General features: G+C 40.7%; 1 protein-coding gene across 3 annotated transcripts; it reads right to left on the bottom strand.

Annotated features, from left to right (window-relative positions):
* Positions 1 to 18,920: 18,920 nt before the first annotated feature.
* Positions 18,921 to 106,122, bottom strand: MED13 (mediator complex subunit 13). Of its 3 annotated transcripts, XM_075195307.1 has the most exons (31): positions 105,262 to 106,122; positions 103,781 to 103,904; positions 102,070 to 102,304; positions 90,005 to 90,173; positions 84,693 to 84,838; positions 83,550 to 83,747; positions 79,555 to 79,746; positions 78,283 to 78,445; positions 77,062 to 77,172; positions 69,739 to 70,428; positions 68,929 to 69,142; positions 58,295 to 58,361; positions 57,621 to 57,742; positions 57,290 to 57,374; positions 56,522 to 56,724; positions 54,771 to 54,967; positions 53,429 to 54,354; positions 50,287 to 50,454; positions 48,898 to 49,121; positions 38,106 to 38,295; positions 37,333 to 37,765; positions 35,913 to 36,132; positions 29,358 to 29,549; positions 28,669 to 28,892; positions 28,220 to 28,362; positions 27,352 to 27,510; positions 22,761 to 22,937; positions 21,392 to 21,540; positions 20,941 to 21,114; positions 20,167 to 20,267; positions 18,921 to 19,935 (listed from the first exon to the last, which is right to left on the bottom strand). In XM_075195307.1, the coding sequence occupies exons 2-31, from the start codon at positions 103,820 to 103,822 to the stop codon at positions 19,803 to 19,805; spliced, it is 6,447 nt and encodes a 2,148-aa protein (XP_075051408.1). In that variant the 5' UTR covers positions 103,823 to 103,904; positions 105,262 to 106,122; the 3' UTR covers positions 18,921 to 19,802. The 3 variants fall into 3 exon arrangements, with proteins under 3 accessions (XP_075051408.1, XP_075051407.1, XP_075051409.1); XM_075195306.1 differs by lacking the exon at positions 103,781 to 103,904; XM_075195308.1 differs by lacking the exon at positions 103,781 to 103,904 and having other exon boundaries at positions 57,621 to 57,661.
* Between the last annotated feature and the right edge of the window lie 306 nt (positions 106,123 to 106,428).

Here is a 106,428-nt window from a genome sequence, read left to right as displayed (position 1 = left end):
GGTTTATTTGCCCATTCAGTATTTCTCAAGTCCTGTTTGTTTTAAAGTCGCGTTTACCTGCTTCCCTTCATATTATTAATTCTTTCCATATTTCCCTGTTGAAACCTTTAAAGATGAATCGGTTCTCAACAGTATCTTCCCCCACTGTTCCTAAAGTTCATCAGGAGGAGGAGTTTGAACTCAGATTCTGGATTCCAAGTATTATAGAGGCGGCCTGAAGTACCAGGTGGATTGAAAGGGCTTCGGTCCTGAGGAGCGCTTCTGGTCCGTGCCTCCGACATTCACACCCATCCTCCGTCTCGGGCTCCATCTTGGACTAAATCCTCTGCTGCTCTCCTATTGGTCAATCAAATTGGCTCCAAACTTAAAGAACAGGCACCAAACATCCAGACGAGGTGCCTTTTAAAGTTACCTTCCGTTGCTAGACGTGGCTCCTTTCCGGTGTTTCCCTGCTTGTCTGCAGAGCTGACCCTCTACATGCGGTTCTAGTGTGATAACCTACTTGTCCGCAAAGTTGACTCTCTACACTCCATTCCTGTGTGGTTATCGGCTTGTCTGCAGAGCTGACACTACGTTTGTCCGCAGAGCAAACGCTCTTTTTGCTTCATTCCAGCTGACTACAGGACCGACACTTCCTAGAGTATCTGCCGCCATCCCAGTGATAAGCTGTTCATCTGCATAGCTGACTATCCACTCTACGCTTCATTGCTTACCATTCCGGCTGATTTCCTAAAGGGGTTTCGCTCGTTACTCCTAGTAGGGGCCGCGATCCACGAGACAGACGCAGTCTCCTCGTTAGACTTCGCGCCCTACTTGAGTAGCACTAATCTGGGCAAATCTTAGGATTCAAATTCTGAAACCGTAACACCTGTGCTGCTCAGCTGTGGTCTGCATTGATTTTTTTTTAGTAAAGCTCAGTACATAATATAACATACAAGCCATCAATGGAGAAAAAACAAGGTTTCAAGACAATGTTGCATTTAAAGCCAAGGAGCCTGTCCACTCAAAATCAACCCACCCCCCTCTGTCTTAGGCTATTCTTCGTAATAGATGTCAGCATGCACATAACAATGTGAGTGTCCTGTGGACCCGACTCTTTTCTGAAAGTAAAACATTGTAATAAAAAATGGACCTTGGCCTAACAACGTTGCATTGGAGGGGGAGATACATCTAAAACATGAGGACAGATTTATCATTGTGGTAGAGTGTGTACTAGATCAATTTTAAACGTCAGAGTAAAAAATCAAGCTATCAAGTGTTTGTGTGTTACATGAAAACAAACCATTACTTTCCTTACTTGCTAAATACTATCCTAATATTACCCCTTGTGAAATACAAATATCGGCTGGTTTGGTCAAAGTTCCTCTTGTAATCCTTTCCTTAATGAGTCAGAACCACAAGCTGCACACAGATGCTAAGTCCATGTTTGTTATTCGAACTCATGACACCATTGCTGTGAGACAGAAGTACAAACCACTAAGGTAACCGTGCAGATGTAAACTGACATTTTTTCTTAAGAAGGGAGAGTGCCAGTGTTATGTTTATTTTTGGTTTAAAGCACTATGATCTAGCTCTTACATCTGTTGCATGCAGGCTGTATTGTTTTGCTTCAATTGCGTAAATGGCTTAAGATGGGCGTTCCTTTGAACTTCCGTTCCTTGATGAATCGTGACTCTTATCTCCCAGTTTGTTCTTAAAATACGCATTGTAACTTCCACACATAATAAGATTACTAACGAATCAGGCCCATCTTGTTTAATCTTCCCATTTTCACAAGGATTATCAGTTTATTATGATATTCTAGCACAAATAAAATTGATCAATACTGTGACCCTCTATCCCCGCTGCTTTTTAATCTGGCCCTCGAGTCGCTTCTTGGGTATCTTTCTTTCAAAACAATATTCACGGCATCAACGTAGGTACCAGAGAAGTGAGGGTTACGGCTTTTGAGGATAACCTCCTCATCTCTACTTCCAACCGCCATCAGTTCATACTGCTCATAATACGCATGATAGAGTCACATAGTTTGCCGGTTTTTCCATCAACTATGACATATCCGAGGCCCTGGCCATCCATGACTGGGCAAAGCGGGGTTGGGGTGACTCATCCCTATCATTGGGCCCAAAAATACCTCACATACTTGGAAAGTAATCTCCCATCTCCCTCGTTTATATAACTATGTCAAACCCATACTTCTTAAAATTCAACGAGAACTTCATAATTCGCAAAACCTGAACCTTGATTTTCTTGGGAGATGTAATTTGATTAAGATGTTTACCTTTCCAAAAATATGGTATGTTAAGCAGATGACTCCTCTTCTGCTCACTAAATCAGATCTCTGCTGCTATCTTAACAAGAGTATGCAGGACTTTATTTGGCACAAGAAGAGGGCGTCACAGAATAATTTGGGCTGAAGGTTTCTTGCTGGTATTGGTGCTGCTAAGCTAGGAGGCGCCGAGTCTAATATGCCTCTGGCCTTCATTAGGGACACCCGCAAGGGAGTTTGCTGCAAGAGACATGCGGGTCAAACCCTCCAAGTTAGCCACCAGCGAAGTATTAGGTGAAGAGACGTAGTCATGCAAACTGAGGTCAAACCGTGCAAGTGAGGTACCAAAGGAGCAGGCAAAGCGGAGTCAGGAAGTCAAAAGGTGAAAAGCAGAAGGTGTAGGCAGGCCAAAGGGAATTCCAAGAGGAGGGTCAAAAGAAGCCAGGTCAATACACAGGAGGTCAAGCAAGAAGCAGGGAGACAAGCAGGAAGGCTGGCGCTTAGGGAGATACAGAGCCTGCCTTAAACAGAGAGAATAGGCAACAGATTGGTGGACAGTGAAATCAGCGGTCAGGAAACACCTGACCACTGACAGGAGACACAAACAGCATTCCGTTGCCTAGCAACAAGGACACAATAGACTGCGCAAGCACCTCCACCACCAGCTCGACAGGAAGGGAAAGAGGCGCTGATGCTTAGCAATGGGACGTGCGGGCCTAGGAGGAAGGCGACCATCCCTGGCTGCTATGGAGTGTGCGGGGGCCGCCCCTGACAGCACCCAACCTTTTTCAGGATCAAAACACTTCCAGTGGAGCAAATATTAGACATGTCCACGAAGTTTGTGAGCATCCAATATATGATAATCTCATACTCGTTACCAGCCGCAGTTGGAATGGGATGTGGAAGGGATGGTGTACAAAACGAGATAATGTTTTGCGCACCAATAGTTTAAAGCAGGGAAATATGAAAAGTGTTGTGGATTTAAAGAGAGGGAGGAAGGTGGAGTCTGTAGGTTACAGGACTAATGATCTGGACCACTGGAATGTGGGGCCAATTTCATAGAAAGCACCCAAAGCATAAGATTCCGTTTGGAAAACCACACCTTATCCCAGATAGGGAGAACAGGGACCAGACTTCGACGACGGTCGCAAAGAATTTGTACTGCTGTGAAGAATTCAGGATTTTTTTCTTGGTGGAGGCCCAAATCTTAGCAAAATCACATACCATGGAGTGAGCAGCAGGAACTGTAGAAGCCTGAGGGGAAGAGAAGTCAAGTAGAATGTGGTGGGCGTCGTATACTATAAAGAAGAGGGAGGAACCAGAGGAAGCATAATTGTGGTTAGTGTAGGCAAACCCAACCCATGGGAATAGATTGCTCCAATCAATTTGATTATTGGAAGAAAAACAACGAAGGAATAATTCAAGGACTTCATTTACCTGCTCCATCTGGCCATTAGTCTGGGGACGATAGCCAGAGGAGAATTTCAGACAAACCCCCAAATCTCTACAGAAGGCTCTTCAGAACTTGGAAATTGTACCCCGCGATCAGCTATTTCCGTGTTCCTGTTACCTGCCTTCAGCATCTCCTTGCAATCCATGTGCTATATCTACACCATCCAGTTTGCACCTTACTGCATTTTCTGGAAACGTATCTGCAACAGATATTGTGTATTTCACCATATTCTGGGCTCCTTGGCTGTGATTTTTGCATTGAAATGTGAGTTGCATTCAGAAGAAAACTTTATGGAAAAGAATCCACAGGGATGGAGAGTACCGTAAGAGGATTCCTGCGAGAAAAAGGCTCCCACACCGAGAGAAGAAGTGTCCATCTCCAGGTAAAAAGGTCTCTCTTGGTTAGGTTGAACGATGACAGGTGCAGAAGCAAATGCCATGATCGCCTCTGAGATTCAATATCTACAGTTGGCCGATCTCAGGGCAAGCGCTGTAATTGCAGCAAATAAGCTGGAGAATTGCTTGATAAATTGTAATAATTGACAAACCCCATTAAACAATGCACCTCCTTCAGGCCCAAAGGTCGAGGCCAGTTAATTATAGAAGAAAACTTTTCCGGATCCATCTGTAATCCCAAATTGGAGACAATGTATCCCAGGAACAGAATCTGAGGAACCTCAAATATACATTTTTCGAGCTTGCAAAACTCGGAGATGAGAGAGGACTTCCTTCACATGAAAATGGTGGGAGGTGAGGTCAGGAGAGAAGATCAAAATATCATCCAGATATATCACCACTGAACTGTAGAGAAGATTTTGTTAATAAAGAATTGAAACATTGTTGGAGCATTACAAAGCCCAAAGGGCATAATAAGATACTCAGTGTCCATCTCTCATCCATTGAATCCAGGAGACTGGGCATCTCCTGAATCCAGTGGATGAGAGATGTGCCTAAGGGAAGAACAAGGAGGAATGAGGGCCAATATTGGGCAAAGACCTTCAACGCTGGAGCCCTAGCAGGGACTCTGAATGCTTAAAATCTCAAAAAGCGTCATTTATGAAGTAAGGGTGCAAGTTGGGAGGGTACATGTGTTTAGATCAGTGTACTCAATGGTGGCAGATGGAAGGCACTATTTCTTTTCAAAGTAAGGCTAATGAAAGGCTTACACGGGAAGCGGAAAAGGAGAAAACAAAAAGGGAGGAAGGGAGGATGGTAGGCAGGAGAATCAGAAGAAGTAGAGAAAGGAAAAGTGAGGATGGGTGAATGAACATTGCAAACTTAAAATAAGAAATAGTGATATTTATATAAAGCATAACATTTCTTAAGATTATAGTTCCTATTTAACAGTGTATGAGAAGGTTTCTCACAGTCAAGATATAAACTAAAACATAGTGCTTAAACAACAAAAAAAAGGTTCTCTTAAATACTTTCAAGTCTGAGTGGGTATAATAAACAAATGCTCACAGCTGCCAAGGCCTGGGGTTACCAAGTTTGTAGTTGAAAGCAGGACACAATCACCTGTTAGGCAACTCAGGTGGGAACCTATGGCCTAGTGGTTACTGTGGGGACAACCCAACACTGTCTGTTCGCATTGCCTTTTTGCTTTTTGTTATTAAATTAAGGCCCTCACTCGATCTGCATGAAGGGAAAAGGGGCACCTAAGGGACTCAGGGACCTGGTCTGGTCTGCCTGCGATTCTCTGCAATGCTTAGGTGGCTGGTCCTGATCGTGCAATGAGTTTCATGTAACATGTCTATATTAAATTTTTATTTTTTTTATTGAAAGACCTGGACCATGCTATCAAAACCCAAAAGGGCACAAACACAAAAAAAAAGTGCAAGACTGGATTGCGAACTACCAAAGAGGTAAGACCCCTTGATCCCTAACCCTCAAGACCAAAAGGTCCTTTAAGTGGTAAGAGTCTCCAGACCCACACCGCCTTGACTTCACCTGAGGTGTGCCTGGACTAGAACATCGTACACTGCCCTTAACTCGAGAACAGTGATGGACAATCTTACCTCTTCCCGAGTCTGTGGTCACAATTGTCTATTCCTAAACTGAGAAGGGACATTCCAGGTTGAGTTCCCCTGCCAGTAACCATCACATCAAGGACTGATGGTGAGAGGCAAAAAAAAATAAAAAAATAATAAAAATAAAAGGATTTTAACACCTATACTACGATAAATCCGTTTCTCTGATTCCATCTGGAGGACACTGCTACCATGGGTTGTATAAGGGGAGCGTGGAGTTGGCATTTAACTAGTTAACTTGTTTAATGTATCAATCTGACCGACCCCTCCCCTCTGCAACCCCCTGTAGCTCCTCCGTTTAAAATTATAAAGAACCAAGGAAGATAGCCCAAACAACCAAAGAACATACAGCAGAAGAGCAGAAGGGAGGAAAAGCAGTGTCCCCCAGATGGAATCAGAGAAAGTATAAAAAATATTCTTTTCTCTTTCATCCTGTCTGGGGGACACTTACCATAGGGATGTTCCTAACAGCCCTGCACGTAGAGCACTATGGCCAAAATTGGTGTCTGTAGACGCAAAGACATGGAATTGATAGCATTTTATAAAAGTATGGACTGAGGACCAGATGGCTGCTCTGCAAAGCTGGTCCGCATAGGCCCCATTTCTCGCTTCACAAGATGCCCCCACCGAACAGAGAACCTGTGCGTCGAATCTGAGCGGTCCTCACAAATTCGGAGCGCCCTGACCCCATCCAAACACTACACTGAATTTTGTCCAGAAGACGATGCCCCCATCTGAAACACCGAAACCACAATGTGGAACCCAGAAACCTCCTTCGGTACGTACAAAGGAATAGTCAGCAGAACTGCTCTATCCTCGTGAAAACCAAATACGGCTCATGAAAAGAGACGGCTCATAATTCTGACACTCTGCAATCGCCAGAAGGAACACTACTTTCCACGTTAAGAACCTTAGATCAGCTGACTAACGGTTCAAAAGGAGGCCCTTTAAGCATATCGAGTACCAGGTTGAGGTCCCATGGTGCCGTAGGCGGAACATAAGGTGGTTGGATATGCAAGTTTCCCTTGCAGAAAAGTCCTAATATCCGGCATGTCCAACAAACGAAGGTGAAAGAAAACCGAAATATATGTACCTTTAAAGAGGGGAAACGGAGAAATGGATGCAGGCCATCCTGGAGGAAAGCCAGGAAATGAGAAAGACGAAAAGATGACGTATGGCAGGGACGATTTTCACACCATCTGATATAAGTGCACCAGATCCGATGGTAGATACAAGCCGAAACTGGCTTACAAGCTCGCAACAGAGTATTTACAACTCTAGGAGAGAATCCTCTAGACCGCCAAAGGTCTAGAGCCATGGCGCTAAAGTTAGCCAAGGCAAGTCCTGATGTCGGAATGGGCCTTGGTGAAGGTGGTCGTCTCGCAGTGGTACACGCACTCCTTCACCTACCACCGAGATGTTTGCGTAAAATACTCTCTACAGCCAGGTGGGAGCTATCACTGAGAGTACCCCTTGCTTTACTCGTCTGAAAACGCAGTGAATTATGGGTATGGGGGGGCAGATATCCTAACCTGAAGTCACAAGACATTGTCATTGACGGCTACTGTCAGGGGGTCGCTTGCCCATGCGCAGAATCTTGAGACCTTCCTGTTGTGCCTCGATGCCATGAGATCCAGGTCCGGGACACCCCATCTCAGGATCAGCAACTGGAAGACCTCCGGATGTAGTGACCACTCCCCCGGCATTACTGCATGACAGCTTAGATAATCTGCCTCCCAGTTCTGGATGTCTGGGATGAACACTGCTGATATTGAGGGAACATTCTGTTCTGCCCAGGCAAAGATTTGTGCTGCCACTGTCATTGCTTCTGCACTTCTGGTTCCGCCCTATCCGTTTATATAATCCACTGCTGTGGAATTGTCGGATTGCAACCTGACCGGACAACCCTGAAGCAAGGTCTGGGTGCCCCGAAAAGCTATACGCATGGCCTTCAAGTCCAGAAAGAATCCTGTGTCGACCAAAGTCCTTGTAGCCGTAAGTGAAGGGGCACAGCTCCCCAGCCCCTCAAGCTGGTGTCTGTGGTTACTATGATCCAGGACCATGGGGCAACGGACCTGCCTACTGCCAGGTGATCCTGGACCAACCACCACTGAAGAGACACCCTTGCTTGTGAAGACAAGCGGATCATCTGGCGTTCCAAATGCAGATGGGAAGCTGACCACTGGAAGCAGCGGGAAAGGAATCGACCGTAAGGAATTGTTTCGAAGGTCGACAGCATCTTTCATAGGAGACGCATGTGTAAGTGGATGGTCGGACTGCGAGTGGCCAGGACCTGTGTAGTTAGTGCCCGTAATAACCTGGTCTTGTCCTCAGGGAGAAACGCCTTTTGTTCCCTGGTGTCCATGATGAGCCCCAAGGTGGTCATCCTCTGGCAGGGAATCAGTTATGATTTCCTTAAGATTTATAACCCATCCATGGTGCTCCAAGATCCTGACGGTGTCAGGTTCTGTTTCAACAGCTTCGCTGATGCGGCTTTGATGAGTAGGTCATCTAAATATGGTAATATCTTACCACCTCTGGAACAAAGACACCCCATTAACAACATGATTTTTGTGAACAATCCGGGCGCTGTAGAGAGGCCAAAGGGGAGTGCCTGGAATTGGTAGTGAGCTAAACCTGCCGAAAATCTAAGAAATGACTGATGTCCCTCCCAAATGTGGACGTGAATGTAAGTGTCCTGTATATCTATACTGACGCTAAAAACTAGTCTGCCTCCAGTCTATTGATCACTGATCGGAGGGATTCCATACCATTAGGTGTAGATTTAACATTTTTAGATTTAAGATGGGTTGGAATGAGACATCCGGTTTGGGTTGGAATGAGACACCAGGTTTCGGGGCCAGAAACAGGTTTGAACAGAACCTGTCTTTTCTGGTTGTCTGGTACCGTGCAAATGACTCCTGCAGAAAGAAGAAAAGCGTCACAGAGCCGCATCGTCCGTCTCCTTTCTGGATTGCGGGGTAAGGATGTTGCAAAGAGGCGACGAGGGGCTGGACCTGACAGGGCTGTCATGATCTGCGAATCCAAAAGTCTTGGGAGGACTCTATCCACTTTTCTTTGAACAGACTCAATCGCCCGCCACTCCTGCTGCCGCAAGAAAGGGGGGATGGCAGTCAGGATCCTGTTTTTTGCCTGTAGATTTTGCAGGCTGCTGTCTCGTAGTGAAGGAGGACCTACCTCTATTAAAGAGTGTCCCCTGCTACCGGTCGGTCTGCCTCCAGTCATCTGACCCCTAACAAGCAAGCTAGAAATGGTTGCCGAAAGGAGCCAAATCGAGGAGGATTTGTCTTAATGTTCACTGGAAGAAAAGTGCTTTTACCACCCATGACCTGGCAAATCATATAGTCCAATTTAGGGCCAAACAAACTTGCGCCTGAATATGGTAACGTTTGAAGTGATTTTTTTAGATTCTGTATCTGCATCCCAGGACCTCAGCCATAGGATCCTTCTCGCTGCCACCACAGAAGCCTGTATGGAGGAGGAAACAGAGGCTGCATTTTCAGCCGTGTCATAAGTATCCAGAGGCTTCCTTTGGATGCAAGGCAAGGTGAAGCAATTCTGAATCCTGCAGTCCCTCAGCCAATTGTTCTGCCTATGCTTCCATCGCTCTGTCAACCCGCGCCGATGAAAACATGGGTCCGAAAGAGGTGCCTGCCGCTACAAAGATAAATTTTAACTGATCCTCAACCTTGCGGTTAGTTGCATTTTGCAGGGCTGTTGTGAACGGCACCGGAAGCGTAGTGTGGCGAGCTAAACGAGCTACCAGAGTGTCAACCTTTGGGATCTGATCTCAGCGGGCCAGGTCCTCTTCCTGTAGCGGGTACAGAGTAAGGAATCTCCTTGGAGTCATAAACGTCCAGTCTGGCCGTTTCCAAGCTGCCTCTGCTATGTCTCTTAAATTTCTTTGAAAAGATTGTGATCCCAAGATTTGGGTTCATCCAAATCCATAAGTTCCAAGGCTTGCTTCACTGCTAAGACCAGATCGTCAATGCCCTGATATTTAGGTGATTCTTCCGGGTCTATGACCTGCGTAGAATCAGAGTCAAAAATGGCTTTGTCCTTTTCTGAAGATCTCTCAGAATCAGAGAGGGATAGGAGAGGATTTGTAGACCAAAGCCTATTTCTAGAAAGTCTAGATCTTGGAGCCTCTAGAAAATAGTTTAATCTATCCAGGCCTCTGACCAAGGATAAGGACCAAGCTGGTTCTCCAGAGGTAGTGCCTGGGTTCGTGATAGCGAATGATGCACCTGCCACACCCACCTCCGATGTCCCGGCAGTCACTGGCATCCCTAATGCCACAGGAAGAGCAGTTTGCGCTGAATCGACAGGGAGAATAGCAGAAACCTGCCACACCCACCTCCGATGTCCCGGCAGTCACTGGCATCCCTAATGCCACAGGAAGAGCAGTTTGCGCTGAATCAACAGGGAGAATAGCAGAAACCGCTGTTAACGCCCGTAGGTTTAGTAAGTAGTTGGATCAGAGAAGTAACCAACTGCGCCAGGGAAGATACCCATGTTGGTTCTTCCGGTAGCGGTAGTACATTAGACTGGGCTTGCGTAGTGAGTGTGCCTGCGTCACAGTCAGTACAAAGTGCCCCCGGGTCATTTTGTACAATAGGCAACATAACCTTACATTTTAAACAAGAGAAATGTTTTGTAAGTGGTGCTTTTCCATTATCTGACATATTTGTTTTAAGAGGAAACAAACACTTAAGCAATAGAAATACAGTCACACAAGAGATAGCTTGAATAAATACAAGTATAGTATAATCTATAACAGTAAAAGTTGTAACAAGCCTATGAAAAGATGTAAGTTGGCTATGTAGAATACAAACTGATTCTATTACTACTTGCACACATAGAACAAAATGTCCCTCTATCCAATATGAATAGAAAGGTATATAATAATGGTACTTAGCCTTCCAGTTAAGCACAATATGCAGGAGAGGAGTCAGTCAGCAGTGTCCCCTGAAGGTAGTGTCAGGCTGAAGAAGTCTGTCTTCCCGGGCAATTCCACATACATGGTTGAACCCATCTGCACGCCAAAGAAAGGGGTGGGGGAGCTCTATATTCTTTAGCTCCGCCCCCAACATGTCCAGCTGCTGCTTGTTGAATCGGTGCTATTCTCCCTTTACTGTGGCAGTCACTGCATGTTCTATCCTCCATCTTCGCTAAAAAAACGGATCCAGCAGCTTAATCCAGGATCCCCCCCCTCCTTTCTTTGAGAGGGGCACTTGGTATGCCCCGGCAAGATGTCTGCCAAGATCGCTCCGAGTACCGGCGCTCTGTGCCTGTGCAGGCGGCGACGGTTTTCACTAAATCGCTGTCAGCGCTAGTAAAAAACAAAAACGGATAGGTTCATGCTGGATGGGGCATAGAGGGGATCGGAGCAGGCTAGACTAGTTTTTACAGTGCCATTACTCCCAAAGCACCCTCTATACCCCAAAGATGACCAATGTCCCCCCAACTGTATGTACAAGAGAAAATAGCAGACGTAACAGAAGGCTGAAAGTTACAAAAGTGCAGGTTGCGTGCTGCCAGATAACCATAGTTCCGTGCTAACAAAACAACCACCACCAGTATTTTATAAAAACACAAACTATCCCTTTAAACAAAATTTGGGTATAAAAGCAAAGTGGGATTATCGGCGCTTCTCCTAATGCGAGAACTCCTGCTGCTGAAAAAATATATACATTCAATACAAAAAAAGTGATCAGCGCACGGAGAACTAAAGCATACAATATGGCACTGAAAATGTACGTGAAGATGTGACAATATAGTAAAAATAACGAGTCAGTAGTTTCCAATATGGTCTCAGGGTAAGACCATATTGGAAACTACTGACTCGTTATTTTTACTATATGGTCACAAAAGGGCTATAAACATCTTCACGTACATTTCAGTGCCATATTGTATGCTTTAGTTCTCCGTGCGCTGATCACTTTTTTTGTATTAAAATTTGGGTATGTATTGTGCATCAACTTAAATTGTGTATATTTATATTAAAACACAGCTCAAGCTTAAGAAACCAGATGTGCATTAATGGCATCACACACAGCCTTTTTCAGGTCTTAATTGTATTCAGTCCTACTAAGCTAAATTAAATTACAGTAAGACACAACAAAAAGGCTTTATGAATAATTTATTTTCATTTTAAGTATAAACTTTAATTCCTTAATGACATTCTGTACAATTGTATTTATGGCACTTGGCAGCAAAAATATTTAATTTTGTGTTTGACTGGGGTATAAACAAAAACACAAATAATACACTTGGACCTATGCTTTTTATCCACTGAATAAAAATACAATGCCCAGATTCCTGAAGATTCACTTCAAGACAATATCTCCTATAGATTTTTGCATTTATTTTATTTTTGTAATCTATTTAGACCAGACTCAGCAGCTTACCCACTAACCCAAACAAGTAAATGTGTTTGTAGTTTTCCAGACCATTCAATTGTCTAAATGCAACCGATACTATGCCCATTATAGAAAATGCATAATTGATAGTTAAAAGGTGGATTCAAAAGGTAAAACTTATTTTTGCTGTTAGAATGATTAAGAAAAGTCTGTTGCCTTCATAGCCACCTCCTTCAAAAGATTAATTGTCACACTGACAAAGTGTTATACTACTTGTCAAAAACTTTTCTTTAACAAAAAATGGATACAACGCATGTGGTGCTGTGTGTAATTATTCAACAATCAAATGAATGGTGTTCACTGCACCAAATAACATAGTTAAACATGATAATCTTGCAGTATAAGTAAATATGTGATGTTAATAAGAAAATATGGAAAGATCTACGCATTTTACAACTAAATAAGCTACCCCCCCTCAAAATAAAAACAAAAGATATAAATAACAATCTTATGAAAATTTATTTGTCCACGTTGTGATATTGAAAAGAGTTGTGTAAGTAATATTAGCCCTTAAGATAAAAACACTCAAGTGAAGAAAATAACAGAAAATATCTTTAATCTCTGCACTTCAATGTGAAAGCTCTTGTGTGACATTATCTTGCTACAAACCTTGATCAGATGCGTTTTGAGAAAGCAGCAGTAGACAAAATCTAAAATACAAGTTGATCAAATATGAAAGTGCAATTTAAAAAATAGTCACAAATCTGTAAATAACATTTTCTTTACAACAGAAGTTGACATTTCATGTGAATTTAGTGTGTAGCCAGGTACAAACGTGTGCTTTTATCTGCAACGCTATTTTCTTAACAGAATTTTTTTGACTACTTCAATAGGGGTACTAACAGCAACTGATGTGTACAAGGCAAAGCGCTCCCGATAATCAGATTTAATTGAATCTTCTTCTAATAAACTGCTAAAAATTTTAGTTCATCAACATGAGCAGATTACTCACATTGTGTTTAAAAACACAAAGCGACACTGGTATAACAATAAATGATCTATTGACAGAGAAAACTCTGCAGCATTCCCGACAGAGCACACACGATGACTGAACTTACTACAAAGACATTAACTATACACAGCACTATAGTCAAACTCTTTATGGACCATTAATGGATCTAATTTTTGTCCCTCATATGTTTGGGGGGTGGCGGGGTGTATTGTGTGTGCACTAAAGGAAGAATGCACACAGAGTAGGGCACCATATTAAGATAAACTAATATACATGTTTTGGGAATGTTATTAGTACCTATAACAAAGTCGCTTGTATTTTAGATAGTGCCTTTGGTTAAAATAATTTGCATTTTAAAAAGATAACTAAAAACTTAAAATGCAGGCCACTTTAAATCTCTACATATAATGTACACAAGTAGAAAAAAAAAAGAAAAGAAAATCAGCACAACAAAGACAAAAAATAAAGGCCTTCAAATACATTTAAACATGCTATACTCCGATTCCATCATTACCTCAGGAACTGAACTTCTACAAAACAGCTTACATCACAGTCATGATGCTCTAGGGTCTCTTTTTGAAAACAATTACATATTACCATAATAAATAATGGACCAGTTTGCAAATACAAGTATTTAACAATAGAAGAGGTTCTCCAATTTTGGATCCAACAATTACAAGTGTCCTCCTTTAATTGTCTTCAAATTCCAACAAAGACCCCTCAGAGGCACTGGATAAGAAATTGACATGTTCTTGCATTATGCTTTCCCCCATCAGATAAGTGGCAATACATAACACATTCACTAGGTGTTCTATGTACTGGTCTATCAGCATGCTCAAAGATACTAACTTGTTATCCCTTAATACAAGCTTTTCTTATTCCAAAAAACCCACTATTCTGTTATGTTGTGCTTAAAGAAACAGCTGTAGGATCTATTAACTGAATTCAGGATCTGTTTAACTAGTTAGCTCACAGTAGAGAAATGACTGAAAAGGAACAATTGAGGAGTGGACAGATTTAGTTTGCCTTGTAAGCACACATCACCAGCTCCCAGTAATGTTAGAGTCCAAAAGTGCACAACCTTTATTAATACCTGTACACACAAAGGGCAAATTATTACTTCTATTTTATATGCTATTAAATCTTTTTGGATATCAGTAGCCGAAAGCACAAATTTATATAAAATGTATTTCTGTATATTTTTTTTAATAAGATAGTCTATTTAAATGCATTTAAAGCCATTTATTTTAAAGTACTTTAAAAACACATTCCCAGAGACCCAAGCCTTAATACAAAAACTTGTGCTAAGCTGCATAAATTAATACATGCAATATTAAAAGCATAGTTACACTAAAAAGTGACCAGTTTTTGGAAAAACATTTTAAGTGAATCTGGGTCCCCAAAAGGTCCACCTAAATACTGTGAATGCTCTCTGCTGCTCCCTACATCCCTGGACAGCTGGCTGCCCATTGGAATCCAACAGTTTCTGCTAAACACTCCTTGCTTCTGTCAATCCTGCATTTTTTCATACCAGCAAGGTCCTCCAACAGGCTTCCTGTGGAAGCAAAAGGAAGCTGTAGGGAAACTCGCCAAACCCCAGATATGTAACGTTGGAGACCAGGTTTCACTTACGATATTACACCCATAACAGAAATTCCAGTTTGTGGTGAAATTACCCGTGAAGGTCACTAAGTGAAACTTTCATACATAAATTTGTTTTTGTACAGTATTTTTTGGTCAATGTGTAAAATGCATGTTTTAGGCAAGGCATAAAATATACATTCTATGATAAGAGTCTTCAATGATAAAAATAAAAAACAACCACATTTTATTTAAAAAAGGGTAGTTACCTCAGGAACATAATCTTTCTTTTTAGTATACAAACAAGGGGTAGCGTTGGCCATTGCTCTGGAGTCAGCTACAAGAACTTAAGTGAGAGCAGAGACCGTTTTTTAAACAATGCTCCTGAACTGAAGCAAAAAGGGAGCTTGGAGCTCATCTAAGCTCCTGTAGCTGCCTCTCTTGGTTATACAATCTCCTAAACTGCAACATATCTGTAAACTCAACAAGAATGATCATATACAAACTCAGAAAACCTTGTGTTTGTAAGTTGAGAAGTTTGTTCTATATGTTTTTACTATAAATGTTTACATGTAGAGAGATAAGTCTGTTTTTCTAGCCAATGCATTTTTAATGCAGAAATTAAAACAAAAATATGTTTCACATGATTCGTTTCATCTTTTACAATGAAAAAAAACCACAAAAAACAAAAACAAAAACAAGCTTTAAATGGACACTAGACTCAATAAAAAATTGACTTTTTTTTTTTTTTTTTAATAATAGCCCCAGAGTAAATTCAAAGCCAATGAATCAAGTCTAGACCTGGGGATGGCAAACCTGGAACACTACCATTAAGACCAGGAGGCAATGCTGTAGATATCAGTTCTCCATATAATGTATTTCATATGTTGCCTAAATACAACCAAGGCCTCAATTTTCTACTTAACCACAACCTGATATTACAGAAGCAGCCCTGTTAAATAATTTTTTAATTTATCATTTCAATATGTATGTTCATTATCTTGAATTTAGATTGGCCCATTGCAAGAAAGCTGTTATTGGAAGACCCTATAAGGTAGTGAACAATAACATTATGACATAGCAAGCAGCTTTGAGTTTGGAAAGAAATTGCTAAATTATCTTCTAAATTCCACATGAATGGTATATAATCTTCCATCATGATCATCATCCAATAGAAGTTCATCAGTTATACTTCTTGTAAATAAAGTATATGTTAGACTTCAGCACTTGTATAGGATATAATTTAACATAATCATCCAAAAATATAACATTGCCACTTAAGGAATCTGAGGGTAGAACATGAGCATCTGTGTCTAGCCAATGCATGGTCATCTTCGCTTGTCTTTTGCCAAGCATATGAATTTACATAATTCTATTTAAAGGCAAATCACAGGCTTTAGATCTGATCAAATCAATATCTGCTGTTTGTGCTTGAAAACTAGCTTTGCCTCATGACCAGTGGAGAACACAGGAATAACAGTTAGGTTTGTTCTCCAATGTAGGTGATGACTTGTGTCCATCACCGGTCTCATAGAAAATTTTGTAAATATAAAAATATTCTGATCTTGATAAACCCTCAAACGTTCGTGTTAAACAGGGAAGCGGTATGTTTTATGAAAGGAGACATTGTTTAAATAAGCTGTATTTGTCCAGTTTAAACCTCCACACAGAAAATAATGATTTCCATGTAGAAAGGGATAAGTGTACAGAGATTTTGAAGAAAACAAAAAACATGTTCAATCAATAGCACAGCATATATGAATTTTTACCATTACCGATCCATCAAGTTTTTTTCCTTAAAAATCAGTGTATACTGACCCATTGATTTATTTGAAGGAATTTGTGTTCACACATGGGTAAATGTTGCTATTTATTGCTGAAAATAGCCTGCTTGTGTAAACTGAGTGCAATGCCCAATGTGAAATCACTATCATTGCAGCAGATGCTATAATAAAAAACTGCTCATTTTAGGTTTAGCACTTTATACCCTGTATTTGTGGCAGTTGAATATTCACTGCAAAAAGATAAAGAGCATCGTTATGATTCTAGTGTTTGTTGCATAGTATGCCACTGTGGACACAGAACAGACTTCTAGAACCTTCAGAGGAATTGTGACCATATGGCAAAGTATGGATGATAAATTCCTATGAAGTAAAAGAACATTTAATATACAAATATGTGCTTTAACCAATACATTGTGAATATTTTATGTACAAAGACTAGTACACACAAATGACTACTTGTGGTGATCAACATGCGTCTCTGTTCTATATAGTGCAAGTTATATGACAGAACAAATTAAAAATTGTGTTCTACAAATCAATATAACATTAATCTAATTTATTTTGATCATTGCTCATTTTGCTTAATTGGACAGAATAAAAGGAAAGTTTCTCATGTGAAAGAGGTCATAAAAAGGATTTCCACTTTTGGAGTGTTTTAAGCCACCTTATCTTGGATGCTGCTTCTCAAGTACTCCATTTGTATACCTCCACTGAAGATGAAGAGTTGAAGAGCATGTCCAGACAGACTAGGGCTCAACACATCATGTATAACCAGATTGGAGGGCATCAACTATTGTCTGTACAGTAGTCAACAGGAGTAAGAGGGGTTGTTTAAAGCCCAAAAAGGCACAAATTTAATTTATCTAGTAAGGCTAACTGGCTTTGAAACTCAGAGTTTAATTTAATATGACAGAACTAACCATGCTTATCTAAGTACACCATGCAGTTTGAATCCAAGTGTGTTCAAGATCTTCTAGCCATTTGTTACACATACACAGGACAATAATGATCAGCAACAAGTTGCTAAAATGTCAGAGGCACCATACAATTTCAACAAAGCAAAACTTAACCTGGTGCTGTCATTCCTTAACTAGTGTTTGTGGGTCTTCTAAAGGTCTCATTAAATTTAGTTTATTAATTCACATTTGGTACACTGGCTAACGATCCAAAAAAGTACAAAACCCTTCAGTGGCTTACTCCAGTGATTTTCAAACAAAGAACCCTGGGATTAGGGTTATATAGGGTAAAACACAAGGTTGAAGAACCAAAGTGATAAGATCCTATGCACACACCTGTGCCTACACATTGATACTCTGAAGCCTTGGTCACTTACCACTATTTATACTTAACATATTCATGACACATGATGTTATATTTGCTGTTCACACATGTTAGGGTGATTGCCAGTTGGAAGGAAAATAGCAAGCATTACATACAAAAAAAATCAATAAAAATATGACCGATTTAATTACAGACTTGAAAATTTCCAACACATCAGAAAACATCTTTATCCCACAGAAATCTTAACCAAGAGAGAAATGCCAACTTAGTTCCCAAGGAATTCAAATTACCTTTAGGAAACAAAAAAATTAAAATAAAAAATAGAGATTTCTGACGTAAAATACTTTGATTGCACGGTTTTGAAAGAATATCTGAAAGCTTTTATCACCAAGTGTTTAAATTTAAACAAAATTGATAATTTTTTAAATATTTATTTATATATATCTATATATATATATATATATATCTATATATATCTATATATATATCTATATATATATATATATATATCTATATATATATATATATCTATATATATATATATATATATATATATATATATATATATATATATATATATATATTTATATATATATATATATATATACATACACACGAAAAATGCAAACTGGATTCATCCATGTAACTATGAGTGTTAAGGTAAATACTCTGTATTTACAAACTTAAAAGCAAACAAAAATGTTTAAAAGTGAGGTTTTCTGAATATAATTCACTCATTTCCAGGTACTTTGTGAACAGAGGAAGTTTTCAAGATAATACAGGTTTTAAAAGATCAAGAGTGGATAACAAAATTAAGAATCCCATCAACCAACCAGTGTGAGAGTCTATGTACACTGCACCATAACACCACTTGTAGAACCCAAGGTTGACTGCTTGCATTTCTATATGGCATCAGCCAAGCTAGCTTTAATAGATAAACTAATGCTGTAATCAAATTTATCTATTTGCATTCAATGTTAATCGCCAAATCGGAAATAAACCAGAAAACAAAAAAAAAGCAATTTTTTTTTTACAATTTGGGGGGATATAAAGGCAAATGTGTTCTCTTATAATACAAAGTAAATGCTGTTTGTAGCAACAAATATAACAAAAGCAGTCACAGCCCTGAACTAAATTACAAAAATGAAACTGAACAGTTTTATTTGTCACTACAGGTTAAACCACCTACAATATTAAATGATATATTGCCATTAGGTTTGTTGAGGTGTGATTATAAAAATTGTTTAAGACCCGGTACCTTTTTCAAATGTATAAACACAGTGTAGATCATTACTGTACATGTACTCTGCAGCTACAGCTTAGCTGTAAATCCCCCACACACAACGGTATGGACAGTAACCTTTCTATTCCCCCTTTAACTGTACATCAAACAATACAAATTTTTAATGTCTCCCACCCACTTACAAAAAAATAATACTCTAAAAGCAACCTACTGCAACTTTTAATTAAGACGGGTACATATATTTTAAACCAATTGCTTTAAAGCAAGAAGGCAGTATAAACCTTCTAGGAAAATGTTTTTTGCTTTTATAAAAGAGGTTAAGAAATATAAGACAATTTATACATTTAAAAACTTACAATAAATAAGAGATGCAGGCATTTTTCTGTATATTGATAATAGGTTTTATAATCCACACAACATCTTTGTGATGTTTAAAAAGTCAAAAGATGAAATGCCTCATTGTTTAAGACATTCCCAAGCTTTTTCAATTCACTTGACGCCAGTAGGCATAAAGGATCTTAGACCAAATACTGAGACTGGAGATGATTAGCAGTGTTCCATGAGACCTTCAAAATAGAACTGGCTTCCACATTGTAAAGCAAAAATCCAAAGCTGAAGTGTCTTATTTTAAAATGAAGCAAAGTTGGAAACGTAGACTGATGTAAAGGCTGATTTTGTGTACTGAGTGGCTTGAAATAAAACAAATGGATTTCCAAGTCCTGTAATGCAATAAAAAAGCCTCTTGTTCCTTGCAGTTTTCCTGATGAATATCACAGCATATTCATGATAAAGTTATACAACTGGTTCAGCACCACAAAATGAACCGGCAGACATGAACGCCTGTCTTGAGTTGCAGGATCACAGGTTAGCCAGGAGAGGGCATTATACTGTTCCAAAACAAACCTTAAAAACAATAACAAAAAGATTGTGAATATCAAGGCCCAGTATATCAGCATGTGGCCAAAATTGTATTAACTTTACATTATCTATGTGGTTGGCCATTTTCAGTATATATTTTAATGCTATTTAAAGCAATTAGAAGATTGCGAGATACCATTAAGGTAAAAGTGAGAAATTGCCAATTATGTTTTATCAATAAACACATTACACAACGTAGGTTCCATGCATCCTCACCTGAGAACATCTGAAGTCTGATTTGAATCCAGTGGGTGTGAGTGTTTGCTGTGCAGCAACTCATCTGATTGCACTGAAGGCACATGAAGGTGCAGAGAGGCCTAAGGAAATCAGGTGAACAACCACAATTTATTTAAAAACTGTATCAAACATAACATTAACCAGTAATAGGAATATAAGATGGTCAATAATTTGTGTTCCAGTTGACGCTTTCATAAATTCACAATATACACATAGGGGGGTATTGAATTGTTGCTTTTAACGCGCTAAAACAAAAAAAAAAAAACGAGCGCTCGAAAAATATTACTGTTTATACGGTAATATGCGCGTAAATACCGTTAACACGGTAGTTTACTCGCTGAATTTCATCTCGCAGCGAAATTTAGCGAGTAATTACCGTATTAACGCTAATATTTTTAGAGCGCTCGTTTGAGAGCGTTAACGGCAACAATTGAATACCCCCCATAATCTTGAGTACAAAGTTCAGGACTTTAACAGTGACAGCCTCACATGGTGATTTTACTCAAATGGATGGACTGTATTTGCGTGTGTGAATTTTTGATCAATAAGACGATTTCAGTCCACCCAAAATACAGTCTTAGATATACAATACATATTGTATGACTTTAGGCAACAGAATTAACATTCTAGTTATTTGCTCACTGAAGTACTGAACATGTTTTATTTTTGTAGGCGCATCACCCAAGACACCTATGTGACTTTATGGAACTAAAGTTAAAAATATGCCAATGTGTAGATAATGAAATCACTTACCTTAAGAAACAGTGGACACTGATTTTGTGCTTGAGGACATGCTGACCAAAACCAGTCAGGCAATGGACCGGCTTTGGCAGTTGAAACAAAGTAACCTAGTGCCAAGGGTTGCTGCAAGATGTTGGGCACTTCATCATGAGATTCTGTGGACAACAGTCTATCGGTACCTTGACCCTGTAATATCAGAAAGAAACAAATGTGGTAAAGCCACATGCACTGATGTAATGTTATATTACATATCTCAATATTCCAAAGCTTGCAATCTATTCCGACATTCAATATTATACATAGTAAAAAGATTAACAAATTGCCCATTCAGCATATTTAGCATACCAGCTCCGACATTACTATATATTTAAATTACCAAAAGAAACTTGCTCATAAATGCAACAAACCCCACTTTAACAGTCTGTGGGAAAACACACATACCCACAATACATGAGGTAATTACCTTGCCAACATCACCACCATGAGGATAATGAGAGCCAGGTGAATGGCCCGGGGATCCACTGGGCGACGCAGGGAAAATGTTAATAATATCTGGATCCAAGTCATCAGCCGTGTCTAGCACATCAAAGATTCCCATGCCATCTGGTCCATCTTCCAGAAGACAAAAACAAAATAAATATTATGCTCATCTTCCCTTTTCACTCAATGTACATCACTGTTTTGGCAAATTAGTTTGTGAAACTCAGAGGTTTGAAGGACTCAAATTTTTACTATTGGATACATAATTTAACAAGTAAAAACAAACAGTGCCCACATAATGGGAATAGTGTGGAGAACCAGCCCATAAAGGATCATTCAATATTAAATACAAACATTTGAATACAAAAACCTTATAAAATGGACACACACTATATCTATCTAATCTATATATCTATATCTATATCTATATACACACACACATATAATTTTTTTTTTTTTTTACAGGAGCTTATCTGAACTTCTGATACTAGTTACACCATCAATCATATGTAAATGTGTTTCTTTTATGCCAGTAGCCTTCCTATATGTAAAACTACTAAAAGAGACAGTCTGAAACTGCTAACAAAAGCTTACATTCAATATGGTGCTGAATGTAAATATAATGTTCAAGCAAAGTTGTGTCACAGATCATTAAAAACAAATCATCTAGCTTCTTTAAACATAAGGACTAAACAAATGTGTCAGGTACAAAAAAAATCTCACACACATTACCTGCTCCATGGGCACAAACCTGTTAGCATTCCAAATAAAGGACATTTGAGTAATCCTAGGCTAAAAAAACCTTTTAATTATCCTAATCCCAGGTCACATCTGGGTTCACAATTTGTAAATTTCAAAATTAACTAGAAAGGAGAATTTATCCTTTTCAGTCCACATAGTGCTAACCCTGCAACACCATCACGTCACTCTGAAGTCACTTTACACAGCAAAGTTTCTTGTTACTTAAAGGGCCACTACACCTGAAGTCACGATGCCTTAAGCCTATGGCTTGTGTCTGAAACATTTAAAAGAATAGCCAACTCCACAAATGTAAAGTGCCAAACGCATTCTTTGAGTAAACACATTAAATTGGTGGCTTTCAAACAGACAGTCTTTTTTTTTTTTTTTTTTTAAAGCAAACCACAAACAAAAAAACCCCCAAACATTTTTATTAAATTACAATATCACTGCCCTAACAAAAGCTACAGGTTCAGCAATCTCTTTACACTACTAGAATGTGTGCTGAATGGCTAGCAAAAAGTTTCCGACTGTATGACTGTCAAACCTGATAATACTTCACTGACACACTACTACACAGAGCTACTAGAAAATATTTACAATATAACATTTACCATTATTTGAACTGAAGAGGTTCTCATTTGGGTTATGTGCAGATGCTACTTGCACAAATGCAGACGTAGGGAAAACCAGAATATGAGTGCAGGATGTGTCCTGTGGGGTATTTAACTGAGAAGTCTGCATGGTTAGCGTAGTGCTACGACCAAACACTGAACCTGTCGACACAGAATCTGCAACAAAATATAGAAAATATATATAATAGATGAAAAGAACATTTTTAGATGCATTTCAATTGTACATTTATGGATTTTATAGTTTTGAGCCACAAACATTCTTCGAAAGATTTTATTACCCATCAAGTAATATTTTAAAAACATTGTTGAAATACCTTTATAAACAGGAATGACAATTTTGGAATTGTATTTTTTTTCATTAAGGAATCCTTCCACCTGCATTTCAGGCTGAATTATCAAGCTCTGATGTTCTCTTCTTTTAGTGACTGAAAGGATAGCCTCTCACATAGTAATATTACCCCGCTTATCTCTGAACAGTCTTCCAATGCAGAGCGCCCTTGAAGTGGTGTAAGTTTTAGTATACACCCCCAATTTGTCCTTTCACTTCTGGATTTATACCTCCACTTGTGCAAATTACTCATATACTGTGCTGGACAGATGAACACAATATATGATAATCTCTACCCCATTTTCTTCCCAATCCAACTACTCCTCCTTATGCATTTCTGATACCCTCCAAGGACTGTAGCTTATTTTTTTTTATATCTGTCTTAAAAAAAAATTCATGTGACAAACTTTTGAAATGAAAGCAAACTTCTACATAAACAACAATAATTTAGGGTGGATTGGCAGATTACATTTACATTGTCCATCAATGGACAAATGTGCTGGTTCAAAAATGAAAGAAAAACAAACGAGTAAACTCAATGTAAGATCTGTGTAGGGAAGAAGATGGTCTACTGGCGTGTAATACAGCGGTTCCCAAAGTGTGCGCCGCGGCTCCCAGGGCTGTTGCGGCCAGGGGACAAAACACAAAAAAAAACAACAAAAAAAAAAACAACTTACCAATCTGGCGGCGCCCAGGACCCAACATTCTCCTCTCCTCGTGTTACGTCATCAACCCGACATATTCAGCGAGAAGCGGCAGAAGAGAGGAGGATGCTGGGTCCCGGGCGCCAGAAGAAATAGAAGAAAGAAGGCCAAATATGGTCAGTAAAGAAATTAAGGGGAAGGTGAAAGGAAACAGCAATGTGTGTGGCTGAAGAGGGGTAGAGTGTAAAGGTGAAGGGGCAGAGTGTAATGATTTTTGAACATGTTGTATTTTGTTTGATCTTATTTCTCTTACTATTAGCTGTAATTTATTCTTTGACAGAAATATAATTGAAAAAAAATAAAACAGAATTTATACTTACGATAAATCTCTTTCTCTGAGTCCATCTGGGGGACACTGCTTAACCATGGGGTTGAGTAGGGAGGGGAGGAGTCTGGCACCTAAAGAGTTAACTTTCTTCCTGCTGACAGCATATCCCCCCCACCAATTCCCCACATACCTCAGTTTGATTACCAAAGCCCTAGGACGAGAGGCCAATCAACCAAGATACACCACTCAACAGAGGGGGAAGTGGAGAGAAAAGAAAAAACGAAAAAAGGGGGGGATCGCAGTGTCCTCCAGATGGACTCAGAGAAAACAGAATTTATACTTACGATAAATCTCTTTCTCTATCATCCATCTGGGGGACACTGCTTAACCATGGGGACTTACTAAAGCAATCCCTCTGAAGGGTGGGACCGCTCTGATCTCCCTGCACGTAGAACACTACGGCCAAAGGAGGCGTCCCCAGACGCAAATACATTAAATTGGTAGAATTTCGTAGAGGTATGGACCGAGAACCAGGTGGCTGCTCTGCACAGGTCGGCCGTGGCTCCATTCCGTGCCGCCCAAGACGCCCCAACCGAACGGGTAGAATGGGCAACAATACGCTTTGGCACAGGGAGATTAATACGGACATAAGCCTCCCTGATAGTCATGGTAAGCAATCTGGCAATAGTTTGCTTAGATGCTGGCCATCACCCGCTTAGAAAAGTCAAATAATACAAATAGAGAATCTGTCTTACGTATCTTTGCAGATCTCTTAACATATATACGTAATGCCCTCACTACGTCCAAACACTTATTTGTTTTCGTTCCTGGAGTCTGAGGCTCCTCTCTGAACACTGGAACCACTATTTCCTGATTAATATGGAAACCTGAGACCACCTTAGGGAGAAAGGACGGAATAGTCCTTAAAACTGCTCTGTCCTCATGAAAGACCAGATAAGGTTCTTTGCAGGATAAAGCTCCCGGCTCAGAGACCCTTCTGACCGAGGCGATAGCAAGCAGGAAGACTGTCTTCCATGTCAAGAACCGCCACTCTGCCGAGAGTAGAGGTTCAAAGGGAGGCTCCTGCAACATGCAATGGACCAGATTAAGATCCCAAGGTTCCACAGGATGTATGTAGGGCGGCTGGATGTGAACGACTCCCTGAAAAAAAAGTGTTAACATCCAGAAAGCTCCGCCAGCCGTCTGTGGAAGTACACTGACAAAGCAGATACCTGAACCTTTAAGGTTCCTCCTGGGTCAGTAGATAGCTCCGTAGCCCTACTGGAGTTACCAGAAAGACTGGCATTGTTAGGACGTCCACTGCAACTGTCAGTGGATCTCTTGATCTTGTGCAGAACTCTGGGACTTCTCTGTCTTTTGTTCGGTTGTCCTCCAACAACCACCAGCTGAGGACTTACTTCCTTCGCTGGTACTTCCAACAAAAGAAGGCTCCTGCCTGCTTCCTCCGAATGTCCCACCAAAGACATCTGGGGTGGATCCATGCGTAGGGTAGGGTCACGAAAGAGGTCACCATCTTTCCTAGCAGCTCCCAAGACCTGGTTACTGACAGCTTCTTGCCTGACAGGACCCTGCCTATCCACTCCATCAGGGACCTTAACCTGTCCTGTGGAGGAAACATTCTGCTGCGTGCTAAGTCCCTTACTAGTCCCAAGAAACTCATTCTTAGACAAGGGATTCCCTGTGACCCTATAACACCACAATTGGGTTTGATTAAAACCCTTTCCTTTTCTGGTACCTCAAAACCTGTATAGCTTTGTTTAAACGAACCAAATCGACAGCCATGAGCTCTCTCTGCCTTGACTAAGGACAGTGAGGAAATACAGTTAATGAAAACTTGAGACGAACTGGCCCCATGAATTCTATCATGATATCCTAGACCTACCCGTCCGCCGAGGACTCTGTCTACTGCTGGGCGAACCCATGCAGCCGTCCTCCCACCCCACCCTCTGTGACCAGAGGCGGGTGGTAGTCATGCTGCTGGTCTATCCGGCAGCTTAGCAGAAGGGGCATTTTCTGCTGCAGGGGCAAAGGATGACCTTCCTCTACGGGACTGTCTCCTGGTTCCAACGACCCCTGAACTGGTAGTCTGGCCTCTGCCAGACCCGCCCCCGTAAAAAGGTTGTCTGAAAGAGCTAGCCCTAGGTTTTGGAGTATTTACAGGCAAGGACGTCTTCTTACCCCCTGAAGCCTGTAAAATCCAGGAGTCCAACTCTGGACCAAATAGTAATAGGGGGGGGGGGGGGGGGGGGATTGTGGGGGAAGAGGTGTTCCTCAAACACATTCACCTGCCACTGGCTCTCCTTCTGTGTTTCTCTCATTAACAGCGTTTTGCCCTTTCTGTATCTCAGGGGAAAACCTGTTAGAATGTGTTCCCCGTACAGCGCTATCACTAGCGCGCCATCCTTCAAGTATCCACTGCCATCCCATAGAAGGGGGGAACTTGGTGTGCTCCAGCTGGCTTCCGGGGAACATCAGCAGTAATGGCGCTTTCTGCCTAATGGCAGCGCCCATCCTGCTATCAGCAGGGAGAGTCTCTTGCCGACTGCTTCCCGCTGTGAGAAGCGTTTCACCTCCTCTGTCTGCGGGGCCGCCCCCAGCTGACAGGCGCTTCTCCCACGAGTCAACTCAGTTGTACACAGAGCCACTCGCTGCTATCAACAGAAAAAAACTTGGAAAAGTAAAGAAAAAACCTATTACCAGTGAACAGTGTTCAGTTTCTTGGAGCTCTTCTGAGGCGCAGCCCTTCTCCTAGGGCACCCAATTCAAACTGAGGTATGTGTGGAATTGGTGGGGGGGGATATGCTGTCAGCAGGAACAAAGTTAACTCTTTAGGTGCCAGACTCCTCCCCTCCCTACTCAACCCCATGGTTAAGCAGTGTCCCCCAGATGGATGATAGAGAAATATATATTATTTTCCCTTGGATCTATGTATATTATTTTTGCAAACAACTTAGTAAGTATGCCTGTTCTGACCTAAATGCTTATTACATTATTTTGACTCAAACACTGGGACTGCTCAGTAATTATTTTGGAGGGGTGCCTTGAAAACATTATGTAGACTCTAAGGGTGCCGCAAACTGAAAAAGTTTGGGAACCACTGGTGTAATAGTTCGAGAGCCCGTCTGCCTATTATATAATTCAATGATCTTGCAATGCTATGCGGATTAGCCCTGGCACCCATTACATGTTCATAAGAGGCAATGAAGCACAGAGAAAATATATGTAACTACAAAAGCATTTTTTACATACCTGGCATAATCACAAATGAGCCTTGCGGCTCCATTGCCACCAAACAAGCACTTAGAATGCTGGGAGAATCTGCTGCTGATATGCCGCACATCCGACACATATCCTTCAACCTCTTGCTCAGTGACTGTAGATTGCGACGACTCAACAAACCACTCCAATCTGTGGGAAAACATATAATCTTTAAATATGCACAGCAACAAAAATCCAATACTCAACTCAATTTAATGTAAAACAGGCTACTGCCACCTGCCAGATTACCAATTTATTTCATCACTGCAGACTGAAACCCTACTTGGCCAATCCTGTTGAAGAAAGTAATGCGCTCAAAATGGCCAGAGTTTATTAAATTATGTACTGTAAGTTTTCATAATGTCCTCCCAGACATATGTGAAATTGTATTTATAATTCCAACCAATTTGTTTTTCAAATGTCAGCAGTCACAGCTTTATTTAACTTGTATCAAATCCTGTAAGGACACTGTCCTAAATACATACATGAAGCTTCAGCTCGCTGTAATGGAGTGGAAGAGTAGTATTTGAAATGTAAGGTTAACATTGAACAATATATTTTACCTTCATGTGAAATCTCAAATTTGGAGGTTTAATGGCAATGTTTTTTTTCCCCCCCTGAAAACAGCAAGATGGAACTTGCTGTTAAAGGATGTGGGCCAAGTTCTGTAAATTGTCGTGTTGTTTATTTTTGGTGGTTTCTTGTAAGAAAAGTAGCTTTGTTATTTTGCTTTCATTGCAATACTGGAGTGGCAATACTTTTTAACAGATTGTAGTGAAATGTCAGCTCAGCACAGACAACTTTACTTTCATGGTTATTATTTGAAGACTTTGTGATTTACTCGTACATAAAATCATACCTTTTAGCTCTCCATGGCCTATCCTTCCCAAACGACCAATTACAACCCTCCACGGCAAAGAGCTCATTTGTACAAGACCTTGACACCATTCCCATAATTTTTGAAGACCACTGCGGCGAGCTGAGCCTTTTTTCCTCCGAGCTCTGCAATTATATAGACCAAATTAAGATTTTTACTCACCGTAAAATCAATTTCTCTGATGTGACCCATCTCTTAGGCACTTAAAAAAATTTGAGGTATTTGCAGGAAAGGAGGGACAGAGTAGGGATGGAGTGTGTGGATTAAAACAAGTCTATGTGCTTTAACTCCTAGTCCCACCTACTATAACCCAATGTCTTGCAGTGCCCCCAATGGTAGGAAAGAGAAATAAGTTTTACATTAATTTCACGAATTTCAGGCAGAGAACTATAAAACGTTAACATTAACAAAGAAATAGGTTACAAACTTGCCTGTTTGGCACATCAATGTTTATGATGCATGTTTCCAAGAGCTCTCCATAGAGGTCTGTGCAAGAAGCCAGGAGCCACTTTTGATCATGAGACAGGCAGTAACCAAGGAAGAGAACATTGTATTTTTGACCAGCCTCTCCAAATGTTTCACCGAGTTCTGTTTGCTTATCTTTGACTGGAGCCAGAATAAATGGTGGTGTGTAGAGTCTAATACATTCCGGTCTCTAACAACAACAACATATTTAGTAAATATCATAATTAAGAATGTTAGGTCCACACACAATCTGAGTAAACATATCAAAATGTAGCTGTTGCCTAGCCACAGTGGAGACAGTCATTTGTGGTCTGAACAAATAAGACTATGCAAGCCTATCAATTCACTAGGAAGTAATGAAATGAATGAGGCACTAGTTCCTAGTTACTTAATGGGCTATAATCTATAGTCCATAGTGAAGTGATGGGTTGCATCGTCAATCCAAAAAATGCACTTTTTATAGGCAGTGGGTGCAATTTGTGGATCAATGATATAGTAGAGTGCTCAAAATTGTTCGCACTCCCATCCCCATTAAAATCTGACACTATAGTTCATTCTAATGTAAATAAAATAAAGTTTAAGTTTGCAAATAGAAAAATAAATAAAACCATAAATTAAGTTGTAAGGTACATATCCAAAATGTAGTACTACTTACTTCTGGACTTTTCAGAGCATTTTCAATGGCTAGTCCTGGCCCAAATCCAGTTAGAGTTTTCACATTTGTTGAGCATGGAAGTGGCCTTCGACATTGGGTGAACACTGAAAAAGCTAGTGACTTTAAATGCTGGGTGTAAATCTGCCGATCCTCATGTCTCACTGGTTGCAGAAGATACTGGCAAGGGACAATCTGAGAAGGGAAAAAAATAACCAATTCAATACGGTTTTGAATACTTCAATTATGATGTTGCCAATTGTATTAATAAGATATAGAAATTTAATCCAATTTTGTTTTATATGGATAAACTGGAAGTATTGTATAAAAAACAAAAAACAAAATAAAAACAGCATTTTTGATTCTTCTTCAAAACTGTTACAAGAGAGCAATCTTTGAAGACCGAAATTCAGTTCTGGACAACACAAATGTAAAACACCACCACCCTAAACACCATACCATGATACCTTATGCAAAGGGCAGACTTGTGTCACTAGTGAACTCAATCCATCCTTAGCTCTTCAATAAAGCACCACAGACAGATTGTAGTACATGCGCTTAGAAGGGAAGGATTTTTGTACTTGTGTAAAATACTCCCCCCCCAAAATATAAAACACTGGAACCATGGGGCATAGAGAAGCCGGTATGCTCTCAGAAGTCTAATCTCCTACCCCTCTATATCCCACAGCCTGAGAGACACCGGTTATTTTTCTAACTAAGCTAAACTTCCTCAGAACAGAAGACAGTTGTAACCAATAGAGGGAGAAAGATAGAAAGGAATATCCTTTTGCAACAGATAACATACAAAGGAAAGAACCAAATCATAAAAGGGTGAACCATCCAGCGTTCCCCAATGTAATTCGAGAAAAGAAATTAACGCACGTACAAAAATCCTTGTCTCATACATCCAAATGGGGCATCCTGGATTTCCATAGATTTATCATCAAGAGGGTACGCTCTGATTGCTGTGCACTAAACCTTCCTCTCAAAACTAGCATATTTGGATGGAAAAAAAAAATAAGGAACCTGTAAAAATACAAACTTATGAACAGATGACCAACTGACAAACCAGAGGCCCTGTTGCCCAGGAGGTATTCATCTATCTGGTAGAATATGCTTAGATGATGGACAACCTTCTTTTTTCGCATCATAGAGGACCAAAAGATCATCTGTTTTCTGAACCTCTGAATTCCAATAAAGGTATGTCTCAGACGACATGAAAAAATGATATGGCAGTCTATAATACAAAGCTCCTGGTTCAGAAACTCTCTGCTCCATAGAGATCGCCAACCGAAAAGTACTTTGGTCTTCTTGGCCACTCTGATGCCACAAGATTCATGTTAGCTTATCTGCATCAACTGATCTACCGGCTTGTCAGTTAACCCTTCTCCTGCTGAATACATGGCTTATCTGCATCAACTGATCTACCGTGTACCGACCCGGCTTGTCAGTTAACCCTTCACCTGCTGAATCCCTGGCTTAACTGCATCAACTGCATATAAAACATTATTTTATATGCCATTATTTTGTTTTTCCTGATTGTACATTTACAAGTAACTACTTTTTACCTGTTATTATTCTACTATTTATATGCCTTTATCTTGTTTTTCCTGATTTTATATTTACCAGCAACTACTTTCACCTGTTATTATTCTTGCCTATTTCCATTGTCCTTATTACCTCTCCTTCTGTTGTTCCATGCCTTCCACGCCCTAATTGGTTATTGTCCTCCATCTTGCTATGGTCTCCCTGCTTATTCTTACCTGTTATCCGCTGTCCTGATTATCTTACTGTTCTGCTATCATTCTTACCTGTTTTCATTGTCCTTATTATCGCACTGTTCCATGCCCTCCACGCCCTAATTCGTTATTGTCTTCCTGCCATTGTTCTTACCTGTTTTTCACTGCCCCCATTATCTCACTGTTCAGTTACTCTCTCTCCCTACTATGCCTCCCCGCTCTCACTCCATACCCATACTCTCCCCCCGCCCTACCTCTCCCGTTCCTCCCCCGTGCGCTGCTCATTTTGCTAACCTCATCCCCATCTCCCCCCTCTCCTCTCCCCCTTTCTCCTGTGCCCTCTGGAATTCCAGATCCGTCCGCAACAAGCTGACTGCTATCCACGACCTCTTTCTATCCAACTTCTTTAACCTTCTTGCCGTTACTGAAACCTGGCTCTCCGATTCTGACACTACTTTCCCCGCTGCCCTCTCCTATGGTGGCCTCCCCTTCACCCACTCCGCCAAGCCTGGTGCCCACCCAGGCGGTGGAGTAGGCCTCCTCCTCTCCTCCACCTATACTTTTCGTGTCATTCCCTCTGAACCCTCCCTCTCCTTCTCCTCCTCCTTTGAAGCCCACTCCATCCGCCTCTTCTACCCCATCCACCCCCGCATCACTGTCATCTACCGCCCCCCTGGCCCCACCTCCCTCTTTGACAACTTTGCTAGCTGGCTTCCTCACCACCTCTCCTCCGACCTCCCCTCGATCATTCTCGGTGACTTTAACTTCCCCATCGACCCTGCTTCCAGCAAACTGCTCACCCACTCTCTTCCTCCCTTGGTCTCACCCAATGGACCTCCTCCTCTACCCACTGCCTTGGTCACTCCCTTGATCTTGTCTTCTCCTACCTATGTAGTCTCTCCGACTTCTCCATCTCTCCCTTTCCTCTATCCGACCACCATCTCCTCTCCTCTTCTCCTGCTCCCCTCCCCCTGCCCAAACCTACTCTGTCCATACGCAACCTCGACGCTCTTGACCCTGCCTCTCTGTCCTCCTCTCTCCATACCCTCCTTTCTCCCCTTTCCTCCCAGGCCTGCCCCAACCAGGCGGTCTCCCTCTACAATCACACCCTCACCTCCGCTCTGGACGCGGTCGCCCCTGCCCACTCCGTCCACCCCCGCTGCTCCAAACCCCAACCCTGGCCCTCCAAATTTACCCGCTTCCTCCAAAAATGCTCCCGTACCGCCCAACGTCACTGGAGAAAATCCCGCTCCCTGGCTGACTTCCTCCACTTTCATCCTACAGCTCTGCCCTCTCACTCGCTAAACAATCTTTCTTTAAATCCCTCATCTCTTCCCAGTACTCCAACCCCCGCTGCCTCTTCGCCACCTTCAGCACTCTTAACTTCGCCAAAACTGAGCTCATAGTTTTTCCTCCCTCTCATACCTCATCCCCCTCTGACCTCTCCATCACTGTCGACAACACCTCTATCTCCCCTGTCCCCCAACTTCGCTGCCTTGGTGTCATCCTGGACTCCTCTCTCTCCTTTGGCCCCCACATCCTCCTCTCTCTTGCTAAATCCTGCCGCTTCCAGCTGCGTAACATTGCTCGCATCCGGCCTTTCCCTTCCCGAGATGCCACCAAATGCCTTATCCACTCTCTGATCATCTCCCGGCTGGACTACTGCAACCTCCTCACTGGCCTCCCCCACTCATCTCGCTCCCCTTTGATCTGTTCTTAACGCTGCCGCTAGGCTTATTTTCCTTTCTCACTGCTCCTCTTCTGTCTCCCCCTTCTACCTAGCCCTTCACTAGCTCCCATTCCCCTTCAGAATCCTTTTTAAGCTCCTCACACTCACCTACAAGGCCCTCGCCAACTCCACTGCGCCCTACATCTCCACCCTCCTCTCTATTCATGCTCCATCCCGCCCTCTCCGTTCTGCCTCTGATCGTCGCCCTTATAACCTCCTCCTCCCACGCGCGTATCCAAGACTTCGCCCGCGCTGCCCCCCTCCACTGGAACAAGCTCCCTCCCTCCCTCCATCAGAACTTCCCCTAATCTGTCCAGTTTCAAACGGGCCCTAAAAACCCACCTTTTTCTTAAAGCTTTTCAGTCTCCCACCTAACTTCCTACCTTATCTTCTGCCTCCGTCTCCCTACTATCTCCCCTGCGTCTCTCTGTCTGTCCACCCCTCCCCTTAGATTGTACGCTCCTCTGAGCAGGGCCATCTTTCCTCCTGTTTCCACTACTTCTAACTCTGCTCTCCAGCTACTTAGCCCTCCCCCTCGAGGGTCCTCCATCCCCGCCCCCTCCTCCCCCGTCGTTTGCGGATCCTCCCTCCCCCATCCCCGCCCTCTCTAGCTGTGCATTGAGCTTACTGAGTTACTGTGCTTACTGTTTACTGTACTGTGCTGTCTCCCATTGTGTTGTAATTCGTTTGTCCCTGTACGGCGCTACGGACACCTTGTGGCGCCTTATAAATAAAAATTAATAATAACAACAACAACAACAACACTATCTTTTCAACCAACTTTAAAACCCTTTGATGCATTGCTACTGGAGGGAACAGATAAATTAGCTGGAATTTCCTCGGGACAGTCATGGCATCTACCAGAAATGCTCCACAGTTCAATAGAAAGGTCAGCATGTAACCAACTGCTTGACCTCACTTTTTGATTATCTGTATAAACACTTCCGGGTGAAGTGACTACTGTCTGTAGGGCATTTCTGTTGAGAAAATCTGCAACCCAGTTCAACCCCCATTGTTGTGAAGACCACTGGTGTTGCTGGAATATTCACTGCTGCCCAGTACATTTTTTGGGGTGTTTCTTTCATTGCCAGGATGATTCTGGTACCACTGGGTTGTCTGACTGGCTCTTTATAGCCTTTTCTCGTAAGATAGGTTGTGCTCTTACTAGAGCGTTTAAAACCACTCAGCTCCAGAACATTAATTAAGAGCTCCAACGTCTTCCCCTCATCCCTCCCTCTCCTGATCCAAACAGTGAATGCATGATCTCTGTTGAGATTAGTCTCCTTGTGGTAGCTGACTAAGACTGAATGGTCTCTCCTGCAGAGCTGGCCATTGTGTGTTTCCTCAAGTAAGACTTGGTGAAAAAAGTACCTAGGCGGAGCTTTCAGAATATCCACGATATAGCTTCAGTCAATGACTTTTCACCAAGGCATCTGATGCAGAACTGGACCACTGACATTTGAAGAGAATAAGGTGGGCTCTGGCTCTGACCATAGGTGTACCTTTGCTGGCAGAGTGCCCATCATATGCTGATTGTTTTGTCAGAATATTTGGACACTGGTCATTTCGCAGACTTCACCCTCTGTGCTGTCCCTCACGTAGTGTAGAGTAGTGTCCTCTGGGTCTTCCTGAAAGATGAAAGGAACGAAATCCAGGACTTCTAGACTTCAGAGCATTTAATAGGGAGAAAAAAAACTCTTTCCACCTGTGACATAACTAATAATTTCACCCAGTTCAGGACCAAACAGTACAAACATTGCCCGCAAATGGAGAGCAACTCGAACACAGCTCAGACTCTGCGTTAGTGTCCCAAACTTTTTTGGAGTGCCCTAACTACGGAAGCCGAAATTCAGGCCCCAACAAGTCCTGCATCAAGCGCAGCCCCAGCAGCAGTATATATTGATTTTCAAATGGTTTCACATTTCCTATTAAAACCATATTTTAGTACTACATTGAGAATAGGAATTGTTGTGGTTTTTGATAAAATGTACTATAGAAGCATCCACCTTAGGTGCAAACTACCATTTGTCCATATCCTGCCCGGGAAAGGGATAGAAAGATTGCAGTCTGCAGGAGACCTTGAATCTTGTATCTAGTTTGGTTAAAGAGTCTCACAAAGCAAATCATCCAGCTGAGGAGAAGGAAAAGATTGTTTCTTTTGAACAGTGATAAATCTGGAGAAACTGGCTGCTCACTGTTTTGGATGTTAAGGGTCCATTACACAGCCCGCACCAAGTGTTCTACTCCTTGTTTTCAACAGGAGTCAACATCCATATGTAAGGAGTCTTATGTGTGCACCAGTCAGTGACCGAAGGCCAATACTGTTCTCTTCCTTATTTGCTGGGAGTTTTAGTGTTAACCACTGCGAGGTCCATGGTCACTACCTGTGGCTGGCGGTAGTGACTGGGTCCCCCTTCTGGAGGTTTGATACTGTGCACTAAGCTGCCTGCCAGCTGCTGTTACCACGGCAGCAGCAGAAGAGAGAGATTAACTAGAGTAAAACAAATGAAATAAATTAAATCTGTTATCTTAATGCTGCCAAAAGCAGCACCATAGGAAAAAAAGTTCCCTGCATCTAAGGGACTATGAAAAATATGGTGTTCTACAGGCTGGGGGATATAGAGGGGGAGGAGCTCAGACTTCTGCAAGATTTTCTTATAGTACAAAAAGCTGCTGCCTGCACCTCTATACCCCATGGTTAGAGTGTCCCCCAATTGGATGTATGAGAAATAAGATCAGTTGAGAGCCTTTAATAAAAGTTTGCAACAGAACATAAAGACCAAGCACTATAGTTAAATACTGAATATATCACAATGTACCCAGGCAGAAAATAGCAGTAGAAAAATTAATAAAAAAATAGCACAATTATACATTAGGTTTTAGGAGCACTGACGTTTTCCAGGTTCATGGCTTACAAACATTTTTGTTTAGATTTTTTTTTTTTATTCGTGATAAAACTTTGATATTGCGCTACTTATTAAAATAAATAGTAACTGTAATAGTACATTTAGTTTCAGTTTGACAATGTCTACTGTTGCAGACAAAGGGCACTGGATGCCAAAGTGATAAGATAAATAAAATAACCAATACCTGTACAGAAACTGTATTTCTGAGGTGTGGTGGGAGAATGTGCAACATTTCCAGGAAACAGCGGAGAAGTCCCAAAGTCCACACACTAGATGAATTTGAGCTCTCATCTTTGTTTTCATAAGTAAAGGGATCAACAATGTAAACCACCATAGCTGGAGGATACGTAATAGCGTGAGATTCGCCATCAGTTGGAACTCCAACTTTATCCCGATCCATGGTGCTGAGAAAGAAGAACCAACATTACAAAACTGCCTCACATCTATGTACTTCAAAAACATAGAATTCAGAATGTACATTTAGATGGATTCTAAGTATATATTGATCTATAATTTGTATTTAATTAGCAAATAAAAGAAAAACAGCTATTTCTCTAGCATCAACCCAGCCAAAAAAAAGTATTCTGCTGAAAATGAACAGTTACAAAGAAAAGTAAAAATATGTATATAAAAAAAAAAAATAAGAGTCAAAACCCCCCACTATGGGCCCAAATCATTAAGGAGCTTAAACAGCGATTTTGTGCAGACAATCTGCAAAATTTGTCTGTGCATGTCCAGAACCGGCTCATACACCACAGAACGCAGCAACATTCAATTCATCTTCGAGTGCAAATGACACTTACTACAGCCTACGATTTCAGGGAGGGAATGGGAGTGTGAAAGGGGTGCTTACCAGTTGTCAATGTACAGTAAGGATGTGCCAATTTAGAGTGCACGCAGCAGCATTTGACTCAAGCTCTGGGCATCTCAAAAGTAATAAAGGTCTATACTAAGTGTTAATTACTAGTGATGATGGTTGTGTATGCATGCTATTACATGTGCTTGCAATCAGGAGCAACTGTAAAAAATTTATTTTATTTTTGAGAGACGTTCATAATATAATAAATGTATTTCATGGAAAAACAAAAACTTTTTTTTGTTTTACCATATAGTTATATTTTTAAAAAGGTGACATTAACGCAATAGTTTTTTCTTCCGTGTGTTTTGTGATTTTATATGCCACATATGTATTGGATGTATCTTGCAGTGTCTTGTCTAGTAGAGCAAACCTACACCCGCATTCCTCACCACTCGTATCTTTACATACATAATTTGGGCATACTTCTATCCGATTTACACGTGTTTAAAAAATTATATATATATATATATATATATATAATTTTTTTATAAAAAAAAACAAAAAAAAAACACACTAACATTAAACTCAGTATGCATGCCTTAATGAATCAGGCACTAACAGCCCATGGAGACATTATGACGATGTGGAGACTGAAATCTTTGTTCATTTTTCCCCTCGAGTCCCATAGAGGTGTGAGGAAACATAGCCGTAATAGCCAGCATCGCGTCAAATCAAATCTCCCCGTAAGTGTTCAATGGTTAAAAACAAAAAAAAGCGAATGAGGCTTACAATGCACAAGTCTCACCTCTCAGTCACCTCTGATGCCGCAGCTGCAGCAGCAGCGGCCTGTTCACTTGACATTCCAGTGGTTTGCTGGAGGCTCTGTTGCTGCTGCCCTGCTTGATTGTTCTGGACAGAATTGACTTGCGCTGGGATTGCATTAGCAGTGTTGTTTATGCTACCGTAGGGGGGAAAGCTGGTAGTTTTGTTTCCTGGTAAGGCAGTCGCCACGTTTGTAGGAGCAGAGAGACCTGGTGCAGTTGCAGATGGCAGCGCAATGCTTGGAGTTGCTGTTGATGAGTTGGTGGTTGGAGCAGAGGCCATAGAGGAAGGAGTGCTAGGATTACCAGTGTTTGCTGCTGATAGAGGTTGAGTGGAAGCACCTTGGCTAACAGGGGGTGCAAGGTTGGGTTGGCAAAGTAAAGAACTGTCCAGTGGTTGAGAAGCAAGATATGGACCTAAAAACAAACAAAAACGTAAATTTGAGGGGAGGGGGAGAGGGGCGATTTATATAAAATTAACAGAACAAACACAATATAAAAAAGGTGTCTTATGGCCAATTTTAAAACAAGTTGTTTGTTACTATGTTAAAGTGATACTATGCTTCCAATCTACAAAAATCTATATATTTTCACAGATTCTAGCAACACAAAAAAAAAAACTTTGCCATTTAAAAAGACTCCATTTCAATGGGAAGGTAGAGTTTCTGTAAATGTTATTTAACTGGCAAAAACACACATGCTTGTAGGTTTCAGTGCACTAGATACAATGTGAAAAAAAGTGAAATAAAAAAAATACCTAGTTCATATTTGCACACTTGTGCATATAGTCGCAGTTTAGAAAATGCTTCATTGTTGGCATTTGTTGCTTGGGAAAACCACTCTGCGACAGATTTTTCGGAAACTTTCTTTGCTGCAGTTGTACCAACTCGCATGATTCCATCTGTTAGTTGTTTGGAAATTGCTCGATGCTGCCCAAGTCTACAAGACTAAACACAAACGTAGGGTTACTGAAATACAAAATAACTTAAAAATGCTGAAAATATAAATGCACAATGAGACATATTTTCTACAAAACAAAATCCATTTCATCTGAAGCATATTGAGCCACACAGATTGTGAGTTTAGCTTTTCCATCAAAAAAATTATGGTGCATAAATTGAGAACAACAAAACCATTAAATACATTTATATCGGTGAGTGTGTGTGTGGTGGGCGGGGGTGGCTGGCATCTTAGTAATAACTTAAAAATACATTTAATAAAAAATTAAATCAAAGAAAGACTCCTATCTAGAACAACATCAGTAGGCATTTTAAACAAGTGTAACAAAAAAGTTTGACAAAGCACGAAAGAGCTGGGAGCCGCAACATCCCATCACTCTCATGGGCAATTAATTCTGGCGTACATGAATGGCAATTCAATGCATACTACCCAACTCTTTTTTGAAAGTAACTGCTCAGACAAGCATTTGATACTGATAAAATAATGGCATAATTGGAGGTTCAAAAATGACTCAAATTAAAACTAGAGAAAGCTAGTGCTCAACCCCTCCAACACTTTTGGCCATGTCCACGTACATGGCCAGAAGTATGTGGACATCCAAACATCAATATGTGCTTGGTGAATATCTTATTCCAAAAATATGGACATTAATGTGAAGTTGGTCCTCCCTTTGCTGCTATAATGGTCTCCCGATTTAAGTGGAAAACATTTTCAGAAGATGTTGAAACATGGCTGTGGATATTCTCATCGATTCAGCCAAAAGAATTTTAGTAAGGTCAGTCACCGATGTTGGTGATGAGGCCTGGCTCGCAGTCAGCATTTCAATTCATCCCAAAGGTGCTCAATGTGGTTGAAATCAGGGCTGTGTGCAGGCCAAACAAGTACTTCCACACCAAACTCGGGGAAACTATTTTTTTGATGGATCTCTTTGTGCATGGGGAGCATTGATATGCTGAAACAGGAAAGGGCCCCCAAGTCAAACCATAATATTCTGCCCCGGAACATTGCTTCTCAACAAAATTTTACAGTTGGCAAGACGCATCCAGATAGGGGAATGCTTCTTGACAGCCAAACTCAGATTTGACTGCAGGAACGCCAAATGCTGAAGTGCGATATGTTACTCCATAGAACACGTTTCCACTGCACCAGAGTCCAATGGTGGTGTGTTTTACACCACTCCAGTTGATGTTTGGCTTGGTGATCTTAGGCTTATGTGCGGCTGCTGGGTCGTGGAAATGTAATACATTAAACTCCCAACGAATAGTCCTTGTGCGGATGTTGCTTTCACAGGCTGTTTGGAACTCTGTAATGAGTGCTGCAACATAGGACATACAATTTTTACACTATGTACTTCAGCACTCGGTGGTCCCGTTCTGTGAGCTTGTGCGACATACCACTTTGCGGCTGTGCTGTTGCTCCTAGATGTTTACACTTTACAATAACAGCACTTACAGTTGACCAGGGAATCTCTAGCAGAGCAGAAATTTGATGAACTGACTTTTTGGAAAAAGAGGATTTATATACTTACGTTAAATCCGTTTCTCTGATTCCGTCTGGGGGACACTGCTTACCATGGGTTGTGGAGGGGAGCTTGGGAGTTGGCACCTTACTAGTTAACTTTTAGTACTGCCGACAGACCCCTCCCCTCTACAATCCCCCTGCCCCCTCTTGTTCAGTTAATTAAAAAGCACAAGGAAAAGGCCAGTCAAACAAGAGCACACAGAAGAAAAGCAGAAGGGAGGGATCGCAGTGTCCCCCAGACGGAATCAGAGAAACGGATTTAACGTAAGTACATAAATCCTCTTTTCTCTTTCATCCAGTCTGGGGGACACTGCTTACCATGGGGACGTTCTAAAGCAGCCCCCTAAGGGTGGGACTACTCTGAAAGCCCCGCTCGTAAAGCACTACGAGCGAAATTTGCATCCGCAGAGGCAAATATATTAAACTGGTAAAATTTCGTAAAGGTGTGGACAGAGGACCAGGTGGCTGCCCTGCAAAGTTGATCTGCAGAAGCACCATTTCTCGCTGCCCATGATGCCCCTACTGATCTGGTGGAATGGGCCGCAAATCTCTCTGGCACCGGACGGTTAGCCTTTATGTAAGCTTGCTTAATGGTAGCCGTAATCCATCTTGCTATGGACTGTTTTGAGGCTGGCCAGCCTCTCTTATTGGCATCATACAGAACAAACAAGGAATCAGTACGCCTCACTTGAGAAGTTCTTTTGACATAAATGCGGAGAGCCCTAACTACATCTAACTTTTCCATAGACTCTGAATCCGAAATGGAAGAGGGAGAAAAGACCGGAACTACGATTTCCTGGTTCAGGTGGAAAGCCGAAACTACCTTAGGAACAAAGGAAGGGAGGGTTCTTAACACCGCTCTGTCTTCGTGGAAAACTAGGTATAGATCCCTGCAAGACAGAGCACCTAATTCTGAAACCCTACACGCAGATGCAATTGCCAGAAGAAAGAGGACCTTCCAGGTCAACCACTTCAAATCAGTCACAAGTAAAGGCTCAAAGGGAGGCCCTTTAAGCATATCCAGAACAAGGTTAAGATCCCACGGTGCTGTAGGCGCAACATAGGGAAGCTGAATATGTAAGACTCCCTGAAGGAAAGTCCTAATGTCTGGCAAATCCGCTAATTTCAGATAAAAAAAAAAGACTGAAAGTGCCGAAACCTGAACCTTTAGGGAACCAAAGCTAAGCCCTGCTTCCAGGCCATCTTGAGGAAAAGCCAATAAACGAGGGAGACAAAATGAGGATGTGTGACATGTCCTATTTTCACACCATCTGATATACTCTTTCCAAATTCGGTGATTGATGCAAGCCAGAAAGCCAGTCTCGGCTCGTATCTTAGTGTTCACCACGCTGGAGGAAAAACCTCTAGCCCTCCAGAGGCTGGCTTCCGTTAAACTGAGCTGAGGTAAATTCTGGTAACGGAAGGGACCTTGCATAAGAAGGTCGTCTCGAGATGCAAGACGAACCCCCGGTCCTTCTGCCATTGAGAGTATGTCCGCGTACCAGACTCGGCGCGGCCATGAGGGAGCAATTAGAATTATTGGCAGACCTCCCTGTTTTACTCTTTTGAGCACCCGAGTAAGCATGGGAATCGGAGGGAACAGGTATCCCAACCTAAAGTCCCATAACATCGTCATTACGTTCACTGCCACCGCTAAGGGGTCTCTTGCCCTTGCGCAAAACCTGTAAACCTTTCTGTTGTGTCTGGAGGCCATGAGATCTATATCCGGAAGACCCCACTTCTGAGCCAGAGACTGGAACACTTCCGGATGGAGTGACCACTCCCCTGGCATCATCTGATGTCGACTTAGGAAGTCGGCCTCCCAATTTTTTATTCCTAGAATGAATACTGCCGATATTACAGGAACATATTGTTCTGCCCAAATTAAGATTTGAGTTGCAATCTTCATTGCAGCTACACTCCTGGTTCCTCCCTGTCTGTTGACATATGCCACAGCCGTGGCATTGTCAGACTGAACCCTGACAGGGTGGCCCTGAAGGAGGGCCTGGCCTCCCCTGAGGGCCAAAAGAATAGCCTTCAATTCCAGCACGTTTATCGATAGGGCCGATTCCTGAACCGACCAAAGGCCATGGAGCCGGAGGTGTAGGATTACCGCCCCCAACTCTTCAGGCTGGCGTCTGTCGTGGCTATGATCCATGACCACGGAGAGAAGGATCTGCCCACTGTCATGTGATCCTGAATCAGCCACCACTGGAGTGATTCTCTCGTCCTAGGGGATAGAGAGATCCTCTGAAGATCTAAGCGTAGGTGGGATCCTGACCATTTCGTTAACAGATCCCACTGAAAACATCGAGAATGAGCCCGACCAAAGGGAATTGTCTCGAAGGAGCCCACCATCTTTCCCAGCAGCCACATGCACAGGGGCTGGGAGAAGACAAGACCTGGGCTGTTATGCTTTGGATTGAACCAATCTTCTCGACAGGCAGGAACTTTTTGCAGGCTGGTGTCCATGATGAGGCCTAGGAAAACCATGTGTTGACACGGGACCATCTGGGATTTCTTTAAATTGATCAGCCATCCGTGGTCCTCGAGAACCGCCAAGGTAAGGGACAAGTGATGACGTAAGCAATTCTCTGAGGAGAACTTGATGAGCAGGTCGTCCAGATAAGGTACGACCTGAACTCCCAGAAGGTAAAGGCGCGCTGCCATCACTGACATGACCTTTGTGAAAACCCTCGGCGCTGTTGAGAGGCAGAATGGGAGGGCCCGAAACTGATCGTGGGAGGATCCCACTGTGAATCTGAGGGACTGATGGTCGCTCCAAATAGGAACGTGGAGGTATGCGTCTTATGTCTATGGACGCCATAAACTGATCTTTCTCCAAGCCGTTTATCACCGACCTCAGGGATTCCATCCGAAATCTGTCCACCCTTAAGTGTACATTGAGGCCCTTTAGGTTTAAGATGGGTCGGAAGGAGCCGTCCGGCTTCTTGACAAGGAACAGGTTTGAATAAAACCCCTGTCCCTCTTGGTAGTCTGGGACCCTGCAGATAACTCTTTGCGAAAGAAGAGAGGCGACACAATCCTGTATTGCTTGTCTTCTTGTTGGATCTCGGGGTAGTGGGGTTACAAAGAACCGGTGTGGTACGGGACCCAGCAGGTCTATTCTGTACACCCTTGATATAATGCCCCGAATCCAAGAGTCTTGGGAGGACGCTGCCCACTGTTCCTGAAACAAAGACAGACGTCCCCCCACTGGCGCCACCTCCGGCAGAGTAGAGTGGTCGTCAGGACGCAGGTTTCTCCTGGTTCTTGGAGGCCTGGCGCCTAGCCGTAAACGAGGATCTCCCCCTAGAAGAGGAGCCTCGAGCATTAGGCTGTCTACTTCTAAAGGACTGTCCTCTAGACAAGGAGGTCCCCCGAAAGGGCTGACGAAAGGAGCTGACCCGAGGGTTTCGGCTCCTGCCAGGGAATACCGGCAAGGAAGTGCTTTTGCCCCCCGTTGCCTGAGAGATCAAGGTATCTAATTCCGGACCGAACAAACCTGCTGCTGAAAAAGTAATGGTTTCAACGGGCTTTTTTGATTCCGCATCTCCTTCCCAGGATTTCAGCCAAAGCGTCCTTCTAGCTGAAATAGATGCCGCCTGAATAGAAGAGAAGACGGCCACTGTGTTCTGGGCCGCCTCATAAAGGTACCCTGATGCCTCTTTCAAATGTAAAGCCAGGGGGAGCAACTCAGAGTCCTGTAAGGCCTCTGCCAGCTGGTCTGCCCATGCTTCCATGGCTCTAGCAACCCAAGCTGAAGCAAATGTGGGTCTAAAACAAGAACCCGCAGCCGCGAATATAGATTTCAGCTGGGATTCAACTTTGCGGTCATTGGCATCCTGAAGGGACGCTGAACCAGGAGCTGGAAGTAAGGTGTGTTTTGCCAATCGGGCTATAGGAATATCCACCTTGGGAATACTCTCCCAGCGAACCACATCTTCCTCCTGCAAAGGATACAGGGAAGAGAACCTTCTGGGAACAGAGAAACTTTTTCAGGTTGTTTCCATGCTCCTTCTGCAATATCCCTAAGTTCTACAGAAGGAGGAAAACAGCAAGCCTTCCTTTTGGCCTTTTTAAAGAGATTTCTATCTCTAGGGGTAGGATCCTCCGGTTCTGGGAGGTCCAACGCCTGTCTAACCGCTAAAACCAAATCGTTAATAAATTGGCTTTTAGGATTTTCTTCCTGTTCCAAGGGTTGAACCTGGTCAGGATCGGAATAAATTTCCCCCTCATCCTCAGAACACTCCTCAGAGTCTGAAAGGACCATAAGGGGATTTACAGACCTAGGCCTCTTTCTTTTAGTAGGCGGGATGTTTGGGTAATCAAGCAACTGGTTACGCTTATCCAAACCCCCGTATAAATGCTGTAGACCAAGCCGGTTCTGTGGAGACAGGGGCTGTAATGAGGAAGATCCTGGTATAGACGTTCCAATAGACCCTGAGGAAGCCGGGAGGCCTAAATGTGTGCTAGTATTATTAGCCACGGAAGTTGCCACAGTAGATAGCAACTGATTAGATTGAAAAACTATCTGTGCTAGGGAGGAAACCGACTGTCAGGGAGGCCACCCAGGCCGGCTCCTCCGTCAGTGGGACTGAAATCTGCTGGGTTTGCGCAGGGGTGACCCCTGCTTCGCATACAGAGCAGAGCGCCAAAGGGTCCTTCTGCCCACAAGGTAATTTTACATGACATTTTGAACATGTGAAATATTTTGCTATAGGGCCCTTTCCCTTATCTGTCATCTTTATAAAGGAAGGCACACCAAACACACAGACTTAATTGTTAAATTTAGCTGGGGAGAGGGAGAGAGAGAGAGAGAGAGAGAGAAATGTATGGAGAGAACAGAGTGAATAACAAGTAACCAACTAATCTTTTCATAAAAGTTGTACTTGTCTAAATATTATATCGTGTTTAAAAATTTACAAGTAGGGAGACTATAATGTAAACCCTTAATAGCCCAGTTTGTGCACAACAAAACGGATTATGTGTTTAAATAAATCAGATACTTAGCCCATAGGCCACAAAGGGGAGAAGTCCAACAGCAGTGTCCTGTGCCTGCTCCCTCAGCTCTGTTCACTCTTCCCGGGCTTCTCTTGGCGCCAGAAGGCTGGGAAAGACCATCTCTCTCTGGAAGTAGGTGGGAACTCTATGCTTTAGCTCTCCCCCCCTTCAGTAGTGCTGTCTCTGCAGCGGAACATGATTTATAAAAAAAAAATTCTTCTTCTAATGGTGGCAGTAGTGGAGACCTCTAAGAGTGAGGTCTCCGCAGCGAAAGATACCTTGATGCCCCCTCCTATGTATGAGGGGGGATCTTAGTATAGCCCCTTTCCTCCTCTCTCCGTAGCGCCGACTGACCCAATCCAAGATGGTCGCCGGCATCTTAAGTATTCGATAACCGGCGCTCTATGCCTGTAATGGCAGCGCCGGTTATCAGGGAGGCTGGAGGAGTGACAGCGGTCCGTGAGACGGCCTGTCACTCCTAAATCAGGCACTCATCTACTTCCTTCTCTCCTGTCCCTGTCAGTGAGAGCCGCTGGCTCTCATCTGACAGGGGAATGCCTGCGCTGCACAGCTGTGAGTGTGTTCTCTATAGTAGAACACACTCCAGCGCTGCCACCTGTAATAAAAATGAGAATCAAATAAAAGAAATAAAAGTTTTTAAAATTTACTCTAAGTACTAAAAAACACTGCCCAACTCCTGGGCACCTAAAAAAAACTGAACAAGAGGGGGCAAGGGGATTGTAGAGGGGAGGGATCTGTCGGCAGTACTAAAAGTTAACTAGTTAGGTGCCAACTCCCAAGCTCCCCTCCACAACCCCATGGTAAGCAGTGTCCCCCAGACTGGATGAAAGAGAAAGTGACATTCTATGACAGTGCTACGATGAGACACTGAGCTCTTCAGCACAACCCATTCTACTGCTATTGTTTGACTATATGGAGACTGGTTTATTTTATGCATTTTATATTGGGGCTGAATCGAGCAAATACACTAAATAAGAAGGAGTGCCCATACACTTTTGGCCATGTAGTTTATCCTGAAGAGTCTTGAGTCTAGTAGCCTGTGACGAAAGGGGGGCTCATTGGACTGAGGACTTTTTCTTCATCACCTGTTTCTCAGTTTATTGTACTTTTTAATCCTTGGCCCAGTCTAAGTATATATACCAGAGCTTCAATGTATGGTGTTATTTCATGTTGGTTACATTTTACCCTTACTATAACCTGCAATATTGTATGTATTAGAAATATAAAAACCTATATATTGCCATATTGTGTAAAAATAGCAGGACAGCAGAAGCAATTTTGCTTGTGTTAATTAAGGCAATTACGATTTGTCTCAAATGTCCATTGTTATGTGTGGCTTAAATCTGACTTACTAACAATGTAATCAGAAAGATATCTGAGTGGCTGCTAAAATAGCTAGCGGGCAGCCAAAGATAATTATCTAGGTCAACAGGTAATCTGAGAGATAATTAGGCTACAACTTCCAGATTATGTGCAATGTGTCTCCGCGGTACTATACTGACTGGAATAGCATTGGAAAATTTATCAATATAAATGCTATTGTATCAAAATGCATCACAGGCTCAGATCATGTAATGCTGCAGATACAATGTGTCAAATATCTTAAAGTTTCACACAAGTGCAAGGGTCATTCCCCGATATACAGTCCTGGCCAAATGTTTTGAGAATGAGAAATATTTTTCGCAAAGTCTGCTGCCTTAGTTTTGATGATGGCAATTTACATATACTCCAGAATGTCATGAAGAGTGATCAGATCAATTACAATTAATTTCAAAGTCCCTCTTTGCCATGACCATGATGTTTTTTTTACCCCAAAAACAACATTTCCACTGTGAATCTTTCGTTAACACAAGTGAGAGTGTTGACGAGGACAAAGCTGAAGATCACTGTCATGCTGATTGAGTTAGAATAACAGATTGAAGCTTTAAAAAAGGAGAGTGATGCTTGAAATCATTGCTCTTCCTCTGTTAACCATGGTTATCTGAACAGAAACACTTGCAGTCATCATTGCTATGCACAAAAAGGGCTTCACATGCAAGGATATTGCAGCTAGTAAGATTACACCTAAATCAACCATTTATTGGTTCATCAAGAACTTCAAGGAGAGAGGGGTTCAATAGTTGTGAAGGCGGCTTCAAGGCGCACAAGAACGTCCAGCAAGTGCCAGGACAGTCTCCTAAAGTTGATTCAGCTGCGGGATCAGGGCACCACCAGTGCAGAGCTTGCTCAAAAATGGCAGCAGGCAGGCGTGAGTGCATTTGCACGGACAGTGAGTTGAAGACTTTTGGGGGATGGCCTGGTGGCAAGAAGGCCAGCAAAGAAGCCACTTCTCTCCAGAAAAACATCAAGGACAGATTGCTATTCTGCAAAAGGTACAGTGATTGGACTGCTGAGGACTGGGGTAAAGTCATTTTCTCTGATGAATCCCTTTTCACATTGTTTGGGGAAAATGGAAAAACCTTTGTCCGGAGAAAGGTGAGCGCTACCATCAGTCCTGTGTCATGCCTACAGTAAAGAATCCTGAGACCATTCATGTATGGGGTTGCTTCTCAGCCAAGGGAGTGGGCTCACTCACAATTTTGCTTAAGAACACAGCCATGAGTAAAGAATGGTATCAAAACATCCTCCCAACTTCTCCCAACCAGCCAAGAACAGTTAGGTGATGAACAATGCCTTTTCCAGCATGAATGAGCCATATGGCAAAAGTGATAATTAAGTAGCTCGGGGATCAAAACATCGAAATTTTGGGTCCATGGCCATGAAACTCCCCAGACCTTAATCCCATTGAGAACTTCTGGTCAATCCTTAAGAGGCGGGTGGACAAACAAAAACCCACAAATTTTGACAAACTCCAAGCATTGATTAGGCATGAATGGGCGGCCATCAGTCAATATGTGGCCCAGAAGCTGATTGACAACATGCCAGGGCGAATTACAGAGGTCTTCAAAAAGAAGCGCCAACACTACAAATATTGACTCTTTGCATAAACTTAATGTAATTGTCAATAAAAGCCTTAGACACTTATGCTTGTAATTTTACTTTGTATACCATAGCAATATCTGACAAAAAAAAGTCTAAAAACACTGAAGCAGCAAACTTTGTGAAAACCAATACTTGTGTCATTCTCAAAACTTTTGGCATTGACTGAAATATTGTAACCATGTGATAAGTGTATTTAGCTAAATAGTTAATTCAGTCAAGCCATTCCCTTGTATAATAAAGGTAAAAAGAGATGGTAGGTCTTAAAGTTAAATAATTTAAGTGTCCACTGATAAACCCCTGCTGAAAGAGGGAGGATTGAGACATTTGACCCTACTCCCTGCGTACACAGCCAGGAATATAAGAAGAGCAGAATACCAACAGATTCATTCCATCTTGGAGGATCCTGGTGGTGTATGTAATACCAGCACAAAGGACTCTGAGCCAGGCATTGCAGTGCCACCAGAGGAAACCATACCAGAATAGGATCTGTGAGAGCCAGTATCCCAAGGCTGGGCGACAAATTAACTGTTCAACGAAACAGTAGCATTAATACTGCAGAAGAATAAGACTCTGAAGCGTGAGTCCTGACTGCAAGAGGCTGCTGGAGGGTACACACTATCATTTACCATGTACCTTGTGAATGCCTTATTGTGTTCTGTTGTTGTAATAAAGCCTTATTTTGGATATATTCTGGTCTGCTTGAGTAAGATGAACCCCACAGAGGGTAACCACGGCCCCAGCTAATGGTGGTTTCCTCCCATAGTCCTAACCACAATGTTAGAGTAAATAGTTAAGTGTATGTATGTCAGTAATGAGACACAAACTACCAGAGAAGACTAGAACCAACCATTACATTTACATCATAAGAGAAGGAAGAGGGAGTAACTCCCATGTTGTAACAGGTGATAAAAGGAGATAAAACAAAATTTCATAAAAACTTGTCAATTAGAACATTTGACAGCAGAACCATTGAAGGTCAAAATGTTCGATCATGAAAACAAAAAGTGGCATATGTGACATGCACAGATGAATACATTTTTTTAAATGTGTGATATTCTTACCTCATACATTGCAGTGAGATCCCGAAAGAAACTCTTGGCTCCGTTTAGCAGAGCCTCATTTTCTGGGCATACCACAACATAAGCAATATCTCGTTGAGACCCATATGGTTCCAGCATCAACCTTTCCCAGTAAGGCAAGGCAAATGGCGAAAGCACCAGAAAATCATAGTCATAACCAACCAAAAACGTAGGAATTGGCAGTGGCTCTGGCGATTCATCCGTTCCTACAACAAAATCCACAATTAGCAAATCCTAAACGCCTTAAACCATGCCACTAAATGGATACATGAATCAGCTATCCATTTTAGCTCAGAAACAGCTTTACACTTGCTTTTTTGTTGGAAAACAAATTCCATCCTTCTACAATTAGCGCTAAATATGAACATAACTTCAATTTAAAATTCAAATTTAATTACAAGCTAGTGTCACATTTGATATCGGGCAATTGGCTCAATATCGCAACATATTGCATGCATAGTTAGGATCATTACTTTACATGTTCTTAGACAAATTGTTATAAACTAAAATCATAACAAACATGTGGTTTAAAACCATGCCACGTAATGCATAAATCAAAAATGGGCATTTACTTTGTAAATAAGCTTTACACTTATTCTTTGTCTGTGTTCTGTTTAATTCAACCCGCATTCTTCTATAGTTGGCGCTAAAAGACAACCTATTCCAATTTAAAATTCAATATCCATTAAAATTAATGACCTCCTAAATATGTACTACCACCAAGTATTACTTTGGCCATAACTGCACTGTCCAATAAAGATCTTATTGAAACGGATGGCAGTCATCTTTACAGTACAGCTATGAAAGGGCAAATCCATCATCAGTAGATGATGGGGAGAGCTGGTTCTATACTGTCACTTGGAGGTTCTTAGGGTACCTCTTAGTAAGTTAGCTCTCAATTTAGAAACACATATGTATGGCCCAAAAATAGGAACACTCACTTATTAGAGTTAGGACCACCCTACCAGCAGAAGCACCATGACGTGGAGAGTGGATTATAATGTATTTGCAAATGTGTGTAACTAAGAATTCTGCATTTTTATGTAAAAGTAGAAATAGCAACTTTGTTATTGGGTAACAGCGGTATGCTGCAGGATTTTTCGCTTTATTTGATCCTTTCAGGATAACCCCACCTTTTTCAAGCACCTGCGGTTAACCTATAAAATTGATCGTGCAAAGAGGAAAGTTGCTCTTACAGGCCAGTAGTCATCAGGCATCTTCATAGATACAAAACAATCACCTAAATATTCTTTGTATAGCTATACTTGTCAATTGGTCAAAATAATCCTACCGCCCAATGATTACACCAAGCAAGAGGATCAGACATTGTGTGCGCAGCTTTAAAGCAGGGTACACATAGCAAGAATTTACCATATGAGCCACGCCCAGCCATTTTGTGAAACTGTTGCCACGTTAAGGGCCCCTGCACACCCCAAGAGCGGACAGTTCGCTTTTTCTGGACTGCATCTTGTAAGACAGGTTGCAATGAAAGAAGCATACGAAGTATGTCTTGAGAACATTGTTTGCTTGAGTCTACAGCTGCAAAACAAAAAATACATTAAAATACAAACTGCACAGTAAAATCATAGTAGCAATAACTAGAATCTTAAAACAACCAAATAAAAAAAAAAAAATAGAGCCCATACACTATACAATATATTGCTTAAATGACCACCTTATTACACCAGCCAGTAGCCCCATTTCTGCACCACCTTGTATACTATGCTAAACAGTTACAGTAGTCAAAGCTGCTCTCATATATAATAAAACCAGTGTATAGACATCACTGGGGATAGATGGTTATCCATGTATTTAAATCCTGTGCGATACCCTTCTTGGAGCAGTGTTTTGAAAGGATTACCGTTACTAAAAATCCTGCCTATACGGTCTTCAGGTGACAAGAGATAACGGACACAATTCAGGCTTACATGCTGGAAGTCGACATTCTCATTTATTGTGGGTGGGCTATTTTACATCTTGCAAACTATCAGTTACTTACTAAATGTATTTAAATTTAATTAACAAGATGGTCATACAAATAGGGGCTAGTCCTCCAGGATTTGCAAGTATAGCAAGTTTCCATGAAGTTAAGTTAAGTTAAAAATTGTGGTCTCCAATCATGTTGAGACATCTACCAACATACCAAACGTGTCACTCATGTTTAGTTAAAATATTTAATTTATTTCCAATGCACATTTTTAGCTTTTATTTTTCTTGTACAAATTATGAAATTCTACAAAGCAAGCTCATATAGGTCAATGTCTTAACATTTTTCTCAAGTTCTAGGTTTCCACACATCAATCCTACTTAATGGAACAGTCATATTCATAACATGTAGAGTGTGGTCACCTACAAGCAAGCCTTTTAGGGTTAAAGATGCAAAGGGAAATTATGAGAGAGGTGTATCAATATACTACTACTGCACACCTAGTAATCTTCCCAGCCCACTGTCTCCAGAATGGGCCACATATCGCTCAATGAACCCATGTCTGTCTGGTATAAACAAAAGGCTATTCAAAATATTGGCAATAACCATAAAATAAATCCCACAGCCATGGATCCAATCTCTCAGCCAGAAGCTTTTAAATAGTAACTGAACACCAGTTCCCGTGAAGAACATAAGATAAACTGCATAAAAGAAACACAGGTTGGGATTTCGTTTATGGGAGTTATTAAATCGCTGTTGAATAGGGACAAACCAAATCATGCAATGTTTTAAAGAAAACATGCAAGTGCTTGGTAACAACGCTCTCAAACCGAAACCCATTATATTATATTGGAGCAGAGCTTATCGCACACAGTGTTTTACACTTATTACAAGCTCTGTGCTGGTAAAAGGCATTGTGTTCTATTGTTTTGCCTTTACCATGGTTAAAAACATCAGGGATACCTCCAGGGAGCTCCAAACATTAGAAACAACACAAACAAGAGCATGTCATGTTTTTGAAAAGCAATGAGTACTTGCTTGGGGAAACAGCAAAACAAAGTCAAGTACAAGAATGTAAAACACCCTCGTAAATCATAACAGAAAAGAGAAAATTATCCAAAAACTAGAATTGTAAAATCTAGTCTTCAATATAGAATAATTTCACTGTTACAATGCTTTGTATTTAAAGATTGCTATGACCGCCCCCCACCTACCCAAAGGAAAAAGTTTTTCTTTAAAAGGGACTCTTTCCAAAACAGTGAGTTACAGCAGCTGATCTAAGATTAAAACTGAATTCGTTCTACATCTGTACAATAAAAAAAAAAAAACAAAACAATGGATAAACCCACAATAAGGGGCATATTCAATTAGCTTTCCGGTCCGCGGGATCGCACCGGAACAGCCACGAAACTTAATCCACGTTACCGTGGGTTGCGAACGAAAATCTACGTTATTGCGGTACCGTAATACTGGCAATAACGCGCACTTTCCGTTACCGCGGACCGGAACCCTAATTGAATATGCCCCTTAGAGTGCTACAGTCTGTACTGGTAGTTCAATCAGCAGATTTCACACTACTAAATGCACTTTGAAAGATGTATACATATTGACAGATACAGGTAATACAATATTGCATTGGCAATGCAAGTTGTGTAAGATTGATTGTCTAATAGAAAGGCGCTTTCCACTGAGACTATGAAAATAAATGCCTAATGCACACAGATTAGTCTGCAAGGAACACAGTGGCACTAAGAGCCAAAAGTGTGCACCTCAATAGCTGTTTAGACATATAGGGGGGTATTCAATTGTTAGCGAGATCGCTAAAATACTCGTGCTCGAAAAATATTACCGTTAATACGGTAATATTGCACGTAAATACCGTTAATATGGTAATTTACTCGCTGGATTTGAGCTCGCTCAGCGAGTAATTACCGTATTAACGGTAATATTTTTCGAGCGCGAGTATTTCACCGATCTCACTCACAATTGAATAACCCCCATAGAATCAGGAAATCCTGTCAACTTTAATATAGCACTGACTTATTATTTAAATCACTTTCTACCCCTCAAATCGAAGTCAAGTGCAAGCGCATAAGGTTCTCCAATTATGCTGGCTCAAGAAAATTGTGAGAAAGACATAGCAGTGCTAAACCAATTAAATGGCTTCAAAAATAAACGATGATTGCTTAACACTACTTAAAAAAGCAGTTTTTATCATGTCTAGTCTACAAATAGCAAAAATATTTACTGGATGCCTTTTAGTAAACAGTGTGCCAATTGGGAGGCAAAATGACTATTACACAAGTGATTAGTGTGTATGAACTGCTGTAAATATTTAAATCAGGGGTTCTGAGGTCATTACTTAAGTGCTTATTAGGAAACCTTGTGTAATATAAAAGGAAAAATACACCACATACTGTAAATTATTACGTATATAAGGCATTTTGGATTTCTGTGACTTGTGTAAAAGCACTGAGTTTATGTCTTATTTTATATGGTTATAAACTTCCTTGGTGACCTATAATATCCATCTAATTTACAGCAGGGAGTGCTATAACCCATACGAAAACATGTCACGTTACTTACCATTTCGTCTAGACCAACAATGTAAGCAAGAACTTCTTACAAGTGCCTCATCAACTTTGCCTCCAGACATGTTATCCATAAATTGTCGGCCATGCTCCAGTGCCAAGTAGCAATCGTTACAACAGTCCTGCTCCTCAACACGTGCTGCATAACTCACAATGCTGGTTTTTGTTATAGGCTCTTCATACATAATTCCAAATGGAGAGAATAAATTAGTGCACTGATCATGTAGGAGTAGTATTAACTCATCTGACATTTTTTCAGGATCCTTTAGTACCCCGTGATCTGCTCCTGCAGCTCTAACAGCATCAAATCGCTTTTCCACTTCCTTACCACAATCTGTATGTCGACCAATGATATCCAACTCATCCTCCAAAAACAGGCCAGAGTTGTTGCCAAACTTTCGGTTCATCACTGCACTAAAGCCACATGTACAACGGTACTGCACTTCCTGGGTAGGATCAGGGATATAAACACCGACATCTGCTCCTTTAATGTTCATGTTGCATACACAAATGCAGCAGCTGTCAAAATTGCAATCCTTGAAAAGATTCATCACAGACTCTGAGAGAATAAGGTTGACATAAAGGCTATGGGCCTCTGGGATTGATGGAACAGTTGCTGGCTCTACGGAGTTCAATGGTCGACATGTTGATGGTGTGGAGGCTGGAGAGTACAAATCTGTGTTCTCGTATTTTACAGACCCCTGAACACTGGCTGGACCACCACCTGCTCTTGGAGTACGGGGTGTTCTTGGAGTTCGTGGAGTGGGAGCAGAAAAGCGAGGTGTGGCAGGAGAAGGAAGGATGCCTGCACCACCATTGCTTGGTGGGGCACTATTTGACATTCCAAATGGTGTATGCGTTTGTGGTGTGTAGCTTTGAACATATTCTTGATCAACTGCACTGCTGACACTAGAAATATTCCTAAGAGGGAGAGGACAAAGAAATATTATTACTCAAGCATGTTTCAGTATCAGAAACAGAGCTGGTATATACAAAGATCAACTGGGAGCAGATATAAGTAAAGTAATGAGGTTATATTTTATAGTTAACATATTTCTCTCCTAGGCACCTGGAAAAAACTGAGGAAGCTACAGAAGATGAGGGGCATAGTAGGGGTGGAGAGTGAAGATCAATCAAGCTGATAAGTGCCAAAACTCCTAGACCCACTACTATAACCCCAATGTCTCGCAGTGTCCCCCAATGGTAGGAAAGGGGAAAAAAATGAATTACTTCTACTGGATCTACTAATCTCTCCAGCATTTACATATCTAAAGCTTACAAGTTAAGTAGAGTATTGCAGCTATAACTGAAGACGTAACCATGTGAAGAATACCTACCCATCTTTGATAAAAGGCATTGTAGGTACAGGTGGAAGTAGCTCCAGCTTCCCAACTGTCCAACTGGGACGGTAAACGCAGTCATCTGGCAGTTTGATGGGTGGCAAACATTGGCTAGGTAAAGTCCTTAAAGGTGCAAACATGGAGCACCCCACCATCCCTTGACATGTTTCCAGTTTGTATACATAGGAGAAGTCCTGTACAAAAAAAATACAATGTGTGACTTGTGATACTTCGGTCAAATCAAATAACTAATTGCTTTAGTATGCATCACACCGTTAACAATGTGTATGACAATCATCAGTGTCACAAGGTAGCCAAAGCATGTTAAAGCAGCCATCCCATGGAAAAAAAAAAAGAAGGTTTGCTTTTTAATTTTAACAGAACCCACTGTGGCAATTATAAGGATGTAGGCCAATTACCATTTTCCTTAGTTTGTTTCTTCAGGCTGCTATTAAAGATATATAGTTCTGCAGTTTGTGATTGCCGTAGTAGTCACATCACAAGATGTAGTGAGCAGAGTACTATGGAAAGCCTCCGAGATCTGTCCACTGTAAATTCTTAAAGAAGAGGTGGGTTTTTAATGCCCGGCTGAAACGGCTTGGATTGGGGGAGATTCTGATAGCACGAAGAAGATCATTCCAATGAAGGGGGGCAGCATGGGAGAAGTCTTGAACACTTGGGTGGGAAAAGGTAATCAGAGGGGAGGAGAGGCGATCACAGAGGGCGCAAAGGAGTGTGAATAGAAAGGAGGTTGGAGATGCAGGGAGCAGTGGAGTTGGCGAGGGCCTTGTATAAGAAGGTAAGGAGCTTGAAAAGGATTCTTTGGCAGTGAGGCAGGCAGACATCTGAGCGAGGACAGATGGAGAGGTCAGGAGAGGAGAAGTACAGTTCGGTGTCATCGGCATAAAGGTGGCAGGGGAAGGAGGAGGCAGTAAAGGGTATGGCAGAGGGGGGAGACAGACGTGGAGCGACGACAAAGAAAGATGAGTCTAGCGTTAAGTACAGAATGCAGAGGAGAGGATAGAGAGAGACCGAAGCAGCGAAGTTAGTGAACAGATGAGATAGTGAAGTTGTCAACATTTAGAGAGGTCGGGGGTGGGGGTGGGGAGGGTGTTCTAGATGGAAGACAGACAGTAAGTTTGGTTTTAGCAATGTTAAGTTTTAGAAATATGGAGGACATCCAGGAGAATATGGCAGGGAGGCAGGCTGACACCAGAGCGAGGAGCAATGGAGAGAGGACAGGAGAAAAGAGGTAGAGTTGGGTGTCATCGGCATAAAGATGGTACTGGAGGCCGAAGGAGCAAATGAGATCACCCAGTGAGGAGGTGTATTGTGAAAAGAGTAAAGGGCCAAGAACAGAGCCCTGTGGGACGCCAACTGGAACGGTGGAAGGAGGGGAGAGAAGCTAGAGGTGGAAACAGAGAAGGAGTGGTTGGCAAGGTAGGAGGTAAACCAGGAAAGGACAGTGCCCGATACACCAATGGTCTGGAGGATGGGAACCAGAAGGGGATGGTCAACAGTATTTAATGCTGCCGAGAGGTCCAGAAGGATAAGAAGGGAGAAATGACCCCTGGCTTTAGCAGCAAGGAGATAGTTGGTGACTTTAGCCAGGGCTATATGGGATGACTTCCTGTATTTAGCACGGACAGACAATGGCAAAAAGATCAAATCATTTTTTGCCAAATGAATGGCAACAAAACCATGAATGTACAACAGATATTTGTTAAACCCCAATTAAAAGGCATTACCTTAATTTCATAATGTTTTGGGCTACAAAATCCTTCATCAATTTCGATTTTGAACTGGGCAGATATTCCATCAAGTGTAGTTCCTCCTGGTGTAGTGTCCATGTTGCCATAATCTTTGCTGTTCATGTTCATAGGAGAAAAGCCCATAAAATGCTGTTCTAGGGATGGTGGAGTGGGATACATTTTATGAAGATCAACTGTACCTACAGAATACATAAAGCATATGATAAGTAGCATAATATATATATCTATAAAATATTACTTTGTACAAATGCACTTTTACTGAAAATACATGGAAGAGATAACTAGTCTAACTGAATAAATGGGATGCAAATGTCAGTGTGCACATGTAATTCTTTATTTCACAGTACACACCCATAATTCAACAATTAAAACGTAGCTAAAAGAAATCACTCTCAGCTTTGTAAAGTGATACTAGCAGAGTTAGAGTGAGGACATAAGTTATTATCTAACGCAGAATTGCATACTGTGTCTGACCACCTTGCACCCACAACCCACAGCTAGCAATGCCATATTAGGAGCTGCTGCTCCACCGACACACTTGCACTCAGACAGAGCCTGCTCAGCAATTACTGCGGTCTCATAAGCAGCTAGGCACACCGTAATCAATTGGTGTCATTGAATATTGTGTAGGCAACTCCACAGTCCCATAAGACTGCCCCAAAATTGTTATCAACTGTACCACGCATGTCTATTAGAGAATTTCAAACGGTTTGAGAAATGTTTTGAATATAGAAGACCAATTACTTATGCAGGAGAGAGGGTCCAAGTTTCCAGATTTCGAGTCTTTGCTGTTCTTCTCATCAGTGTTATGGGTTCTCTTAGATCCAGGCTGCAAAAAGAAAATCTAAATAAATCCTCTCATTCAAAACTTTCAAGCATAATAGAAAACTAAACTATTGCTGTTTAATAATATTATAATGTTAATATTGTTTTATACCGATATATCAGTATAAGACAAACACATGGATCTAAAGTCTCACATGAACAAAAATATATTGATATTTACCTCACTGGGAAAAAAGTGCAAGAGGAAAAGGGGAAATACAGTTTACATGCAGAATGAGGAGAAACTTACCGTAAGATCATCTTCATCAGAGTTGAAAAGGTTATCCAGATCTGTGTAAGAAACCACAAGGTCTGTTTCATGAAAGAGACTAGTTGATGCTGTACGGGCATGAGCAGATGATCGCTGAGGATCTGCAAATAAATGATTAACGATCAAAAGAACATCTACCCCAGCTAAACACTATATGACGTAAAATTAGTACCCATGGCCTTCTATTTTTTTAAGCTTGAACCCATGAGTAAAATAAGTCCATGTGATCATATTTTTGCTGAATGACTGACATGGCAAGCACAGCAGTAGCTGTGCTCTCATTCTTCACAGATAATAATGGAGCAGAAAATCAAGGGTTGAAATTTATATCCTCAATAATGCAAATATATCCAACACTATATCTATATATATCTATATCTATATCTATATATTATTTTTTTTTTTAAAAAAACCCACTTACTACCTAGTATATTTATGTTTTGTGCGTTAAAGATGATTAAAAAGGGATGAATAAGAGTGATCTTCTTCCCAATAAATGATTATTCAATAAAATTAATTGAAATAACACTGGAAAGGTAAGCATGACAAACACATACCTCCATTGGGTAAGTGATCCCCATTCATTTTGCACATATATGTGCAACTTTATGGATCTATATACACAATCAGATTGTTAATGTGTAACTTCTCACCTTGTTTAACTGATGGACTAAACAATGACATAGCATCTTCCCCTTCTTGTGATATCCCATCTTCTGCCTAGAAAGTAAATTATAGGATCACATTTACTCACAAAGCAGGATTACAAAGAATATTATACAAAACATAACTGAAAGTGTAGGGTAGTGTGTTTCTATTAATGCAAGTCAGCAACTCTATAATGTTGATATAATCCAAGCCATAAACTAGTTAACAGCAGCAGCAAGTATTAATAACACTACAGTGAGCTACTTTATATAGACTTGGTACCTGTAAATTACATTTTATTAAACTATGAAGCAACACAATAATGCCCTACACAACTCTCATCACTGCTGCTGATCTCTGGGTTTACCAATAAGGAAAGACTTTGAACAATCAGAAAATGTTTAGTTCTGAATTAATCTGTCTCATTTGACAACTTTTGTAACATTTGGGCATCATTGAGAGAGTGGTTTTAGACAAATAACTGATGAGATGCAGTGGTTGCTTTTAACTGGAAGCAATAATGAATGTGTGTGTATATTTTTCCCCCCATCCTATTAAGTCACACCATGCACATCCCAAAGTCGCAGTTACAGGTAGGAACACACAGCAGAAACAGCGCAAACCACCTTGCTCCCAAATCTTGCATCACCAAATACAAACACACTGAACCCGTAAAACAGAGCAGATATGTAAAACATTAGGCCAAGTGGCTGTATAACACAGCTGCTCGGGTCGAGGCACCATGCTGTGCCGCCCAGGAAGCCCCAGTATAGACCAGACTGATTCCAGCCGTAATCCATTGAGAAAGAGACACTTTAGAGGCAGGCCTCTCTTCTGCGCATCAGAGGATAAAAGATATCCTCTGTTTTGCGCAAATCTTGGGTCCTACGCACATACGTATGCAAGGCACAGAACACATCTAAAGAATCTAGACACCACCATTGGAAGGAATGAAGGTTTAGTTCGAAGAACTGTCCTAACCTCATGAAAAAAATCAAAAGAGGAAACTTGCAAGACACAGCTGCAAGCTCAAAAACTCTTCTAGCAGATGAGATGGCCAAAAGGAAAAAAAAAAAGTTTAACCAAAGTCAAAAACTTTAATTCCACCGTGTCCAAGGGTTCAACCGGAAAATTCTGTAAAGCATTCAACACCAAATTCAAAATACCAGGACACACAGGAGGTTGTTCATGAAGTACCCCCTGAATGAAAGTCTAAACATAAGACATCACTGCCATTCTTCTCTGAATGACGACTCAGAGCGGCGACACCTGACCCTTAAGTGAAATAAGGCACAAAACCAGTGTCCAACCCATCCTGCAGGAACATAGGCAACCTGGACACAAGATAATAGGTCCTCCAGATAAAAAAAAATATATATATCTTGGCTGAACCTGGTTTGCGAGCCCGAAGCAAGGTCTGCATCACGCGCTCAGACAGGCCCTTAGCTCTAAGGATCATGGCTTCAAACCGCCACACTGAAAGCCAGACTTTACAAGTCCCAATGATAAAACGGTCCTTGACTTAACAGGTCTGGCTGTAATGGCAGCAACCACGACGTCCCCCCTGCCATGGAGAGAACATTGGTGTACCAAGCCTTCAGATGCCAATGGGGCCACCAGGATGACCCTCGGAAAAATGGCCACCGGTGGGAATAAGTAAATTAGGTGGAACTGCCACTGAACGGACATGGCAGCCACGGAGAGCCAATGGATCCATTGTCCGGGTGCAGAAGAGCTGAACTTTGTGGTTCAACAGAGACGCCATCATGTTGACGTCCAGTTGACCCCAACTGTCTACCAACTAGCAAAGGACCATTCGCCGGGATGCAAAGTTGCTAGCCGATAAAATCGGCTTCCCATTTTCTATGCCTAGAATAATGAGGACAATGACAGCCTGAACATGGGCGTCTCTCGCATGGCCACGGGACTCTTCATGCCACCATGGTGATTGAAGTATGCCACTGGAGTGGCAATGTCAGACTGATTCTTCCCCGCCCTTCCCTGCAGCAAATGTTGTGCGTTAATGAGCGCACAGAACACAGCTTGGATTCTTTCAGGGTCCAAAGACCCTGAAACCGAGCGTGAAGACAGAGGGTCCCTCTCCCCCAACCTTGAAGACTGGCATCCGTTGTGTTCAAGATCCAATCCAAGATCATGAATGGCAGACTCCTGCAGAGGTTATTTGTTTGCAACCACAACAGGAGAGACTGACGCACCCGATGAGACAGCATGAACACCTGGCCGGGCATATTCAGATGGGATTTTTCCGTTTCAACAAGAATGTCCATTATGCCAATTGCTTGTCTGCTGGCTTAGGCGCTGAATGGCGAGCTGACCAGGCCTGACGTCCACGTTGCATACCTCCCCCAGGGGCAGACGAGCGACCTCTGGAGGACTGTCCCGAGGAATACTAACCCCGAGACCAACCTGAAAATGGAAAAAAAATGAAACCTGGACATCTCTTAGACTTAGGAGCCTCGACAGAAAAAAAAGCATTTTTTCCTCCTGTTGCCTGACCGATAATGGTGTCAAGCTGAGAACCAAACAAAACACTCCCAGATAAAGGGGAGCTTTTTAAGACTCCACATCAGCCTCCCAGGACTTAAGCCAGTCAGACGAGCCGAAACCGCCGAACCTGTCCAACCAAAGGTAGCAGTTCAGAAGACAGGTGCACAGCCAACAGACCCTCAGTCAGCTGCGCTGTACAGCGTTCAACTGTCTTGTTAATACACAATAATGCCAAAGCAGGCCGCAAGGAGGTCCCCGGCCGCCACAAAAAATGGACTTAAGGATGCCTAAACATTACGGTCTGCGCCATCCTTAAGAGTGGCGACTTTGGGAAGAGGGAGAGCAGTTATCTACTAGGCAAGGCTTTGCCATTGGAGCGTCCACACGTAGAGTCATCTCCCAATTTGAAAGAACTTCAGGGGAAATAAAAAAAGATAACTGCAGCCAATGCGACACCTGGAACTTACAATCCGGTGAAGATCAAGCCTCACAAACCCAAATCTTCTAATTGGGAAGAAGAAGGCCTTGCAAAGAGATTGCTCTGCTGTCTCAAGGACAACCGCCTCGGGAATCTCTAGCACCTGGTGCACAGACCAAATCAAAATGTTCCACCCCCTGACTGCCAGAAGGAACCTGTTCCACAACAGAAGATGCGTCCCCTTCAGAATCAACCGCCAATTTTCCCTCCTCCTCAAAAAGAGTTAGGATCTGACTCACAATCCTGCAGGGGTGCCGCTTATGAGAAGGATAGCCATAGAGTGTAACATCCTCTCCAAGGAGGAAGAAACTGAAACCAATTCCTGTAACGAGGTTGCAACACCATGGACCCAGGGCTCATCCATAGAATTCACAACAGGACCACCCAGGCCCTGTCTTGGCGAACCAGTATCAGAACCCACCCCACTCACTACAGAAGCAGGTGGGTTTGGAGATAGCAATGCCCATAGACTGAGACCGCACCAATTGGGAAAGCTCAGCTACAGTATTGGACAGTGACTGAGCCCAAGTGGGATCCCCAGACAGAACCAGAACCCCCTGGAGCACACGGCAAGCGAAACCCTGACAGGCAGCATGTGCACAATGCATTCATGCTTGGCCACCCTGACAGCAACTCGGAGTTACACATGAACAAGTGAACTTCATCATAGAAGTCACCCCAGCCTTAACTCTCAAGGGTCTCCCCCTATCTGACAAGTTAATCACAGTGAAAAAAATAAGCTCAGCACTGGATTGGCAGCCATCTAACAGAACAACCCCCTCCACCAATCCAGTGCCTAGTAGGGGCTTGCATAAAAAAAAATAGTAACCTCCTACCTGTCCCAGCCCTCTTAATGGCTGCCTCTAGTAACAGGGGGCCCACTGTGACTTCTACCCCCCCCCCTCCTCTCTCCTCCCAGAACTGTGCTGAGAAGGGGTACACTTACCTGCTGCCATCCTCTGTGTGCACACTGAAAACAGTGGCTGCCAGTACAGCCACTGTTTGAGAGGCTGGGCACAGCCTGCAGCGACTGTGGCCGGCTCCCCAGAGGAACACGGCTGGAGTAGGGGGTGGCAGTGGAGGCACCACCAGAGCACCTCCAAGCAGTGCACAACTGTCCGTTCTGTGTGCTGTCTAATCAGTACACAGTTTCCTAATTGCCGGCAACCTATCAGACTACTGTCCCCCCCGGCATAACAGCACAGCGCTAGAATACACTGCCAATCTCTAGTCACTGCCGGCCAGGGATAGGGGGGGGAAGGGGGTTGGTGGCAAACACATACACACAGTGGGGTTGGAGACTGTGTGTGACATCCCCACTACTGATGGTGGAGGGAGGGGCCCACTGAACTGTCGATGTGGCTCTGACTGCTACCTCCCCTGGACAGGCCAGCCTGCAGAAACAATGATTAAAAATATGAAATAAGAAGGGTTGAAAACAGCCCAAACGTCCTACATGCTGGGCACTTAAACTAAACTGGAGCCTAGTTGGAATCGGAGGAGCTAAGGATATCTAAAATCTTTCTTAAAGTGCCACAGACCTACCTCACTACCACTATAACCCAATGTCTCCTGTCTTCCCCAATAGGATGTGGGAAAAAATTATTTCCAAATGATTTTACAAATAAATTTGACTTGAGATTTCATAAGTTGGCTATAAAAAATATCCGCCCCATTTGTATTTTTTTTTTCTTTTGGAATACTTGCCACTGATCAACAAAAAAATCTGTAATGTCAAGAACATTTTAAGAGAGGGGGGGGTAGATAATAAAAAATAAAAATATAAAACAATACGTTTTTCATTTTTTTTTTTTAAATTCATCATTACACAATGCATTGGTAAGAATTGCTGGGGGAAAAAAATATCCCATGATATAAGAGTGAAATGTGAAAAATGGCCAACAGGGGGCAATTACTTTTTGTAGCGACTGTAGCACTCACCACATTTAAAAAGAGGATTTATGTACTTACGTTAAATCCGTTTCTCTGATTCCGTCTGGGGGACACTGCTTACCATGGGGTTGTGGAGGGAGCTTGGGGAGTTGGCACCTAACTAGTTAACTTTTAGTACTGCCGACAGACCCCTCCCCTCTACAATCCCCCTGCCACTTCTTCTTCCTGTCAGTTAATTAAAAAGCCCAAGGAAAAAATAGGGCAGTCAAACAAGAGTACACAGAAGAAAAGCAGAAGGGAGGGATCGCAGTGTCCCCCAGACGGAATCAGAGAAACGGATTTAACGTAAGTACATAAATCCTCTTTTCTCTTTCATCCAGTCTGGGGGACACTGCTTACCATGATGACGTTCTAAAGCAGCCCCCTAAGGGTGGGACTACTCTGAAAATCCCGCTCGCAAAGCATTACGAGCGAAATTTGCATCCGCGGATGCAAATACATTAAACTGGTAAAATTTTGTAAAGGTGTAGACAGAGGACCAGGTCTCTCTGGCACTGGACGTTTAGCCTTATGTAAGCTTGCCTAATAGTAGCTGTAATCCATCTTGCAATGGACTGTTTTGAGGCTGGCCAGCCTCTCTTATTAGCATCATAAAGAACAAACAGAGAATCAGTACGTCTAATCTGAAAAGTTCTTTCGACATAAATTTCGGAGAGCCCCAACCACATCTAACTTTTCCATAGACTGTTGATCCGAATGGGAAGTAGATGAGAAGACCGGAACTACAATTTCTTGGTTCAGATGGAAAACCAAAACTACTTTAGGAATGAAGAAGGGAGGGTTCTTAACACCGCTCTGTCCTCGTGGAAAAGCAGATATGGTTCCCGACAAGACAGAGCTCCTAATTCTGAAAGCCTACGTGCAGATGCAATAGCCAAAATAGTCAAATCTGCCACAAGTAAAGGCTCAAAGGGAGGCCCTTTAAACATATCCAGCACCAGATTGAGATCCCACGGTGCTGTAGGCGGAACATAGGGAGGCTGAATATGCAAGACTTCCTGGAGGAAAGTCCTAATATCTGGCAAGTCCGCAAATTTCAGGTGAAAAAAAAAAGACTGAAAGTGCCGATACCTGAACTTTTAGGGAACCTAAACGAAGACCTGCTTCCAGGCCATCTGAAGAAAAGCCAATAAACGAGGGAGACGAAAAGAGGACGTGTGACATGTTCTATTTTCACACCATCTGATATAGGTTTTCCAAATCCGGTGATAGATGCGAACTGGCTTTCTGGCTCGCATCATAGTGTTCACCACACTGGAGGAAACAACCTTTAGCCCTCCAGAGGCTGGCTTCAACAGCCATGCCGTTAACTGATCTGAGGTAATTCTGGTAACGGAAGGGACCCTGCAGAAGGAGGTCGACTCGAGATGGAAGACGAAACCCCGGTCCTTCTGCCATAGAGAGTATGTCCGCGTACTAGACTCGGCGCGGCCATGAGGGAGCTATCAGAATTACTGGCAGACTGCCTTGTTTTACTCGTCTGAGCACACGAGGAAGCATGGGAATCGGAGGAAACAGGTATCCCAACCTGAATTCCCATGACATCGTCATTACGTCCACTGCCACCGCTAAGGGGTCTCTTACCCTTGCGCGAAATGTGTGAGCCTTTCTGTTGTGTCTGGAGGCCATGAGATCTATATCCGGAACACCCCACCTCTGAGCCAGAGACTGGAACACTTCTGGATGGAGTGACCACTCTCCTGGCATCATCTGATTTCGACTTAGGAAGTCGGCCTCCCAATTTCTTATTCCTGGAATGAATACTGCCGATATTGCTGGGACATATAGTTCTGCCCAAATCAAGATTTGAGTTGCAATCTTCATTGCAGCTACACTCCTGGTTCCTCCCTGCCTGTTGACATATGCCACAGACATGGCATTGTCGAACTGACGGGGTGGTCCTGGAGGAGGGACTGGGCCCCCCGAAGGGCTAAAAGAATAGCCTTCAATTCCAGCACGTTTATTGAAGGGTCGACTCCTGAACCGACCAAAAGCCCTGGAGCCGGAGATGGAGCGAAGGACCTGCCCACCGTCATGTGATCCCGAATCAGCCACCACTGGAGTGAGTCTCGTCCTCGGGGATAGAGAGATCCTCTGGAGATCTAAGCGAAGGTGGGATCCTGACCATTTTGTCAACAGATCCCACTGGAAACAACGAGAATGGGCTCGACCAAAGGGGAAGGTCTGGAAGGAGGCCACCATCTTTCCCAACATCAGCATGCACAAGTGCATTGAGGGGCTGGGGGAAGACAAGACCTGAGTTGTTATGCTCTGAATTGAAGCAACCTTCTCGACAGGCAGGAAAACCTTTTGCTGGCTGGTGTCCATGATGAGGCCTAGGAAAACCATGCGTTGACACGGAACCATCTGGGATTTCTTTAAATTGTTCAGCCATCCGTGGCCCTCGAGGACCACCAAGGTGAGGGACAAGTGATGACGTAAGCAATCTACTGAGGAGGATTTGATAAGCAGATCGTCCAAATAAGGCACGACCTAAACTCCCTGAAGGTGAAGACATGCTGCCATAACTGACATGACCTTCGTGAAAACCCTTGACGCTGTTGAGAGGCAGAATGGGAGGGCCCGAAACTGATCGTGGGAGGATCCCACTGTGAATCTGAGGGACTGATGGTCGCTCCAAATAGGAACGTGGAGGTATGCGTCTTATGTCTATGGACGCCATAAACTGATCCTTCTCTAAGCAGTTTATCACCGACCTCAGGGATTCCATACGAAATTTTTCCACCTTTAAGTGCACATTGAGGCCCTTTAAATTTAGGATGTGGCGAAAGGAGCCATCCAGCTTCTTGACCAGAAACAGGTTTGAATAAAATCCCTGTCCTTTCTGGTAATCTGGAACCCTGCAGATAGCTTTTTTAAAAAGAAGAGAGGCGACCCAATCCTGTATAGCCTGCTTTCTTGATGGATTTCGGGGTAGCGGAGTTTGGAAGAAACGATGTGGAGCAGGGCCCAACAGGTCTATCCTGTACCCCTCTGATATAATACCCCAAATCCAAGAATCTTGGGAGGACGCTGCCCACTGTCCTTGAAACAAAGACAGACGTCCCCCCACAGGCGCCCCCTGCAGAACAGAGTGGTCGTCATGATGCAGGCTTCTCCTGGGACATGGAGGCCTGGCGCCTAGCTGCAAACGAGGATCTGCCCCTGGCAGAGGAGCCTCGAGAATTGGGCTGTCTGCCTCTAAAGGACTGTCCTTTAGGAAAGGAGGTCCCCCGAAAAGGCTGCCGAAAAAGAGCTGACCTGAGGGTTCCGGCTCCTGCTAGGGAATACTGGCATGGAAGTGATTTTGCCCCCGGTTGCCTGAGAGATCAGGGTATCCAATTCCGGGCCGAACAAACCTGCCGCTGAAAAAGGAATGGTTTCAACGGACTTTTTTGATTTCGCATCTCCTTCCCATGATTTCAGCCATTACTTCTTCTTGCTGAGATAGATGCAGCCTGAATAGAAGAGGATACAGCCGCTGTATACTGGGCCGCCTTATACAGGTACCCCGATGCCTCCTTCAAATGCAAAGCCAGGGGAAGTAAATTAGAGTCCTGTAATGCCTCTGCCAGCTGGTCTGCCCGTGCTTCCATGGCTCTAGCAACCCAAGCTGACGCAAATGTGGGCCTAGAGGAAGAACCCGCAGCCGCAAATATAGATTTTAGCTGGGATTCCACTCTGCAGTGATTGACATCCTGTAGGGATGCAGAACCTGGGGCTGGGAGTAAAGCGTGCTTGGCCAATCGGGCTATAGGAATATCCACTTTTGGAATGCTCTCCCAGCGAACCACATCCTCTTCCTGCAATGGATACAGGGAAGAGAACCTTTGGGAACAGAGAACCTTTTCTCCGGCTGTTTCCAGGCTGCTTCTGCGATATCTCTAAGTTCTACAGAAGGGGGAAAACGGCTATCCCTTCTTTTGGCTTTCTTAAAAAGATTTGTCTCTGGGAGTCGGATCTTCCGGTTCTGGGAGATCCAACGCTTGTCTTACTGTTAAAACCAAATCGTTAATAAATAAGCTTTTTAGAGCTTTCTTCCTGTCCCAACGGTAGAACCTGGTCAGGATCAGAATTAATATCCCCCTCTTCCTCTGAAAACTCCTCAGAGTCTGAAAGGACCATAAGGGTATTATCAGATCTAGGCCGCTTCCTTCTAGCAGGCGGAATATTTGGGGATTCGAGTAACTGGTTCAGTTTATCCAAACCCTTTATAAAAGCTGCGGACCATGGCGGCTCTGTGGGAACAGGGGCTTGGTCCGTCTGTAATGAGGAAGGTCCTGGTATAGACGTTCCACTGGAACCAGAGGAAGCAGGGAGGCCCAATGGTGTATTTGGTTTATTAGACACCGAAGTTGCCCCACTAGACCCCAATTGATTGGATTGAGAAACAATCTGTGCTAAGGAGGAAACCGACTTTGTCAGGGAGGCCACCCAGGCCGGTTCCTCCGATGGAGGGGCTGAGACCTGTTGGGTTTGCGCAGGGGGGACCCCTGCTTCACAAACAGAGCGCCAACGGGTCCTTCTGCCCACAAGTTAATTTTACATGACATTTAGAACACGTAAAAAAATATTGATTTAGGGCCCTTTCCCTTATCTGGCATTTCTGAATAAAGGAAGGCACATCAACACACAGACTTAAATTGAAAAATTTTAGCTGAGTAGGGAGAGAGAGAGAGATATAATATGTATAGAGGAAAGTGTAACTACAAGAATCAACTAATCAAGATAAAAATTTGTACTTGTAATATTTTAAACACAAAATAATATTTAAGCAGGTAGGAGAACTATAATATAACTCCTACTAGCCCTCTTGTACACAGCAATACAGCATATGTGTTTAAATAAATCAGATACTTAGCCATAGGCCAAACAGGGGAGAAGTCCAACAGCAGTATCCTGGTGCCTGCTCCCGGGCTTCTCCTTGGCGCCAGAAGACTGGGACAGACCATCTCTCTCTCAGGAAGGAGGGGGAGCTCTATGTGTTAACTCCCCCCCTTCAGTAATGCAGCTTCTGCAGCGATTAAAAAATAAAAATTAATTTTCTGTAGCAGAGTAATGGAGACCTCCAGAGGAGGTCTCCGCAGCGGATAATACCCGATGCCCCCTCCTATGCATGAGGGGGGATCCAGGTATAGCCCCCTTCTTGCTAGGATCTCCTTCCTGAAATCCAAAATGGCCACCGTCAACTGACATATCCGATAACCGGAACTCTATGCCTGCAATGGCAGCGCCGGTTATCGGGGAGGCTCAGGAGTGACAGCGGTCCGTGAGACCGCTTGTCACTCTCAATTTTAGACACCCTTTCCTCCATCTCCTTTCCTGTCCCTGGCAGTGAGAGCCGCTGGCTCTCATCTGACAGGGGAGCGTCTGCGCTGCTGTGCTGTGAGTGTGTCCTCTATATTAGAACACACTCCAGCCTGCAATTGGGAAAAAATTAAGTAAAAATTAAAAGAATAAAATAAAAGTAATAAAATTACACTAAGCACTAAAAACACTGCCCAACTCCATGGGCACCTGAAAAAAACTGACAGGAAGAGGAAGAGGCAGGGGGATTATAGAGGGGAGGGGTCTGTCGGCAGCACTAAAAGTTAACTAGTTAGGTGCCAACTCCCCAAGCTCCCTCCACAACCCCATGGTAAGCAGTGTCCCCCAGACTGGATGAAAGAGAAAAGCATTTAATATTATTAGCGAACAAACCTTGTGTTTTTTCCCCACTTCTCTTTCACCGGTGACCGGTCTTTCCTTTTTGGCATCAGAAAACACAAACTCCACATCACCATCGACAAAAGCGTAAGGATCAGGCTCTTGATCAACATCCAATATAGTTGTTTGGATGTATTGGCTTTTACTTCGATACTTGTGGAGCAACTCTTCTGCAATCTTCAAAGGCTTTTTACATTGCACCAATAACCTGCAGAATCCAAAGGCAAGATAAATCATAAGAGAAAACAGAACATTCTGTGTTTGGAAACTTAAAATAGAACACATTATGCGATGATGTCTAAATGGCATGTATAGTACATCTTAGCTAAATGCAAACAAAGTGTTCACAGAGAATGGATCACACCTAGAAGCAAATGCATCAACCTGTGACTTTTTAAAAGATAAAAAATTATACCAAAAAAATTTGCAGATTTTCTGAAATTCTGCCAGCTGGATTTAAAACAGCAATTTTAGTTAAGGCACAATCCAGCAGGTGTCAAATCCGCTGGCAAAAATTGCAGTAAATTGTCAATTTTAAAAAGCTGCAGATTTATAACATTTACCCCCAATGTAAATCTACTCTGAGGTCGTCAATCAAAACACTACATTGTAGGTAATATTTATGAGCTGCGTTAACTATACAAAATTTGGCATTGTTGATAGCAATCAGACATTTGCTTTCATTTTGTAAATTGTACTAGAAAAACAAAAAAGGGTTAGAATGTGGCTGTTTACAGGGAACACAGATAAAAATGTCTCCCTGTGTGTTCTGAAACAAATATGCAATTAAATCATGCTACTCACTCGGTGACAGAAGTACTATTTTCCTTCCCAGAAGGACCAAAGGCATCATCTCTCAGTTTATCATTTGGAAGTGATGGAGGGTGAAACTCAGATTCCTTTTTCTTTGGGACCTTGTAGTACTTCCAGGTGTTGTCAGTTTCACCTTCCTCCAAGATAACTGCAGTGCCAACATATACAGTTGGTTCAAGGACTTCTGTGAAAGCTGGAGCAAAGGATTGAGACAAGCCATCTATTCGTTCATCTATCGATTTTGCTGGAATTAGTGGATCAGGCGTTGGCATTTGATAGAAATGCTGACTCTGAGGTGTTGATGGGTTTTTTATAGTTTCACACCCATCATCTAAAACTTCGCAAGGATGAGGACTCAGGGGGGGAGGTGGAGGCGAGTTTCCCATTTCATTGGCATGCAGTTGTGGGGTTTTAGCTACATCATTGGGCCTGATATTTGAGAAACGTCCTCTACTGTCTTGGGAACGAATACCAAGTCTCTGGCTTGCAGTGTCTGTCTCCATGTTATCATCACCACCAAGAGATGCACGATGATGAAATGGAGTCAGTGGGCGCTTTTGAGGTTTGTCGCCCTTTTCCTGCTTGTCGTTAGTCTTGTGCTTTTGAGCTGCTTGTTGCTGGGGTCCTGCAGGAGCCACCTGCCCCGGTTGACCTAAATTCCTCTGTTTAAGATTTTTGTGCCTGTGAGAAAAAGCAAAAAGGTTACCAATATCCAAACAATATTATTTCTTCCAATAATTCAAATTAAGTTTCATCCAAAGAACCCTAAATAAAAAAAGTAATGAAATACATAGATTGGTGACTAAACAGCCAGTTCAATTTGTCAACTATGGTTTTGTGAGGAGATGGTACATGTGATAGCTGGCTGAATATAGTTCCCATCTAGTAATGAATTATCGATGCGACAAAGAAACATTCCTTTTGGTTCTTGTAGTTTTCAATCTAATGTTCAGGTGATCATTGCAAGTATTTCAATATCATTTCAATGCACCGCATTGAAAGCGAACACTCTACAGATTAATGGGGGAAGATTGGGCCTCTGCATTAAAACAAAAATCCTGTGACATTAGATATTTTCCTGGGGGTAGAGAAACAGACAAATCTTCAGGCAGAAGCTATCCCAATCAAAAGATTGCATTACTGCTTGTATAGGAGCTGGACACCATGCAAAGCCCTAAACAATTCCTCCAAGATCATGCTCATGTGCCGTTGAACGCATTACATGGATATGGCTAAAAAAAAAAAAAAAATTGCAATGTAGCTATAGATGCCTGCAATGCTTCTGTTGCGAAACAGAGGAGTGCTATGCTCTTAAGGAAACTAGTCGTTAACCTGCTCCTAAAAAGTGGAGAGGTCACTTGTTAGTGATATGCCAAGCAAGCTGTGTATACCAAATGAGCAAACAATAGGAGGGAAATACTGTCACACCAGATTTTCATATATGAAAATATCAAGAGTGGTTCTGTTGGTTCTCTATAATCACTGTTCATGATCATATGATTATTTCCATCTAGATATGAAACTGGGAGGTGCCACTACTTAACTAGTCAGAAAACATCACAAGTTAAAGAATGGACTTGGATGTGTAGTGCACTTAATAAAAAGTATTTATAATTTCCAAAATATAAAAGAATCCAGCGAATTTTAAAAAGTGTGAGATGTAAAAGAAAGTAACACTGTGATAAAGCATTATAAATATATAAAGAAATATATTAATCGTCCTTTCAATTGTATATTCTATTTTTTAAAGGTGGTGTTTCAATATTAGTATTAAATAGCAGAGTAAAAAATTAGCAAGGTTATACCAATCCTCTTGTGTCTCTAAACTTATACTGCAATAGTGTCAAAAGATTATTATTACAAAAGATATTACTATTCAGGTAGAGGAAAGCTCCTAGTTTGAGACATGCATTAACTTATATAATTAGAATAACTAATTCATTAGACGTTCAGATCGCTTAATAATTTACACTATGTTGCTTATTACAAGTATCATGACATTATTAAATAAATGGAGCAAAGAGAAACTAACAATAGCTCCTATCCTGTAACTATATACCTTGATGGGTTAATGTGTTAGAATTTGCTTACAATGTTGCAATCTTTGCCCATAAAGACAGTGTTAATCATCTGTTCCAGCTGTGATCCTTAAAACACTGGGTGATAAAGAAATCCTAAGATTTGGATCTCTCATTCCAGCACAATGTAATTGTAAGGTCTGGGATGATTCTATTGATTGCCAACTATGCTGCTAAAGTCACAGTGCTGCATTCTAATCCTACAATATCTTAACGAATACAATCTGGAAGCGCCACTTGTAGTAGCTATCAATAAAAGAACAGAACACCACCCAGTGTACATGCCAACACGTGTTTCACTATAGATTGCTTTTTCCTTGAATTAAGTGTACTACACATGATAACTATTTTTTAAAACTTGTGATGTGCTTACAAATGAGACATATCTGTGTAGGGTGAGGATACTGTTTAGCTGATGAGCACAGTGCGTTGCAGAAAGTAAATGTTTTATTACAGTTATTCCTGTCAATGCATGTTATGTTAAATCTGTACCTATTGCATCCATCAATCAAAGGCTTGATACATGACACTTGTTAACTTTTCTGAAACTAGAAGTCCAAGCATATACTACTAGCCTCTGACTAACAGGGCATGCTGAAATTTGTAGTTGCACAGTTACAGAGAGCCACATACTGTCTATGAGTATCAATGTGGCTATGGGAAAGATGTTAGGGTATTATTAATTAGAAGTAAACAGTATTTCCTTTTTTTCCTATGTGGGGGACCCTACTAGGTATAAAGTTCAAAGTTCTGAAAGCTTTTCCCTTCTATACCCCCTCTCTAATTGAAACTCAGTTTTTAACTTAAGTGCCCATGGAGTATGGTTATTTTCGTAATGTGCTGCTTATAACAGCAATAAAAGCATGATTTTCACTTAATTTCCACTTCACTGCACTGACACCGCTGACTGGAGCTGGATAAAGGCGCCGATCGCTGCACCTCATCTGCTATCCTCCACAGCCTTTCAGTGATGGCTCCTGGAGGGGTCAACCTGGTCACCATCACAAACTTGATGTCTAGGGACTCATTGTTAGCGAGTGACTCCAGTCGCATCTCCCTGTCACCTAACAGTGCCCTGGGAGCTGTGGCTCCAGTGTGCATAGCCCCACCTGTAGAGTCCTGCACTATGGGAAACTCTGTTATGGGCAGTTTCTCCTGAAGGATAGGGCAATTCCTTTTGAGTCAGGCTGTTGCATACAAAAAAGTCATAAGGGGGCCACCAAGAACTCTCTAACGATGAAGAAGACCACTATGATTATAAGCTGTATTCACCCCAGAAATGGACAATTGGAAGGCAGATTTTTTTGAGTAGACATGTCATTCATCTGAGGGGAATGGTGTCGTCACCCAGAGGACTTCCATCAGTTTATGGTGAAAAGAAGGCCAGCAGTCAATATGATGACCTCGAGGCTAAGCCACAAGTTGGACTGGTACCAAAAGAGAAATAGGGTACTAAAGGCATTCCTTGTGTATGCCATGGCAGTCCCAAGGAACTATTGGGTGATAAATACCCCCCTTCCCCTTAGCTATGATACTTAGAGCACTAAAAAAAGGCCAAAGGAGGAGCGCCAAAAATCTCATTAGTGCTGGAATAGCGCAGATAATCTTGAAGGCATTGCAAAAATGGAGGCAGAGCCATTGTGGGAGATCCTTCTATATGTAAAACAAAAAAAAAAAATTAACTCAAGGACCCTTTTTCCACCAATATTAGATTGACTGGCTTTCAGGTGACAGTTCAAGCCATGATTCTTAGGGCTAAGGGTCTTGACCTCCACGGAAGCAATTCTGACCATGATTAAGGCCAGAAAACCAGTCTCCAAAACAAATGATCAGTGTGTGGAAGACTTCTATTGCATGGTTTCAAAGAGAATGTCCATAACTCTTTATTACATATTTTATCTCTTTTACAGAAAGGTATCAACAGTGGCTTGAGACTAACTCCCTGAAGGTAAAGGTATCTCATGTCCATTTACTTTCAAAAGAAATTGTTCCTCATCCCTGAGATTAAGACTTTCCTACAGGTAGTCCTGCATGTCCAGTCGCCTTAGGTACCACTGATCGCTCCTAAAGAATTAAAATTAGTCATTTTGACTCTACAGAATCCAGTGGCTCAAATAGTGAAAGCTGCAAACAGTAGTTTCCTTACATGGAGAATAGCATTCTTTCTGGCTATATCAATAGCAAGAAGAGTTTCAGAACAGTTGGCTCTGTTTTGCATGTCACCTTTACATGTTTTTCATGATGTTAAGGCCATCCAAAGTACCAAACTACCTTCCCAGCCCAAGGTGGTGTCAAATCGTCACCTGAACAAAAACACAGTATATCCAAGCCCTAGGACAGAGTAAGTCCGTGAAGAGTCTCTTCATTTGTTAGACGTGGCGAGAGCCTTGAAGGTCTATCTTGATACAAATTCATCCTAGTCTCCTCGTACTTTATGATGTTCTGCTGGCCAGCGACAAAATAGACCATTGTCAGATGGCTTAGGGCTTATTTCACCTTCAGTTCCAGAAAATATCACGGCCCAATCTACCACATCGGTGAGGTCCTCCTGGATGGTGCGACATGGTGCCTCGGCTGAGCAGCTATCCCCTCTGTCCATAGCTCACAAGGTTTTACCATTTCAATGTGTTTTTCTACAAAGCTAGCTAGCTTTGTATGGAAAGTTTTTTGCATAGCTATGTCTAAGCGTACCCTCCCCTAGGAGCAGCTTTAGAATATCCCCAAGGTAGCAGAGCACCCCAAATGGGAAACCAGAGAAAAGATGCTAAAGGATATGTTATATTAGTTGTTTTTTCTCCATGGACTTTTTTAGTTACTAATAACTGAGTTTATGTTAAAAAGGGAGTAAAAGAGGGACTGGAGCTTTAAGAACGCTGAAGAGATTAAAGCCAAGAGCCTACTCAAGCACAAGGCCTCAATAACCATGGTAGCAGTGTCCCCAAAATGCAATCAGAGAAAAGCATTTAACTTTAGTACAGCATGTAACTTTTTTTTTAAGTGCCTGATGATTTGTTATTACAGATAGGTTTCCCTTTTAAGCAAAGTATTGTTTAGCTTATTACGGAGATTAAGTGCAATGTGCAGCCCTTTTAAGGTTAGAGGTCCTCCCAGGCAGCCCATGAAGTGCATTAGGGTACCCATCACTGATTATATATATATATATATATATATATATATATATATATATATATATATATATATATATATATATATATATATATATATATATATATATATAATGCACTTCATGGGCTGCCTGGGAGCAACTACTGATTCAATACCGAGTTTTTTAAAAATAAAATGCTACTACATTTTGTTTCCTAGTATTATATAAATAGTAAGTAGTAGGGTGATAACACATGTACATGGGTGTGGATAAATTGAAGGATACTTTGTGTACAGAGGTATATCTTAGAATTGTGCATATATGACAGTAGGGTAATTAATTGGATTTAATGGGGTAATTATCAACGTTCAAAGTGAGTGTATTATGTCATTATATTTCATTAATGGGATCTTTGGGGTGTTTCCTAGGCAATACACACTGCAATCTTGGGCCAGTTGCCTGATATTGGCAGCAATATTACAGAGTGTATGGCTAGTATGTCAACAGTGGTCAGATCCAGATTACACGGAATGTACTAGTGCTGACAAATAAGGCTAACCTAAAAGGGGATTGCCAATTATATAACTTTCTTTACCAGTGAGAGACCCCCAACAAAGTACTATTGTTAAAGAAACTTATTCAGTAAATGTGAATATAGAATAACCATTTACAAGGTTTAAAATTATGAAACAAATAAGATGTACAATTCTTTCTAGACCCTATAACAGCACCATACTATACATAAAAGTAGACAACATTTTAGTTTCCATATACTCAGAACTAGATCATTTTTGTGAAAAACAAAAAATCCATTTCACCACGATACAAAACGGGTGCCATAACCTGTGCCACGATATTTACTAGAGTAAACAAAGTAGTTAAATCATAATTTGTATAACACCAGCACATGGTAAACTGTGGAAAGTGGTTTGGTCATGAAGATATGAATTAACACAAGTCTTGAATAAAAGACTTTCCTTGGTAACCCCCTCCCCCCCATCCCAAAAAAACCCCCAAAAACTATAAGCTACAAGTTTTTATTCAGTTAAACTGATAAACCATAAAGGAATCAGGCCAATTACACCCTGAAACTCAATTTCTGTGCCTAACTTGTGTTTTCATGCATTGCACATCAGTTAAAAATACATCAACAAATTAAACCCATTCTATTCAGTGAGTTCAAACCAATTTGCGTTCATACTTGAGTCTGCGTTACAGCACAATTATTTACGCTCTGCTGTTGTATTTCAGTGTGTTCAAAGCATGTCTTAACTTGAGTCATCCCAATTAGGGATTTACCCAAACTGTTTAACCAGCATCCTGCAATTTTTTCACCACTCATCTCTGCGGCCCAGTAATTTTAAAGGGATTCTGCGTTTCACAGAGAAATTTCAATGAACTGACTGTAAAACATCAATGGAGCTGCACACCACTACACTAAAATAAAGTTTTTCCACACAAATTCAATGAAGTAATCGCAGAGTCCTTGGGACTCTCTTCACTGCCAGGCAGTCACATAACAGTTAATGTAGGAAACCACTTGTGATTGGCTAAACAGATAAGGAAGGTCCCGGTCAATGGAGTTGTGCGGCAGGGCTCCAAAAGGAGCAGATCGCCTCATTATTAGCTTAAAAAACACTAAAAACAAACAAAAAAAAACGAAAAAAAACAACAACAAAAAAACTATCAATTTTCTTGTGGATTACCATTGGCAGAACATCTAGCTTGGCTTTCAATTGTGAACTAAAAATTAAGACTATTTCTCTTTGGTTAAAAAAAAAAATTGTCTTATGGTATAATGGGCAGATCCCCATAACCAGTGGGTTGCAAAATTGCTACCCCAAGGGTCCCAATGTCCCTCCCCCCAGTTAATCTGGTATCCAATAAGCAAAGGTGTCACAAAGAGCACCAACAACTATGGGAATTTTAGGGTCTTTCACCCACTCCCTCTAAAAGAGTGTGAGAGTTCAGTTTATCTTGCAGATGAACAAAGTCAATATATCCGATATATAAACACTATGGGTTTTGTGCATGCAAGTTGTCAATGCCAGGCTAGTAAGTAACCGGGCTAAAACATTTTTACTCATAAAAGCATGTTTAATTCCAGGAAACCTATGAATTGTACTGTACCTTGAACAGACACAAGTTGTTCTTTGAGTAGCTTCTACAAAATCCCAAGTTGTCGCATTATCAGAGGTCTCCTCATCACACACACCATTTGCAGAGGCAGAATATTTCCTTCTAAAATAGTTATAATAAAATAACTAGAAGTACAATTACCAACACAAATGAGAAAAGGAAATATCTAGACATAGAAGCATCTATTTTATTACGACAACTTTATAGATTGAGCGCAAAGATACTGTAAATAACAAAATTAATTGTGTTACTGAAATACAAATTGTACACTGTATTGTGGATAAACCATGTGGGTTTCCATAGATTGCAATGGGCTTGTCCTCAGACATTCTGGAGATGCTATCCTCCTGGTGGCCATATAAAAGCAGACCCTCCTGGCAGGAGAATTTTCCTTGGTACATGACAACCTTGTTGTGTGGAGAGTACAGATCAATCAGTAACCCTGGAGACAATACAAACCTTAATGTGCCTCAAAAGCAGCACTAATTGTTTAAGTCTCCACACAAAAAAACTTGTCATGTGTCAAGAACACTAAGAAATATATTAAAGAGCTAGAATATTTTCATCAAACATTTCTGTAACTGACCATAACGAGAACTACGTTCGGCTATTTCCCCAGATGTGGGCCCAAAACGAACACAAATTATGAATAAAATGCAATCAGATAATACTTTGACAGAAAAAAACTAGAAAATCCTGATCTAGTGGTGGTTTGTATGTGCACTTATTGGTTGGCCACACTAACTACGCCCCATGTGAGTGTCCAGTTCAGCCGAGCCATAGAAAAACAAAATCTGCCTCTTGGGGCAACTTAAGATTTGAAATTATATAAGGGCACAGTTTTCTCATGTTACTTTATTGACTGCTAACAGGTATGGTAGAATGACCAGTGAAAAGTAAATTTCTTATGCATGTTTACCTTGAACAAAACCCAAAAACAAATAACAAAACTTGGCAATAAGGTAAACAGGATAACATGACACTAACATTTTAGGTTTCCATACATAATCACTTGCTAAACAACTACCAGCTATTAAGTAATGCTTTATAAAGAGGGCAAAATTAAGTGGCTACACTGGATTTTCATTTTTTATTTTTTTTTAAATATTGTACAATTACATACTCATTTTGCTATGAGCCTTATGAAGAAGCAAAACAAATGGATATTGTGAAACAGTCCAATCTTACATATAAGACTGCAGAACTACTTACTTGTTCTGGGATCTATTCATGTTGCATTCTTGCCAAACTCTATCAACGACCTGGTTAGCCAATTTCCTTGGTATTTTTCCACCATGATGACTCGTACTATCAGAATTAAAACAGTCTGACGCGGATGGAAATTTCATCCACTTTTGAGTTGATTGGACATCCACTGTAAAAACAAAAAGAATGAAAACGGGAAACTTATTAGAAGTGATGATTATGTCAATGTAACACAGGATGGATGCATTAGAAAGAGTTGTACATGCCCCTTGCTGTAAGTGTCAATCATTGCAGAAAAAAGTATGAAGAAAGGCATGTGTGAAGAGGAAGAAAGTTTTCAGCAGCAAATTAAATAAAGTGCAGGTTAGTTAGTTAAATTTAAAAAAAAACCAAAACCCTCTAAACAAACAAATCCCACAACAAATGTTGAAGGATAACTGAATTTAAAACTAGAGACAAACATTTAATTCTTAGATCATTTATCTCAAAAGACCTGCACGTTCAGACTGTGCCAATACAGAGTTCTTCTTTAACCTAAATTTTTTAGTCTCTCTAAAAACATAAAAATAGGATTAGTAGTATCCCATCACCATTTCCCCCCCCCTCCCCCAAGCCCCTTCTCCTTCCACATAGTCACTCCAGACTCAGATCTCAAGTACAATATGCATTCTCGTTTGGTAAATCGTTCCACCAGGACCCCTTAGAATATGGTTAAGTTCTACACTAAAGGTCTAAACTCCCCTAACAAGCGGCGCTTAGCGCTCACCACTTTTCATAAACATAAAGCAGACGTAGCTCTCCAGGAAACCCATTTTTCCTCCCACTCCCCGCCGTAGCTGAGGGACTCGAGATACCCGTTAGGATTCTTTGCAAATGGCCCTTTTAAAAGAAATGGAGTGGCGGTTCTCTTTAGCGCCCGAGTACACTTTCAACTTCACTCAAAATTAGAGGATAAATCGGGGAGGTACATTATTCTGACAGGTCTCCTAGAGGATAAAAATAGGATTAGTGTTTAACCATATTTTTTAAGGGATCTCTCTGGTAAATTTAAAGCAGTAACCACACATTTTGTTTCTTTAAAGATCAAGAGGAAATAAAAAAAAAAGAGGAGGTTGTAATTACCAAGCTTCTTTTACAGCCTGCTGTAGGGATTTATGATACATACATACATATACTAATATATATATATATATATATATATATATATTAGTATTTTTCCCCATGTGATCGCTGCTTCAATAGCATTATTCAAAAATACAATATTGAAACTCCAATAACCTGTTTGAACTTCTTCTGGGGATGTTGGTGGTGTTAGAGTGACTGAAGACATGGCCGGATCTCTGGAAGAAGCAGGCACTTGAACACCTAAACAAGTGTTTGAACAATGAGTGGACCCAGATGAGCTGGCTGTAGGGATGTCTGACTGAGGAACTAGCACAAAGCATGCTGGATACACCATTCGAACACCAGCTAGAAAAGATAAATAAATGATGCTTATTAGCGATTTCCTATATGCACAGCAATATAGTCTTGTTTAGAGAGAGTACAATGAAAATATAACCAAATAAAAATATATAGTTTAAATACATAAAATGGGCTAAACAATAGCACTATTGGTTTAATATGGAGATAAATAGTAAACCCTCTTGCATTAGACTACTCAAATCACATTGTGTTACTCGGGGGGTGTGATGAGCAGCCCCACCACTTGTGAACCTAGGATTTGGAAGGAGATTACCCTGAAACTAGGAGCAAGGGGGTTCGTTTGTTCTGTCTCGTCACCCTAGTCTCTTGTGCTGGTGCAAAGCCTTAGAAATGTTCTACATGCAATTTACACCATCATCCGTAAGTGCAAATTTTACCTATTTTTACACTTACTCTTAAAAAATCATAATCCATTGGGCTTTTCAAGCTCCACGATTTCTTCACTAGTAGTGTGACAAGAATCCCTGAAACTCTAACTGTCAATTATGGAATTGTAAGTGCACACACTATAAATTTAGCGCTTTAAAAAGAAATAATAATCTTAAATGGGGGAAATTGTTATATTATTTTCTTAGTGTTCACCTACTTTGGGATCGATGCGAGTACATTGTAAACGAAATAAATGCTGAATAGCAATGGTAAAAAGTTAAATGACATTGAGTGGGAAAAGTTAGAGATAGAAATCAGTGGGAGAAATAAAAACAAAAACCTTAATTTGCATAATATTTTTCTACAATAAAATAATTATGTTCGACAAATTCATGAATGAGGTTCACAGATCTTCTTGATATAAATTTATTTGGTACCAGCAGTAAATCAGCCAAACAAAATACCCAAGCTCAAAAAAAAAAAAAAAACCTGTCCACTTTAACCCCCTTCCTCTTCAGATCTACAAATATGCATACAATGCTGTTCTCTGAGACTATTAGCAACCTCCTCTAGGCATATCTAGACAGCAAGCTTCCTATACATTGCGTATTTCAAAACATGAATGCAGTTCCCAGTACTGCAGTGTAGAAACCTAGAGTAAGACTTGTGGAACAGAGGGGGCTAACCATCCAGCACGCAGAGAGAGCACCTTAAAATCATACCCTACCCAGCATTTAGCTATTCAATACAAAGACAAACAGGTTAGGATCAGGAGCATAGAAGGCAGAAAAAAGTCTAATCCATCATCCATAGGCCATTTTGGAGCATGATTTGTGTCACCAATAATCTTTGAAGTATAAGGTTTAAAAACACTTCTCATTTTACCTCCCAATAACAGTCACCATTTAATGTGCTGCAAGTAAAGAAGAACAATTATCATTCACTCAACAGATAGGTCATCAGCAGAATGCACTGCTTCTATTCCATATGCTAGCTTAATAGTGCGAGGATGCTAATTTCCATTGGCACAGATCTTCCTTTTCCTCTGGGAGAAAGATAGCTTTTAAATTCAGCAATAAGTGCTGTTGTGGAAAGCACACTGATCAAAGTACCATCCAAGTCAATAAAGAATCAAGAAAAGGGGGAGGAAAAAACCCCAAAAAAAACACTGATAAAGTTAAATATCAAAGCATTAATACTAGAACATATTTAATTCCTTGTAGTATGATGTTGCAAAGGACATACATAGTAGGGGAATTCAATTGACAGCGTTATGCTTGAGAATAACGCAGACCACACTATTACCATTACTACGGTAATTTCATCGCTGATTATTGCTTGCAGATCTGAGCCGCGAGCAGAAAGCCACGTTAACATTACCATACTAACGGTAATAATGCACGGCCTGCGTTACTCTCAAGCATAACGCTGGTAATTGAACTACTACCATAGTGTACAAGTGATATAGGTACAATGTGTTCTTAGTTGAAATTGAAACATTACACCAAGGTTACAGGTTTTTAGACACTAAAATAGCTCCATCACCCTACCTCATCTACTACAAATATACATTGACCTATAGGTGCATTTCGCATAGTAAAAGTCTTTTCTTAAAAACAATTCATATGTGCATCCTCAATATAATAGATCTGATAATGAAGTAGTAGTATAAAACGAGAAAATAAAATAAAAATAAAAAAAATGGAGGGAGGGAGGGAGGAAGCAAGCATGATTTGGTACAAACCCAATATGGCCATGGTGTGAGTGACCTTTAGTTCTCAAGTCACCTGTACCAGCATAATGTGGACTTATCTACACTGTTCACATCAAAGCACCCAGAACATGGCCAGCTGCAAAAATTAAAGAATTTAAAAAAAACAAAGAAAAAAAACATTAAACATTATTTCATGCCCCCTGCACTAAATAGCATAAATATGAACTTAAACGGATACTCCTGCAAGTGAAGGAAACAGTAGGTGACCTACAGTGTGAGGTGACAGGCAGAAAGCAGTCTCATGGAATATGACACTAATAGCCATCCACACATTTCATATTCTTCCATTACTGAGGTGCAGGACGAATGCCCATGATGCAAAGGAAGATATAAATAACTATACATTTATCGCAATAATTTGAGAATATGCTGCATTTTGGAGATTTTGGATTTTGTGAGTTTTCTTCAATGTTTCTTCATCACCCTGATGCATTGACGTGATCATGCACACTTTAAGGTCACGGTTGATAGAAACCACCTCTCTTGGCCAGATAAACAACCCTATGGTGTGGTGCTCAGGATTCATCAAAAGACCACATCAAAACTGTGGCTGGCCAAAGAAAGCTCAATAAAGACCTCACCGTCACAGCTAATAAGGTCTTCGTTTAACATGCAGTGTGTTATTGCCGTACAGATGGTGCCACTAACTCCATCGTAGACCAAGAACCATACGCAAATGTTATCCGCTGGCATTGTTATTCCCAAAAACTGCAAAGACCTTTGGCCCCTGTGTGACAGTTAACTATGGCGCTCCCTTTCCTGAAATATTATGTCCAGTTAGTATAACAGAGTGACAATTAACAATATTAAGCCGTCAGCCTTACTGTACAAAGAACCCTGCTATACCACTTTCCCTTGATGTCCAGAAGGCCATTGACAGGCTCTCGCTCTCGTCTGTTTTACCCAGTTTGTTTATTAGCTTACAGTGTTTGTCCCCAATTGTAAAGCGCTACGGAATATGATGGCGCTATATAAATAAATGATGATGGACTAAAACGCCAACAACGCGTACCCAGACATGTTGAGACCGAAGCGGTCATTCGCGACAGACTAACAATCCCAACTGTTTGAAAAAGTGACATCCAACATTTGCGCTAAGGGGGTAATGGAAGGAGACGTTGGCTGTACAATGTAGAAGCTTTTATAAAAATAAAAACCATACAGCCACCGCCTCCTATCATTGCCCCCTTAACAGCAGGAATAATGTGTCGCATTTGACAGTTATGTCATTTACTGGTGTCAGGATGTTGATTGATCGCTACTGTTGAACGTCACTTTTTCAAACGGTCGGGGTTATAAGTCTGTCAGTTAAAGGACATCTTCACCGTTAACATGTCAGGGTAAGCATTGTCATCAATATATTGACTACCACTATCCCTTATATTTTTCCACTTAATTTGATGCGTGTAAAACTTGTTGTTCTGGTTGTATTCTTGTTTTCACACGATTCCTATTATAGCTTATATGGAACTTTATGTTGTGAAAACAATAAAAATTTAAAAAAAGAAGAAGAGGTTGAACCTCCATTCAATCCAACAAGAAAAATCCATTCATTCCACAGACTACGGGAACATGAAGGTAATCAGAAAATGAATCATCATTTTAAGAAAATGATGATTCAATATTACGTAGCAAAGATACTCACCAACTAATACTTCAACAGCTGCCAATGAATCATCCTCCCAATCCATTTCTTCCTGCTTTTCATCTGGACACTCTTTTACACTGGATGAAATTGGATAAAATTGTTTCCATTCACCAATCAATTTCTTGGTAGAGGAGTCAGACATTTTGAATGACTGCCCTGTAAGGGTGCCATTTAATCCAAATGGACTTAAGATAACTGAGGAAGAAAAAGAAAAATTTAATTCACCCCCAAAAATAAACCAGTATTATTGTATTACAGTGACTTCAAAATGTATACTTAAAGATAGGGGCATTTTATGTTCTAAAAATAAAAAAGAAGGTCTACATTTTATATTTTTTTGCTCACACCAGTTCATGACTGTGAAGACCTTATCTTGACAGAAATCCAGAACTACGTTTAAAACTGTCCCAACTAAAATATCAGACACTATAATGTTTTTAATTGTAAAGATGTTTTTTAAACACTTGTAACTTATGGTCACAGAAAGTTCATGCACAAAATATTTGGCCCCAATAATGCTACGGGAGAGGGAGGGAGAGAACAAAAAAATAAAACAGATGTAGCAGTGCTGTGTAAATTGCACTGAGACCAGCCCTGGGACAGTTAATAAGTATCACAAAAACTTGTAAAATCTTGAAAGTATTTTTAATGAGTGTGTGTTGATACTAATAGGGCTTGTTCAGATCATGGTTTGTAAACACATTTCCCAAGAAGTGCATGAAAGGTACGTTGTCCGCATGTATTTCACTAGGTGATTTTGTTATATTTATGATCCCTATGGTCACTGCACCTGCCTTTTCACAAGGCTACATTTCCAAATGCAGACTATGTATATGAGAAAAGGCAGCAAGTGCAGTGACCATTATATCAAAGTGACCAACAATATTTAGCAAATGTGCCAGTATTACTGGACATTTTCATGTCATGCTTCCTTAAACCACCACTCTTTAAAAACATACATACAATACTACCATTGAGTTAGTGCTTTTGTTCCACAATCATTGAATAACAGTATGGCCAATTATTAGCTTTCTATAAAGTCCCATTTTGAGTTTAAGGCTACTTCTCTGATAAATTTTTAGTTTGAATTAATTCTTGACAAAAGAAAAAAAGACAGGGAAAGCATAGCTATCAGTTTACCTTGAAATGGGCTACTGGATTGCTGGGCTAGGTTAAGGTGCTCCTCGCTAAGTAGGTACACTGGCTGGTGCTGGTTAATTTCCACACTTGTGCAAACATTGCTGTCTCCATGAAGGAAGAATGAGAATGAGCAGGACAAATGTTCACTGAAACGAAAAAGAATATGAAAAATACCTTTAGCATATCAATATTCTTGGGTTACCAAATGGGAATTTCAATTTATGTAACAAAGTGTTCATCAGAGCAGTATGGCTCGGGCTGGGTACGCTTGATCGACGAGGAAAAATCCGACATAGACAAGGCAACTAAAATCCGAAATTTCTGACAAACCGATGTAAAAATAAACAGTCTAATCTTGAAGGCGACGCTAGAGATCTCCAATTGGATCACCATGCTGACAAGTTAACCCGATTGGAGAAGTGTTCGGCACTGCAGCTTGATGTCATCGCGACGTCTTTTAATAAAAATTTAAAGCGGCAATGTGGGGACCCCTCAGGTTAAGTGTTTAATCGCGATAACATCAAGCTGCAGTGCCGAACACTTCTCCAATCGGGATAACTTGTTGTCAGCATGGTGATCCAATCGGCGATCTCCAGCGTTGCCTTCAAGGTAAGTCCTTTTATTTTCACATCGGTTTGCCAGAAACTCGGATTTTAGATGGAGGGTTTGCCGATGTCGGATTGGTGGTAATCGTGAAAACGATTACCACCGCTATGGCTCATACACTCATCTTTTCCTTTTTAAAGTTCCTACATGTATTTCATTTATCCTGGATCAGGATGTTAAGACAACAGCTGCATTTGTTGATAATTCATAATTCTAGTAATATGTACCTACTTATAATTTTTACATATTTCAACCAGTGTCAGAATATATATATACACACACATACACACACTTCTATTTGATGCATGCATCTGCATTTTATTTGAACGCCACAAAATCATTGCAAGAACAAACCATAATTTTAGCTTTTACTATTTAATTCAAAGCTAAAATACTTTATAACACAAGATATATTCTCAAATTCATCTGTTCCATATAGGCAACAACCTTCACAACGCCACCCTCTCTTTTGTGCAAATTTCACTGCCCTTAACACTGGACCTGTGACTCCCCTGCATTTTCATGTCCAGCCCCTCCAAATCAGCTGCTTTTAACTGAACCCATGTTGAATAAACCGGGGCCACCTTTCACACAGAAGCATATCCAGCTCCAACCCGTGAATAACCCTGGTCGCCTCATTCACCCAATGTGGATTATTCCCTGGTCCATGCCTCTGTGTGAAAAGGGAATCAAAAGTAGGTCATCGCGAGAAAGATTACATTACAAGTCCCCCGCCCCACCTGTATAATACAGCTTGAAAGTAAATTAAATGTTAATTTCAGCAGCATATGCAGGTTCAAATATTAAATTTAAAAAAACAAAACAAAAAAAACCACACACACACCACAACAGCCGTGCAGCAGAAGATAACAAATAGTACTTTGCATGGCAAAGAAACCCTAAAAACACCAATTCTAGTTTAATTAACTTATTTGCTATTAGAAATGGTAGAGTTTAACACCAAACCACAAAGGAATCAATATAAAAGTGGAGTATTATCTGTGCAAGCATACTGAAGTGACACCATAATGCAGCAATAAACTGTCTAGAAAACGTTTAGAAGCTGTGTGCTCCGACAGCACAGAACTACACTTGATCATGTAAAACATTACTTATTACAGCTTCTAAAAAAGAAAACAAGACGACTGCCAGCGAAGGCTGGAATGCTACCAAGGACAAGAAAAACAAATAAGAGATTTTATGTTAACGAGCTGTCCAATGAATAAAACACACCAAGTATAATTCATTCTTTTACTCATGGCTCAGACAACCCCTCCCAGTTCACCAGCTCTGAATATGCTTTACTCAAAATAAATTATATAAAAGGCCTACATTTTGATAGAAACTAGTGCTTGAGAACATTAAGGACATTAGCAGAGTAGGTGCACAACAGCTTGACCTGGACCTTCACACTGATCGTCGAGTGTCATGGGACCTTGCAAAGCGGCTTCTGTGCATGTATTACACAAAATTGGATGTGTGTAATGCATGCACTAATTCTCTTGTCAGACCCAAAATGTTTTAAGTGTATCGAGGACTAAGGGGCCTAGTTATTAATTAACAGGGTTTTGCCCCGTTAATTATCATGTTTAAATATCTATGATATCTCCTGCGTTAGGTTTTTGTTAGATACTTACAAAATGCCTAAACCATGCAGAGAAAGCCGTTACCGTATGGTTTATGGCTTAATAAATAGGCCCCTGAGAGTGGTAAGATGTACTTTGCTCTATCTTCTGGCTGTAACTCACAAGTCTAAAGGCCACAAATGATGAAGAGTTATTTTATGCCTCAACTGGATGGGCAAGCAGTATGCGTCCGTGGCCAGAAAAGGAGATGGTGTGTTGGAGAAGTTAGCATTATATTACATAAAAGGAGAAGAGTGTGTGTGTGTGTGTGTGTGTGTGTGTGTGTGTGTGTGTGTGTGATATATATATATATATATATAATGCAGATAGCCTGCCATTATTTAGCAGTGCCTGTTACTATGATACCACGTTACATTATCCCGATCACTTCGTCACCATGTTTGTTCTTGCTTGTAATTTTCCCATTACAACCAAAACCCGATATTATTTCTGCAGCAGGATTTACTGCCAACTTAAGGGCAAAATGACTTTAATAAGCCAGTAGCTTTCAAAATTGCTAATAAAATGTTTAGAAGTACTTGCAAATGCATAGCCAGGTATTAAAAACTGCTAAAAACTAACATGCGATTACACTCAATTTGTGTCATTACTTATCTCCATGGGCAAAGAAATGCCCTGCAGAGAACCAAACACCTAGAAGTTTTAGGAACAGACTACTTAAAATGGTATATTCTAAATATATCAAGATTATGCAATTTATTTTATATAAAGTAAATGATATGCCATATTGTAGAGAAAAACCCACTTAAAATGCAAAAAAGGGCAGGGAAGGAAAAGATGAACAGGGAGGACTGCTTAACAGAATTATAACCGCATGAACACAAGAGGCAAGGCATAGTAACATCTTAAAACTAAAGCAATATTTTGTGGACAAAAAACGTGTTTTGTACTTTTAAAAACAGCAGTGTTTTACAAAAAAAAAAAAGTAAATATTTCAAACCCTGGAATTGCAGGTCCATTTCATAAATAAAAAAACTCAAACTCACACAAAATCTTACATTTTTGTGGTCTTTATGTTCGTAATACAACAAAATAATTCTCAATTTGGTGGATAGATGCAATTTGTTGCACCTAACTTGTATGCACACTAACTTACCAGTCACAAGTAGGTAACAGTGGTAAGCAACAGTTCATCTAACTTATCCAGTCTGTCGCAAAATAAAAACCATGTGCAATCATATAGCCTAGCCTGTGGCAAGTCAATGAGCGCAAATGAACGGGAAACGCACTTTTCAGTTGGTATATTTTGGGTCATATTAAAATGTGTATGCAAAACAGGTTAATGTGTATTTTTTTTCCTTCCCACATGTTTTGTTTTTAATTTTAATTTTTTTTGGGGGGGAGGGGTGTTTGCAACAGTTTTCTCCCATTTTTTTTTTTTTTTTTCATATAACATTTATTAACACGCAATGCCATGGCCGGGGACATCAGAGATCCAAGCTTATAATAGTGCCCATAAATACATACTGACACAAAGGGCTCTGCGGCAGAGACGATCTGTGTCATGTTAGTCTCAGATTAGGCCTAGACAACAAGGCCTAAACAATTTTGAAATTAATAATTTTTCCATGAATCAAATATTTTCAAATCTGGACTTCCGCACCTCAGCAGGTAATCATAGCATACCTTACAACTGTTTGAAAAGTTACACAGTAAGCAGTCCAAATGACCAGCATATTTATTATACACTAGTTCTGCACAACACAATCAGCTTCTGCCCAGATAGGCTATTTGAAACTTTGCACCGCAAAATTTTTAACACCTTCCTGTTTTCCCATCAAAAAAAAAAACAAAACCAAATATAAGTCTGTGCACCCAAAACAATAACCTATATTCCAGCTAAACATGCCCCCACTGCAATTCCATCTGTAGTTACTAAAATTGGTTCCAGATATTTTCTGCTTACAGACAGGACATCCCAACTATGTAACACTATTACAACAATCTATGAGATTTCTTAACTTGGAGGAAACCCGGTTTGCATTTAAGATAGGACCCATCAGTTCTAAGCGTTGGCCATTCCTTTAAGAGGGAATGCCTATCAGTGATGCTGATCATCTCCCAGATATCAGCAGCACTGTAATTGCTGACAAAAATAGTATTTTGTCATGAGAATTTTAAACCCACTAATGTCCCAAGATGACATGGTAGTGAGGGTAGGCCATGCATGTCTATCCACATATAAGCCCTAGCACTGAAACGAGAAAGGGCTTGAAAATTTTAGGTTTCATTGTACAGTTAGCTACAATCTGCTAGAATCTAATGCTGCCATTTAGTCGCCAACATATCAGCAAAATAGACCATATTGGTCCACTACATTTAGTCTAAAGTAAACAAAAATGTCCACAAAATGAGGTCTAGGGGTAAATGTATCAAGCTGAGAGTTTTCTGGCAGGTTTGAAAAACCAATCAGATTATAGTTATCTTTTATTTAGTACATTATACAAAATTATATCTAGAATCTGATTGGTTGCTATAGTCAACACCTCCACTTTTCAAACCCGCTGGAAAACTCTCAGCTTGATACATTTCATCATCATCATCATCATCATCATTTATTTATATAGCGCCAACATATTCCGTAGCGCTTTACAATTGGGGACAAACGTAATAAACTAATAAACAAACTGGGTAAAACAGACAAAGAGGTGAGAAGGCCCTGCTCGCAAGCTTACAATCTATGGATTTACCCCCTACTCTTTAAAAATATTAATTTATAATTCATATGCTCAATAGGAAGAAATAAATGCTAAGGCCAAAAATACACAAGCAATTTTAGTCTTCAGATAGTGCTATGTTCTAAATTATTACGTGCAGTTGTAGCCTATTAAATGTGTTTTCTCTCCTTGGTACCATTGTAGGTTATCAAGCATTAAGAGTACAGCTGCTCCACAAACTGTTGTGCTCACAGAGACACTGTGTTGGTGGAACTTAGTCAACAATAAAGCAAAAAAGGTATAATAAAAAAAAAAAAAGCAGGAAAAGTGTTAGAGTGGTGACTTTTACAAGTTGGACACTATCCATGAGACACATGAAATGTAAAAAAAAACAACAACTCACCTTTTATTAACTGGTTTTTCATCCTTCTCATATGGCTTCACAAACCATTTCCCAATACGCACAAAATTACGGTTCATTAAGCATCTCTCCAGCAGATTGTGGATAGCCTTGAAAAGCAGAGTACGACAGTCATAGGAAAGTCCATTATCCCAAATGCCATCTTCCTCCACTGTTAGAAAAATAAATAAAAAGTGCAGATTAGTAGAGGGGTTTATAACACAGTAGTACATTGAAACAATATACTTTATAACATTACTTGAAAACAAATAGTTATGCTTAAAATACTAGCAATATACCACCATCCAAAATTAAAGGGCAGCTCAGGAACAAAACAGAAGTTTTTGTATATGAACCATGACAGTATTTATAATCATTTTTTTGGGTTCTCCCCTGCCCCCTTTCTCTCTCCCCGTTGCTTCACTGGCTCCCTTATGTACCCGATTCTGTTTACCCTCCCTTAGGATGTAAGCTCGTATGAGCAGGGCCCATCTTCCCTCCTGTCTCCAAACCTGTTCTTCCGCTCCGTCTCTACTGTATCTGCCTGCCTGGAGTTTCTGAAGTACTGGTACTTTGTGTTTATTGTTCTGTACTGTCTTACCCTGTAGAGTCTACTGTTTGTACCATGTATGGCGCTGCGGAAACCTTGCGGCGCCTACAAATAAATGATGATGATAATAATAATAATAATAATAATAATGTTTAAAAAACTGCTGCTAAACTCACCACTGCCTTCATCTTTTTTTTTAGAAGAAAAAAAAAAAAAAAAAAAAACACACAACACCAACCCAAATACAATATTTAATTTTAAACGCTCTAAACAAAATGCCAGTGACTTGATCTCTGGGATCCCTGCTGTTCTGGAAATACTCAATGTAGAAATCAGGACCTAGTCAAGTCTAGGAGCCAGCAGGACCTTAATAAAAACCAGGGAAGAAATGAGCATCTATGGTCAACAGAAATTACTCAAGTGTTGTGTCTGCAGGCGGGGTTTATAGGAATTATATTTGGTGGATATATGCTTTTAAAAAAGTCTCTATTGAGGACGTATTTTCTTGTTGGACATCTCCTTCATGGACACTGTTGACTGACCCTAGTATAGAACAAGAAGCCACTTTTTTACTAACACGAAAGCTTTATTAAACAGAAGTTCTTTATGTTAGATTATATTGCTACATTGTCCCTTACAGGCTGATCGCCAGATATCCAAAACACTTCAAAATTTGCAATAACTCATTTCTTCAAAATGACCTGATTAATAAAAGAGGCGTTTCAAACCGACCCCCCCCCCCCCCCACCCATCAATAACCTGAAAGAAAACCTACAATATTTCACCTGCTATTGGCCTTCAAGTTGTACACCTCAAGTAAAGATTGAATAGGCTAGAGCTACACTACAAACGTTACACTGCAATTAGTCTGAAAAACAGCCTTCGCACATGGCACGTGTCAAATCAATTGCCCTGATTGCAAGTCAGAACTTCTTATGTTGTCTAAGTTAGTAGGTATCAACATAACGGCATAACAATCTTGACATATGCTTGTCACATCAAACCTTGAATTGAATCAAATGGGATAGCAAAATGCTATTAAACAAAAACAAAACCACACACACACAAGCATGTGGATGAATATTTTCAGGTATTCACCCCAATCAAGGTTTTAGAAAGCAGCCAAAGCCCTCTCATCAAGAGCAGTACCGAAAAAAAAAATGAAAGAAAAAAAAAAAAAAATGAATGATGCAGTCCTTTCCACATATAACACTGCATCAAAGACTAGCAAGATGCTTAAAAATAAATTACATATAGAAAAGAAAGCCATTACAATCAAATCAAGTAAGATGCACAGTAAAAGAATAACATGTACTGAAGCTACTTTACTTTTACAATGTCCCTTAAAAGGAGAATTGATGTGTTATGAATAGCATAGGTTTATTATTTGGCGGATAAAAACAACTTGTGTGCAGCTAATGTCTCCACTGTTAACAAAAAAACTATTTTGAAAAGTTTACTTATGGCATATAAGGCCCAAAGACATACAAATATTTATCTATGGACATAAGAAGCTGATCCAATTGGGTTCTTTCCAGGCTTGCTCCCACTTACAGTTTCTCAGTTTCTGAAGATTTACCAACAACCATCAACAATGAGACCTATAACCAGCTCAGGTCTAAAGAGCTACAGGAATGGAGGGAATGTCACTGAATGATACTCCTCGCTGTCAAAGTAAAGAATATACTATTGTGTTGGACCCAGAACAGAGCATATTTAGGGTGTAACAATAAATTGTATGACATTTTTATTTTTCATACATACTAGTCATTTATCAGTAATTGAGATAGTTTATGATTATCTGGAGGCAAACAGTAAATAATTTATGTCTTGTTACCAATAATGCGCAGAGGAATGACAAGTTCAAGTGAAAAACAAAAACGTATTAAAGCAAAATGTAAAAAAGTCTTATACTACCACCAAGCCATTAACATACACTATTTCGACAGCACAGAAGTAAAACATTCTGAGTTTACAGCTTACTGAAAGTTTCCATTCTGTTATTTACAGTACAGTATTGCAAAACAGGTGGGGAGAACATGACATGCAGCAAACCATGTCTGGCATATGTGTCACCAAGCTCCCTTACACATACACACACAGACAGATTTAAGAGAGGGAGTGGCTGATTTACATATCTATCACCACTCCTAGTTACATCTTGTTACACATACCTTGCTGTTTCACCAAATGCTTCTCTTTTGCGCTTTTCCATAACGAACTTACATTATTCCAAAGGCATCTCCAATAAAAACTTATGAATGCTCACACAGAAATACACATTTATCAGTGATGTCATCTATACATCTAAATAGCAGAAAATCCAATTCAGACATATTAAATTGTTACTTGTGCTTTCAATAAAGTTATTCCAAACAAAGAAAACCAAGCCGAAAGGCACACAAATAGCAAGTAATAAATGTAAAAACTAAAAATTTAGTTTGCCAAGTGCCAATCTACTATGGAAACCAGAGAGTCATAATATATGATTTAGTGAGAAGAGATTTGGAACACCTCTCAACATGCTCTTTCACAGCACAGTTCCCACCCCCCTCCCCTTCAATCATGTATATGGTGGGAGGCTTTTGAATTAGATGAGGAGACCTGTTCCAGCCGAGACTGCAGTAGCCCGCAGAAATTTTGCAAAAGCACAGCCTACAAAAGCATAATACAATTCATGTTAAACAGGTAGAAAATGTAATAAATGGTGAATGGGTATATTAGGGCTCTCTCATGGAAATAAACAAAAAATAAAATGCACTTAAGACATCTTTGTAAGTATCCTTTAAAATTAGAGTAGGACTATGGAATTTTTTCCCCAACTTAAAAAAAAAAAAAAAAAGTTTCAACACCTAAAACCAAAATCAACTGGCTATGCATGTTTTGTAAGCAATCTTCTTGAAACAAAAAAAAAAAAAAAAAAAAAAAAAAGAATTCCATCCACATAAATGGTAGGCAACTACATGCGCATGAATCAGGCTCAAAACTGTTTTATTATTATTAGGTGTTATTGTGAAAACAGAAGAAGTTATTTAAAGAGTTTGCAAGACCCATATTTCATATTAATTTTCTATCAAAGTCTGTGTAGTACTGAGCTAAAAAATACACCCAAAATAAAGGTTGTTAGGGTGGAGATGGGGCATATTTCTACCTAAACAGACAACTTGCTCGGCACAAATGCACTGTGTGGATTGGTAGATTCACACACAAGAGTTGTGCCAATGATGTCACCAAACTCAAAGGATTGTACTTTTTGAAATGCATCAGATCCCAATAGGACACTTACAAGGAAGTGGATTAGGAAGTGTGTGTGTGTGTGTGTGTGTGTGTGTGTGTGTGTGTGTGTGTGTGTGTGTGTGTGTGTGTGTGTGTGTGTGTGTGTGTGTGTGTGTGTGTGTGTGTATGTATATATATATATATATATATATATATATATATATATATATATATATATATATATATATATATATATATATATATATATATATATATATATATATAATAAAAAAGAAAAGAAAAATGAATGATAAATACACTGATTAACATAACTTAATGAAACTTTATTAGATGCCTTTGCTGACGATTTCCTCACCCAGGTTTAAAGCTATTTATATAGCACCACTAATACCTTCCCTGCCTCATTGCAGCTTACAGTTTAAATTCCAACATACACACAGACTGAGACACACTAAAGATCAATTTAATAACAGCCAATTAATTTAGATTCTACATTAAAATATTGCAACCATAAATGTATAACTTTCTTTTTTCAAATCTGTACAAAGCTGCAAAACTGAAAACAAATTTTTGTACTATGAAAACACTTTTTTTTTCTGCACCAAGTATGAAATAAATGCATGTAACTGGACACCGTAGTTCATTGCAAGCATTTGGTACTGACAGAACAAGCTGCAAGGCATTCCTAAATACAGAAGCTCTTTAATTTCAGTATAGATCAAATTGCAAACATTTCAATCTCATTAGGGGAAATGCTTATTTTGTCTTGACACTGTACAAAAGATATAAAAAGTGACCCAAATAAAACGTATCTACAGTAGGTAGAATTGTTTATCTAAAAATAGATAACTCCAAACAAAATTAAAAGTTCAGTACAGCAAGGTTCCTGGTGTATGGCATTTGGACAATCTGGCAGGTATTCAGAATTCCACACAGCCATTGCAGCTCCTTTCACCCCAGTAAACTCTTCCTACCAATGTGTTGCTCATCTGGCAGAAAAAAAAAAAAAGACCAGGATGACTCCAGCAAGAAGACAGCAGCAGACACTGCTGAGCTCTTGTTGGGTCCTACCAACTTGGTCTTCTTTCAGATCAGAAGCATGTTGTCAACAGACATTGTGAATGTGAAGGAGCAGAGCAAGTAATCAGAAAAGAACACATGTGTCGAATTTGGCAAAACAAGTAGAAATATATATTAGATGGATTCGGTAAACTGAGAAAGTGAGAATGTGGCCACTGCAGTCACCAAAGGGGGCTGAGAAATTGTTAAGTAGAGAAATTAAAGTTCCTAACAAAAGGATATGTGGGGTAATTTTAAATAAAATCCAACACATGACTCTAAGAAGAACGGCTTAAGCTTCTTAGGTGATACAATTAGGTGAACAGTAATAATAATATATACATATATACACACACATACATACACACCACCCCCTGCTGCTATGCCATGCTCAAAGCAGCATGTATTGAATGAGGATATTAAAGACATACAGAGGACTGAAAAAAGGATTTTGGGAACAGATAAAGGGAATTGTGAGGTGGGAAAACAGGCAGCTATACTGTAGTAAACTGCAAACAGACCAAGTACCACCTCCATGGGGGATAGATAGATAGATAGATAGATATAGATAGATAGATAGATAATAAAAAATAAGTGCTGCAACAAGAAATTCAAGCTCTTTCACTTCGACACCTGCATGCACACAGTACTTGGACTTAAATGAAAGCAGAGTAGTGTGCTTGTATGTGTGCTCTTGCCCAATATAAACAAATACACAAACACCTCCTGTCAAATCAGGTCCCTATATGTAATAACACAATCATCTAGTCCTCACCAACTCCTAAAATGTGACGGATCTAACCTCATGCGACAGGCTTTATCTTTTATTCAATGAAAAAAGTAAATATGAAGGCATATGAAAAAAAAAAAAGTACACCCTCAAGGCTTCTAAATCAATAAATAAGATAATACTGAGGCAGGAGCTACTAATCATATACAATTCAATATTTGATCATAATGAAGGAAGGATTGTCACTACATACTAATATATATATATATATATATATACACATATATACACACATACATACACACACACACATTGATCAGTCACAGCATTAAAATCACCTGCTTAATATCCACCTCATGTCGACAAAAAAAAAAGCTCTGACCAGTCAGGCATCGACTCGACAAGACCTCTGAAAGTGTCCTGTGGTATTTGCCACAAAGATGTTATCAGCAGATCCTTTGGGTGTGATGTCTGCGCGATGTGGCGCACGGACATCACTGGCCCGGCTGCACACATTGCCGGCATTTACGGCAGAAATTTCCGTATATTTTTCTTTGCACCTCTATTTGGTGCTAGAAAAAAGGAGCAGAGATTGCAACTATAACATCAGCGTGATGTGCCTTCACGGATGTTCTGGAGACACCTCGCACCAAATTGAATCTCCCCTTTAAGTTGCAAGGCGGGGCCTCCATGACTGACTTTTTTCTAGCTAATTTCACAGACGCTCAATCAAATTGAGATCTGGGGAATTTGAAGGCCAAGTCAACACCTTGAACACTGTCATGTTCCTCAAACTCCTAAACAATTTTTGCAGTGAGTCAGGGCGCATTGTTTTGCTGAAAGAGGCCACTGCCACAATGGACTACTGTTGCCATAAAAGATATACTTGGCCTGCAACAATGTAAAATCCACATTAATGCCCAGGAACCAAGGTATCCCAGCAGAACAGTGCCCAGAGCATCACACCTCCGCTGACTTGCCTTCTTCCCATAGTGCATCCTGGTGCCATCTCTTTCCCAGGTAAATGACACACACGCACCAGGCCTTGCACATAGTGTAAAAGAAAACGTTAACCATTAGACAAGGCCACCTTCTTCCATGATTCAGTTCTGGTGCTTACGTGCCCATTGTAAGAGCTTTCTGCGATGGACAGGGGTCAGCGTGGACACCCACCAGTCTGCGATGCACTGTGTGTTCAGTCACCCGTCATAGCCAGCATTAACTTTTTCAATTTGTGCTGTAGTAACTTTTCTGTGGGATTGGACCAGATGGGCTAGCCTTTGCTCCCTATGCGCATCAATTAGCCTTAGTTGCCCATGACCCTGTCACCAGTAGACAGTGTGTCTTTCTTTGGACCAGTACTGGTAGTTACTAACCAATGCATAATGGAAAAATCATCACTAGACCTCACATTTTGGAGATTCTGTGACCCAGTCATTTAACCGTCACAATTTGTCAGAGTTGCTCATATCCTTACTCTTGTCCATTTGTCCTGCTTCCAACACATCAACGCAAAGAACTGACTGCTCACTTGCTGCCTAATATATGCCAACCCTTGGCAGGTGCCATTGTAACAAGATAATCAATATTAACTTCACTTGTCAATGGTTTTAATGTTGTAGCTGATCAGTGTATTTGCTGTATGGCATAGGCTTGCAAAAATGCATCTGTACATAGCACAAGACGATGAACAAAGTCTTCAGATAGATGAGGCCAAAGTGGAGTTGTTTGGTCTTAATGCACAATGCCATGTTTGGCAAAAACTAAACCTCATATAAGCTGTCAACCACAGCCATGAGGGGGGAGATGATTTTGGGGAGTCTTGCAGTTATTGAAGCCACCATGAACTTCTCCAGACTATTCTAGAGACCAATTAGGCCACCTGTCTTACTACTGAAACCTAGCCAAAATTGATCAAGCAACAGGACAGTGATCCAAAGCACACCAGCTAATTTACAGCCAAAACCTCAACTCTTCTTTTTCAGTTAAATTCTCCCTCTTCCCTCTGTGCGGTCATGGATGTAGCCCTCCAGCTATTTCAGGTTGCCTATCACAGCTCTAAAAGAATAACATTCTGTATAATCGTGCAGGTGGGTAACATACATGTTTAAGACTAAGATATTGTAATGCTTCTGCACAGGGAAAAAACAAAAACAAATTATAGGCCTACTGGGAACAGGCGATCTTGATAATAAAAACCTTTTTTTGTAGGATTCCAAACACTTTATAATTGTAATGCTGAATGCATTTTTACTCTAAACTGTCAATGATGCATTTATGACATACACTGAGTCACGTATCATTTTCAAGTATTACTTCCTGGTAGAATATTTTATTAAAAAAATAAAATAAAAAAAAGGTGACTGCCCCTTAAACTACAGCCTGGACAAATTCTGTACACAATGTTTCACAAACTACAGTTTTAGGAGCCAATGAATGCTTTTATACATTTATAAAAAAAACATTTTTGAAGTACAGTTATGCAAGACAACAGGAAAAGTTAGAAAGTGCATTGAACCATGAGAAGTTATTTCATAAGCCAATCTCTACTAGTATGTCCATTTACTAGAGTTATCGGCAACTCTAGGTATAGAACTGCAAGTCATAGCAGCTTACATAGATGCCCTACAACAAAAGGCTGTTTTCTAAAGCTAAAAACAGGAGTTTTCAATAACATTTTAGAGTTCATAAAAATAGGGCTTATACTCAAAAAAAAAAAAAAAAAAAATTTGCATTAGGCTTTTTAGCTGTGTGGGGTTTAGGTTCATATGTTCATATGAATTATACAGCGGCATAAAAAAAGAAAAAAAATATTGTTTCAACATACAGTGAGCACCAAAATCTTTAGGTCACAAAGTCCCTGTTTCACACCTCTTAAAATATCTTACACTGTAAAATATATACCTTCCGTGTTATGAACAATGGGCAATTAGGACACTATTTACCTTTTTCTGATCTCCCTTTTGATAAGGTGTGCACGTACCAATCTTACTCAATCACTTTGCACCCAGAGCTCACATTACTAAAGTGTAGCGCACTTACTATGCGACGGAAGAAATCCATTTGGCTCAGAGATCACAAAGTCACAGTACAGAGGAGACGGAAGACTGCCCTAAGACAGCTCAGAGGGCAAGCTCATAATATAGTGTGAGAGACCTTGGGAAGGATTTGTTTTAATAATGCATTATAAAAATAAGAAATGGAAAGGTTGTCTTCAAGCAAAATAACCAAGACTAAAAAAAAAAACCATAAGATCCCTTATTGCATTTTTGACGGTATGAGGATGCAAGGAAAGGACCTGGCAAATGCAAAAGTGTTCATATGGTTAAGGCACAGGTGGACACAAAATAATGGGGCATACAGGAGTCAGTGGGACTTAATAAATTAAAAATAAAGCCAGCAAAGATGCTTATCCATTGACAAATATAAGCAACCCCCAAAAGTTAAAGGCGATGATTTTGGTTACCTGGCTCCTGTCTATCCCTGGCTTAACCACACATAAAAATGAATGCTTGCTATGTATGCCAGTGATCAGCAACTGTCCCTGTTGCGTTTTGTACACAGCTGCAATAGATATAACTGAATCCTACAAAAAAAAAAAACACTACTTTCTGTATGCTCTACAGAGGTGCATACTATTTTTGGAATATCAAAAAGGTTAACACACCACAAACACCAATACTTACAAACTTAGGGTACACCTGCCCAGTTATTCAAAATTTTGGGGACATTTGTATTAGTCCAAAACAAGGTCATGGCCAGTTTGAATGCAGATCCAGTGCACAAAAAAAAACAAAAAACTTTATCCTTCATCAGCATTCTCTCGAGTCCCATAATTATAGGCTGTGTTTGAAATTTGTACAAGGCAAATCACTATTACAAATATGTGCACAAACGTGCTTTCATTATTCTATGGCAGCAATAAAAAAAGGGTCCAAAACAACTAATCTATACAAATAAGTGCCTTAATAGATCAGAATCAGCTCAAATCATGCAGTTCATTTAAAAAAAAAAAAATTCACACAGCTTTTTAAGTGTCTGACTAAATAAAATACTGAAATGCCAGCAAAACTACACTTTAGGGCTTGCACATACTGGCTTTTTAAGCCTCTGTGTATGCAGCCTGTTGTGTGACAGTCAATGATCTGCAAAGGACCAAACAGATCAATTGAATACATGTTGTATATTTGTTAGGATATCATTGGTTGTTAAATTAGAGAATTCATTAAGATTCATGTACTATATGTAGCACTTTCTATGAAACCCTCACCAGCAAGGTAGCAACATTTTGGCTAGTTATTGAATGAATTGCTATCTAAATGAAAATAGTCAATAACATGCCAACATGTAAAATAAAATATGTACGGAGAAAAGCCTGGTATACAGTTTTAATGGAAGAATATAAAATTAAAAAGGTACACCTGAGTTAAAGTAATATGTATTTGTGAAGTCAACAAATTTACCTATGTGAGTGCAATTACAGTTGAGTTTCCTATTAAATTATAAATAAAGATTTCCACTTTGCAACATACATGGCACAGAATAATCAAATATTAGAGATTATACTGGAGGAGCATTAGAGAGGGCAAAAAGCCTTGTCAATTTTATTAAATGTAACATTCTGTAAACATTATGTTCAGGACCAAGTTCTAAATGTTTAAGTTATATCCCTAGATATCCACTCCATCTTCTTCCTTTGTACCATTGGTAAACCAATGTAGTACAATACTGCAAACAATGAATACAACAAAACCTGTATAATAGAATAGGTATAAAATACCCTCTGTCCCCTTTTTCAGGAAACAAAAATGCTAAGGTTTTTGTTAAATATCATTCGCCATATATTCACTGCTTATGCAACATTCCTTTAGGAAAATTGTGACATAAAAATGGGGCAGCAGGAAGAGTATAGTGCAAAATGCTTAGTCTTTGTCATATGCACCTTCTAGAGGGGAACCTGGTATTAGATATAGCTTGTTATCAGAGAATGTACTATGAGCAAATGTAAGCAGTTTGTATCAGTCTTAGCTTTGCCTACACTCTGTCCTTTCCAGTTTGAACAGAATTAGCCCCTCCCCAAGCTGCTGTATTGTGAGCGGATTAGCAAGTGAGTAGGACCAACAGGATGGCTTTGGTTGGTAACAAGGGGATTATAGGACAAAAATATTGGTCCTTAGAAGAAGATAATTTCTACAAGCAGACAAATATTTATACAGGAATCCCTTTTGCATGAACATTATTATACATTGGACAAATGGAACAAAAGGTTAAAGCATCATTAAGAAACAATTCCAAACTGTATTGGAAACATACTGAACAATCACAGGTATATTCTATACCAGAATATCATTTTATTAATAGAAGCAGTCTGACAGATTGCGATATAAATTGTGGCTATAAGCAGTGTATACATTTTTCTGCTGCTTTTAAGAAAACCTTAGATAAAATATTAAAGGTGTGGGTGTTTGAACAAAAGCATTATGCACATATCTCAGTAACCACCACAGAGCCTGCTGGTTCACTGTACTTGTTCTACAGTTCTTTAATGGAACAAGTAAAACAAACTGGTTTACAGAAAATGTTATAACAAGTATATTGATAATGGAATATACTTTATGAAAGAAGGACATGAACTATACAAGCGTTTTCTGCATGCTCAGCACATTTATAAAAACACGTTTAAATACCATTTACATGACACAACAAATGGTCCTTCTGTTCCCTCAGAAATCATCATTAAGTTGGCAAAATGGGTTTCCAATTACATCAACTTCTGTGTGTGTGTGTATATATATATATATATATATATATATATATATATATATATATATATATATATATACACATATACACACACACATATATACACACACACACACAAACAGGGTATATAAATTATCACTAATAAAACTAATTTTTGACATGTTAGACAAAACATAACGCCTGCACTGACCTAATTCTCACAGCAGCCCCAGAGGAGGCGGTGACAGTATATAAGAAGATATGTGAAATGCAATATCCGAAAGCAGCAAACCCATGAAAAAAAAATGGTGTCTACTTTGTTTGCTAATGATTTAGAATGCTGCAGAGTATGCACAGTGTCATGTGACTATAATAGCAACCAGTCACGATGTAATAAGCAGAGACCATGGAACACCCCCTTTGAACTCAATCTGCTCTGTAAAATCCTCCTTTTCTTTTACCCCCTCAGACTCTCAATATGTCTTGATGTCAGAATCTAAATGTGTGACTGGCAGTCATACTTTTATGCCCTACAGAGAGATTTTGAAAATTGGATAACTATTTGCATGCTGAAAAAGGAACTTTATTTTATAAAACAACCAAAATTGTAAGTTTTGTAAATTTAGTACCCTCAACACAAGAAACGCATCCTTTTAGATCAGCCAAAGTAAAGATACTTTTAAAATACAGAAATGTAAATATCGATCTTAGAGCTATTAACACAACTGTAAATAAAAGAAGTTAAAATACCTGTCAAATCATGATGTATTAGATCAGCAAAATTTGGATCATCTCCCCACCAAAATATCCACAGTTCTCTCCGTCCAGGGCGCTGATCCCTTCGCCATACACTTAACACATCAGCTTTCAGACATCGACTGAAGCTGCTCAATATGGGATCCTCTTCGGTCACCGGAAAGAGTATTGGAGCAGAAGTAGGGCCTTGCCATACATACTGCTTCCATTTGATCCCTGTTAGGTCAGCCTGGAAAATGAAACAGTTTGCTATATATTAGCTTCTAGAAACACTGGCATACACCTAAAGACAGTGACTAATTTCATATAAATTTCTTTAAATAATTGCTAAATACTCTTGCTCTGTAAACTATGACAATTCAGTGTTCAAGCAATAATGACATTTAGCTAAAATATCAGTAAATGAAAGACGGAAGATAAATAAATAAATGTAAAAACAGCAAATTATTTGTATTGTATTCATTTACTGCTGTGGTTTTTTTTTGCGTTGAAGATAAACCTTTTTTTTTTATCATTTCAAAGTAAAAAAAAAATAATAATAATTAAGGAAAAACAAATAAAAAAAAGCAGCAAAGGATCGTTCACACAGAGACATTATAAAAACAGAATGTATCATAAGGATGCCTATACCCATGGTCCTTTCACACACATTATGCTAACAAAAAAACAAAACAAACAATCCACAGTTTTGTCCATGTGTGACCTGCTGGTACACACCAGAAGAGCAATATGTAAATAGGAAATAGTACATTGAAAAAAAATGTTAAAATAAATATGACTAAACTGAGTACTTGTAGACATTAAGCTCCACCAAACATATGCCTTGTTTGTACTCAAAGTTTGCAAAGTTTCATACACAAGAAACAGATCTGCAACTCCAGAGCATAAAGTTCCTTGTACATACTCAAAATAAGAAAATGTATCCTAGAGTTTCCCAAAAGTGTTTCTCCAATATAATTTTCCACCAATTTGCTAGATATGACTGTATTGTATTCTGAGTGCTATAAGATGGATATGTCAGCTACTGAACAAACCTAACCAGCGAAAATCACCACAAGAATCGCTGAAAATTATAACCCCACTTGATACAAAGTCTGTTTAATGCTTTATTTTTGTTTAATGTACTAGATTCCTCTTTAAATGTTAAAACTGGAAGCAGAGACAAGAATCAAGGGGAGGAAAAACCTTTTTTCACTTAGCATACTAGTCAGAAAGATGAGCTGCCTGGCTGGAAGAAACACATTCCTGAACTATAATTACTTGAAACGCAACAATACAAAGATTTCAAGGTTTAACATTGTGATCACTTACTAACAGCTGGAATCCCAGCCTCATTTCAACTTCTCTAACAGGGACAAACTTGGGGGAAGGGTGTAAATGTGTTCACCTCAAACTAAAAGATATACAATAAACAGGTTTTACTTGACTACTAGCAATATGCAAAACAAAAAAGAAGCATTTCAGCACAGGATGGTGCATATAAACAGTTATAAGTGAGTTGAGTGTAATAGGTTAGCATATATATTTATTTTTTAAAGGCCAGGCATGTAAACTGCAAATAAACATCTTATCTCTTAATACCACATCTAGTTTGCGAAAAATATAAATGAAGTAGGTTCTTCTCTTTTGCCACCAAAAGTGAACTTTATATGTTGTGTTTTAATTAAATGATTTGCTGTAATTGAACCACAACAATTTAACCTACTTCATAAGTAAACTCTGCAAGTCTACCTTCCTGCTGGTACATCAGGAGCTTTCCTAAGGTTTCCTATTGCATAAGCATGCAAGCAAAGATTATATGCTGCAGTCAGCTACAAGATATCAAATATCTGCGAAAAAAAAAAAGGACATCAACAGAGACTGACTATAAAGTAGCTCCTTTACTAGCCGTCTGATGACAAATAATTAACAGATATAAACTGTCAGTCAAAAAGAAATCTTCATTTGAACGTAAATAAAATAAACAGTTCAAACTACAGTACTAAACAAGTTTTGCAGTGGTGGCATAAAATGGAACTGTAAGCTAACATATACTGAAATATATTAGTAGTTACTGGATAAAATATAAAATAAATATAAAGAAAAAAAAAAAAATCACAAACCAATATTTAGTGTTATATGCCTGATTTAAAGACACAGAAGCAAAACAAACAAAAAGACAGAAAAAAAAAAACACTAAAGGGAAACAAAAAATGCAGACAATATGGCATTGAAGAAAGAAAGGTTGACATGCAAAAAGTAGAAGTTAACAGAATGGTGTTAGAGTTTGTTGACATGGGAGAATACAGAAAAGCAATACATCTTAAAGTCAGGGCCTGGCCCAGTACAGCAGCCAGGAAAATGGCTGCTTCCTGCCTTCTCCTTCCCAGGATCCACTCCCACAGAGAGGAGAATAGGAAGGGCCGAATACAAACTGAGCAGTGAAAATATAAATATACCTAGACAAGAGGAACAGGACAGGCAGCATAATGTAAAGACTGCTGATGCAAGTTACTGCAGAACAAAAAGTGCACGTCAAGGACGATGACTGAGTTATGACATATACAGCAAATACTATTTTAATCATACCTGAATACTTTCAAAACATTATATTGGATAGTGCTTATTTTGTAAATCTAGTCTAAGATATTCTAAAGCCCAAACACAATTCGGAGACAACTTCACAAAGCTTTAAATATTTTGCTGCAGATGACAGGGGAACGAACACATGGCTACAGTAAACTATATGGAAAACCCTGGCCTTATGTTTTGTGCAAAGAACCAAGAGTACACATCCAGAACAGGGCAAACTGAAACCAGAAATGTCAGATGTAACGAGAACAATCTTCAGGTGCACAGGTGTGAAACAGATAACATTTTGGAAAGCCAGATAAGATCAACCTAACATAAAAAGCAATATTGTTCATACCATCAGCAGATAGACATATACATTGACGACTATTGAGTATTTACATGCATAGGTGTAAACAGGATTGTCATATGGACACAGCTGATAAATCCACTGTGTATAAACTCTTACACCCCAATAAGTGTGATTGATCAGCAGTACGGTTGATGTACACACACCCACACATATTTACATTAGCTAGACAGACGGATTTGCGGTGTGTCTATGTATAGATCAGCACATACCCATGTGTATTACACCCAGTAGACAGGGTAGTGCACATGTCCACACATACTCACCAGACAGAAGAGGTTGGAGTGGCAATCCTCCAGACTGGCCCCGTTCGGCACAAAACATGAACTCATCCTCACAGCCAGGGAACACACGCCATTATCCCACCCCGAACAAGAAAGAGACACAGGACCAGCAGCAGCTGCTGTACGCACCACACAGTAACCTCCCCGGACACTACACCATTATCGTCATGATCATGATCCCAACTCGTCTGTAACCAGCAGCACGGGTCAACTTGTACACAAAGTGAAGGAAATAGAAAAGGCGACTCTCTGCACGTGATCGGGGCAGAAGGGCGAGCTGGGGGTATAACTGGAGTTCTAGAATGTCCGGTGCTATGGAGAGCGTCCGTCTGTCGCGTCCTGCCTCACACGGAGTACGGTCTGCGCCTCGTCCTGGCGTTACAGGCGCCGGTATCCGGGCGGTGTCTCAGTCCTCCCTCCCCCGCCGCTGGTCCCCCAGCTCGGGGCGCAGAGCATGGCGGGAACCGCCCGGACACCGGAGCACTGGGAGGCCGCTGGAGCCGAACCGGACGGAGCAGACGTCAGGAAGGAGAGCCGTGTACCCGAGCTCAGCTAGACAGGGGCATTCCCCGGGTGCTTATCGGCTTCTTTTCTCACAGGTTCGCCATTTTCCTCTCCTCCTCCTCCCTGTGTCTCTCCTCCTGCGCACACACACAGGTAGTTGCCGCCGCTGTTCCTCGATCTCCCTACTCCCCAAGGATTCCTCTGAGGAGAAACCCCAGTGATAGGAGCTGATAGTTGATAATAAATAATCGGATCAATGTCGGGGAAGCATTCCCATTTGAATTTACAGATTCCTTTCTTTAATGGCGGCCGTGGTGCCTGCTCGGCCTCTCGCCTGCGGTTGGTTAGTGCGGTATCATGTGACCAGGAGCTGACTTTGGTGATTGGCTAGTCTAGACCGTAGACTGTAACGAAGCGAGTGGGGGAGGAACGCAAAAGGTTGTGACGAGAGGAGACCACTAGGGGGCGAGGCTGTGTCTGCACCCTGCGCCTCTCGCTGTTGGTGCGGCGCTAGTACAGCCTGCAGCGCTAACGTCATGGAAGAGAAGATCATAGAAAGTTTATCATATTCGGTGCCCAAAAATAACATATTTGCTTGTTTCTAGCTTAGCTGTGGGAAATGTCAGCGCTGAATAAAGTCTGGAA

Source organism: Mixophyes fleayi, chromosome 2 (assembly GCF_038048845.1).
Source record: "Mixophyes fleayi isolate aMixFle1 chromosome 2, aMixFle1.hap1, whole genome shotgun sequence".
NCBI lineage: Eukaryota > Metazoa > Chordata > Amphibia > Anura > Limnodynastidae > Mixophyes > Mixophyes fleayi.
Note: the sequence above shows the minus strand (reverse complement) of the source record. Positions and strands in the feature narration are given on the sequence as shown.

Bases quoted from the DNA above. Each gene is read 5' to 3' on its own strand.
- MED13 (XM_075195306.1), bottom strand. From the start codon at position 105,327: ATGAGTTCATGTTTTGTGCCGAACGGGGCCAGTCTGGAGGATTGCCAC. The intron at 54,968-56,521 runs GTAATGCCTTTT...TTTTTTGTACAG, and splicing joins CAAAACATTATGAAATTAAG to GACTTCTCCTATGTATACAA. The intron at 37,766-38,105 runs GTATTTTTTTTA...GTTTGTTTTTAG, and splicing joins AGTGTGCAAATATGAACTAG to GTCCATATCTTGCTTCTCAA.